Consider the following 115,185-nt stretch of genomic DNA (forward strand, 5'->3'; position numbering starts at 1 on the left):
TAAGAAGGGGATCTGAAGGGTTTATCTTTTTTTTTTGTGAGGCAATTGGGGTTAAGTGATTTGCCCAAGGTCACACAGCTAGCTTACCTTTTTTAAAAAAATCTTTTTAAAAATTTTTTTTTCCCATATGCTTTTGAGTTGAAAATTTTTTCTCCTTTTTTCTCCCCCCCCACCCTCCCCAAGATGGCGCACAATCTGACATAGGCTTTACATTTACATACCCATTAAACATATTTTCACATTAGTGAAGTTGTAAGTAAATATTAAAACCAATAGGAGGAACCATCAGAAAGATGAAACAAAATTCAACTTAAGGTAAAAATAAGTGAGAGCGATTCGACTTCCATAGTTCTTTCTTTGGATGTGGACAGCATTTTCCATCCCGAGGCCTCTGGAGATGTCTTAGATCCTTGTAATGCTGAGAAGGGTTCAGTTTAACTTTCTTAGTCATTGCATAACGTGGCTGCTATTGTATACAAAGTCCTCTGGGTTCTGCTCACTTCACTCAGCATCAGACTATATAAGTCTTCCCAGGTTTTTCTGAAGTCAGCCTGTTCATCATTTCTTATAGAACAATAGTATTCCATTACATTCATATACCACAACTTGCTCATCCATTCCCCAATTGATGGGCATCCTCTCAATTTCCAATTCTTTGCCACCACAAAAAGATCTGCTATGAATATCTGTGTACATGTGGGTCCTTTTCCCATTTGTTTGATCTCTTTGGGGTTTTTTTTAAATCTAAAGATAACTTTTCCCTTTTATTCTACTTATGGATACTGACCTAGACAGGTCACAAGTATTCTAATGTTAAAGAGAAAAGGTCCTCAACTTAGCAATATAGTTCCTGTCAAGTAATCAACAAACATTTATTAAGCACTTACTGACACCACTTTAAGCAGTGAAGATACAAAGACAGATAAAAATAGTTTCTGCCCTCAAGGTGCTTACATGCTAATGATAGAGCTATGTAAATAATTAGGTTCATTTGGTACAATATACAAAGTAGTTGGTAGGTACCCTTAGAGGGGAAGGGCTAGAAGCTGAATGACTGGTGGCCGTGGGGGGTGGGGTGCAGGAAAGGCGTCCTGCAGAAGGCGGTATTTGTGTAGTCTTGAAAGAAGTCGGGGATTCAAAGAGGTTGAGGTGTGGAGTGAGAGAATTCCAGGCATGTATACGTTCTCTGGCAAGCAATGACAATTCCTTTTCATTCACGGAAGGAGCCTGACACTTAAAATTACAAAAGTCCTAAACAGCAAACAAATTCTTATACATGTTATTGACAGGAATATAAAACTATAGAGACCAGAATCATGGATCATTAATTAGTTAAATGAAAGATCAACATTAGCAACAAATTAGAAGAAAGGATAAGGATCAAAAGATACTTCATGCAGCTAAAAGATTTGCAACCTACACTACTTAAATAAGTGTTGCATCTTAGAGCAGCTAGAAAGTAACACCAGATACCAGATAAATCCTGGGGAAATGGGGATGCCAAAAAGCTCAGGAGTCAAGAGCCTTTTCTAAAAATGTTTTTCTTCTTAATGTGTTTATTTCGTTAAATATTTCCCAATTGCATGCAAAATTTTTAACATTCATTTTTAAAATTTTGAGTTCCAAATTTTCTCAGTCACTGCAGACCCTCCCCCCTCCTTGAGAAGGTAAGCGATTTGATAGGGGTTATACGTATGAAGTCGTGCTGTCCAGAGCCTTTTGATTTTGAAATGATGACAGCATAAAAGTCAAGTCCGAGGACCTCCTTTCTCTTGGTGACAAGCACCAAGAGCTCTAGGCGTCGCAGCTTGACCAAGTGATACCTAAGCATCACCACTGCCTCCACATGTCGCGAGGTCAGACCTGGTGCCAAGGAAGGCGGAGCTAGGAGCAACTCACACTTGGGGACTGGGAGTGACCTGCAAGCTCAGAACCTTCGGAGACCCCAAGTCAGAACACTGAGACTCCCTAGGTCACCCCAAGACCCCGAGTCCTTCCCTCTGTATGCGCGGGGGAGGTGGGGTCTCTCACTCGAGCAGGAGCAGAAGCCGTCTAGGCTACTGCCCTCTGTCTCCTTCCTAGGGCCGGGGGAAGCCGCCGCTTCTCCCCCTCCTCCTTCTCCTCCCGGCCCCTGCTACGCTACTCAGTCTAAGTCAGCGGAGTCCCAGCGGGTGGCAGCGGCACAAAAGAAACGACTGGTGACACGCCCCCTCTGCTCCCGCCTCTACCAAGGCTCGGCTGGGCGCAGCCGCAGCTCCTCCCTCCGTACCACCTCTGGCCGCAGCTGTCCGTTGCCAGGGATACAAGCGGGGTATCCTGGGAATCCGCTTCTCTCGCTCTCGCAACTCTTCATCCTCTCCCTACCCCACCCCCGCCCCGGGAAAGGCTCTTGTCCCGCAGCGCTTCCTGCGGCCGGAGGAGTAAAGGGGTGACTGAGGCCGCGCCTAAGGCCCCTGCTGCGGTAGGGAATTAGACCAAAGTAGATTCATGTCCAGGGGCAAGAAACATGGAGGAAGACTGATTCAGGGGCGAGGATGGGCCAGGCTTGTGAAAGAACCAGGAGCAAACCTGCCAGAAGTGCAGGGAAAGTGAAAGGGCACATGGGAAGAATAGGTGGGGGCCAATGACAAAGAGTTTAGACTTTATCCCTCAGGGGCTGGAGAGCCATTAAAGGTTTTTAGGTCAAAGGGTGATGCAGGCCAAATAATAGTTTGAGATTATTCTGGCAGCCGTGACAGGGATGGGGGAGGGTTTTGGTGAGGGAGAACTGAAAACAGACCTTCATTTATAGAACCCATTTGGGGTCTTCTAGGCAAAGATATTGGTTTGCCATTTTCAGATGAGGAAACTGAGGCAAACAGGGTTAGGTGATTTACTGAGGGGTCATAGAGCTAGAAAGTGTCTGAGATCAGATTTGAACTCAGGAACCTGAGTCTTCCAGATTCCAGGCTCCTCTCTCTATACACTTGCACCACCTGGATGCCAGAACACCCAGTTAGAAGAAATTAAATGGAGATGGTGTGCTGAGACAGAAGCTGGTTGAGGGTAATGGCAGCACAGGTGCAAACAGACAGATGCCAGAGACAATATTAAGGAAGAATTATGGAATGGTTGGATGCTTACAGAAGGAGGCAGAGGAAGTTAAGGATGGCTGCAAGATGCAAGATGCACCTAGGTGACCAGGATAATGATGATATCTATAACTGACTGAAATGAATGAGACTAGAGGAAGAAAAGTTTTGAGGGGAAAAGGATAAGTTCAAGTTCTTTGGCTCTTTCTATAACCTTTCTCCATAATCTATGTTCTTTTCTAATCCCCTATTTCTGTTTGATTTTCTCTGAATTCCCTATACCATACTTGAGAACAGGTTGTATTCTTTTGTACTTTAACTGCCTAGTACACTTCTTTGTACATGGTTAAAAGGACTCATAGAGTCATGATATGTTAGAATTGGAGTGAATTTTGGAGTTCTTTTAATCTAATTACTCTTTTAAGTCTTATAATCCAGTTTCCTACTCAGAAATCACTTCAGCAACATCAGAGGCCATCTACCCTCAACACTTTCAGTGAGTGGAAAATTACTATTTCACAAGGCAGTACAATCCATTTTTGAACAACACTGTTAGTTTTTCCTTATATCAAGCTGAAATCCCTTGTAACACCTACCATTAATTCTACCCAGTCTTCTACACTAATCCTCTAAAGCTAAACAAAATGTCAAGCCTTTCCTTATGAGAGTCCTTAAACTATATAAAAAGTTATCATGTCCCTTATTTCCCTAACTCCATCTAAGATTGCCTATTGAAATCCTACTCATCTTTCAAGACCCTGCTACAATTCTACCTCTTTGAAGTTGTTAGCACTGTAGTTAACTGGAAGTTAGGAACATCAGGGTTAGGAAATAGAAGTGAAGTTGAGACTCTGAGTTGTCAGCACTATGACAAGGGACAGCTCCCAGTGATAAACTGCTGAGCTGGGTGGTATTATCATTATGGAAGTCTGAGGATAGTATGTAGTGGGGATACATCAGGAGTGGAAAAGGCTGATGTTTGTGTCTTTGGGGGCTTGGGATTGTTAACTCAGTGAAATACCCAAGTGAATCTCTAGAATGTAAGGAAAATGAAATTGAGTTTATAGAAATTTCTCTTTTATGGGTATGTCTCCATGTCTTTCCCTGAGATACTCATAGGAAAGCATCTAGATAATTGTGTCCACGTGCTCCTTCTTAGGGTGTCATATGGCAGTGCTTATGTTATCCTTCTAATGCAAGGGACCTGTGTTCCAGTTAATGCTTTGTTCTTGATGAGAAGGCCTCCTGTCTTCTATAGCAGATTACAACTATAACCATCCCCCCTTTTTCTCAAATCTTCCACCTCTCCCCACAGTTGGTTCTTTCTTCAAACAGACTCATTTCCCCCATTCTTAAAAGACCTTCACTAGACCCTACCATCCTTTCAAGCTCTTGTCCCATATCTCTCCTTCCTTTCTCAGCCAAACTCTTTGAAAAAACTGTTTATGGTCACTGCCTCCCTTTCCTCAACCCTTTACAGTGTGGTTTTTTACATTATCACCTAACTAAAACCTTCTTCTCCAAAGTTATCAGTAATCTTTTATTTGTGAAATCTGATAAGTCTTTTCTCAGTCCTAATTCTTCTCAACCTGTTGCAGACATAGGCTAAATGACTTGCCCAGGAACATACAGCTAGTATCTGAGGCTGGATTTGAACTCAGGTCTGTTCCAATGCTCTATCCACTGTGCCACCTATCTGCTTGTATGGGGACCCAACTTTGAGTCTGTATGAAATGGAGTAGACCAGAGTGGGTGCAACATGTATACAACTCATCTCTCTCTTACAATACAAGGTCCTTGGCAGCAGGAAGTATGCAATTTTTCATCTTTGTATCCCCAGCACCTATTGCAAATAATATATGCCTCACATATAATTTAAGAACTGTTTATCAAATTGAGCTTCTTCTCTCCTACCCTGTACTAAAGTTATGCCATTGACTTTAACTGGGGCTTTGATATGAGATCCATGATTAATCAAAAGAAAGCAATCTTGACAAACCATGTTGGAAACACCAAATGGATGAAAAACGCACATTTTCCAGACTATGATTAAGTTGGTTGGACAGTTCATTGAGCTAGTACATCAATATGGTGCTGGGACAGACACCCCATAAAGACGATGAGCTGAGCCCCCCAAATGAACAAGAAGCAGCAAGAATTGTATTTGGAAAACTAAGCAGTATTTTCAATGATCTCAATATGCCTCCTAGTGTAAAATGTTCCCCCATTGATACTCTGTGAGTACAAATCTTGGGTTACCATAATCTCCAAAGAACTAAGCGTGTAGGTGACTCAAAAGGCATTGAAGAAATATATGCTGGGTACAAATTTGCTGCACCATATTTCTAATAATGACCTAAGTGCAAGAAATAATGTAAGGTATTTCATGGAGGAAACCTATTATCAGAAAAGGAGGTAGGCCAGTCATATGTTTAGAGGGAATTCAGATGAAGAATACGGACTGCTCCACTGGCATCTACAAAATGTAAGAGTCTAGAAGAATGCTTCCAGATCACTGGGTGAATCTTTTGTGAAGGATCAATGAACAAATAATACAAAATAAGGAGGTATGGATAGGCTTAGATCTGTACCAATGGGGAGAATACTCAATATTGATAAGATAATAAATCATTTAAAGTATTAAAGAAATAAATTTTATTTTTGTTTTTTAAAAATTTTCATTTAATTTTTTTATTCTGAACACCACATATTTTCATGTACAGTGTAGAACAGAAAAGGATTATACATGAAACTGTAAATCTCTTTTACCTAGAACTTGCTTTTCAAGTACGTAAAAAACTCAATATATAACTTTCAAGTTCTGCTTGTTGTGGTTCCTTCTGGCTTCCCTTCCCTTCTATTCTGTTCTTTTTTGAGGGAGGGGAGGGACTCTATCCCAACCCTCCCTCCTTCTACACATCCCCACCCTGCCATTGGAAAAAAGACCCCAAAAATCATTCTTTGTAATAAATATGCACAGTCAAGCAAAACAAAGTCATACATTAGCCATGTCCAAAAATATATGCCTCATTCTGTACCTTGCGTTTATTACCTTTCTGCCAGGAAGTTGTAGCATGCTTCTTGTCCTCTGGTGTCATGAGGGAGTCATTTCATCTAGGAGAGATCTTAAGTCTTTCAAAGTTATTTTTATATTTAGAATTAGAAGATGGTCCAAACTAGATAAAAATGTCTCTCAATTCATATCCTTTATTGACTGGCCTGTCTCACACTACTTATTTTTTCCTTTCTTTCTAGCCTGATCTTCACTTTATTTAACAGCCAACTTTTTCTTGATCTTTTCTATAACCATTTTTCCTTCCAATGCTGTGCTCTCACATCTCCTTTCTAATCCCAAGTTCCTCTTGGCTCCCCATCCTACCGTGGAGTGCAGAAGAGTCTGTCTTTGCTTTTTCTTACAAATGACAAAAACATTTCCATGAGAACCGATACACCCACTTTGATCCTGGAGACTTATAAATAATAAAACATCTTGGATTATTTCCCCTCTCAGATAAATCTAGGAAATAAATTCAGGAAAGCCTAAATCTGACTCACTTACAGGATATTTGAATCAGCTCACCTGCTACCAACCAGTATTCTGAATATGAACATGTTTATTATAAAACAGCTATGAATGTGAATGGGACTCACCTAAGTCCCGCAGCAAGAAATAAGTTTACTGTGTCAATAAAGAGGTCACTGTAACCAGGGAGAGCTGACACAATCTTAAGTGAAGACTATGTACCAGTGCACCTCTCTCACTCTGTTCATTTGGCTTGGTTCAATAACTTGAGTATGTTCTTTGCTGCAAGTTCATGACTTCCCACAAGACTGGCTTAGGGGACATGACTGCTTGCAGTAGAAATAGCTGCTATTGATAACTGCCACTGTTCTTTTAAACATCTTTTCCCTTGTGGTCCTTTCTCCATCACTTCTCATTTAGTCCTTTTGATTGTATACCTCCCATACCTTCCCCACTGGTTCCATGAGTACTGCAGCATGATTCCACATGAGGAAGAAAGTCTCAACTATCTGACAGCTCTCACACATACCTCCTCCACACCCTCGGGGGATTCAAAGGATATCTGTTCACTGATAAGACTACTTGATTACTACCTAGAGCATCCATACAGCTAAGCCCCAACTCATAGAGTGGATTCTCTGAGAGTTGACAACCCCTCAAGGTACCCTGGGTCCACCCACCTAAAGACATAGCTCATTATTCAGTCAACAAACATTTATTCAGTGCTTACTATGTGCTGGGAATATGAAGAAAAGCAAAAAACAGTTTCTGTCTTCAAGGAGTCCACATCCTAAGAGGGGCAACAACATGCAATCAACTATGGAGGGAAACCAGTAGCATTAAAATGCACTGAAAAAGCTTTTTGCAGAAGGTAGGATTTTAGCTGAGACTTGAAGGAAGTTGGGGAGCCACAGAAGAGGAGGGAAAGCCTTGCAGGCAAGGAGGGCAGAGAGTGAACATGCATGAAGTTGGGAGGTGAAGTGTCTCATGGGAGGAAAAGCAAGAAGGCCAAATGTCACTAGATGGTAGAGTATGTGGAAGTAAAGTGTAAGAAGGCTGGAAAGGTAGGAGGGAGGCAGTAGTACACTTGATAATCCTGGACCTTTTGGCTTTATCCAGGAGCCTTGCTCCATTAATTATCCATTCTTTTTTATTTGCAGTTTCCTCTCTTTTTACTTCTCTTTATAAACTATTCTCAGGTCTCTCCTATCGTGAAGAAATATTTCCTCAATGTTGAAGGGGTTATGGAAAGATTGGCACCCTAAAACATTGTTGGTATATTATGAAACAGTACAAACATTTTGGAAATAAATTTGGAATTATGTGAATAAAGTGACTAAAACATCCATACCTTTTGACCCAGAGATTCTGTTACTGGGCTTATATCCCAAGAAAGCCATTGATAAGAAGAAAGTCCTCACGTATACCAAAATATAGCAACACTTTTTGTGATAGCAGAGAATTGAAAACAAAGTGAATGCCCATTGAATTAGAGAATGACTAAAGAAACTGTGGTACATTAATATAATGGAATATTACTGTGCTATAAGAAATGATCAATATGATGAATACACAGAAACACAGAAAGGTTTATATGAATTGATGCAGAGTGAAGTGAGCGGAGCCAAGAAAAAAATATACACAATGACTACAACAATGTAAATGAAAAGAACACACACACACCCCAAAAGCAAACATGACTCAGAAGGAGAGATAATGAGAAGACACTCCCAACCCACCCCTTTGTGGAACTGGGAGGTCTACAGCTGCTGTACATTGTACATGTTTTTGGACCTTTTCAGCTATTGATCAGTTTTGCTGATTTTTTCCCCTCTTCTTTTTCTTTTTTTGGTCTTTAAAAAATACTATTTGTTAGATGGGATGACTGTCTAGGAGGGGGAGAGGAAGAATACTGGGGAAATCTATGAGGATTAAAAAAAGCTTTTAAAAAATAAACTATATCCATGCACATAGACATTATATATGGCAATATTAATAATTAAGAACTTTCTTCCCTCGTTAGGATCTTTGTGTATTATAAGTTTACTTTACTTCTCCATTTAGAGCCTGAGTTAGTGTTCATATGTAGAATTCCAAAGGAGAAAACCATAAGCACCTCCTATAAGGGTCACTGATACTCCCTTGAATGATCAACCCCAAACCATCCTCCTGGTTCTGTATGGGAGGATTTAAAATTGATTATCCTGTATACCTATGAAGTTTTCATTGCTTCTTGTTTTCTTTTACTTTCATACCTAAAACTAGCCAAGGTGGTTTCCTCAATTATCACTTCACAGATTAGTGTCCACCTGGGCCTAAACATCCTTATAGCACATGGGACCATAGATAAAATCCTCCACGCCTCCCTTTTAAATTATGAATAAACTGATAACTTTTCCAAACTCATATTCTCATTCCCCTCACCCAGTTACTGTGCTCAAAGATATCAAAGCATAGTGGAGTGGCAGCGGAGTTAACAGATACATCTTGTTCCTCTGAAGGCTGTCATGAAGAGGGAACATCTCTATGTACCAGAAACGGGACTTTGCTTTACCAAAAGGAAAAGCTAGGAAGCCATTTCTGAGGAAGCTGCTGCTTGGTTACCCCAAACTAGACAGATCTAGAGAATTAAAGTACATCACTCCTGGGTCCAGCCAACTAAGATCTTCTAATAAATCGCTTTGGGACACAAGTTTTGTGCATGGATTTTCTCCTTTCAAACAACCTGATGGAGATACTGGGTTATCACATAATCATTCATTTGTAGAGGCATTTGTTGCCAAATGTAGGAAGTGAAATAGGCAGAAAAAAACTATGTTTCCCTCTCATTTTAAAACTCCTTGAACACAAAGAGTTCTTATTCCAACCATAGCAGTGAGTAGTCCTCATTTGGGATCTGAATCCCAATTTTACATTTACTACTTGGGAGACCTGGGGACAAGTGCTTTTCTGGGCCTCAGTTTCCTCATTTATTAAATAAAATTAGAGTCGTTCTATCTCAGAGGTGTCAAACTTGCAGGTGCAACCAGATGAAAATGTAAGTGGAAAATGTCTGACAAAGTCAAAACACAATATAGATAATTTGTGGTTTTCTAAGTCAATATGTGACAATCTGTTTCTACTTGAGTTTGATGCCTCTGTTCTAGATGACCTTTAAGGTCCTTTCCAGTTCTAAATCTATGACTCTATGAATAACTAATGGGGCAAGCTCCTCACAGAGATGAGATGGCATAAAAATCAGAAGATCTAGTGTTGCCAAGCAGAAGAGCCATCTCTTCCTCAGACACTAGAGCCAAGAAAGAAAAGACAAGAGAGATTTTGAGGGTTAGAGTATGGCAGAAGAAGCTCAGAACAGATATATTTTATAAACACAGAAAGCAGGTCAAACTCTGCAAGAAACAGAACACACAAATGGCAACCACCTCCATCACTTCAGCCTTGAAAATGACAGAATTATTTTCTTCCTTTTTCTCTTTCTTATTTCTCATTTAGGCATTGGTTTCAATGTTGTTTCAGTACTTGAGGATGAACTCAAACAACAGAATGACAGGAAAAGAGGCAGGAAGTGTGATGTGGGACTACATATTCCTTTGAAAATAAGACTAAAACTTTTTCATCTCATCTATGCCTTTTGGTTAAGAACTAGCCCCTCTTCCTGACTTCTGCCCATCATGCAGATCCATTCTTTGATGGCCACAATTCTGCCACATCTGTCTCAACTCCAATCAGCCTCTATTAATTCAAATATGTGGAAACGCTTCCGTGTACTATTAGCTTCACTTGAGACATCACAGGACTTACCCTTGGTGTGTACTCTGAAGTGAGTGGCAAGTTTAGATCTATAAATGAAGCCCTTGCCACACTCTCCACAAGAAAATGGCCTCTCGGGCTTGTGAATGCGTTGATGCCTAAGAAGATGTCCCTTTTGTCGGAAATTCTTGTCACATTCAGGGCAATGGAAAGGTCTCTCTCCTGTATGAAGGCCCTGATGGCTAAGCAGCTGCCCTTTCAGGCGGAAGCTCTTATCACATTTAGGGCACTGGAAGGGCTTCTCCCCTGTATGTGTTCGAATGTGTTCAATGAGTTTAGACTGTTTAGTGAAGCCCTTACCACAAGCACAGGAGAATGGCTTCTCCCTACTGTGTAAGCGCAGGTGGGCCTTCATATCAGCCTTCATACGGTAATTCTTATCACACTCGGGGCACTGGAAGGGTCTCTCCCCTGTGTGTAGGCGCTGGTGGCTGAGCAGCTGCCCTTTTAGGCGGAAGTTCTTACCACACTCCTGACACCAGAAAGGTTTCTCCCCACTGTGCACTCTCCTGTGTTCAGTGAGCTTCGATTGCCTGCTAAAGCTCTTGCCACACTCACTACAACAGAATGGCTTCTCTCCCCTGTGTATACATTGGTGGGCCTTCAAGATGCCCTTGAGACGAAAGCTCTTATTACATTCAGTGCACCGGAATGGCTTCTCCCCACTATGCAGCCTGAAGTGCTCAGTGAGTTTACTCTGGTGGGCGAAGTCCTTGTCACACTCGCTGCAGGAGAATGACCTCTCCCTACTGTGTGCACGCTGATGAGCCTTCATGTCACCCTTCAGGTGGAAGGTCTTCTCACAGCGAGGACATTGAACAGGCATCTGCCCTGTGTGCAGGCGTTGGTGCCTCAGAAGCTGCCCCTTTTGGCGGAAGCTCTTGTCACACTCCAGACATTGGAATGGTTTTTCCCCACTGTGCACTCTCATATGTTCTGTAAGCTTACACTGCTTGGTGAAACCCTTGCCACATTTCCTGCAAGAGAATGGCCTCTCCCCAGTATGTACTCGCTGGTGCACCTTCAGCATGCCCTTCAGCCGAAAACTCTTCTCACATTCAAGACACTGAAATGGCTTCTCTCCTGTATGTACTCTGAAGTGGTTGGTAAGCTTAGACTGTACTAGGAAGCCCTTACCACACTCACTGCAAGAGAATGGCCTGTCCCTACTGTGTGCACGCTGGTGAGTTTTCATGTCACCTTTCATGTGGAAGCTCTTGTTACACTCAGGACATTGGAATGGCTTCTCCCCACTGTGCACTCTCATGTGGTTGGTGAGTTTAGACTTCTCAGCAAAGCCCTTCCCACATTCTCCACAAGAGAATGGCCTCTCCCCACGGTGTTGACAACGCTGATGGGCCCTCATGTTGCTCTTCTGGCGGAAGCTCTTATCACACTCAGGACAATGGAATGGTCTTTCTCCACTGTGCATAAGTTGGTGGTTAATCAGACTTCTCTTATGGCGATACGTCTTTTCACACTTGAGGCACTGGAAGGGCCTCTTCTCTGTGTGCACGATCAAGTGTCTGAGCAAATACTGCTTTAGACGAAAACTCTTGTTGCACTCACTGCATTGGAAGCACCTCTGCTCCCAACGGAGCCTAGGTTGCCAATGGAGATTGGATCGCCTCCTGGTTTTCCTTCTAGTATTTGAGTATTTCTGTGACTGCGTCTTCCCATGCCGTCTCTGGTGTTTTACCCACTGGGTCTTTGACAAGAACCTTTTTCCACAGACAGAGCAGGGGTGTAGCCATATATCCTGGCAATCAGAGGGATTCTGGGTTTTGTGACCTGGACTTCTCTCACAGTAAGCCGATCCCAGGGTGCTATGCCCTTTTGGAATTAGATGCCATGTGTCTTTGCTACATGAGTTTCTTAAGGAAGCTTCTTGGTCAGACACAGCAGAAACCTCTCCCATTGTGCCTTGTAAGGGCTCACAAAAACCCCGAATTTGTAGGCTACCTAAAAAGCCTTCCACTTCTCTTGGATGCATAGATCTGTGATGTCCTGGAATTAAAATCAAAAATCAAAAAGTATTTATATTTATCAACAAGTATTTACCTAGGTCCCACTATGTACCAGGTACTATGCTAGGGATATAAAGACAAAAATGAACAGTCCGTGTCCTCAAAGAGATTACTTTAACAGAGAAGACCATCTGTACATGTAATAGGGGTACACAAACAGGTGAGCCCTGCTCTTTTGTGTGAGCCTGGACCATTTCTGGTGGGCTATATGGACTCTGGCTCTGTGCTGGAAAACTATGTACTTTTGAGAAAAAGAAGCAATAATTCCCCTCATTGGCCACTGAACCAGGAACAGTCACATACCCAGCAGACTTTAAAAAGAAAAAAACTTCTACCCTTTTTCTGTTTCCTCTCTCTTGAATAGGAGACAGTGAGCTCTCTTTCTGGGACTTCCTATGGGAGTGTCTCTTTCTTCCCATGCCTCCCAATATATAAAATTGTTGATTCCAAGGAAATGAGCACAGGAGCTACCTAAATGAGCCCGAATCTACACCTTGGGGTTTTGGATGGTTCTTCTGCTATTATTCTTTTCCTAAGCATAGGTGATTGAATAGCAATCTTGAGATGGGCATTTCCAGCCTTGAAGGGAACCTTATGAGTTGGAGAAGTTGAAAGTCCCTGAGTTCTTCATTTATTGCAGGATCTTCTATACAAGAACCTCCCCCTGCCCCAATAGCTACTACAACTCTTCTGACCACTGACAGGAAGATAAGAGTGGCTTGGCTTGCTTGGCTGTCAGAAGACAGGGAATCTTTTTGACTTAAGCATTTTGGAGGTAGAGGTGTGGGGAGGGGAATATGGGATGGAACATGGGATACACAAAGAGCCCTCCTACCCTGGATCAATAGAACACACTAAATACTTTTCTAGTCTCATTTTGGGGGGAGATGAGGAGACCCTACACATGAGCAAAACCTAAGTTTTAAGTGACTTTTCCTTGGGGTCAAGGAATCTAAAGAGCCAGAGACAATGAGAAAAGAGATTGATCATTCTCTTTAGAAGAGGCTCCTCAGGACTGAATCCAGTCTGGGTATAAGTCCAGTGCAAATCTGATACCATTTCCTGGCTCAGCTTAACGCAAAAGAAAAAGAATACTTAAAGATGGAACTAGGAAAATCTAACCACATCATCTTAAGTTTCATGGTCCTGTTCCTTATCACTTACCCTCAAACAGCTGTTCTTCAGGGCTTAAGTCACTGGAACTGAAGGCAGTTTTTGTTTCCTGTGAATCCTTCAGATTTCTGATGAAAGGTTCTTCCCCCAGTTCAATTAAAGATATCAAATCTGGTTTGGAAATTGAATAGTCTGCACAGAGAGGCCATAGAGAGACAGTTGAGTTTCTTTGGTACTCAGTTTAAATGTAGGTTCAATGATTCACAAAGTTCCCTCATTTCATCAGAGGCACAAAGCATGGAAATAGATGTGAAAAAAAAATGAGGCCTTGGAATATCATGAAAAGGAATAAAAGTCTATATGCCTGAACAATGATGCCTCAACTTAGTAGATTTTATATCCATTTAAAAGAAACTTTTTTTAACTACACCTCAGAAGGTGCTGTATTGTTTAATAAATTTGATTACAAATGTTGTTTTCAGAATTATTATAAATATCCCGAGTTAGAGATACCATTTTTTTAAAAATGAGAGCTACAAATAAGTATTTATTATTTTTATTATTTTTTATTATTATTATTTTTTTTTTTAGTGAGGCAATTGGGGTTAAGTGACTTGCCCAGAGTCATACAGCATACAGCTAATATTATGTGTCTGAGGCCGGGTTTGAACTCAGGTCCTCCTGTCTCCAGGGCGGGTGCTCTATCCACTGCGTCACCTAGTTACAAATAAGTATTTTAAGAGAATGCAAAACATCTGGCTCTCACAGACATATTCTCTACAATATTTCTGATGACAAAAGCATCACTGAGTCCAATAGACTTGACTGTGAATCCCGTGGCTAACAGTCCAAGTTAAAAGTAAAGAAGATGACTAGGGCAATGGATTAAGCATCAAACATCCAAGATAGTGACTGGACAGAGAGAATCTGCTGAGTTGGATGTCAGAATGGCCCATATTCCCTTCTTAACTGGATGGAAGCTCCATTCTATATTGAAACTGCTCTCATGAAAGTCAGCAATAACTTGTCAATCTCTATTTCTAGTCCCAGGATCCTACCCCAGCCCAGTTCTCTACTTCCAAATGCCTACAAAATATCTCCAATGACAAATTATGTTGTCATTTCATGTTTACTACGTTTAAAGAGGAACTCATTATCTTTGCTACCACTCTTTATCACCCCTGGTTCATGTAGCTCTCTTTATGTTTTTCATCAATGACATGCCAAATTATTTTCCAGTTTAAACATCTGAGGTAGTCACTGATTCCTTCCTTTCCTGAAACCACAATGTCTAGTACGCCACTGAATTCTCTTAATTTTTTTCTTTAATATCTCTTGGATTGGAATCTTTCTTTGCATTCTCACTGTTACCATGTTTAGCCATGACATTATCACTGATGCTTCAATTGCTGTCCTCCTTACCTTTCCTCTTCTAATCCAACAACCATACCAAAGCAAAAGAACCCTTTCTAAAACACTATTCTTATCATATGCTTTTTTAAAATTTAAGAATTTGGAAAGCCTCCCTATTGCTTGTTAGGTTAAGTGATAACTTCTTAAGTGAGCATTCTAGGTTCTTAATAAATCGAATTTACTGACCTTAATAACTTATTTCCCATTATACCTCAATATTAATTTTCTTCTTCTGTCAGACCAATCTCTGTGCTGTACCACAAATGTTACATGTTCATGCCTGCATTTTTGCTCATAATTCTTACCCCACTTCAAAATGTCTTACCACATCCTCAACTACAATAATAATCATATTCCTTTTTCAAACCTCCATCATCTCGGCCACCATGAAGCCTTCTTCAGTTAAGCCAGTTGACAAGAAACTCTTTCTTATACGAATTTCTATAGAACTTCTAGCCATGTCACTTCCATCCCTCAGCCTCGGTTTCTCCATATGTAAAATGAAGAGGTTGGACTAAACGACCTTTTCTGGCTCTAAATCTATGAACCAATACTATTAGATTGGATACTTCATTCTGTAATAATCTTATGTTGTCCTCTACCTTCTTCATTTGTGCAAATATTATTTCTTAACTAGATTTTTAAGTTACATGAAGATTTTTGCCTTATGCTCCTTCTGAACCACTCGTAGTAAACAGAACTCAATTACTGACCTTAATTTTTTAACTTCATTTTTTAATTAAAAAAATCTATTTTCTCTCCTTTCACTCCCCCCTCTACTGTAATCACTACAAATATTATTTTCCTGATTCTATTTATTTCACTGTGATAATTTATACAAGTCTTCCCAGGTCTCTCTGAATTCCTCATGTTCATCATTTCAGACAGCACAATTTGTCCAACCATTCCTCACTGGATAAGCATTCACATTCCAGTTTTTTGCTGCCACAAAAAGTGTAACTATGAATATTCTGCCAAACATAAGAGTCTTTCTACTTCACTTCCATGTGATACACAGGATAAATTAGATATAGGATAAAATTAGAATTTTGAGCAGTAGTGGGATCACTGGATAAAGACAATGAATAATTTAGTGACTTTTCTCATAAAATTCAAGTTATTTTCCCAAACAGCTGGACCAGTTCACATCTCCAGCAATCATTTATTGGTATGCTTGTCCTGCCATAATGATTTCTGTATCTTGTCATCTTTGCCAATTTGATGCAAATATCTCACTTTACATAACAGTAATTGAGGCACAGAGAGAGATCTTAAGTGCTGGACCAAGGTTACACACATCCCAAGTATTGGAGTTGCGACTGGAACCCAGGTCTTCTGACTCCAAATCCATTGTTCCTTTTACTAGATTATCTTGGGGCTTTATCACAAAATAAACACATACATGTCCCAGAAAGAATTATCGGTTATTAGAAATATGGGCATTCATAAAAAGTAAAATTAAAATGTCTCATCACATATTTTACTTTCCATTCCCATTGCTTATTATATGCTACACTAGAGGTCAACAAACTTGGGTGCAAGGGCCTCGAGCTGAGAACGATTTTTACACTTTTAAATGAGGTCTCAGTGGGTTGTAAAATGTAAAAATCCTTTTTAGCTTATGGGCCACATGGCAGGCTGGATTTGGTCCTCTGCCTAGTTTGCCAGCCCCTGGACTAGACAACTGCATACCCTGTCTAGCTCAGTTCTGTCTGTATTTCACAGACCACTTCAAGCCCACAGTGATGTCTCCCTTCACTCAAATCCTGTAACACACACTGCTTCTACTGTTCATTTTGTAATTATCTGTTCACTGTCTTGTCTCTGGAATATGGAGGTACTGAACTATTGTTTATCTCTCTCTCTCTTTTTTTTAGTGTGTTTATCTCTTATACTGTCATTTAATAAGAAGCAAGATAAAGTACAGAGGAAAGAGTAGTGAATTTGTAGACAGGGAATCCAGGTACAGATTTGTGCTCTGTCACCAGTTGTATGATCCTGGGTAAGCAATTTAAGGAAGGGTCATGTGAGACAAACATCATTTTCTTACATGCTTAATAGAAGTAAATGATAACAGCAACAATAATTTTAAGAGCTAACATTTAAATAGCACTTATTATGTACCAGGCACTATGCTAAGCATATTACAATTATTACCTCATTTGATCCTCACAACAATCCTGAAAGGTAGGTGCTATTATTATCCCCATTTTACAATGAGGGAATTGAGGCAGACAGAGGATAAGTGATTTGCCCAGGGTCACACAGCTAGTAAGTGTCTGAGACTGGATTTGAACTCAAGTCTCCCTCACTCTAGACCCAGCACTCTGTACACTGTTCCACCTAGCTGCCCTAGAAGATGAAAAAACAAAAAGAATCTGAAAAGAAGGGCAGAGAGGTGACTAAGAATAAGCATATAGATGAGAGTAATACCTCCTCACTCCACAGAGGTGAGCCTTTTTTTTTTTTTCAAAATCTTGCAAGGCCCCTGCCACATACACTAAGCTAGCTTCTTTCTAAAAGGGCAAGGAAATTGTCCTGAAGACTTAACTGGTTTTAACTTAAGGTTCTAACTGTTAAGGCAGTGTTTCCAGTCATTCAAAGCATAAAGGCCAAGTGTACCATGCGCTGTCACTCCTAAGACTCAGAAGACTCCTTCCTTTGTCACTGTGAGTTGACAGGCCCTTCTGAATACCATGACTGATAAATGAGGAGATGAGAAGGGTCTCATCCACTGAACTACTACAACATCTTTGCTGAACATCCTTTCTGCGCTAAGTATGTCTTGTTTTCTGAAATGTTATTAAGCTTACCAGTGTCTTATTTCATTCCACTTCTGAGCCTGATCTACCAGGAGGGTCGAAGTCAGGCTGGCCTAGAATAAGCAACTTTGTTTTAACTAAACAAACTGTAGCCCCACTGAACTAGACAGAAACAGAGATAGAGACAGAAGGCTAAGTGGGCCCAGGCTACTGCAGTGTGTAGAGAATACTGTACTAATAATACGATCTGAACTAATTTAGACATAATAACCAGCCCAGCATACATAATGAATACAATTTCCAACTTCTGGACATTCTGTCAGCCTTGCATTATCATTGAATCCAATTCTCTTAAATTATGATAAAGGCTTAAGTATTTATTTATCAAAGCTTTAAAAAGTAGGTTAGTGAAAGACCATCTCTGTGGGGTGGATTTTTCAGCACTATCATCAGACAGCACCCAGAAAGCCTCTTTGGCCTCAATATATCTTTAATGACCTGGTTCACACACATTTTATAGGTTTAATTTAATTTACATAAACCTATCTTACCAAGGGAGATAAGAGTCTCATAATTGGCTTTCATCACTTGCTTATAAAGCTCTTTCTGCCACTCAACTAGTTGCCTCCATTCTTGCTCTGAGAAATACATGGCTAAATCATCAAATGTCATGGGTACCTGAAATCACAAGTGAAAAACATACATTAGTTTCAGCGATATTTTGCCCCTTATCTTCACTGCCAATTTTCAAAAAACATCCCCAAATATAATTTTTTTCAGGCAACAATACTGCAAAGGTGTACTTTTAGGACTTAATAAAGTTCCCATCAGAACTTCAAACATGACAGACCCCAAAATACACAATTGACTTTGTTTTAAAAATTATTTTATTATGAACTTAATTCCAATCTACAAGGAAGAGAGGACTGCATATGAAACTGTGAAATTCTGTTACTTCTATTATACAATTTTAAAGAAATGTATATTACATTTAACACATTAGTAACAAAACTGCTCTACTTGTCTTTGTTCTCATCTGAACTTCCTTGTGCTCTTTTTCATGTTTTTTTAACTTTTTTTTTTTTAAGGCAGTTGGAGTTAAGTGACTTGCCCAGGGTCACACAGCTTGTACGTGTCAAGCGCTTGGTTTGAGCCCAGATTTGAACTCAGGTCCTCCTGACTTCAGGACAGGTGCTCTATCCACTTCGCCACCTAGCTGCCCCCTCTTTTTTAACCTTTTTTTTTTTGCCTTTAAATTTGGAGATTTAATTTTAAAAGACAGGAAAAAGATTTTTTTGTTGATGTGGAAGATCCCTGAGTCATCTGTCTGTAGTACATCCTGACCATCAACTAATCAGAACTAATGTCTAAATTTGTTTGAACACACAAACACCACAAAATCCAGGAATAATAATGAGAAAAAAATTGAGCATAATTTAAATGACTGAATCTTGAATTATTAAACTCATTAAAAATAAAAAGTAGGAAATGAACAAAAAACTGATAGCATCAGTTTATATTCACATTAACATATATACACATTATATATATTATATATAACATATATTAACATTAATTATAATAATTTCACTCAAAAGTCTAACCAACATAAACTAATTGCTACAACGAGGAGATCAAAAAAACACAGAAGAAGCCTTTATTGGCAAACAACTGACTTTCTTGCTAGAGGGCTATGGCTGTCAAAGAAAATATTAGGTCAGAAAATAAACTTGTCTATAAAATTTCATGGTAAAAGTAGGCCCAGGTAATGTGATCACATTAGTCCCACACACATAAATGAAAAGAGGAATGAATGAATGAATGAATGAATGATATAAACTAGGTGTCAATAAATCTTTAACCAACTTCAGCAAAGAAAGACAGATGGTATCACACAGAAAACATCTTGTGATTGTGTTGAGAAAATTAAGTCACACACTGAGCTATTTATAAAATTAGCAAACCAGTTCAGTCTGTTGGTCAAGTGGCGAACCAGTCTAGTGGTGAAAGAAGTTCAGCTATAAGGATTCTAGTTTAAGAATTAGAATCAGACTCCTGAGTTTCTACCACTCCATGTCTCTCTCTCTTTCCTCCCTCCCTACACCCTTCCAATCCTCCAAAAAAATCCCCATATCACCTGAGAGATGAGACCACTAGCATAGAGTACATCTAGCTGGGATCAGAAAGGCTGGACCACGAAAAGACACCTCCAGCCTGGAGTACAGACACATAAAGAAAAGTAGGCTCAGGATGTGATTCTCATGAGAGAAAGGCTAGTTATGGAAATTTTTAAAAGCAGCCAGCACAGAGCCTTGTCGAAGGAGAGCTGCATGAGAAGATGATGAAAGAAGAGGATTTCCAAAGACCAGGAGTTATGTGTCCTCACTGAGGGCCTCACTCCCTCTACTTTAAGTCTGTGCACACCCTCCCAGGACCTTGGAAGAGAGTTGTGGGAGAGTGTGCCCTAGACTTGGGAAGAGAGTGTTTTTGTATCTTTGGTTTTTGCTATCAGATCTTAACTTTTGCTAAGAGATAATTCTATCAGGCTGATTATTTGTGGAAGCGCACCAGTAGATCTTGTGAGCAACAATACCAGAAATACAGCTCCCTTAGGACTGCCCCAGAATGCTGACAACCACCTTCTGGGGACCAGGCCTGCCAATTTAAGTGGCAGTTGAGAAAGCAGTCCTGTAACAGGTATTACATTATGAAGAACGTTAATGAATGATTAGAAGCAGTTTCATTTCATTAAGGAGAGCAAGCAGTGGAAGGGAAAACAAGTTTGTATAAAGTGTGGAAAGATATCTAATTAAACAAAGTCATCCCAAAGACATGAAAATGGAAGGACTACAAACAGCAGAAAAATGGAAAAGATTTGCAAAAGTCATTTCAACAAACTGTTTTCTCAATTAAGGATTAGTAGACCACTGTACTTGGGTCTTAACATAAGTTCTGAAGGTGTTGTGTGTGTAAGGATGTAAAAAATGGCATTAAGGAGAACAAAGACAGGAAAAACTGCTAAAATGGATCAAGTATACACAGAGGGGATATGTGGTGATGATATAGTTGTGAAGGTTTTAGGAGACCCATTTACAAGGTACCTAAAGGGAAGGGTACCAAAGGTATGGAAAAAGTCTAAGTACTGAAAAAAGGTGAATAATCATAACATTTAAAAGGCATTTGCTATGTTGCCAGTCCACATGATACATACTGTACAAATATTATCTCATTTGATCCCCACAAGACCCCTTGGTATAGATGCTATTAGTATGTCTTTTTAACTTGCCCAGGGTCACACAGCTAGTGTCTGAGGCCAGATTTGAACTTCCTGATTCCAAGCCCAGTGCTCTGTCTGCTGGACTACCTTAGTTGCAGAGAATAAAAGACCAAGTAACTATTAATCTAGTTTTCCATTTATACAAAATCTTCTTTAAAATTCAATTTTACTTTCAGTTCCAAATTCTCTTCTTACTTGCCCCGCCCTTCTCCCCTACCCACTGAGAAGGCAAGAAAAACAAAGCCCATTACAAATAACATCTATACAAAATCTTAAAGGAGGTATCTACAAATGGATTGAAGTCATTCTTGACGAGGATGTTATTAGGAACATATGGGCTTTCTCAAGTGATATTCAACAATGGACCACATTCTTAATTAATCTCATAATTAAGAAAGATGTAGAGAATATTAAGATTCTGCAGTGGAAAGAGCACCGGCCCTGAAGTCAGGAGTCCCTGAGTTCAAATTCGGCCTCAGACCAAATACTTGACACTTACTAGCTGTGTGACCCTGGGCAAGTCACTTAACCCCAACTGCCTAAAAAAAAAAAAGAATATTAAGATTCCATTGAGCCCATTATTTGTTGATTATGAAAAAGCATTCCATTTGACAGAATGAAACACCTCTTTACAGACTCTTTCACAGGAAAGTGTCTCTCATAAAGACATGAAGATCATTCAGGATTCCTTGGAATATGTAACAGTATCAATATCCCTGTCAAGCAACCCTCTAATAATAAACATGAGGAGAGACATAAAATGAGGAGATGAACGCTCACCAAAGATAACTGCTTTTGTGACAGTAGAGATGCAGTACAGAGTCAAGGTTGAGGAGCAGCCACCTGTGGATGGTGGTCCTCTAGAAGATCCACTTTGTAGATGACATTATGCTGACTGCATCAAGCCCCAGGAATTAATAAGCCTCCTGGAAGAGTTCTATATTCACTTAAAGGAGTGTAGTCTATCATATAGGAAAGACTGTATCTGTTGGCTTGATTTCAACATGTATTTGGATGGGGGGGGGAGAGAGAGAGAGAGAGACAGAGAGAGACAGAGACAGAGAGAGACAGAGACAGAGAGAGACAGAGAGAGAGAGAGAGAGAGAGAGAGAGAGAGAGAGAGAGAGAGAGAGAGGAGAGAGAGAGACTGACTGATTTTGTGTCTGTACCTAGGTAATGAGCTGGGCCCAGAATTGAAAGGGAGAGAGTAGATAGGCTTGCTTTTGAGAAATAGCAAAGCTTATTTGCGATCTGGGGTCAGACCTCAAGCTTTCCATGAAAAAAAAAAAAGACCCATTTTCAATCCTAACATCTTGCCCATGTTGCCATATAGCAGTGAGAAATAGAATACCCTGCCTCCAAATAACTAAAGATGAATAGTATACAGATGGCAATGGAGAGGCATGGGGGGGGTACGAGCAGGCCAAACATGAAGCCAATGCAGAACTCTACAGAAGAACAAGAATAAAGGGCATCATCAAGGAATTGTATCACAGGAAGAGAAGATGGGTTGGTCATGTGGTAAGAACTAGGGATGACTAATAGTCATTGTGCTCCACTGGTACCCTCTTAATGTCAGGAAAAAGTTCAGAAAGCATCTAGTATGTTGGGTGAATCATTATGGCAAACTTAGAATTTAGAATTTAATCAAATTTTAAAATTTGCAAAGTACTTTATATCACCCTTGAGATTCACACTGAGTTAGCTGCTATTACTAACTCCATTTTAAAAATGAAGATTGAGAAGATGCAACTGAGAAGTTAAGTGACTCACCCATGGTTACATAACCAGTAAGTTACTGAGGCAGGATTTGAACTCAGGTCTTCCCAATTCCCTTTATCCACTATATCAGAGGTGTCAAATTTGAAGCCCCAGTAAGGCCCAAACCAGGTTAGATGTAATTGGGAAATATTTAACAATTTTTTAAAACTACATAGATAATGTTAATCTGTGGTTTTCTAAGTCAATGTGACATGTAGGGATTTGTTTCTGTTTGAGTTTGACACCACTGAACTACCTTACCTAGGTGGCAATGTACCTTGTTGTTTTATATCCTGTACTGCTGACTTGTCTTTTGTCATGTTTCCATCACATCAATATATTTTTGTTGTTCCCTACTTTTGGTTCTCTTTTTTCCTAATTTACGATTTTTTAAATTAAAAAGTAACTTTTCCATTTCTATTAATGTTAGAAATATGGAGGTGATTCACACCTCTTCTCTGAGTTTTCATTTTCCAATGTGTCACAGAGCAATCCCCCTACCCCCTTTTTAAAAATCCAACTGTTGTTATGAAGGAATGTCTAGGAAGGCCCTCTTCAATTCTTCTTGTATTTCTTTAACAAAGCATTAAATTCCTTGAAAAAAGGGGCTCTTTGATAAGATGTGAACTTGCCTGGCTGTGGGTGTTTACTTTGTCCCTCTAATGCTAAAATGATGACTTATTTATTATTAGTCAGTTCATACTCCTGGGCTACGCATCCTTGGGTTTGGTCCTTCCTTGGGCCTCAAGTTTCCTTATCTGCAAAATGAGGTTGGACTACATGGTGTCTGAGGTCCCTTCCACCTCTATACCTATAATCCTATGGCACTGGAGCTGGAGTGATAAGTGGAGACGAGACAGGGCCTTCGGGGAGGTAAATGCCCTAGGGATGGCATCAAGTGGAAGCAGCTGCAGTGCAGCAAAGGGTTCCGAAGTCACCTGGGAAGCCTCAGCAATGAGAGCTGCTAACAGTGACTGAAACATGAGGGACGCAGCAGAAGAGTTCCTGTACACTGCAGAGTTCCTAAGAGGAAACTAGCGAAGCAACAAGGGGCCATGTTGTGGAGCAAACCCAGACCCTGTCCTTCATGGGTACCAAAAGTATTGTGAAAGGAGGAGATCCTGAAGAAAGGTGGGCTCTTCAAGAGCAGTGGGTTGCTTGACTCCTTATCAACAACCCTAACTTATTTCCCTGTTTGCAAGGCGCCTAAAGCCCAAGATGGTACAATAGGCTAGAGCAAATGCATATGTCTCCAAGGGCCACAGGAGGGCATGGCTTAACTCTACAGCAAACCTTAGTTCTTTCCTGGTTTTGAATACACAGCTTCAATACTAGAAGACCACATAGAATCCTGAGGAAGATGTCTACTAGGGAAAAAAGGAAAGTTATCAGAAAGTAATTCCTGTGGAGAGGGGGCCAGCTATTCCCACCAGCTGTCAACTGCCACCTGCAGGACAGGTAAGCTTACCTAGTAGAAAGAGCAAGACATCCAGAAGAGTACACAACAGGCAAGTCAAACCAGCAAGATCACCATCACCATCACTACCTCCCCTCCAAATCTGACAGTGTTTATAAGGTAGAACTCTGAAGCCAGGCGCCTTGGGAATAGCACTGCCCCAAGACCACCAATCCTGCCTCCAGCTCAGTACCCAAAGATGTCATCTCAGGAAACAACCACGATGGCAGTGGAGCCTGATAGACACCTATGTAGGCACTGCAGCTCTCCCTTTTCAGCAGCCACACCTAATTAAAAGTTTTTACCACCAAATCCTTGATATCATCCAATGGTTCAACAGCAGAAATGAATGATTTTATCAGAAGTATTAAAAAAGATGCAAGACCATATGCTTTGCTGTTGCATTCTAAGGACCCCTGACCTTCCATGACTTGCAGCTCCTTGCAAACAGGCACTGTGTTGCACAGTGCTTTGCATATAGTAAGCACTTAATAAAATGCCTTTTCACTCACTGACTCATCTTGTATGATCACAGAACCAGGTGTCCTCAGTGGGGTTTTCTATTGGGTTAAATAAATCCTGTCCTACACTGATGTTTTTTAACCTGAGCTCTTGGCATGTAACCCTTTTCTTTTTGCTATGGAGATCACAACATGAGCCATAGGTTTATGTTCCAGTAGAAAAACTAATAAGCCAAACTCTGTCATTTCCAGAAGAAAACCTTGTTTGGGAACAAAAAGTCTGATTATTGAGACTTTCCAAAAACCTGAAGCCTGTCCATGTAATATCAGAGTTTTAGCTTTGTGATACAGATTTATAAGGATACAATATTTTCAAATAACTTCATTTGGCTTGTCTGCTGCCTGTACTTCTGGGGATAAATTACAATTTTTCTTCCTTTTCATGTAAAAGAAATATTTATTTCTTAATTTTTAAAACATGAGCACCAAAGATTAAAACTTCGTATATAATTCACTAAATACAGTTAGTACTTTTTGTCAGAATTCGTTTATTCCATCTTTTTTTTTTCATTAGTGCCTGTTTTCACCATTTATTATTATTATTTTAAGCAAAGGCTTTTAAAACTCAGAGACAGCGGGAAGGACGATATATTTGCACTCAGAAGACCTTGGGCTTGAGTGCTGGCTCTGCCACAGCTGTGTGACTTTGGCCAAATCACTCAGGTCGCCTCCCAGGTGGGCACATCTTTAGAAAGCCCCCTCCCAGGACAGTCAAAGAGAGTGAACCCGGCCTGTCGTGATGGGCCCGAAGCAGCCCGGCTCCTGGGCCTCAGTGGCCTGAGCCTCGGCTCTGCTGCTCCCTCTGCCCGGAGCAGCCTCTCCGGGCTCTCCGCCTCTTTTCCTTCGACCCGCTCCCGGGGCCGGGCACTCCCTCAGGTGCCACCTCCGTTCTCTAGGCAACTAGCTGCTCGTGATCTTTAGCACCTCCCCAGAGTTGGAACCAGGCCCCCCCAAGTCCCGGCCCCTCCCCCCATTTCCGTCCCCCGGTGAGCGGCTCAGAGTCGCGGGCGGCCCCGCGGCCGTCCATGCGCGACGGTGGGAAATCTCTCACCGCCGCAGGAGCCGCCTCGGCCATGGCGCTTCGTCTGCTTCCCAGGCGCCGGAGAAAGCCGCTGAAGACGGCTCCGGCCCAGCCCTTCCCCTCCGGCTGCGCTCGGGCCTCCAGCCGCCGCTCCGCTTGCCCCTCTAGGCCCGCGCCCCTCCAGCTCCCTCGCTCTCGCCCGGACGGTTGCAGTCACGGAAACTCGCGATGCATCTTGGGACCTCAGCTCCCGGCTAAACCCAGAAGCCGCCACTTCCTGGAGACTGGTCACAGTCTCCCGCCTCCGGGCGGGAAGAGTAAATGCATATGTTTAGTTCAAGAGCTTCATCCTTGCCTGGAAACGTTTTGGAGGGAGTAGGAGCCCACAGAGGTTTGAAGTCAGGAATTATTTAGCTGACTGTCTATCAGCGGTGGGGAGCCTGCGGCCTCGAGTGGCCTTCTAGGTCCTTGGGAGCGGTCTTTTGACCGAGTCCAAGTTTTACAGAACAAATCCTTTTACTAATCTAGACTCTAAAGTGGTGGAAAAATATTAATAATGAAGATTAAGCCTATGTCCTGCCTTCTTAGAACCAAATGTTAAACATTCACCAGCACATCCCTGATTTATCACCAACTTTTCATCATGAAAGGTCAATAAGACATGGTCTTGGTAGATTAAATGTATTAATATATCAAGGAGAAAGTCTTACAAAAGTAACAAAATGAAATATTTTGCAAATGTAACAGTTCTGTTTAAAGCCACAAATAATCTTTATTTTAAAAAAATACATCAAAATAGAAAATTCTACATCAAAAAATATATTAGTCAATGCAATACTGGCATCACTTTCAATAACTGTTGAAATTAATGGCAAACTGTTCCTTTGAAGAAATAAGCTTGCTACATAATTATTTATTCTTAACTGTTGCAAATATCTCTTGGCAAATCTCTGAGTAATGCATTTGGATTAACAAAAAATATCAATGGTTAGTGAGAGAATGAACTGACACATTTTAAGTTTGAAATCAGATAAGCAAGTTTTCATTAAAATGATTTTAGAACACTTCTTGATTCAATAAACATTTACTAAGTGCATACTATGCGTCAGGCACTGTGCTAAGCAGGGAACATGAAGCAAAAGACTCTCCCTGCCCTCAAGGAGCTTAAAATCTAATGGGGGAGACAACAGGTAAACAAATATATAGAAAGCAAACTATGTACAGGATAAATAGGAAATAATTAAAAGAACACAATCTTCATTAAAAAGATTTTACAAGTACAACAGTGTACTTGCAAAAACATTCCACATCTTCCTCAGATAATTACATTAAAGATTTTCCCCAGATTACTGATAGAAGCTATAAAGATGTGTTCTTCAAAGGTCTAGATAATTCATACAATTAACATAGTGTATTCCTATTGCTGAGGCAGCTAGGTGACTCAGTGGATAGAGGGTTGGCCTGGAGTCACTTCAAATTCAGTCTCAGACACTCATTAACTATGTGACCCTGGGCAAGTCACTTCATTTCTGTTTGTGGAGATCTACTGGAGAAGGAAATGGCAAACCACTCCAGTATCCTAGCCAAGAAAACCCCCTTCAGGGTCACAAAGAGTCAGACACGGCTGAACAACAATAAAAAATTCCTATGACATGATGCACCATTTCCAAATCTCAATAAATACAACAGTTCTGGTTGAATTGGTGAGTTCTTGCTTTGAGAAGAATAGGGGTGACCTGGGGTTCTCCAAGGCCACACCAATGGAAGACAAATTAAATCTGGCAACTCCCATGACGCTGGTAAGGCTTCTGGTGCAGCAGGCAACCTGCATATATGTCATCAGAGCACCAGTCCAACTGAATTGAGAAACTCCACCAAGTTGGCTGCAGGGAGACGAATTCTTCAACCACAGCAATTCTTGAAGACCCTCTCCGCAGTAACAGAAGAGTTGTAAGCTCTAAAGGTGAAAGGAGTTACCCAAACTGAATGGAATCCCTGATCCTTGAAGTACTGACTGTCATTCCAACTATCCTGCCAACAGGTCTGTTGCAACTTGGAACAGAGAACATATAATCAAATAATGGTCAGTCTTATCATCTACCAAGATGAAGTTAGAGAACTCTTCTAAACCAATTAGAGTTTTCTTTCTCATTTCCATCTTTTATAATCTCTCAAGGCAGTACAGGTTATCGCTTCTTTCCCTAATCACTCAAGAATAAAGCATTTTCTGTCTCCAATTTTCCTAGGGCCCTTTGTCTGGATCTTTTGCCCTTATTACTGATCACATTTGTTCTAATTTTCTATTATATTTCTTTGTATATGCACCATATCCTTCCTAGTATAATGTAAGCAGTTTGAGAGCAAGAAATGTCATTGAATTGAATTGAAAATAACTTATTGAAATAGCTTTTTGCTCTTTGTAGCTAGATGAACATATTATAATGAAGATGCAGTTTCACTTGTTTCTTGTCATAATATTTTGAGTTTGTGGAGTAAGAACATTTTCTACAATTTCTTCACTGTTTGTACAGATAGAAATTTAGATTCAAATACTGGGAATTAGTTAAAAAGGTACAACCTAAAAGATTTGAAATCCTTATTGGACCTTAACAAACCATAAATTAATATATAAGCAAGAGAAGTTGTATTATTATAGTTTAATGGTAGGACATATGATTACAGATTCCTTTACCATAAGATCCAACTTAACAGGGTTATTTTCTATAAGATATTTTTTCTGTAACCATGGTCCAGAAGCAAAGCTCTGGGTTTACACTTGGCCTGGGTTCAATATCATTTATTTCTCTCAAATCACTCTTCGTAGTTCTTTTCTTCTCAATGGACAAGTGAACAAAAAGGACATAAATGTTTGTTAAAAGAGTAAACTATCAGTAACAACCTGAAAAAATGGTAAAAATCACTAATAATCAAAGAAGTGCAACCTAAGGAATTACTTCACAACAAGAAAGCTAGAAGTACACTGTTGGTGGGTTGTGAATTGTTTTTATTTGTTTTAAGTTGAAAAACAATTTAGAATCTTGCAAGGAAATAACTAAATTGTTCATATTGTTTAGATGGCTCATGGAAACAACTGGAGAATATATTTAAATTGTAACTGCAAGAAAATCTGGGATATATGGTTGACACAGGTATAAGATACTTCCTTCTATCCTATGAGAATTTAATATCTATTTGGCAAGACAGAGAATAGGGACTTTTAAAAGGGGGAACAAGCCATAGGGAGACTAATATCTTTGTTAAATATCTAAAATATTGCCAAGTACTGAAGGGCTGGGAGGATAAAAAGTTTGAATAAGAAATATGGAGCCTGAAAACAAGTAAGATACATACACAATTACCTATAATACAAAAAAAAAGATATGAAAGTGGCATGAGACATTCTAGGGGGGAAAAGTTCATTGTTGACTGGAGGCAGATCACAGATGAGTAGGTTCATTTAGGAGGGATTTAAGGAGGCATAAGATAGAAATAGGCAGAGAGAAATAGAAATAAGGAATGGCCTGAGCAAAAGCATTTAGGCAAGAAAGACCACGCGTACCCAGAGCTGTGAGGAATCTGTGTTGCCCAAAGTATGGAACATGGAGGTGAAGGGGTACCAGATTGTGGAAGGCTCTGAAATGCCACGCTGAGGATGTTAAACTTGATTCTGCAGGCAATAGGTAGCCATCAAAGGGTTGATGTTGGAGAAGGAGGAAGATTCTTATAATACTGTCAAGGATGAGTGGGAAAGGGAAAGGGCTGTTGAGAGTCTCTTTCAATAGTGTAGGAATAAGGCACTAAGTGCTTATCTGAAGGTGGTGGCCATGAGAATAAAAAAAGAGGAGGCATATGTAAGAGACTGTGGAGGCACAGCCCCCAAGATCTGGTAAACGACTGAGTCAGGGGAGAGGGCAGAGTCAAAGACAATGCAATAGCTTCAAACACTGATACTGGATGAATGATAATGCCATTGACAGAAATAGTGAAATCGGAAGAGAAGCAGGTTGAGGTGAAAGATAACAGTTTAGCCCAGTTGCCTGAAATGTGGGTCTGAAGCTCAAGAGAGAAGCCACAATTAGATATATAGATTTGGGAGAGAGGAGAAGAGGGAGTAATTCAAACAATGGGAGTGAATAAGATTGTCAAGACACAGCAGATAGAGCAAAAGAACAGAAGTAGGCCGACAAAACAACTTTGGGAGCATATTCTTCTGTGGTTAGGAAGATTAAGAGAAGCCATGGCCTGGGATGAAAAAATTGTTAAATGTCCAATCATGTGCAAGGCACTGTGCAATGTGCTGATAAATACAGAATTAAGAATTGGGCCTTTGATTTCACTGGTTTAGTGAACTCCCAGGTAGGAAAACACCCTATACCAATGCAGGGTGACATCTTTTCTGCAATTCATAGTCTCAGAGCACTGCTCAGAGCAGAGATGTCAAGCATGTTTGGCTAACACTCCCAAGTAAATCACTACGTGGTTGTAAGGATCCTAATGTACAGACTGATGCTTCTGTTTCTATCTGAGTTTGATACTGGAATACTAAAAAGGTCAGTGACTTGCACAGGGTTACAGAGCTAACATGTATCAGTGGAAAGACTTGAATGCCAGCTGCCTATCCACTATACCTTACTGCCTTTAATGGTTAAAAAAAAAAGATTAAATAAGACAGTCTTTTTCCTCAAAGAATTTACAGTATAATAGAAGAGATGGCACAGATAACATGAGTTAGAATGTAATAAGTAAAAAGAAAAGGTTTAGCAAAAGAGCACTATAAAAATGAAGAGGGAGAACTGGGGGACAGGGAAAGACTTCAGAAAGGAGGTGGCACCCAAAAGGATGGAAATGAAGGTGGAAATCTACTCCAGACAGGGGGTCAAAAGCAAAATGAAAGCAAGGGGAAGGGCCTTGTCCAAGATGGTTGAAATGCAGGTTGTGGAAAGACTAGTTTGCTATCAGACTGCAAAGATGGCCATGTGATGTTTCAGGATGGACACAAAGCTCTGGTCCTCTGGTATAGCCACATTATGAAGAATGTTGAATGCCAACAAGGAAGTTTCACATTATTTGATAGACAAAGGGAAGCAACTAAAGGTTTTTAAGGAGAGAAGTGATGAGAGCAGTACATTAGGATAGCCTGGCACAGCTATGGGTTTTGCGTTGTGGTTTTGTTTTGTTTTGTGGTTTTGTTTTGTTTTGTTTTTTTGTTTTTTTACAGAAGGAAGGATTACTCAAGTTCTGCTCACACAATTCTAGTTCCACATTACTGATTTCTTTCTGTCTGAATCTTGACCAGCATTCTCTTGTGATAATTCCTAATACTCCTTTTTTTGGAAACCATATTTCAGCTTCCTTCTTTCCCCAGCTAGATTTCCACCACAATAACTGGGTTTCAATCGAGACTTCAAATGAGTTTAAAAGCACAGCTCCAACCAAAACCCTGCCTACAGATCCCCACCAGGAAGAGTACATGGGCAATGATAAAAAGGATGGACTGGAGAGTAAAAGCAAAAAGACCAGCTGGCAGGCCATTACAAAAGTCGAGGGGATGAAGTTCTAAAATAGGATGGTAGGAAAAGAGGGAGGAGATTTGAAATAATATACATGTTGGATTGTAAGGAAGAAGGGAAAATAAAAAATGAAATCTGAATATAAAGGAATGGTAAAGCCCCAAAGAATGCCATTTGCTATCATTTCCAGCTAAGAGACCAGAAATTGTTTTAGTGATCTCTGGAAGCAGAAAAAGAGAATGCAGTCAAAGGGTGTAAGAATATACCATAAGAGGAAAAAGAAAAACAATGTGGGTTTTGGGGGCTTTATTTTTCTAAGAAGTAATGACTATAGAATCTCATTTTCTTGTTGAACCAAGTTATGGGAGAAACCAAAAGAAGTAAAAATTTCTTCTGGTGGTAGATGAAATGATTCTATGGAGCCTTAGGGAGAAGAAACCTTAATGAACATCAAATCCACCTCCATGTCACACTGGGAAAACTGAGGCCCAGAGGTTAAGTGATTCACTCAAGGTGATATAGGGACAACAATGTTAGCTCTCTTAAAAAGGATCTTATACAATCCCTTTATAAATGGGAAATACAATAAATCATAATGGAAAATAGATTATATAAATCACTAATAACCAGAAACTAAACTGGATCACAGTTCAAGAATATTAACTATGAAAAGGATGTTATCAAAGTAATTTTTTACAGATCAAAAAATCTCTTAGGAATCTACTTACCTCTGGAATTTTTATATGGAATTTCTAAAGAGAATCCTTTCAGTTTAATCAATAGTCCTGAGAAGGTGAAATCCAGATGGGATGAAGTAGGAGAGGAGTTTTCATTCACACATATTACTCAAGCTCTGATTTCAGAGTTTTCTATGTCTGGAGGTATGTGCATGTTGGGTAGGAACAAGGAGTTCCCTCAGTACGTTGGACAGCCCTTAATAAGGTAAGAAAAACAACATGAGGCCAGATGCCCCTTTCAATGAAGGACAAAGCAGCAGCACTGCAGCATTCCTTATAGAAGGAAGACCCTTCATGGTCCTTCACACTCTGGATCTACCAGATGGTGGAGACCTCCATTCCACACATTGGTCTGGTCTTTATGTGGTTCTGGCTTTCTAGTAGATCACAGTTCTACCATATCTTTTGTACAGCCCATTTTATATTAACTCCAATAATGGTCCAAAGGGCTGTCACTGCTGGGAACCTTGTCTGGCTTAGGACCATTGAATCTTTCCCCAGCATGAACTGTGAGGTGGGTGTTGAGCGCACCTTTATAAGTAAATCTTCTGCCACACTCACTGCATGCGAATGGCCTCTCCCTTATATGTATTTGCTGGTGCACTTTCAAGGCAAGCTTATGGCTGAAACTCTTTTTGCACTCAGAACATGGGAATAATTTTTCCCTGCTGTGGACTTTGCTATGTTCAGTGAGCTGAAACCGATGGCTGTAGATTCGACCACGCTCGCTGCACGAGAAGGGTTTCTCCCCACTATGGCCCATGATGTGGTTAGTGAGCTCCGGCTGTTCCATGAAACTCTTGCCACATTCACCGCAGGAGAATGGCTTCTGCCCTTTGTGTACTCCAATGTGACTGGTGAGATGAGACCGACGGATGAAGCTCTTTCCACACTCCCCACAGGAGAACGATTTCTCTCTGTTGTGGACTCTGAGGTGTTTGGTGAGTAAAAATCTTCGGGTAAAGCTCTTGCTGCATTCACTACAGGAAAATGGCTTCTCCCCACTGTGCTGGATGAGATGGGCCTTCAGGTTTATCTTTAGTCGGAAGCATCTGTCACACTCAGGACACTGAAAAGGCTTCTCTCCAGTATGGAGTGTGACGTGCTGGTTGAGGTTGTTCTGTTTGTTGAAGCGCTTCCCACACTCGCTACAGGAGAATGGTCTTTCTCCGGTATGAAGACGCCGGTGGATTTTCACAGAAGACTTCTGGCTGAAGCTTTTATCGCACTCAGGACATTGGAAGGGCTTCTCCCCACTGTGCACTCTGATGTGCTCTGTGAGCTTGGACCGATGGATAAAACTCTTGCCACACTCACCACAGGGATAGGGCTTCTCTCCATTGTGCAGTCTCAGATGTACCTTCAGACTTCTCTTTAGGCGGTACTTCCTATCACACTTGGGACATGGAAAGGGTTTTTCCCCAGTGTGGACACTGATGTGATCAGTAAGGCTAGACTGGCAGGTGAACCACTTGCCACACTCCCCACAAGAGAATGATATTTGTTCAACATGTGAGTTTTGGTGAAACTTGAAGGAGGTTTTCCTACAGAAGCTCTTGTCACACTTTTGGCAGTGGAAGGGCTTTTCTGCACTGTGAATTCTCATGTGGGTGCTGAGAATAGATTGAAAGGTGAAGACCTTGCCACACCCACCATAGGAAAATGGCTTCTCCCCACTGTGCAGGCCCTGATGTGTATGCGTGTAGGATCCCAGGCAGCTCTTCCCACATTCTTCACAGGGGAACAGGTTCCCCCAGCTGGGTATGTGCTGAAGCTCCTCTAAGTTGACCTTGCAGCAGAAACTTCTGCTTCCCTTGGGGCCCCACAGGGGCCTCTCTCCTTTGTGAACCAGCTGGTGAGCAATCAGACTCCATTTTGCACAGAAGCTCTTCTCACATTGGTGGCACTGGAAGGGCTTCTCCTGGTAGCAGAATCTCTGGCTTTGCTTGAAGTTAGACTTGCTGCTTAATGGCTTCTCACACTTTGAACACTGGCAGGGTTCCTCCTTGGGATGGCACCCTTGGTGGAGTACCAAGTGACCTTTCCCGTGGAAGCTTTTATTAGCCACAGAGCAATGGAAGCATCTCTGTCCTAGGGAGACTTCCTGACAGCCCAGGGGGCCTGCGATTTTATGATTCAGGACTCTTTTCCTCTGGGAGAACCCCTTAATGCTGTGAGCTTTTAGAAAAACAGGGCTTTTGTTTTGAATGTGGAGGTATCTCAAGGTAGTTCTTTGAACAGATATGGAGCAAAGATTTCCTTTTTTCCATGGTGAAGATCTAAGTAAATCTTGGCTTTGATGATCATCCAAATGGAATTCCTCTTCTCTTGTACTCACAGCAACCTGGCACTCTGGAATTATGAACAAATACCCTGTTATTATTCCTGTCTGACCTATGATCTATCCAAATCACTACTAAAACAAAACATAGCTAACAAAGGCTATCCTAAGAATCTAGGTCCATCTCTCACTTTCATTCCCAGAGAAGCCATAACTTTGCCTTTTAATTATCTGTCATTAACATAATTAAAAATAGAGTATGGAGACTTACTTTAGATTGAACAAATAAGACTCAAGATGGATTTGATAAGCAACACTAAGCTGTGGCTCCCTGGGTTCATTAATATAAAGTCCAACACCTATAAGTTTACCAGGTCCTCCAGTTCAGCCAAGAAGGAACTGTATTTTCAGTGGATGCTGTCCAATGTAAAGGTGTCATCACTGAGAAGCTGAGGCCTAGTTAACTACGGAGCTTTGTTAGGGAATTCAAGCAAATGCATGATATAATCAGTAATGTTCCCAAACTAAACAGCATGAAAAGACTTTAAAACAATATGTAGCAACTTCTTTTCTATATTTAACAAATATAAAATATAAGCATTTTCATATATACAGAAGTACAGAAAGACAGAACTATACACAAAATTACAAATCTCTATTACATATTGTTTGCATCTTTTAGAAAGTAGTTTTAATCAAAGCTATCTTGTAGTAAACAAGTAACAGAAAAAGTACACCAGAAGAGTAGGAGAAACCAGAATAGGCCCAAATACATATACTGAAGCTGTGAGGAAAAAAAAGAAAGGCTGATGAGAGAAAAGAGGACCAAAGACAGACGCTTGAGGAACATTCACCTTAAGGATTCAGGAAGAAGATAAGGAACAAATGAAGGAGACATAGAAATGGTTAGAGAGGTAAGGAGTAAACTAGGAACCAGTGGCATTTCTGCAATCAAGAGCCTGAAGAGATCCAGGAGGAGATGGTCTACAATGTTAAAAAACTACAGAAAGGTCAAAGAGGATAGGCATAAAAGATGTTGTTTTTTGTGGTTATTGGTGCCTTTCAGGAGGTAGCCAGGTACAGACGAGGATAGAGCACAGGTCCTGGAATTGGGAAGATTTGAGTTGAAATGCAGACTCTTATTAGCTGTGTGACCCTAGGCAAGTCACTTAACCTTGGTCTGCCTCAGTTTTCTTAATTATAAAATAAGGATAATAATAGCACTTACCTCAAAAAGTTGTTGTGAGGATCAAATGAGTTGCTACTTGTAAAGCGCTTAGCATGCACAGTTGCCTGGCACATAGGAGACACTTGAATGCTTGTTGCCTTCCTTCCTTCAATAGAATAGTTTGAGTAGTATGGTAAGGACAGAAGCACATCATAACAGGCTAATGAGAGAAGGTACAACATGAAAGTGGAAGAACTAGGTATAGACAACACTTTCAAGAATTTAGTAATGAAAGTCAGAAGAGAGACGGGATAGGAAGTATCTGAATGAGCTAGAAGGCTCAAAGGAAGGCATCTTTTGGATTGAGCATTAAGCACGTTTGCAGGTAGAGAGGAAGAAGCCAATGGTAAGGGACAGATGAAGATGCAGGAGAAAGAAAGGATGATTCCTAAAGCAAACAAGATTCTGGAAAAAGCAGGAGGGAATAGGCTTAAAAGAGTAGGAAGAGGAATTTGCCTTAGTAAATATTAGTATAAGGTTAAATGAAATTAGAATTAAGTTAGAGGTATTTTTAGACCATCACTGAAGGGACACTGGGTTAAAATATGGGGCACGGGAACTGGGGTGCTGGAAGAATATTTGAAATGACATTTGGATATTTAGAACGTGAACCTAGGATCAAAGACTTAAGAGCTTTAAAGGGACCTCAGAGATCAGCTGCCACAGGGATTCTTAACCTGAGGTCCAGTGATCACAATGTCTCTGGATAGATTTCAAGTGGTCTATTAACTTGGATGGAAAAAAATTACTTTATTTTTACTCACTTCTAACTGTAATTTAACATTTCCTACAATTATGAATTTAAAAAACCACATTATTCTCAGAAGTGGTCTATAGGTTTGAAAAGCCTACCAAAGGGGTCCATGACACAAAAAAGCTTAAGAACTCATGATCTAGGAATTAACTTTGCCTTTAAATTCACAGTCCTTCACTTTACTAAAGAAGTAAGCTGATGCCCAGAAAAGTAAACTAACTTGCTTAAGAAAATCTGGCTAATAAGTGGCAGAGCCAGGAGGCAAACCTAGATCCTTTGACTCCAAATCCAGTGGTCTTTCCACTATACCAGACTGTGGAGCTCTACTCAGATCAAATTGTAAGTAAGGTGAATTTTAGTGTATATAAAGTGGATTTTTTGTTATTCTTTCTCAGAGTTTTCTTCCCAGGATCCACACCCATAACAATCTCTACTTCCCAGGTGTTAGATATGAGTTCTCATGATCATGGTTCAAAACAGCTTTCTACCACGCTTGCACAAGCAGATATAGGGATGAAGTGATGTAAAACTGTGAGGCCACTGATGGCAATATGCCTTCTTTGTCTGTTGCCCTTTAAAGGAAGTGAACACTGGTCAGTGACTGGGGACTCCCATAGGGGTGATTATGCAGGCTGAATGCTGTGAGTGCCTTGATCTGCCCCCACCAAGGCTTGGGAGGGGGAATCTGTGTGTTTGCCTCAACCAGCCCCCCATTGAGGCTTGAGGGGATTTAGGGGAGTACACAAGTTGTGCTGCTCTCAACTTAACCCATCGAGAGGGATAGTTGCACCCCTCTTCACACTGGCCCCTGTGAGAAGGGTTGTTAGGGAATGCTGTAGGTGTTGGTGCTCCCATTATCAGCAAAACTCCCTTTGAGAGGACTAGACTAGAATAAAGTAAGCTTATTTAACCCCTTATTATGACTCCATTCCTGTCTTCCTGTCTGACCAGATGAAAAGTGAACCTGCTTGTGAGAGAGCTGCTAGAAGCCTTCCTGTGTCTCCTTACTAAGAAATGGTAAAATTGGTGTGTTTACTTGTCCAACACAAATGACATTAGAATGAAAGATAACTTTATTAGGATTACCAAAACCATGTCCTTAAAGGATTTGGGTATACTGCACTTGCCTGCAGACTCATTCATTTTCTGTGACAATTTCTGTTCCTGGCCAAAAATTAACTTAAAGATTAGGGCCAAGCACACCATGAAAAACTATAAATAAGTATTGAGTTGCCCTGGATTGCTGAGGGTGGAGAAGGGGTGACATAAAGAGAGATAGGAGACGGTGGGATTTCTGGGAAGGGAGGAGTTATTGGGAATAGAAGGCCCTGTGTGACCACAGTAGGTTAAGCCAGGTCATCTTCAGAGTGTGACTCATCTGATGCCCCAAGCTATTACATGGACAATAAAGTTGCTTATTAAGAAAACAACTTTGGTATTGGATCCACATGTTACTTTGAATCTTTGACGCATTATATGAGTGGAACACAGATGATGATACTGAAAAGGTCCGAGGACTGGGGAATAAAACTGAGGCAGTTCACGTCTAATGTTTTTAATTTTCTCAGTGAAGTAGGAGGCTAGGTCATCTGATAGAAGTGTGAGGTGAGGTCATGGTTGGAAACATTCAAGAAAAAAGGCAAAGAAAAGAGAATAATAGTATGTATATTGACTGCAATAATATAATGGAAAAATACAAAGACTAATGGACAGAGAGAGGCAGCTAGGCAGCTGAGTAGATAGAGTGTTAGGCCTGGAGTCCAGAAGACTCATCTTCCTGAGCTCAAATCTGGCCTCAGACATTTACAAGTTGTGTGACCCTGGGCAAGTCACTTCACCCTGTTTGCCTTAGTTTCCTCATCTGTAAAATGAACCGGAGAAGGAAATGGCAAACCATTCTAGTATCTTTGCCAAGAAAATACCAAATGGGATCACAAAGAATTGGACACGACTGAAAATGACTGAACAACAACAGCAACAACAAAATGGACAGAGAATGTACGGAGATACAGAGATTATAACCGAGGATGTTTTATAACATGTAGGCAGAGATTCAGCTTTACATGTAAATAGTTGCCAATGTAGATATGATTGGTTTTGTAGCTGAAAGTTCAGTTATGACAAATTATTTTAAAATAAAATTTTTTAAAAAGCAAGAAGAGAGAACTAAGGAGGGTCACTTACTAACACTGTTATTCTCCTAGATCTTGAAAAGACTTAATTTATTCACTCACCTGGAATAGGGCATGTTGGGTCTGTTCTTTCTTCTAAGTACAAGTGATCCAAAATAAGTGGTTTGATGCCTTGCTTAATCCAAGGGAAATCATCAGCCCTCATGAGTGGTAGGCTCACCCTCTGAGAAAGACAACAGTACGGGCAGAATAAGACATACATTTTTGGACACGGCCACTGTAGAAATCTATTTTGCTTGATCATGCATATCTGTTACACTATTAGTTATTATTAAATTAAATTATTATTTAAAAAGAAATGTGGGTTGAATAAATGAATGAGAGGCTCTATAATGAAGTCTGATGAAAATTGGACTTAACAAAAAATTTTTTAAAAAACCTGGATTCAAGTTTACTTAGGTATTTTCTAGCAATGTGATTTTTGGAGAAGCCACAACTGCTTCCATGAATTTAGCTGAAAGCATACAATGAAGTGAGCTTGGACATACAACATATCCTCAGGTTCCTCTTCTATAAAATGAGGATAAGATCTCCCTTACCTACTTCACAGAGCTGCTATAAGTATAAAGTGAAATAATATATGAAATCCCTTTGTAAATTATAAAGTGAAATTTGATTGTAAGGTATATTTATTAATAATAGTAATAGGTGGTGATATCCACATATTCAGAGGCTACTAGGTGATGCAGTGGATAAAGTACTGGGCCTTATGTCAGGAAGGCATGAGTTAAAATCTGGCCTTGGATACTTATTAGTGGTGTGACCTTGGGCAAGTCATTTAATCTCTGTTTGCCTCTGTTTCTTCATTTGTAAAATTGGTATAATAATAGCACTTACCTCCAAGGTTGTTGTGAAGATCAAATGAAGTAGTATTTGTAAAATGTTTAACCTGTATGGAGTTTTCTTGGTAAAGATATTGGAATGGTTTGCCATATTCTTCTCCAGTGGATTAGGGCAAACAGAGGTTAAGTGTCTTGCCCAGGGTCACACAGCTAGTGAATATCTTAGCCAGATCTGAACTCAGGTCTTCCTAACTGCAAGCCCAATGCTCTATCTACTGAGCCACCTAGCTGCCTCCATAAAAATGCTAGCTATCACTATAATCCTCCTCCTCCTCCAACACAACTCCTCCTCGCTCTGATTCAGAATAAAGAATCCAAGTGACCAAGGCTTATTAAACTGCTGGGAAACTGCAGCCAAAAATAAAAGAGACTGCTATAAAAATCCTCACTTTAAGTTATTAGGGTTTTGGGTTGCTCCTTCTCATCAAGTTTTTATTTTTCCTATATCCAGACTCTTGAGTTCTTCACCTTGGGTCATTTTAATGGGAATTATTATTCCCAGTGGGACAAGGAAGGCAACGTTCCTCTGAGGACCCTTGGGAAGGGGTATCTTTACTCACTGTTTAAAATCCCTGAAAGGACTTTCTAGCTGAGGTCCAAGAGGAATCATCTGTTTCTTTTTAGAAAAATGAAGATGATATGAATCATAGCTTTGGGCTTCTAAAAATATAATTTTTAGAATTTAGAAAGTTGCTAGTACTCTAAATATACAATCAGTCAGCAAATGAGTGAATATACTCATGAAGACATATCACATATATATATATATATATATTCCTTATTATTAAAATGAAATTTCAGCTAAATGGATGGATAACTCTCAGGTCCTTTTTAGAGTTCTTAGGATCACAGGATAGTGTTGAAAGGGAGCTTAGGGGCCATCTAATCAAATCCCCTCATCTTATAAATGAGGAAACTGAGGTCCACACAGGTTAAATCACTTGTCCAAGATCATTAGGTGGGAATACTCATATTAGTCGAACCCAAGGAAGTCTCCTTCATAGAAGTTAGAGAGGTAAGAAGTAAATCAGGAGAATATAATGCCTCTGAAAGCAAGGCCAAAGAGCTCCGGTAGGATGTGTTTGTTGGTCAACAACGTCAAAAGCTCCAGAAAGGGATTAAGTCTTCCGATTTCTACTGGTCAGTTGTCTCTAAGTTCAGTGCTCTCTACATATGAGGTTCAATCTAGTCCAAGGAAAAAGAAATATTTATAGTACTTAGCCAAAAGGATGGAAGTTGTTACGGGGTTAATCTCTTCACACTCACCAAAAAACTTCCACCCCTCAGTGCTTTCCAGGTTACATTCCCCATCATCACCACAAGTGACCACTGTTTCTCTTCTCTTCAAATCCACCAGATCTTTGATGAATGGTTCTTTACCCTGTTCAATCCAGGATATTAAGTCTGGTTTTGGGACAGCATGGTCTGCAGAAAGGCCAAAAAGAGGCAATTTTGATTCTCTGAACACTCACTGTGCAAATATATTCACAGTTATTTTATTTTCCTCGATTGACTAGAGGGACAACGTATGAGAAGAACAGATGCATCCAGAAAATGAATAGCCCTGGAACAGCTGAACATGGCCACAATCAGGGATATGAATCACTGCCCAAAGAGATGAGAATGTAGTTAATTCTAGCTAAAGTGTATCATGCAGTATATCTACAATCAGCTGACATTACCATCTACTTGAAATGGTTGTAGCTTTTAGCTGAGATTTAAGGAGTAACTCTGATTGGTCTACAGAGTTAAGTGTTAAAATGCAAACCAAAGATGGAGATACTGGCTGTGTCCTATTTTGTACATAATGAATCTCATAAACATTTTTATGCTCCACATTCTCTCATTTAACTGGGTAACCTCTTCTTGCATATTCATCCAATTCAACTTATTTTCATAAAGGTCAACCAATTAATACCTTTAGAGAGAATCCATTAACCCTTTCCTCCTCTTCAGGCTTTGTTTAGGCCAAGGCTTCCCAGTGCATCCCAGGCTATCTCCAATTGTCCTCATCTATATCTTGCCACTCCAGAGAAGAGAGTGAGGTTGGACAGCTCTCCTTCACTTAAATCCAATTCACTTGCAAGTCATGGCATCACTTTCTCGATGTCACAGTCCTCTTCGAGAACGAAGGGCAAACAACAACAACAATCTACATCTTTGGACACACCAAAACTTACCTTACCTTCTTTTAGGAAATTTCCATTTGGATAGTTTTTTTTCCCCTAAATAATTTATTAAAAACTCAATGTATATTGATTAATTGATCCTGTTAATTGCTTTTGCTAGATTGTTAGCTTCTTGAAAGCGAAGACTTTGTCTCATTGGTCTTTGTAGCGCCATATCATCTAGCATACAGGCACCACACAGATGTCTATTGAATTCTATGTGAGACTAGCATGTACTTTGATGAGAAATACCTAACAAGTTTCCAATTAAGTCATCTTACCCAAGGACGTTAAGGTCTCATAATTTGTCCTCATCACATGCTTGTAGGTTTCCTTCTGCCACTCTTCCAGGTTTCCCCACTCCTTCTCAGAGAAATATACAGCCACATCGTCAAAGGTCAAGAATGCCTGGAATCACAAACATTGTAGACACACTTACTACTTAAGTGCCACCCCCAACATCTTCTTATAGAATTTATTGCCTTTTTAAAAAACTATCAAAGTCATTCTTTTCAGACAGAGGGCTACAAAATTCTTCCTTCAAGGCTATATTTTCAGCATTTTGAGGGAGTTTTGTTGTAGCATTTCAGCAGAACATATAGGAATATATTTCCCAAAATATCTGGGACTTATTTCCCAACTATAACCAAAATACTCTTGGCAAATACTTCAACTAAGTCAAAGTAACCTCTCATCTGTGCCCTGGAGTTCTGAGGCTTCAATTTGTTATCTATTTTATTTATTGGTCTTAGGAGAATTATTAGATAAAATTATTTCATGACAGCCATCAAAATGTCTCTCTGCTAAGTGGGCAAATATCACTTTTAACATAAAAGGTTTGATTTTACCTTGAGCTGGGCATTCAAGACATTGAATATATCAAAGTATATCTAAGAGATTCACTGTGTGTGAACTTGGTTGACACTAAACTGGTAATCATGTGAAATGGGTTTTAAGTTCCAGCTCCAATACTCACTAACCTCATCTGTATAATGGACATATGTCCATATTTGAATGGGTCTAGAACGATCATAAACAATCCCACAGAGAGGGCTTATGTAGCATCATACTTCCGGTCTATCACCATTCCCTAAATACCAAGACATAACTTGGGCTATCCCTCTGTTATTCATTGCTCTTGCTACATGAATGGCTTATCTCCTTTTCCAATCATATTTCCTCGATACATTTTATACCATTTTATTAGGAAAGTGACTCTGGATTCTTGAAAGCTATGCCAGTTGGTCAATGTTTTATATCTGGAAGTTTTGAGAATGCTGCAAGGTCACCTTGGGCCTTTGTCTGTTCTCTGAAGCCAAGCAGCATAAGTTAAAGAAAACTATCATGTCACCCTGAAAGATTCTTTTTCCCAGACTAAACAGATAGCATTTCTCCAGTGAATTTTTGTGCATGCATGGTTTCAAGCCTCCAATTCTACTGGTTGCCTTTCTTTACATTTTTTCACCTTGTCAATATCCCTTAAAAATTGAACATGATAAACCAGGTGTCATCTGAGCAGGTCAGAATATAAGACTTTAACTCTGGACACTACCTTTCAACCAAGCATAAGATCACATCTTACTTGGCTAAAATATGAGAATGCTGACCTAGAACCACTTGATCTTTTTCATATGAAATGCTTTCTAACTATATCTCTCTTCAACCTGTACTTGTAAGGTTGAATTTTTGAAACCAAGTAGAAGACTTTACTACTAACTTTCACTGGACTAGAGGCAGCCCACCTTTCAGTCTGTTAAAATATTCCTAATAACAATAGCTAGCACTCATATAGTGCCTTAAGATTAGTAAAATACTTTACCAATATTTCTTATTTGATTCTCACAACACTGGGAGTATGTCTTATTATTCCCATCTTAAAGAAGAGGAAACTGAGACAGATGGCATTTAAGTTACTTGCCCAGGTCACACATTTAATAAATGTCTGAAGTTATATTTAAACTCAGGTCTTCCTGACTCCAAGTCCAACACTCAATTTACTCTACCAGCTGTCTAGATTCTGAGTCTGTCACACAAAGTATCAGACAGATTTCTCAGCTTCATGTAATTAGTCAGTTTGATAAATATGCCATTGGTGTCTTTAGGCAAATAATTACTTTTTAAAAACACAGAATAAACTAGGACAAAGGACAACCCTTTGCCTTGAAATAGGAAATGTCTTCCCAGACTGATAGTTTTTTGAGTTGGCTAAACTGAGCAGTTATGAATTTTTTTTTTTGCAAGGCAGTTGCAAAAGGGTCACACAGCTAGTAAGTATTGTGTCTGAGGCCGAATTTGAACTCAGGTCCTCCTGACTCCAGGGTTGGTGCTCTATCCACTTTGCCACTTAGCTGCCCCTGAAGTTCTGAATTCTCACTGTACAATCATACATCTACATACATGTACATGTCTTCATCTCTCATAAGAGATTTTATCAAATGCTTTGATGAAATCCAGGGCCATTGGGTTGAATGTAAAAAGATGAAATTCAAACGTAAAGTTTTATGCTTGTATCATCTTTACAAATATAAGATGAAGAATGATTAGACGTCAATTTGTCTAAATAAAAACTGGAATATTTTAGTTTATTAAAAGCTCAAAATAAGTCAGTAGTGTGATGTGGCAACCAAAAAGCTAATGCAATGTTGGGCTGCAATAAAAGAGGCATTGTTTTTAGGAATAAGGTGACAGTATCATTGTATTCTGCCTTTATCAGACCACATTTGGGGTACTTTGTTCAGTTCTAGGCACCACTTAAAAAGAACATTAATAAGTTGTAGATGGTCCGGAAGGGCAATCGAGATGCTTAAGGCTTGCCTTAATCCCCCATCACATTAGGACAGGTTGAAAGAACTAGAGATGCTGTGACCTACAAGGTTGGGAGTACTCCTCTTATTATCTGTTCCTGTGGCTGTCATGAAACCTTTGTTCTGGGGTCCAAGGCACAATGTCTCATTCCTGTTGTTTCATGAGAAAGGAAGAATTCTGAGTCAAGACTCTTATTTGTCGTCTTGGGGAACAGGAGACAGCTAGAGAACTGGTTTCCTGTTAATCAGATTAGAAGTGCAAGTGGTAACTGATGAAAATTGACCAAAGACTAGGCTATTTGTCCTCTTGACTGCTGGCTTAGTTCTGAGACACTCCCCCACCCCCCAATCTCCATCTCATTAGTATACCTTTCAAAGCATTCTCTTAAGAACTGAGAAATGCTTAAGTGTCAACTGTAGAGAGAAATCTGATCCCCCATGGAAACAAAGCAAAAACACCTGTTACCAAGTATAAGAAGAATGACAAAGGGAAATCTCAGCAGGTCTGACTGATCAGACATTGCATTTATCACACAATAGAGAGAGACAGGTAAGCAATATAAAACTGGCAAGAATGTTAAACAAGAAACTTGAGTAGTGTACAATGTAAATTTTAATGTTTAAGACAAGCTCTAGCTAACAGAGATATAATTGGGATCATGAAAACTGGTTCCAGGACTTAATTCTATAAGTCCCTATATTTCCTTTTGCTTTTTAAAACCAAAATTTCTGTTAAAATAAGTATGTATCAAGGATCTGGGCACCACAACTTGGGAAAATCACTGACAAACTGCAAAAGTATCCAGAAGAATTCATATCTTATGAGGATAGATTGCTGGAAATGGCAATGTTTACCCTGGAAAAAAAAAATCAGAAGGACCTGACAGTTACAATTAAGTATCTGACAGGCTGTCATGTAGATTAGATTTATTTGCCCAGAGGGACTTCTGAGAAAACAGGGTCATCTCCATCCCCTAATGAAAACATCAGGAGGATTTTAGTGAAGGCATCCTCTGTCCTCCGTAAAATGAAAGATTCCCCCAAATCCAGAGAGTCCAAGACCGGCTCCCCCAGACACGCAGTACAGTAAGAAAACGGATGCAGAAGCTGGCAGGAGGCCTAGGGAGAATTCTCTTTTTGTGAAAACATTACTCAAATACTGTTTCCTAGAAAAGGATCTCGACCTTGACACTCGAATTAGCTTCAAAGCAGACCCCACCTAGTGGGAAAAGTCTTGACCTGGAAGTCAAGACCATTGCACTACTCCGGGCTTTGCCGTTAAAATCATTTAATAATAATGATTCAGCGACTTAAAAGCAAGTCACTTCATCTCACTGGGCTTCAGTTTTCTTATCTGCAAAATGGGAGGCCTGAAAGCCAAATAAGCTTCAAATTTCTGTTGAGACTGTACAGATAAATGGTGGCTTGGCTGTGAAAAAGTAGAACGTAAGAGGGCACCCTAAACTGTCCCTTTCTCCCAGTGTCCATAGCTAAACAAGTCTTTCCTTCCATAAACAAACCCTCAAACCATCTCCACATTCAAGTCGGGTCTCAGGAGACTCAAGTTCGTGTTCTGGAGGGTAGGGTCAGCTCCCACATCCTGACTCTGGGGACTTCAAGAGGCCCCCAGCCTCGGGTAAGAAGGACCCCCCACGGAGCCCGGGCGCCTTGGGTGTTGGAGTCCAGTTGTCCCTCCCTCCGTATGCGCGGGGGAGGTGGGGTCTCTCACCCGAATAGGAGCCGTCTCGGCCATGGCCCTTGGTCTCCTTCCCAGGTCCCGGGGAAGCTTCCGCTTCCCCCGCTCCCTCCCCCCGGCCACTCTACGCAGTCAAGGTCAGCGGGGTCTCCGGCCACTCCCGCGCCCGCGCTCCTGCCGGGTCCCTGCGGGTGGCGGCGGTGCGAGAACCACAGCGAAACGAGCTGGTCCCGGCCCTCTCCACCCCCGCCTCCACCGCGGCTCTGCTTCGCGCAGCCGCAGACCCTCCCCTCGCACAGCGGCGGCCGAAGCTGTCCGTTGCCAGGGATACACGCTGGGCATCCTGGGAATCTGTTCTCCATCGCCCGTTCTCGCCACTCCTCACTCCGGGAAATGCTCCGGTTTTGCAGCGCCTCCTGCGGGACCGAAGAATAAAGGGGCGTCTGGGGCCGATGAGACCAGAGAGCTTCATGTCCGGGGCCAAGAAACATCGAGGAAGACAGATTCAGGGGCGAGAATGGGCCTGGCTTTTGAGAGAACGAGGAGCAAACCTGCCAGAAACGCAGGGAAAGTGAAAGGGCACATGGGAAAAGTAGGTGGGGGCCAAATTGGGGAAAATCTCCACCATGATTGATGACAGAGAGGCTGGGGAGTCATTGAAGAGGTTTTAGACCAGGGGGTGATGCATGCCAACAATATATTGAGAAGATTGTTCTGGCAGGTGTGATGGGGGGTGGGTGGTCGGGGAGAACTGGAGGCAAAGACTGTCATTTAGAAGACCCAGTTAGAAGAAATTAAGTGGAGGTGGTGTAATGAGAGAGAGGCCAGATAAAGATGGTGGCAGTAGGAGTGGAAAGGGGCAGATGCCAGAGACAATAACAAAGGAAGAACCAGCTGTTACTTGGTGAGTGATTGGATTCCCTCTCCCCAACACAGATTTGTACTTATTAAAAATTGACATTGTAAACGAAACTTGCCTCCTAAAATATTTTGACTTTTGAAATATTTTATATAACAGCATTCCCAGAATGTTATCCCCCAGGACATCCTCTTCCTCTGCCATGACCACATTCTTGACCTTGGTTTCTTTTTGTTAGATTTCACTTTTGGTTCAACATCCTCAATGAAACATTCCTAGGCTTCTGGAACTTACATTCTATAATAGTTGTAGATGGCCATTTTATAATTTAAAACATTTCAAAACTACTATATTGATCGTACTCTTAAAAGTGACAAGATAAGGATCTTTTATATTGAATATATTATTAAAAGCCTAACTTTGAATATTAACAAAAACAACTAAATGTGCTTATTAACTATACTGAGTTTAATTAATTTAAACATATGTAATAGTTTCAAAAATAATTTCCTCTAAGACTTCAGGATTCTTCAAGTGAAGTATCTAGAGGCAAGCTGTATGTTGGGATGAAGAACTGAATGGTATTTCTTCGAATATTCAGTTTTTTCAATTGTACTGGCTCTTTGTCCTTCACTGTCATTTTCACAGCTTTATGATATGTTTTTATACTGACATCCACACTTGGACACAGTTTCATGGCTCAACTTCATCAAAAATGTCATGAGTTTAAAAAAAAATCTCCTGAGTTTCTTCCTGATGGAGCTATCAACCTTTAGGTCCAATAAGGTGAAAAACCTCTCTGGCACTTACACAGAGAGAGGGAAGGAATGGCCAGAATTACTTTCTGTAGGCAAACTAGAAGTGACTGATTGGATATAATCAAAGGGATATAGAGAATGAAAAGGCTGACTTGGAGATATAGAACCTAAGTGTCACTGACAGAAATGGATGATACTAGAAGGGAAGATGTTTTGGGGAAAAGATGATGAGTTTCAATCCCAATTTTTCTTTGATTCTTTCTATATACTTTCTCAAGCTTATGAATCTATATTCTTTTCTGATCTATTCCTGTTGATGGCTTTTGTCTTAGATGCTGATTCCATTCTTGAAGACTGGTTCTAGTCTTTGTTCTGTACTTTATTTTTGAAATATTTTAAATTATAAAATTAGTAGCCATCAACAACTATTATACAGTATAAGTTCCTTGTTTCATGTCTGCCTTTATATTCTCAGGGCTTTGTGCCTGCCATACTTGTTGAAAACATGCCAACCCTTCCATTGGAATGTAAGCTTCCTGAGAATAGTGTCAAGGCCAGAAACATTTATTGAGCATTTACTATGTGCCAGACATTGTGCTAAGCTCTGAGAATACAAATACAAGCAAAAAGAATGACAATCTCTACCCTCAAGGAGCTTATATTCTAATGAGGGAGATGACATGGGAAAGTGAGTTGAAAAGGCAAGAGAAAGGTACCTGCATTGGGACATGGTGGCAAATTCCAGAGAGCTGGAAGAAGCATGAGATGTCTGCCCTGGGCCCTTTCTCAAAACAGATGTTCTGGGAGAAGGGGCCGTAGGGACAGATGAATGTTCCAGGGTGAGAATACCCCAGGGAATGAGGAAACTGCCAGGGCAAGAAGGCAGCTGAGGTATGGTGGCAAAAGTCTAGAGGGTCAGAAGCAGAGCTGGCAGAGGAATGAAGGATGGCAGGCATGACCCCATCCTCAAAACAGAAGTTCTGCAGCTTGGACAGGGATCTACCAATGGGAGAGTATTTTGTATCTGTGTCCTCAGTACCTAGCATAAGATCAGTTGATTGATCGACTCTTTTAAATGAAGGCCACACAGCTCAACACAAAGTACTTGGGGCTGTCCCTTGATATAGTGCTGATTCAAATCATGATTCTAAGCTTCACTTCTATCCCATTGACTGTGGTACTCGGCACTTCCTCTTAGTTGCAATGCCGATACCTGCAAGGAGGCTATGGAATTAGATCTGGACCTTGAGGAAAGGATGAGATTTCAGCAGGCAATATTAAGGAATAATGAGTGTGGGATGGGGCTGAGGGGTGGAAGAACAAGGAACCTGATGAGGGCAATTTTGTTGACACATGGAAGATTTGGCTTGTTATCTGTGTAGCTCCAGAGAGGGTAGAAGAGATAGAACAGTGAATGGTAGGCATTATAGAAAGGTAGATTATAGGTAGGCAGCAGGAGGCACTGCTGCCAGTATGCCTAAGGAGGCTGGACTTTGTGTTCACTTTCCCTCTGAGAGGAGAGGCTTTTCTTTCAAACCCAGCTGGCCAAGAACAGCTGCAGGCAGTTTGAAAATGAAAGCATTCTTATCCACTCTTTGCTGCCTGTTCTTGTTGCCCAGTGATTTGTTTCTAGGAGGAGCTGAATCATGAATTATGTGCCAGGCTTGTAACAGTGTCATATTCTCTTCCACTTTGTGCCAACAGCTCCAGTCCTAAGATTACCTCCCACCGTCAAACGTTTAGTATCTATAGCTCAAGGAACCCTCTCACTCCCTTGTTTTCAGTCTGTTTGTAAGCCTTAAATACTGCTGAGCATTTCTGATGGCCAACAAGGTTAGATTAACGAGCTCTACATTAAATATAACAAAAAGAGTGCAGGCCAGCTAGTTTACCCTGCCAACTGTAAGGGGAAGATGCCTTTGTTAGGAAGTAAAAGAAGCCCTGAGGGGCAGCTAGGTGGCGCAGTGGATGGAGCACCGGCCCTGGATTTAGGAGGACCTTAGTTCAAATGTGACCTCAGACACATAACACTTACTAGCTGTGTGACCTTGGGCAAGTCACACATGGTGCAACCAAAAAATAAAAATAAAAAAAAAAGAAGTCCTAGAGCAGATCACTGGCTTGGGGACTCCCACTATGGCACATATAACATACGATCAATCCAGATCTTCTGATACACTATCTTGGCTTATCTATTGGCTTGCTACCCCTTTCCTTTCTCAATTCTCTGGTCTCTTTCTTATGTATACACAACTCCCAAAAGTCTTTTTTCTTTCCTTCAGAAGGGTAAGCAAGGAAAACCTGGGAATCAAGGTCAGCTCTTTCCACAAATCTCTCTGCCCCAAAGGCAAGGTACATAGGTGAGAACTATTTAACAGAGCCCTTCAAAAATGGAAGAAGCAATATTGTGAGCTAGTAGTTTCCCAGTCACTGGAAGCATTTAAACAGGCTGGAGTACCCCTAATGTTGCTGACAGTATATTGCTGAAGCATTTCCTGGGTAGGCATGTTGGAAAGACCTCCAAGATTCTGTGAATTCCATTACCATGTTCATTCACTAGAGCCTAGAATGATGGGGGAGATAGTGGCAAAACACATCTGAGTGATATGAGGTGAGGAGGAGGTGAGAAGAGCAACCTCTTGGGGAATGGAATCAATTTTTCCACCAAGTAAAATGTGAAGCTAAGTCTTAGCTGAGAGGGTGACATTAGAGGAAAGGTATGAGGAGGGTTGAAAAGGTTTGGAAGAGTCTCTGCATTAAGTCAGAGAGTGAATTAATTAGGGAGGTATAAAAGGATTGCCTTGCAGCAATGAAGGCCCAATTGAGGTTATGTAACATAAATTTGTAATGGATTCAGCACAATTTTGTGGTTTTCTCCAATTTTATTCAGCCACAAAGTAGAAGTGAAGGCAGCATAAAGTGGGAGTGTTCCAAAGCAGAGGCTTGGCAGGGCAAAATCAGCAATATGATAAGGGGGCAAGGGACTTCAGAGAAGAACAGTCTTGAGTCAAATTGATTCACAAAGGGGTCAAGATCAGGAGAGGGTAGATAGTGGCTGGGGAGAGAACTATGTTGATAAATTCTTTTTAATCCAGAAACTTTGTGTATCACATAATTAAATGTAATTTTGTATTTTTCTAGGATTTTTTCATAGACATAAACTCATAACTCAGGAACACATGTGGATTTTTGGTTTAGAAAATGTAGTTACAATGTCTTTATATCATGGTAGGTATTCTTAGTGATTGTCAGTGGGGTGATAGGTTCCTGAACTAAGGTGGATTCCCAGCCTCATGCCTAATTAGGAGACAGCCCTAAGTAGCAGGAAGCAGAGACAGATTCAAAGGTTCATATTAAATGAACCTTAGAGGTCATCTAGTCCAACCACCTCATTTTACAGAAAACTGAAACCCAGAGAGGTTAAGTGACTCGTCCAAAGTTACACAGGTAATAAGTGGCAGAGCCGGGATCCAACAGAAATCTTCTGACTACAAATTCAGTGTTCTTTTTCCTATTTGAATTCTGATATTCTTTTTACTGCATATCTCAAAGAAGTACATTTTCCACTTAAGTAAAATAGCACCTATCAGTTCTAGGAAAGTCCTTATCAGGCTAGGAAAAAGCCTCATTACAGATAAATAAAAAGAAATGGAGCTGAAATTATTTCCGTTATCTCCAAAAGTATTTTTATATCGTTAAAGAGTTTTTCAGCATGTTTCTTTCTATGACTCAGAACTGCAGATAAAATTCTTAGTATTTTAAAGTAGAATTAGTTCATAAGAAGAATGTACAGGGGAATAGAATGAAAGATAATGTACCTATAATAGGAGATATTTAGATTAGGCAAAAGTAGGGATTTCTTGGCATTCAAGGTAGTTGATCTGGGTCAGCAAATTATTGAGCTAGAAGCAATCCGAGAGACTATCTACTCCCACCTATTCATTAATACTCAGAACCCTAGGAAAGCTCTAGAAATTTCTGTGAAGATTTTTAAAAATGAGACATCTGTCCCTGTTTGAAAACTTAAGTTCTCTCTTCCTGAGATGTAGAGGGAAAGCCAAAATGATCTCTTGAGGTTCCTGCCAAGTCTGTAATCCTATGAAGAATATCCTATGAAGATTTTAGCATCCTATGCACACCAGTTGTTGAAATTGAGAATGTTAAGGAAGAAAAGAAATTTATTCCTGTATATAAATCAATATGATTTAAGTACCCCAAGTTGCTCCCTAAAACATAGGCATCTTTTAACACTACTATTCTTCTAGTGATGTGATATGGCTGTGAATTATTAAATACCACAGTTTCCAAAGTAAGTTGTCAATCACCCAAAGAGCAATGGTGAGAAGCTTGGGGATTGAGTAATCTACTGAGTATTGTCAGTAAAGAAGTGTGTAGGAAAAGTGGGTACATATAATGTTATCAAAGATATTTATGAAGTGGGGTAGAAACATCTCCAGAGAGTTAAGGACAAATGATGGCAGGCCCAAGGACTCCACTGCTACCTATTCAATATCAGGAGATGAAAAAGATAAGACCCATCATGTTGAGTGGCTCCCATGTGAAGGATTTACAGGAAGAGGTGGAAAAAGCCTGGTGGAATGAGAAGGTTTTTTAATCTTAATCATAGAATCAATGATCTTTGGAAATACTTTTTACCAAGTGTCAAAGAATACTTTACAACTGCAAGTTGTGAAGCATTTCCCTAAAGCCAGACAACAGTCACAGTTCACTTAAGACCCATTTTTGCACACTCCTCCAAGGTCTCAATCAATTGTCAACAAGTATTCATTGAGTACCTGCTAGGTGCTAGCCAGGGCAGCTAGATGGCACAGTGGATAGAGGGCCAGGTCTGGAGTCAGGAAGACTCATTTTTCTGAGTTCAAATCTGACCTCAGACACTAACCATGTGACTCTGGGCAAGTCACTTAACCCTGTTTGTCTCTGTTTCCTCATCTGCAAAATGAGCTAGTGAAGGAAATGTCAAACCAGTCCAGTATCTTGGCCAAGAGAACTCCAAATGAGGTCACAAAAGAGTTAGACACAACTGAAACTACTGAACTGATTGTGCTAGGCAGTAGTGCTAGGGGTGGGGATATAAGAATGAATAATGAAGCAGTCCCTACTCTCAAGGAGTTTATGTTCTAATGGGGGAATCAACAAGCATTTAAATAAATACAGTGTAAATATAAAGTAAATACAAATATATACACAATCATTAAATAGGATTAGTGGGAAGCACCATATAATACAAGGCACAAGCAGGTGGTAGGGGAGAGATCAGGAAATGCTTCATGCCAGAAATAATGCTTAAGCTACATTGTAGAGGAAGAAAGGAGCTAGAGGGAATGCATTCCAGGCATGTTGTGCAGCCAGTGCAAAAGTGCAGAGATGAGGGATGGAGAGCCACATTCGAAAAACAGAGAGACTGGCTCAAAGAAACAGAGGGGGAGCAATGTCCATTGAAACTGAAAAGATAGGTTGAGATTAGGTCTTTAAAAGATAAATAGAAAAGTTTATTTTTTATCCCAGAGGTAGTAAGAATTGGTTGAGGAGGAGCATCTCAAGGCTGGATCTATGTTGAAGGAAAATTACTTTTTTGGGTTTTTTTTAAATTAATTTATTTTGATTTATCAGCAATCACTTCCATATGCTTTTGAGTTTAAAATTTTTCTCCCCCTTCCTCCCCACTATCCTCCCCAAGACGGCGCACAGTCTGATATAGGCTATACATATACATTCCTATTAAACATATTTTCACATTAGTGATGTTGTAAGAATTAGAACCAATAGGAGGAACCACCAGAAAGAGGAAACAAAGTCAACAGAAAAAAAAATAGCAAATAGTATGCTTTGATCTGCATTCAAACTTCATAGTTCTTTCTTTGGACGTGGATAGCATTTTCCATCACAAAGCATTTGGCGATGTCTTAGATCCTTGTATTGCTGGGAAGGGTTAAGTTTATCAATATTAGTCATCGCATAACGTGGCTGTTATTGTGTACAACATTCTCATGACCTCTTATCCAGATTATTACAATAGCCTCCAAATTGGTCTGTGTGTCTTAAAGGCTTAAAGTTAGCCTGTTCATCATTTCTTATAGCACAGTAGTATTCCATTACATTCATATACCACAACTTGTTCAGTCATTCCCCAATTGATGGGCATCCTCTCAATTTCCAATTCTTTGCCACCACAAAAAGAGCTGCTATTAATGTTTTTGTACATGTGGGTCTTTTTCCCATTTGTATGATCTCTTTGGGATATAGCTCTAGAAGTACTATTGCTGGGTCAAAGGGTATGCACATTTCTATAGCCCTTTGGGCATAGTTCCAAATTGCTCTCCAAAATGTTTAGATTATTTCACAACTCCACCAACAATGTATTAGTGTTCCAATTTTTCCACGTCTTCTCCAACATTTATCATTTTCTTGTTTTGTCATCTTGGCCAATCTGATAGGTGTGATGTCGTACCTCAGAGTTGTTTTGATTTGTATTTCTCTAATCAATAGTGATTTAGAGCATTTTTCATATGACTATAGATGGCTTTAATTTCTTCATCTGAGAACTGCCTGAACATATCCTTTGACCATTTATCAATTGGAAAATGACTTGTATTTTTATAAATTTGACTTAATTCTCAATATATTTTAGAAATGAGGCCCTTATCAGAGGGACTAGTTGTAAAAATTCTAGGAAAATTACTTTGGCAGCAGTGGGTAGCATAGAGTGGAATGACAAGACTTTGAGACACAGAGACCAATTTGGAGGCTATTGTAATGATCTAGGTATAAGATCATGAGGGCTTGAACTAAGGTAGCTAATGTGAATGGAGAGAAGGAGGTAGATGTGAGAGATGTAAAAGCAGAAATTGCAAGATTTGACAAGTGATTAAATATGTGAAGTAAGGGAGAGTGAGGAGTCCAGGCTAATGCTGAGATTATGAACTTGGGATAATGGAAGGATGATTCTGTCTTAAGGGGTCCAGTGACGGGAATGATGAGATAGCAAAGAACAGTGAGGAAGACCAGTTAGACAGGTAGTAGGGGAGCCAGGAGAAAACAGTCCAGAAAACCCCAGGAGGACAGAGCATTCAAGAAGAAAATATGGTCAGCAGCCAAAAAAAAAGAAAAAAGAAAAAAAAGAAAGAAAAAAAACAGAAGAGAAGATTGAGAAGGATGAAACTTGAGAAAAGGCCATCAGGTTTTGCACCTTTGGAGAGAGTAGTTTCATTTGAGTGGTGAGACTGAAAGCCAGACTGCAAAGATTTCAGGAGAGAGAGGAAAGATAACAATGAGAACCTGTTGTTTTGCTTAGGCATGAGATGCAGCTGTTGTGGTAGGTAGCCTGGTCCAGCAAGCCACCAACGCCCCCTTTTTTAACTCTTCTAGCCCAGAGGCACTGTTTGACAAGAGTTCCCAACAAGTAGCTGCTTCCAGGGAGGTCAGTTGGGATTGGGTGGGAAAGGAGCAAGAGTCCCAGGATGCACCGCGTGGGCCCAGCAACAGCTGTCGTGGGCAGTAGGAGACAACTGAGATTTGAGTCCGGGTGCAGGTGCTGAGGACTCAGGCAGAGCCCGAGCTCAAGCGGGAGCCAGAGCCAGAGCTGGGTGGCAGGAGATTTCGAGAGCGGGAGCAGCGCAGCCCAGCCCAGGGGCCTGAGCGCGGGCCGGCCAACAGTTCGACTCCTCCTTGGCACCCGGCACCGTCACCAGCCTCTGGGGCTCCGGATTCCGCGCCCTCCCCGCTGACAGCCGACCGCATTGCAGGAGGGAGGAGAGAGCGTGGGCGGCGAAGGGTCCAGACTGTCCGATTCTTCTCTGCCCAGTCTTAGAGGGAGGGGAGGAGTGGGGGGAGAAGCTGCAGCGTCCTCTGACTCGGGAGGCAGACGAAAAACCATGGCCAAGGCGACTCCTGTTAAGGTGAGAGATCTCTCCCCACAACCCCCACCTCCCCAGGATACTCGCAGTGAGGAAGAGACTGGGGTCCGGGAGAGACCCCTGCTCTAGCTTTGCTCAGGCATAGATGAATGAGGGTAGCCTACGGCTTTGGAGACTGGGAAAAAAGGGCAATTTGAGGGACGTTGCCTTGTCATGGTGTGTGGGTGCATCTTGACAATCCGCACAACAAACATGAAGCCTGTTCTGGGAGTTGTGAAACTCAGGCCCAGAAGAGGGGAGCCCTCTTTTAGCTCAGTTTTTGGGGGCAAAGCTCATGGTAGGGCCAAATTTCTCTTTATAGGGAATGAGGATAATAGCTAACATCCATTTAATGCCTTAAAGTTTATTAGTTTCTTTACATATATTATTCCATTCAATGATAAGGAAGACTATTTTGACAGAAATTCTGGTCTTGGAAAGCTTAAACTTATCCTACCAGAGGTTTCAGTCTTAGAAGCAACCATTTGCAGTTACTAATAATACTTTAGATAGGAAAATACAAGCATCTTTGTGCACTACACAAATTGCTTACTTAACAATCTTACCAATTAATCCTGTTTTCCTTTTTGACAGGAGTTCTGCCTCTCCTACCAGCCTTCCCCTCATTCCCATTTCACAAATGGTAAACTGGCTGAGATTTCCCTCTCTCTGGCCTACCTTACTATTTTCATATCCTGAAAGGGCTGGTTTTTTTAGGGTGTGTGTGTGTGTGTGTGTGTGTGTGTGTGTGTGTCTGTGTGTGTGTGTGTGTCTGTGTGTTTAACCTGGAACTAGTTTCACATTAGGCATGCAAATATATTCCATTTCTTCCAAACTGGTTAATTTTTTTCTCGGCAAATGTTGGATTTCTTATTCATTTTCCTCTTCTTTGAGGACGGATTAATGATGATTGATCATATCTTTACAGGTAAGTTACTAGGCATGTTTTACATATAAGAAACACATTAATGAGCTCTAAGAAGATGAATATTTTGAAACCATACCTCTTTATTATGACTGTCCCTTAGCACTGTGAATGTGTGGTGGTCCTGCTGAGATCACTGTACCTCTAGTACTCTTCAGCCAAGTCCTTACACACTAAGGGGCCTGTGTTTCTGTCAATCCTCCTGAGTCCTATTTTGGGCAGCATGACTCTGCTTTGCTATCAGTACTTGCTGCCAACATTTTGGTTGCAATTAGAAAAAGTCCCATGCTTTCTTGAAAGATGTATTCTCTAGGTGTTCCCCTGGAATGCTTATGTCAAATAATGGAAATAAACACTGAGAAGTATGCATAAAATGTAATTTGAAAATATAGTACTCTGTTTTTTAAAGGAAAGGCCTTCATAAATAATTTTAAAATATGGTAGAGGCAAAGGAAGATGGAGCAGAGGACTATCTTGGGCCTGAATCAATCAATCAATGAGCATTTATTAAATGCCCATAGAGATTTTATCACTTAGTGGTGAGGAGCTGTTGTGGTTCTGATGAGATAATTTAATTTTTCTAATTTTCTTCTGCTAAGGCTCTAAATACCAATAGGTCTATTTTTTAGTCACCTACCGGACCTTTTTGACTGTGTGTATGTGTGTTGGGGAGAGGGAGAGGGAGAGAGAGAATGAGAATCTGTTCTGGTTTTTGTTGCAATTAGAAAAAGATCCCCAGATGTCTTAGTTAGATGTATCTTCTCAAGTGGTATGCTGGAATGCTAAAATCAAGTAAAGATGCTAAAATAGATATAATGAGAAGAAACTGCTTTGTGATACCTTTTCTGATAGGGGTGGTCCTGATTGGTCTTTTAAAAACGTACCATGAAAAGAAGAGGTAACTAGGTAGTGCATGGTTAGAGTGTTGGGCCTAGAGTCAGGAAGACCTCAGTTCAAATGTGACTCAGACACTTCCTGGCTGAGTAACCTTAGATAAGTCACTTAACCTTTGTTTGCCTCTTTCCCTGTCTGTAAAATAGGGATAATAATAGCACCTACCTCTTCAGGGTCGTTGTGAGAATCAAATGAGATCATTGCAAAACATTTAGCACAGTGTCTGGAACATAAGTGCTATGTGAATGTTACTTATTATCGTGTTTGTGATTCCAGATGTCTGTGACATTTGATGATGTGGCTGTGTATTTCTCAAAGAATGAGTGGAAGAAACTGGAATGGTCCCAGAAAGAACTTTACAAGCACGTGATGAGGACTAATTATGAAACCTTGATCTCCTTGGGTAAGAAGGGTTCATTATGCACTTTGAGAGTGATTCTTATGGAATCAAATACTGCTAGCTAGCTCATTTAGCAAACATTTTGAGTATTAACTATGTGTAAGGTACAATACTGGTTGTTGTGGAGTATACAAAGATGAATTAGCCATTGTCTGTCCTCTCAAGGAGCTTCTAGTCTATGCAGAGAAATGATGCGTACTCATTGTGTTTCTAGCCAAACCGGGGACGTGGACTGACACATGGAAATGAAATATTTGTTTTCTTGAAATTATCAAAAAATGATGATAAAATCATACTTTATATTAATATTATTTATATTATTATAATATTATTTATATTAATTGTAATTCATAGTTTTCAATGGGATCTCACCTATATAATTTGATCATCATACTAAGCTTGTCAGGAAGTAGCCAGGCCAAGTATTAGCTCCTGGGGGGAACCCGAGCAGTGAGGCTGAGCCTTGATTTATATACTTGTGGCTAGACAGAGTCAAACAGTGTAGTGTAGCAACAGTGGTGAGGCACAACAGCAACAGTGAAACAAGGTTGTCTAGTGACAAAAAGTCCATTCGTAGCAGGGCTTTGTGTCTCAGCCTGTCGGTGCTTGCCCAAGCTCAGGGACCATCAGTTCCAAAAGGTGAGTGCAAAGGATTGTTGTTAGGCCAAGCTCAGGGCACAGCTTGCTTGCTGGGCCTTAGCTCGGGAAAACAGGGTGTCTCCTATTGGTATCTTGACATTTCCCTCTTTTGGCCAAAGGGAGGGGCTCTGAAAGAATCCCTACCCTTCTGACCATAAAGGAGAGGCAGGTATAAGCCAAGATGCCAGGAGAGGCCAGTTGGACCAGGGCAGTTGTGAGTTGAATAGGTCTTGCCAAGCCATTGTTTTCTTGCAAGCAGAAAAGAAAGGGAGGCCAAGAATGTAGAGAGGGAAAATGTCAACACATGCTTGAATTAGGGCTTTGGTGGCTGGGCACATAACAAAAGAGAAGAGGGAAAAAAAAACTAGGTCGGCATACTCAGCCCTCATCTGGAATCTTGGAACAACTGTCTTATCTGGATGTTGACTGCTTCTGACTTTATACTACATGAACCTTGAGATCACTGGAGGGTTTTGCCATCCACTCAGGAGCAGGGGCTTTCTTCAGATGATCCAGGAGTCCACACCCACAAGTTTGGCAGCTGTGAGAGTAGTCAGAAGGACCTGGTAGGGGCCTTTAGTTTGAGATGTACAATTGTGAGAAAGCTCCCTGCATTAATCTTTAGATCTGAGTTTCTGGTTAGCATCCCTAGTTAAAGGTCTCTAAATAGCACATAGCGATGGTCCAGTTTCCCAGACACACAGGGCTAGTTTCAAACAATGCAATAAGGTTTTCTCACAGTTCCCGTAATTGTATAATTACATTGTCAGGTCATATTAATGTCACATTAGAGATCAAACTACTTAGAGCGCTCACAATAGACTAATTTTGAGAAGGGAGATTTACATATCACCAGTAAAACCAAGAAAACTTAAATATAAACATCTTAAAACAAAAGACCAAGGCAATACAATAGTTATTCCTAGTATTAATTAACATCAAGTCTCCTCATATCCTAGTGACCCATTCTCAATATCCATTTAAGCAGCACATTTTCAGTCCCAGATGTCTCATGTAGTTATCTGGTCCCTAGATATCTTTTCTTGGACAATAGACTTTATTCTCAGGACAACTGTAAAGGGGGCTCTGCTTTTCTGGTTCCAAATCTAGAGGTTCCTAGATAATTCTGACTTAATATAATTGAGTACAATCACTTAAATTTGGTTCTTCAATCTTGAAACTTCAGAGAATTTCATTTTATATACCATTTGCTATCTCTAGCCATACCTAAATCCTGTACCTAATGTAAAAATATTTTTTTTTGTATGAGGCAATTGGGGTTAAGTGACTTGCCCAGAGTCACACAGATAGTAAGCGTTATGTGTCTAAGGCTGTCCTCCTGACTCCAGAGCCAGTGCTCTAAATACTGCGCCACCTAGCTGCCCCAAGAATCTTTTAAAAACTTATGAAAGTCGAACCATAAAATGAGTTCTTCTGCCTTTTAATATTATCAGACAAATACTTTAATAATGGGAAAATAATTCCACTTTCTTTATCTACCAAATCCCTTTTAAGACATAAATGCAGTACTAATACCCAAACCAGGGAACAATACAGCAGAGAAAGAGGTAAAAATGGATTAAATCAATAGTGTCAAACTGAAATAGAGACCAGAGGCCACTAAATAATTCATAAAGATCCCTCTCACTGCCTCTTAGAAAATTGTTGCAAAATACTAATAGGAGACACCCTGTTTTCCAGAGCTAAGGCCCAGCAAGCAAGCTGTGCCCTGAGCTTGGCCTAACAACAATCCTTTGCACTCACCTTTTGGAACTGAGGGTCCCTGAGCTTGGGCAAGCACCAATAAGCTGAGACGTGAAGCCCACTAGGCTTCAACTAGGCATCACTGGAGATCTATTTCTGTGGAGTCTAACCCCACAGCCCCAGCAAACCGGGAGCAGTCCTTGGGAGCCTCTGAATCAGCAGTGGCAAGCAACTCCTTCTGGAGCTCTCAGCCCACAGACAGTAAGAGGTCTAAAAACTGGTCAGAAGAAGATTACAGGGGTCTCTTTGCTAGCAACAAGGCAGGACTCTGTGGCTTTGCCCATACTTGGATCCAGGTCACAATCCTGGGTGGCAGTCCCCGGGTGAGGGAAGGAGCTGTAGTACACAAGAGCTTGTAGCTGCAGTGGAGCAGGGACTCTTGCCACAGTTCTAGGGCAGAAAAGAGTGCTTGTGGTCACTCAGAGACCAGAGCGTAGGCCAGAAGAGTAGTAAACACACCTCTCCTTAGATCATACCACCTTAGAAGAACTGAAAACTCACAGGTCCCTGGAAATATCTCTGGAAAAGCTGCACAAAACCCTAGGAGTTTGGAATAGTATGCTCTCCACCCTGGAAGCAGAACCTTACCTTAACAAAGAGTTAAAAGTCAAGAGATAGGCTTGGAAAATGAGCAAACAACAGAAAAAATCTGACTATAGGAAATTACTGTGGTGACAAGGGAGATCAAAACACACTCAGAAGATGATAACAAAGTCAGCTACATCCTAAATCCAAAGCCTCCAAGAAAGATATGATTTGATCTCAGGCCTCATGGAAGTACTCAAAAAGGATTTTGAAAATCAAATAGGAGAGGTAGAGGAAAAATTGGGAAGAGAAATGAGAGTGGTGCAAGAAAATCATGAAAAAAAAAGTCAACAGCTTGGTAAAGAAGACACAAAAAAATACTGAAGAAAATAACACCTTAAAAAACAGACTAGGCCAAATAGTAAAAGAGGTACAAAAAGCTAATGAAGAGAAGAATGCCTTAAAAAGTAGAATTGGCCAAAGAGGCACAGAAGTTCACTGAAGAAAAAAACTCCTTAGAAAGTAGAATTGGAACCTGGAAAGACTTATATGAACTCATGCTGAGTGAAATGAGCAGAATCAGGAGAACATTATATGCGGTAACAGCCACACTGTGGGATGACTGACTTTGATAGACTTAGCTCTTCTCAGCAATGCAAGGATCTAAGACAACTCCAAAAGACTCATGATGGAAAATGCTATCCACACTTAGGAGTATGAATGCAGATGGAAGCATACTATTTACTCTACTTTTCTTTTGTTGTTTTATTGCTTCATTCTTCTGGTTCCTCTCACTAGTTCTAATTCTTCTTTATATCACAACTAATGTGAAAATATGTTTAATATGAATGTGTAAGTAGAGCCCATATCATATTGCAAACGCTGTCTTGGGGAGGGATGAAGAAAGGGAGAGAGAGAAAATGTAAAACCTAAAATCTTATGGAAGTGGATGTTGAAAACTAAAATAAATAAATTATTTATTAAAAAAAGAAAACCAATAAGAGGAAAACTATATCTATGCAAAAAGAAAGAGAAGCATAAAAATGTAAACAGGAAAGTGAAATCATAAGGGACTTAATAAGGTTAAACTGTTTACATTCCTACATGGGAAGATGATACTTGTAACTCATAAGAACTTTCTCTCCTTCTAACTGCCCCAATAATGAGAAAGTTTTTATGAGGGCACAGGTGTGAATTGAATATGAAAGGATGATATCTAAAAAAATAAAATTAAGGGATGAGAGAAGAATCTACTAGGAGAAAGGGAAAGGGAGAGGTAGAATGGGGCAAATTATCTCCCATAAAATAGGCAAGAAAAAGCTTTTACAGTAGAGGGGAATAGGGGGAAGGAGAGGGAGAGTGAGTGAACTTTACTCTCATTAGAATTGGATCCAAGGGAATAACTTACACACTCAGTTGGGTATAGAAATCCATCTTACCCTACAGGCAAGTAAGAGGAGAATGGGACAAGAGAAGGGGAGGTGATATAAGGGAGGGCAGTTTGGGGGAGGGGGGTGGTAGAAGCAAAACACTCTCGAGGAAGGACAGGGTAAAAGGACAGGGAGGATAGAATAAATGTGGGGGAATAGGAAGGAGGTACAACCTCATACCTATGGATCAGCTAATAGGAGAGAAAAGGAAAATGACAAATGTTAGAGGGAATGTGGGGAAAATGAGACATTAATGTACTGTTCCTGGAGTTGTGAACTGATTCAACCATTCCGTAGAGCAATTTGGAACTATGCTGAAAGGGCTATAAAACCATGCATATCCTTTGACCTAGCAATACCACTATTAGGTCAGTATCCCGAAAGAGATAAAAAACAAAAAGGAAAAGGAGATACACATACACACACACACACACACACACACACACACACACACACACACACACAATATTTATAGCAGCTCTTTCCTGTTAGCCAAGAATTGGAAATTGAGAGGATGACCATTAATAGGGGAATGGCTGAACAAATTGTGGAATGTGATTATGATGGAATACTATTGTGCTATAAGAAATGATGAGCAGGATACTCTCAGAAAAACCTGGACTTAAATGAGCTGATGCAAAGTGAAATGCGTTATGTACAAAGTAACAGCAATATTGTAAGATGATCAGCTATGAATGACTCAGTTATTCTCAGCAATACAACTATCCAAGACAACTCTGAAGGACTTATGATGAAAAATGCTATCCATCCCCAGAGCAAGAACTGATTATGTCTGAATGCAGATTGAAGCATACGTTTTTGTTTGTTTGTTTGTTTGGTTTTTGGGGGGGGGGTTTTGGTGAGGCAATGGGGTTAAGTGACTTGCCCAGGGTCATACAGCTAATAAGTATTATGTATCTGAGGCCGGATTTGAACTCAGGTCCTCCCGAATCCCTAGAAGAAATAAGGAGCCACTGGAGATTATTGAGGAGGGAATGATGTGGCCAGATCTACACTGTAGCAAAATTATTTTGGTAACTGTATGGAGGACAAACTCAAGTGGGTATACACTTGAGAACTGATCAATTAGAAGGCTGTTGCAAAAATCTAAGTAAGAGTTGATGAGGGGGGCAGCTAAGTGGCACTGTGGATAGAGTACCAGCCCTGGAGTCAGGAGGACCTGAGTTCAAATTTGGTCTCAGACCAGACATTTGACACTAGCTGTGTGAGCCTGGGCAAGTCACTCAACCCCAATTGCCTCACCAAAAAAAAAAAAAAGTAAAGAATGCTTAGATTTTGGGGCAGCTAGGTGGCGCAGTGCATAGAGCACCCGCCTTGGAGTCAGGAGGACCTGAATTCAAATTCAGCCTCAGACACTTGACACTTATTAGCTGTGTGACCCTGGGCAAGTCACTTAACCCCACTGCCTAGCCCCCCAAAAAATTTTGGGGCAGCTAGGTGGCACAGTGGATAGAACTCCTGCCTTGGAGTCAGGAGGACCTGAGTTTAAATCTGGCCTCAGACGTATAATACTCACTAGTTGTGTGACTCTGGGCAAGTCACTTAACTCCAATTGCCTGACAAAAAAGACAAAACACAAAAAAATAAAGGAGTTGATGAGGGCCTCAACTAAGGAAGTAATCATATATGTAGAGAGAAGGGGTCAGATGTAAGAAGTGTTGAAGGGCAGAAATGACAAGATTTGGCAACTGATTTGATATTTTGTGTGAGAGAAAGTGAGGGGTTGAGGTTAATACTAAGATTATGAACCTGGTAGCCAGAAGAATAATGGTATCTTTGACAGAAATAGGGAAGTTTGGAAGTAATGAGTTTACTAGAGAAGATAATGAGTTTTATTTTGGATATGCTGATTTAGAAGATGTCCAATAGGAGTAAAACTCAGGGAAGAGATGGGGCTGGACATAATTAAATGTCATCAGCCTAGAGATGATCATTTAACTTCCGGGAGCTGATAAAGTTACATACAGAGAGAATGTGTATGTAGATGTAAGTAGAGGACCTATAATAAGACTCAGGAATGTCCAATTAGGGGGCATAATATAGATGAAAAACCAGCAAAGGAGAATGAGGAGAAGTTAGATAGATAAGAGGAAAACCAGGAGGGAGCAGAAAACCCAGAGAGGAGAGAATATCCAGGAGATGTTCAACAGTGTCAAATACTGTAGATAGGTCAAGAAGATTGAGAACTTTAAAAATGACCATGAGATTTAGGAATTAAGATATTATTAGTAATTTTGGGTCAAACAGTTTCTCTTGAGTGATGAGGTCAGAATTCAAATTGGAAAGAGTTGTGGAATGAAGGAGAGGAGAAGAAATGGAGGCAGAGTATGTAGAAAATTCTTATTATTTTGTTTATTTTCCTTGTATTCATATATTAATGGCAACTTATGTTACATTATGGTTTGTTAGAAATGTGTTTGACATTTTTCTTTTTAATATTTATCAATTATTTCTTTGTGTCCTATAACATGATGAGTTTTTGTAAACATACCTTGTGATACTGAAAAATGTATATATTCTCTATAGTTCTTATTTGGATGATTCTATGTCTTTCCAATAAAAGTCTATTCAAGCTATTTTCCTTTTACTGTTTGTTTTTTCCAGCTTTGAAAACATTGAAGTCTTCTACATTTATCATGTTAATTTCTATCATATTTTAAAATTTAGTTAGATTTTCCTATATGAGCTTAGGTGAGTTGCAGATCACAGCAACATAGATCTGTAACTGAAAGGGACCTCAGAAGCAATCTAGTCCAAACTTCTTATTTTACAAATGAGGGAGCTATAGTCAATAGAGGTTAAGTAACTTAACTTGCCTATGATCACATGGGTTTTATTAGAGGTAGAATTTGAACTGCGTTCCTCTGACTCCAGATTCAGTGCTCTTAATGCTATTGCTCATCACCTGATAAGCTTATAAGCAGAAAGTTATTTTTATTTTTCTCTGTCTTGACATGGTGTTTTTATCTTAATTGAAATCATGAATAAAACTTCTGATTTTTGAGGGGGGACTCAATGCATAGTAAAAAAAAAAGTTTCTAGCCCTTCATTTTTCCTCTGTCTAAATTTAAAAAAAATTTTTTTAGGCAATTAGGGTTAAGTGACTTGCCCAGGGTCACACAGCTAGTAAGTGTCAAATGTTTGGTCTGAGGCCAGATTTGAACTCAGGTCTTCCTGACTTCAGGGCCGGTGCTGTATCTACTGTACCACCTACCTGCCCCCTCTGTCTAAATTTTTGAAGAAGTGTTTTTTATATATGACAAATTGTTAGATTTTATTTTCTTTCATTTCCCAGGGAGTTTAACCCATTTACAACTAAGTTTGTAATTTTTAAGTTTGTGCTTTTTTAAATTTAATTCTTTTGTACTGATTTTATAATACCCCATTTCTGGTTTTGATTTTTCCTACCTTCTGAGGTCAGTACTTGGTCTCTGTGCTTAATTTTGTTTATGTTCATTTGATTCTAGTCTCTTCCCCAACCAGATTCTATTCCCCACCTCATGTATATTGGCCTATCCCAGGTTCCTTTAGTTGAAAGTAATTGTGATTTTCTCTTTCCTTTTTTTTGGGGGGGGAGGGGAGAAGATCCTTTTTTTAGCCTTTTTTTTTTCTCAGTCCAAATAGGACAGATCAGAATCCTGCCAGCTCTTTTATATCCTCTCCACCTCTACCTCAGATACTTAGCTTGAGTAACATTCATTTGTTAGGCCCTTTTCTGGGAACTTCTTATTTCACCCTTCATTATTCCTTTCTGCTTATAAGTTCTTAAATCTAGTGTACCATTTATAGTTGGCACTTAAGGTTGAAATTATCGTAATCATCTATTATTAGCTGTACTATTCAGCTAAAATCTAAATTACTCTTGTACAAGTGGTTCATTGGAGGTAGGCTCCTGAATCCAAACTAACAGGATTAGTGTATGTGGCACACTTCATTAGGGTGTAACCCCAGAGAATTTTTTGAAAAGTTTGAAAGGCAAACATTTATTGAATTCTCAGTCATGTAGAACATTATTTTATTAAGCATACTTATTAACTAAACTTAAGTTTTAAAATTAAATTTTACTTTAAAAATATGAACTTTGCAAAGGGCCTTTTAAAAAAAAATATCAAATTCTTACTCTTACCCTAACAGCCTTTTCAGCTTTATATTCATTAGCCTACAAAAGCATCTTTCCACCTGGACCCTGCATCCTTAGTCCCTGTTTTGCCAAAGAGAGCAGCAATGAAATTTAAGCACACAGGACGAAAGGTGCAGACCTTTAAGATGTTAGGATTTTTACCCCTTGCTCATCTGTGCTAACTGAAGCCTTAGGGCCATGTATTATGAACTAAACCATGGAAAACAAAATGATCAGAGGAGTCAAAGGGGGAAAAATGTCTAGTGAATTTTTCCCTGACCTACCTGCAACCACCTGACATCCCTGGGTAGGAGTAGGAAGTCTTTTAGGAGGGTAAGAAGGAATGCAAAGCTTCCTCCTGACCCAGACGTTGTCCCTAACTCAGAACCTGAGCTTCACCAAGAGAAGCAGGACCAAAACAGGGTAAGCAATGATGTGCAGAGTATAGAAGTTGATTGTTGAGAGGGCTTCAGACATACAAGATGACCAAGTCACTGGATATGTCTCCTTCTTCTTTCCACACTAGAACCTTGGAGAAGTAGGGGGGTAGGAATAAGTGGGAAGTAGAGAAGGAAGTAGGAGCATCAGTGATGGTGACTGGCATCCAAAAGCCCTCAGAGACTGGGAGTGCTCTCCTAACTTTTAGAAGGCTCCAGATCCAGAGCATCATGGTGAGAGGGCAGCTGCACATTAGGATGTGCCTGGGCACACTCAACATACTCATATGCAAGTCTGTGTCAGAGACATCTTGGGCTAGAACTAATGACATCATTAGCTCTTCAGCAATAACTTCTCTCCTACGGGGAACTTCCTAATGATTGAGATCTAAGAGTCTCACTCAGTTGGGTTATGTCATTCCCAATGGGAGAACTTCTTCATTCTGTATGATCTGAGATATGTGTGTGTGGGTATGTGTACACACACATACCCACACACACATATTCTTCTATGTCTATTTTGTCTGATTTCCATTTATTGTTATCAATTTGGATAGATGAGTTTCTTTGCTAAAACAAAACAAAACAAAACCCCTCCTATTCTGATTTTGTACATATTTGTTCTCATCCATCCCAAGGTTGTCCATTTTTTCTACATCTATTCCTATTGTTTGTAAGTAAGTAATAATAATAATAATAGTTAGCATTTAGATAGCACTTTATGATATTTCATTTTATCCTCTCATCAACCCTTAGAAGTGGATGCTATTATTATCCCTATCTTGCAGATTAGAAAACTAAAGCAGACACAAGGTAAATGGCATAAGGGTATCAAGCTGGATTTGAGCTCAGGTCTTCCTGACTCGAGGTCTAGCACTCTATCCACTGCACTGCCTTAGCTACCTTTAAGTTTACTTAAGTGTAATGAACTTAGAGAAATGTGGTTTCTGAGAAATTGTCTCACTACTGAGCCCTTACAAAATGTAATATCTGCCTCTTTGTTCTCTCTGCATAGATTATACTATTCCCAAACCAGACTTGATATCCCATATTGAACAAGGAAAGGAGCCAGTCTTCAAGAGTCTGGCAAATTTGGAGACAAATGTGAGAACGATCCAATCTAGCACTGCTGCTCTACATAACTCTGACAGCACTGAGAAACAGCAGTCTGTCCCTGGTAAGTGGGAAGGGATTAAGACCTTGTGGCAAAAGATTAAAAAAGAAAAAGAAAGCACTTCAGTAAAACTAATCAAGATCTTAAAGGAGTCAGACAGTATCTTTAATGTTCCACACCATTTGCATTGAAGAGGGAAATTTTCTCTATATTTCATTGCCAAGCCTGGTAAATACAATGTTCAATTTCAGGGTTGTTTATTTTTGTATTTTTTTCCCCTTTCCACTTACATTGTAGTTTTGTGTGTTGTTTTCCTGTTTCTACTGAAGTCCTGTCACACTCCTCTGTATTCTTCATATTCATCATTTCTTACAGCACTAGAATATTCCATAATGTTCATATATCACAATTTGTTTATCCGTTTCCCCAGCTGATAGGCATTTTTTTTTTGTTTTTAGTTCTTTACTACTCAATTCAGTAAACAGAGCAGAACTGGGAGAACATTGTATATGTAACAGTAATATTGTGCTGTGATCAACTATGAATGATTTAGCTATTCTCAGCAATACAATGATCCAAGACAATTCCAAAGAACTTATAATGAAAAATGTTGTCCACCTCCATTTTTATTATATTGGCTTGTCTACTCATGAGCAATTACCATTTCTCCAGTTGTTTAGATCTGACCTTATTTGTGTGAAGTATTTTATAAATGTGTTCATACAGTTCCTGAGTTTGTTTTGGCAGGTAGACTCCCAAGTATTTCATATTGTCTGCAATTATTTTAAATGGAATTTCTCTTCCTATCTCTTGCTGCTGGACTTTGTAGTAATATAGAAATGCTGATTTATGTAGGTTTATTTTATATCCTGAAACTTTGTTGAAGTTGTTAATTTGATTTGAGGAATTATTTTAAAGTTGTTTGGAGGGGAATGTTATAAGAATTTAGCTGAGTTGCTGCCTGTATTCTCCCATCTTGGTTCCATCTCCTCAAGACTACAGTTCTCAAAGAAGAGACATTTGAGTCAAGTCATGGTTGATTTCCTTTCCTAGGTTATGTCCTTCCATTGCATGCAGTTAGTGAGTTATGCTAGATTAAGCCAAAGGCAGAACACCTTGCCTTGAATCAGTACAACTTGGAAGCAGACACCAATTGTCTTTTCATTTCTCTCTTTTAAGTTGTTTTTAGCATGGAAATAAAGATCATATTGTGTGCTTGCTTGCCCATATAGCACAATGAAAGAGCTCTTTGAGAAACAGAGCTAAATTCATATCAGGGACTTCCCTCAGTGCAGCAGAGAAACATAATTTCTCCTTTCTGAATAATGTTTCTATTTGCATTTATTACAGGAAGCCTTTCCTGAGCCCAGTGGTAGAAATGGGGGATGAATGCAATGACATGATCTCTGTATTATATTTCACAAGCCTATAAAAATTAGCACTGATATGGTTTCTGAGGTTTCTGTTACAACCTGTGGTCCAGTCACTGGGTTTATCTGTGGACTCAAGGAATTGGTCTTAACTGTATTGGATACAGGGAAATTTCATATCTTTGTTTTTGCCTTGTTCTTGACTATATTGTCTTCATTCAGCCTAAGTAAGTTCTGTACATCCTATTTATGTTTGGTATGTTACTGAAAGAACTTTGCACAGATCAAAGTTACAGCGTAAGGAGGGACACTTAGTGGGGGTGAGGAATAGGGAGGTAGAACAATGCCTGGATTTTCAAGATAGCCCAGATCAGAGTTGGACTCCCACTTTTATTTTCTTATAAGGTTCTTTGACCCCATTATAGATTAGACATGATTAATAACTGGACTTTTTCTCTTTCTTTCAGGAAGCCAGGGAGTGATGCAGCTAAAAGCAAAGAAATGCCATTTTGGTAGTCCTCAAAACCAAGGCTTATCTGCATCTTCACTTAATGAAGGAAATGTTTTCTGCAGGCCTACCCAAAGAAATACCTTGAGAAACCTCTCCTCCCAAAACAGAGAGCCTTCAATTCCAGAAGCTAATAGTACTAAGGGATCCACTGAGAGGGTGGAAGAGGAACACCCGGGGACCATCAATTGCCAGGAAGCCCCCAATGGGCATAGATTCTATCCCTGCCATGTATGTGGGAAAAGCTTCCAGTTTAAAGGTCACTTGGTAAAACACCAAAGGAGCCACTCAGACAACCAATGCCAATGCCCACAGTGCAAGAAGAAATTCAGCAGGCAATCTGACCACAGAAGGAAAGGAAAGAATGAAAAAAAGAGAAGGAACAAGAAAAGAATTTATGAATGCAGTGAGTGTGGCAAGAGCTACTGCTTGAAGAAGAACTTGAATGCCCATCAACGTAAACATGGTGGGGATGATTTCCTTCGGGAATCTGAAAGGAATAAGAACTTCGCCCGCACAGGGCCAACCTAAAGAGGCCTGAGCAGACACGCAGCAGGAGGAATGTCTTCACTTGTAGGGAGTGTGGGAAAAGCTTCTGCCAGGAGTCTTACCTGCGAACCCATCTAAGCCTGCATAAGGAAGAAAAACTGTTTATCTGTGGTGAGTGTAACAAGTGCTTTTCTTATCAGTACAAGTTCATTGAACACATCAGGATTCATACTGGGGAGAAGCCCTTCCAGTGTACCAGCTGTGGAAAGAGCTTCCGCCTGAAGGTCAATCTGAAGATCCATGTGAGCCTGCATAATGGGGTTGATCCTTACCGCTGCAGTGAGTGTAAAAAGAACTTTGCTCACAAAGCAAGCCTCGTCAAACATGTCAGAAGACTTCATAGACTGGATAGGCCTTTTAAGTGTCCTGAGTGTGACAAGACCTTCAAAAGGAAGACCACCATGAGACTCCATTATAGCCTACACAAAGGGGAAAAACCATTCCCTTGCACAAAATGTGACAAATCCTTCAGCCAACAAATTAAACTCACTGAACACATGAGAGTCCACACTGGGGAAAAACCTTACCAGTGTTATGAATGTGGTAAAAAATTTCGACTGAGGAGAATTATGATTGCCCATCAGAGTGAACACAGTGGGATGAAGTCCTTCATCTGTGGGGAGTGTGGCAAAAGATTCCTTATGCAGTACATGCTCACAGAACACTTCAGGGTCCACAGTGGGGAGAAGCCCTTCCAGTGTGGTGAATGTGGTAAGAACTTTACTCGGAGAACCAACTTGAATGCCCACATGCGTATCCATACTGGACAAAAGCCGTTCTCCTGCAGTCAGTGTGGCAAATGTTTCCCCCATCAATCTAAGCTCGCTCAACACCTTCAAGTGCACAACAAAGATAAAACTTTCCAGTGTCCTGAATGTGATAAAAGCTTTCGCCAGAATAGAAGTCTGAAGGCCCACATGAGTCACCACAGTGGGGAGAAGCCTTTCACTTGTAAAGAGTGTGGCAAAAGCTTTGCCTTGCAGCATGTCTTCAACGAACACATCCGAGTTCACAGTGGTGAAAAGCCCTTCCAGTGTCCTGAATGTAACAAGTGCTTCTATAGGAAGGCTACCATGAAGGTCCATCAGAACAGACATAAGCAGAAAAAGTCATACCCATGCCCCAAGTGTGAAAAATGTTTTTCCCAGCGTTGTGAACTCACTGAACATGCTAAATCTCACCAAAAAAAGGCTTTCCAATGTTCTGAGTGTGACAAGAGCTTCTCTCAGGAAAAATCTCTGAAGGTTCATGAGAGTCTGCACAAAGCAGGGAGTACACTTTCCTGTGATGAATGTGGTAAGAATTTCACCCGGAAGTGTGAGCTAAGTAGACACATCAAGATCCACAATAGGAAGAAGTCCTTCCAGTGTCCTGACTGTAAAAAGAGCTTTGTCCATAAGTCATCTTTGAGGGCACACCACCACGTACATAAGAAGGAAAGACCATTCTTATGTTCTGATTGTGGCAAGAGCTTCGCTTATGTGGGTGCATTTAATACCCATAATGCAGCCCATGCTAAGGAGAAAGCCAAGAGTTTCAGGTCAGAGAAGAGTTCCAGATCAGAGAAGAGTTCCAGACCAGAGAAGAGTTCTAGGTCAGAGAAGAGTTCTAGGTCAGAAGTGGTACCCAATAGTGCCAGCTCTTTGAACCAGTGAGCATCATTAGAGTTAATTCTAATTCCCTAACTTGATGGGAAGCTATATTAGGATGCACACCAGCCAGATGTGTGGATAATTCAGAAGAAATTGAAGGCTGAGTAGATCTAAGAATCTGAGAGACCATGAAGAGCCTTCCTTTTAAAGCCTTACATTGAAGTCTCTCTTTGCCCTTTCCTAAGAACGTCATTTCATTTGAGTTCACATTGCTCTCATTGACTCCTTTAGTGCCTTCTAAAGGTGTGAACAACCCTATACCCATTGATCCTTTTTTCCTCCTTTCCTTCTCCAGGGATTTCCTAACCTTATACATAGAGAACATACTAAAAAAGACCATGAATGAGGACATGTGAAGGGATTGAAACTTTCCTCTAGCTTGACCTAGTCTCAATTTCCCTTTCCTAGAATTCTTTGATTAAGCTTAACAGGATCTTTCCTATGAAGTTAATAATTTCTGTTAGGTGCAGATAGAGATAGCTTTATTTGTTTAAAAAAAGGGTAATGACTTCATCCTAGTTTTTAGGATAATTATCCTCTTAAGTCTTAATCATTCTCTTCAGAGCTGAATTAAACCTTTCTGCCAGGAAATGACATTGTTCATGACGAACAGTAGGCTTTATATTTAACCCCACTTTATTTCCATAGGTATTTATCACTTCTGAAAAATCTATTAGGATTGCTAAAGAAAATCCCAGGTGAAAAAAAATTTAGTAAAACCTTGGCCACTTTTTGTTCCTTTGTGGAGGCCAATACTAGTGCTTTTGTATACCTTGTGGCATAAACTACCATTGCAAGAATTGTTTTGTTTTGTTTTAATGGTAAGTGGGCTTAAGGAACACACCTACTAGGTCTATATACTCTATGGAAAAATTTCTCTAAGAATAGGCAAAGAAGGCTTTAGTTTGGTGTTCACTTTTGAACATTCTCAAAAGACTTAACTTTCTGTCACCTGTTGTGTTACCTTAGACCAGGAAAAATTTAGAAACTACCTTCTGATTTTTAATCCCTAGATGATTTATCTATGTGTATATAAGTATATATACATATATATATGTGTATATATGCATATACAAATATACACATATAGATCTATTTAGAGAGATAGATCTATTTCTATACATAGTAAATGATGACCAATTCGACAACCCTTTTATGTACTAAATATTTGTTTCTGGGGTTTCCCTAATAACACTTAGGATCACAGAGTTTGAGCTAGAGAAATTTTTCCTAACTTACTACTTTCTAATTACTTTCCCTTTTGAAGCTGACAGTTACTGATAAAGCTAACTTGAGATTGATGAACAAAGATTATACATTACTCTTCCTTATGAACTTCTTGAAATTTGGTCTCTGCTTTTTATTCCTTAAGGGTTAAGTCTCTTCCCCTCCCAGAACCGCTCCCCCCATCTCTGCCCAGTATTTTAAAACACAGTTGAACAGAACTATTTTAAAATTAGGATTTTAATAGTGGTACAAAGAAAAAAATAAATAACAGATGTATGAATTTCATTAGGAAGATCAGAAATGTTATATTTGGACCAAACTAGAAATAGCCTGAGAAGTCTTCAGTCAGCAAATATTTATTGAATTCCTGCTGTGTACAAAGGACCACTGCTAGGTAGTGTGAAGATTTTAAAAGAGCTTCTGCCATTGAGTACTTTATAATCTAGTTAGAGAGAGAAAACATATCCACATAAAAAAATTTGAAGCATAAAGTATTCAGAAATTATTTCCTCTTAGTGTTTGTCATTTAAAAAAGCCAATGGACATAGTGGCAACAGAATTAGATTTAGGATTCAGAAAATCTGGGCTTAAATTAAGGAGCAAAACCTAATAACTTGCTGTGCATAAGCAACCTACTTGAAACAAATCTTTATACAAAGTTTAAGAAGGTGTTTGTAGTATAATGGTATAGTACTTTCCACAGGATCTTTATAGTAATTAAAAACTCTATCAACAAGTATTCTTATGACTTGGCTGAAACTGGTTAGATAACAATAAGGATCTTTGGAAATATCAAAATTCCACTTAGTTGAGTTGCATAAAAAGCAGAGTTGATGAGAATCTGAATTATGAAAAGTTGGGGAAACAATGTCTAATTCATGTTTCTGTTGCTTACTCATTTGATTTTAGTTGCCTCAGGATCCAACTCTTTTCTGTTTTGGTCAAATAAGGACTTGATGCTGAATGTATTTCTTGGTTATTGAGTGCATCTTTTAACATAAAAACTTTTTAATAAATCCAGATTGTATGAAGGTCACTTTAGGAAAAATGTCCCCAGTAGAGGACAGATATTGCCTTAAGTCTCTCCATTACTTGTCATTTTGCCCACTGTATCCCATAAAGGAAAATTTTGTCAGAGTTGTTGGGGCCAAAACTGTATTCTTTTGACATAGTTGTACTGCAGTTAATTTGTAGTGTCTCTGAGAACAAATGAGCTGCATTTCCTTGTATAATTCAGTTAGTCATCTCTTGTTTTATGCTATGGAAGAGAGAAGTGCTAAAACTGATTTATCTAAGCGATGTCTCTTAAGTTTGTGAACTTCTCATATAACTAATGGAGTGGAATTTTCATTCTGTTGCCTGATATAGTTAGATTTGAGTAAGTTTCTGAACATTTAGGAAGCTACTAATCAGGGCTCAAAGGCTCCACTCTCTGCATGTTAAGAGCAAACAAATTCAATCCAATTTGATGAACAGATAAGTATCTATAATATAAATATGTAAATAAAATATAATAAATATAAATATAAGGAACAATATAAGTAAAAGGAATTATTCCAGGCGCTGGAGTAATTATGACATGGCAAAAACTGAGCTGGAGTCCAAGGGTTAAATTTTGGCTCTGCTGCTTTGCTACCCATATGACTTCTAGCAAGCTGCCTTGGATCTCAGTTTTTTCACAGTAAAATGAGAGGGTCACTTTAGATAAGTGGTTCTCAAACCTTTTGGTCTCAAGTTCCCTTTATACTCTAGGACCTCCCTCCATCCCCAATAAATAAGCTTTTGGTTATATGGGTTATATCTGTTGATATGTACTGTAGTAGAAATTAAATTGCCTTAGTATTATTATGAAAATAGTTTTGACCTTGAGACTCTCCTGAAGGGATCTCCAACCTCCAGGATCACTGGACCACAGTTTGAAAAACATTGTTTTAGATGATCTCTAAGTTCCCTTCCCAGCTCTAAATCTGTGATCCTATAATTATGCCTTAAAGGAGTTTTTTAAAAAGCCAAAGTGACAATCATTATCTCAGAAAAGGCAATTAAAAATAGATTTGGTTAAGAGAAACAAAGAAACCTCTATGCTTAAAGGCATTATAGATAATGAGTGATATAGCTTCTGAGTATTTAAAGAAAAAGGCAAATGAATTATAAGTCCTAGATATAAGACAGTAATTGTTGGGGCCTTTCAAATTTAGAGAACTCTAATAAATTAATAAGGAAGAAATTAAACATGAATAAAATTCTTTCAAAAACTAAAAATAATAGGTGTTTCTAGACTAGTGAATGGTAATCTTAAGGAGTGTATCTGTTTTGCAGTATTACACATTATCTCTGCAAAAACTGATCATATGATAGGGCATAAGGAACTTATAAATAAATGTAGGAAAAACCAAGTGGATGAAGAATGCATATTGTTCAGACTAGTATATGCAGTTAGATGGAAAGCCTATAAATCTTGTCTGTCAATCTGGAATAGAAATCACACATGGACACTTGAAAAGGAGGCAGAGAACAAGTTAGATTGTTGTTGGGAAACTACAAAGTTTTAATGACCTAAAGCTTCTCTCTGAAGCAGATGCCATCTTCATGTGATGTTGTAGGGATGAGAGTCATGGACATCTACAATCTTCAAAGAACTAAGTTGAGGATCACTTAAACAATAGTGGAGAAGAACACAGTGGGTAGGCTACAATGTATTATGAATCAGGAATTACTCAAGTGAAGTGGTTTAACAGATTTCACCAAAGAAATATCTGATCAGATAAAAGATGAGCCAGTCATAGAGCAAGACGAAGGGACAACCATGGGGTGGATCCATAGGTTCTATTTTGTAGCCATAAAATGGGAAGAGAACACAAGGAAAACCCCTAGCATGTTGGGATCTACTATTGTTGTACAATCAAATCAGTGTTTTATAAGTTTTTCATGCTTCATTGGTAAAGATGTGTGTGTATGTCTGCCTTATATGTGTATGTTGGTGTTAATTTGGTTTGGAGGTTATTGCCTCTTTTTCCAGTAATTGGGTGTAGTCTGAATGGAATCAAAGGACAATGAGTATTTGAATTTCAGCTCTTTGATTTCCATATATGTGCCATATATGTGTCCATCTATATGCCTCAGGATCATCATCTGTAAAATGAGGGTGTTGGACTCAATGACTTGTAAGATCACTTCAGCCCTAAATTTATGATTCTATGAGTTTAGAAAGGAAGAATTTCATTGAGAGAACTTTCTGATCATTCTGACTAAAGTAGGAATAAAATATTATTTTCATTTTATTATAGTTAAACATTTATAAAATCTCATATTAGAAAATTTTATCAGATTTTTCTCCTAATGCCTGGCCAACATAATATTAGTTGAGAAGGATTATGTAGGCCACTGTAAATTTGTGTATCAATATGTGAGTTTGTGTGAAGAATTTTTTTCCACATAAGAAATCAAAGGATAACTGAAGTTGTATTTTCTAAACTTATCTCTATATTTTGCATATTTTAGTTCTTCTATAGGCATGCTTTTGACATTAATTTGTTGGCTCAAAACTTTTAATAGGCTAGAAAATGGTCTTTGGTTTACTAATTAGAGCCATTTCATGTTTTCTAAGCTTATCTCTATGTTTTGCATTTTAATTTTATTTCTTCTATAGGTAGACATGATTTTATTTGATGTTAATTTGATGGGTCACAAATTTTAATAGGATAGAAAATGGCTTTTGGTTTACTAATTAGAGCTATGTCATCATTTTGGGAATTCAAACTTATATTAGTGGCATAATGGGACACATTGTCATTGATGAGAGAAGGTCCCCTATGTAGGGGTGGGAATTCAGGGAATGATTTGAGTAGTTAGACCGACCATTGATCCAAGGAAAGAAATGATAACAGAAGCTATACTTTGTTCTAGGTTAAAAAAAATGTTATTTCAGTAACCCAGAAGAACAGAGTGTGGAGAGAGATCAGAATGCAGGGAGCCAAGAGACAAAAGATGTAGTATGTCCCCTTCCCCTGCCTTTGCTTTTTTACCAGGTGTTTGTTCTGCCGTGAAAGGTCTGTTTAAAAATCAGAGGAGAAATTCTAGTTGTTTTATCTTCCATCACAAGTGAAATTTTAATGTAATTATTTTTGTCCATGTGCCCCAGAAAATCAGAGATCTCTCAACATTGAACTGTGACTTTATTTTCCTTTTTCAAGAAAAGAAACTACTGCAGTGGTCATGTGGTTGCAAAATCAGCTCTTGGGATAGGCTCTGTCTTTAATTTTTTCCTTCTATCTCCACATTCCTGCCTCTTCTCTTTCCTTTTGTTTAAAGCTGAGGTTTAATCTTTAGTCAAAGTAATGAGTAGAGATTACATTCCAGGTTTGGGAAGCAGCCAGGAGAAAGGCATAGAGAAAGAAATGGAATACCATATATGAGGAATAGAGAAAAAGCCATTTTAGCTGGATTATAGAGGGCAAGAGGAAAGAGGCTGGCAATTTAAATTGGACAAAGGTTGTGAAAGACCTAAAAAGTTGAATAGAAGAATTTATATCTGATCCTAGAGGCAACTGGGAGCCCCTAAAGTGAGTGACATCATAAGACCTTAGCATAAGGAAAATCACTTTGGCAGCCTACATTACACATGTAGTATGGTTTGGAGTGTGAGAGACTTAAGGTAGGGAACTCAATCAGGAAGCCATTACAATAGACTAGGAAAAAGGTGAGGAGAGCTTGAAATGAAGTAGTGTGGCTATGTGAGTAGTGAGAAAAGGATGGATGCTAGAGATGTCGGAAAGATAGAAATGGCAAGATTTCTTGCTGATTGGATAGATTTCTAACTGATTGGATAGATGAGGTGAGGAGGCATGAGAAGTTGAAAATAACACTAAGGTTATAACTTGGGAAACTAGAAGAATAGTGGTGCCCTAGATAGAAATGGGGAAAAGCCAAAAGAACTAAGTTTGGAAGGAAAAATAATGAGTTCTGTTTTAGACATACTGAATTAGTTATGTCTATGAAACATTCAGCTTGAAATGTCTAGTAGACAGTTAGTTGATACAATGGCCTCAGTCTTTGATACATCAGCAGGAAGAAAAGTAACTGTAGAGTCTTGATCTCTGCTTAAATAAAGACTAATACAAGTTCTCATTTTCCTGCAAGCCTGAACTGGAGAGAAAACCATAACCCAAATGAGTAGCTATTAAGCAGTTTTGAATTTTGATCACAGAACTAAGATATGTAATGTAGCTGCAAGTGCTCCCCCATATATAGGAGACTTTATATAAAGACAATGATATTTGTATTACTATATATATTTATGTACATATATATTTGTATTGCAGCACTTTGGCTTATTAAATGTTTACTAAGATATATATATTTGCACTTAGAGACATAGATATATTAATATTTAAATATATATGTATATATATACACACACACACACACACACACATACACACACACACATATACACACTTTTGCCTGCCTACTGCATTCCTGAACTTTTAAAAGTTTTTTTTAAAGAGACCTCGCAATGCTAGGCCTATCCCTCCCTGCAGTTATGTGTATGCAATTGACAGGCCATGTTAAATAGCCATCTTCACATGTGTGTTGAGAATGATACATTTGCTAGGCTAACCACAAGCCAGGCTAACACTCTCCACCAATTCCCACCCCTCTGCAAATGCTGATATCCAAAGACCTTGCAATGTAGATCCAGAAACCAAAAGAAAAAAAAGTAGCACTTACCTTATCAATTAAAATATTGGCAAACCCAAAGTGGGAAATGGGAAGTCAGAGCTAGCACTTTAAAAAGCTGACCCTTCAAAGTACAAAATCACAAAGACAAAGCCATTATGTATGCTATCACACAGATGTTTTGTGCCTTGTGTCATGTTTCATCTTAATTAAGAACCAGCCACTGTGGATGTGTGTCCTTGGTTTTGTTCAATTAAAATAAAGACGTATAAATATGAGTATTGTTTTTATTTCTAAGATGACGGGCTATGTGGTTTTTCAATGAAGTATAGAATTAGAAAATGGGGAGTGGTCATTTCCATTAATCTTATATGCCTACCTACTGCAGCGCTAAAGCCTCTCCTGACAACTCTCTAAATACAAATTTAGCGAGGTTCAAGATACCAAGGTCCGGCGCAAGGATACATGGAGCCAGGGAAATAGCATAGAGCTGGAGACAGCTTGTGTGGGCTGGCAAGAGCCAATTGTTAAATATTCAATGTGAACGTTTCCATCTCAGAAATTGACAAATGCTACAAGTCAGGACTAGATGTAGTGTTTTGTTGATTGTCTAAATTTAAGAAAGAGATAGATAAAACATTAATAATGCAGGTTAAACTTAAAAGTGTGTTGCGCATACTTAAATAGTTATTAAATGTGTATCAGCACACCTCTGCAAGAGCATGAAAGATAGTAAAGCAAATCAGTTTTATTGAGGGGGACATATGGCTTCAGTGTGGCCAATATGACTATTGAATCAGCATGTTATTCAGCAAACTCAAAATCAAATGTCCTGCCAAACTTCCTCTGGTTCTTTCAATATCTGAGGGTACCAATATACCCCTGAGAGAATCCACCAGTCATAACTTTTACATCACCTTTTTTTTTTTAACAGTGATCACAGCAGACTCCTTATAGACTCTGACTCAACTGATGTTTTTCTTTTCTTTTTTTCTGTTTTTTTAAAATTACACTCCCAAATCCGTCCTCATGTTCTGCAGATGATCTTCTATTCTAAGTCAGTGCACTTAATATGTTTTTAAAAATAAACTTTTATTGATATGGTTTGGTTTTATATCACCCGCATTTCTCCCTGTATCCTCCATTCTCCTACAGAGACATTCCATGTTTTTTAAAAAAAAAATTTTTTAAAGAGAAAAAAAATCAACAAAACTGATCAATACATCAAATAAAAATCTGACGAAATATTTAGCGTTTCATACCCATGGAACTCTACTAGGCCCTGTCCCAACGCTCTGCAAAGGACACATGAGAGGTATCCTCTCAAAACTTATTCTTTGTAATTTTTCAACATTCATTTTTGTTAATAAATGGTTTGATTCAATTCAATAAACATTTATTAAGCATCTACTTTATGCTAGTCACTGTGCTAAGCGCTGGGGATACAAAAAGAGGCAAAAGATCCCTGATCTCAAGAGGCTTACAATCTAATGGGGGAGACAACGTGCAAACAAATATATACAAAACAAGCTATATACAGGATAAATAGGAAATAATTAACAGAGGGAAGACTCTGGAATCAAGAGGGGTTGGTTATTGAATACAGTCATGTCTGTCCACTGACAGACTCAAGATGCAGAATGAGGCATGTTTCAGGACATGGCCAATGGTGAGTATTTGTTTTGCGTGAATAAGCATATTTGTTACAAGAGGTTTTTTTCCCCCCCAAGGGGAAAAGGTGGGATGGGAAGAAGAGAAAATATATTTTTGTTCACTGAAAAAATAAAATTTAATCTGGTGCAGCCTTAGGTCTCCCTACCCTGAGGTCCCCTGGAAATTTATAAGCGGCTCTAGGGCCAACTATGACGTAAGAGGCTTTGAGAGATGCCTTGAGTACCTCCACAGCGGCTGGATCTCTGGTTTGGAACTCCTCCGACACGCCTTTACTCCTCCACACCGGAGGGGGCGCTGTGTCGCGGGAGTCTCCAGTTAAGTGGCAGCGTCCCAGGCTGGAGGGGAGCTGGAGTCCCAGGATGCACGCGTGTACCCGGCAACTGCTGCGGGTTGCAAGGGGAGATCAGCTGGGGCTGGAGCTCTGGTGCTCGGGCGCCCGGGGCAGCCCAGCTCGGGGCCGGCCCTCCGGGGGCTCAGAGCGGCCCGTGACGAGCTCGGCTCCCCCGCTCCGGCCCCTGGCTCCGCGTCCTCCTCGCTGACGGCCCCTTCCCCGGCCGGACGTCCTGGGCCGGGCCGCTGGAGGATCGGGGCGGGAGGAAGAAGGAGGAGGGGACGGGGAAGGAGCGGACCCTCCGCAGCCCTCCCCGTCGCAGCCTCCCCGGGGTCCGGGCGCGACACCGAGGGCCATGGCCGCGGCGGCGCCTGCTCCGGTGAGCGCGGGCCCAGCTGGGGAGCGGGCGGGCGGGGGCAGGAGCTCGGCAGCCTCTGGGTATCCCCAAGTCGTTGCGGCGTCCGGGCGCCTGAGACCTGCCGCTGCGCTCGGGCAGTGCAATGCGGAGACGTCGAGATTTCTACTTCCCTTCGCCTTGATCCTGAGAACAGCCTCTTCAGAGAGGCAGTCACCGGGCGAGCCAGAGCCGGGAGCGCCCCCGAGCTGCGAGGGGACCCCATCCTCGGGACTGGGGGTGCAGAGGCAGCGGCGCATCCTTCCCTCGAGGGGCTGACTTTGGGGAGGGGGCGGGGAGACGGGGCGCAGGATCACCACCTGCGCTCAACCCGAAGATGCTGACAGGAGCTGATGGGAGGCTGAGTTCAGGAGGAGAGGACAGAGGTTAGGTTCGGGCCAGTTTGGCTGGTCCATAGAGTTCGGGGGCTGCTTGGTATGGTGCCAAGTTCGGCTTCTGTGGGCAGAGGGGGAAGGAATGGGGGATGTTTAGCTTGAAGACAAGACTTGGAGGGTGGATAAGAGGGTGATTGCTCTCTTGTTGAAGAGCTGGTTTTTTTTTTGGAAGCATTTAACTATTTTTAAAGCACTTTATTATAGGCATTATTTAACCATTATTGTCCCAAAACCCCAAGAAGGCCTATTATCTAAGCTGTGATAAGCAGTTGGACAATTTATAGCACTTATCCATCAACCAGCGTCATCCTCCTTCTCTCTCATACACATGTGTGTATATATATGTGTGTACAGCCATATCTCCATGTACACATAAACACATGGATATGGATAACCCCTTCCACCCCACCACCAAAATTCATTACTCACTTGTGAGAAGAGAAAAAGAGTGCGACCTGGACAAGTCACTTAACATCCTTGGATCTCAGTTTCCTCATTTGTAAAATGATGTGGTTGGACTGGATGGCTTTCAAAGCCAGCCTCAGACACTTGTGTGACCCTGAGCAAGTCATTTAACCTCTGTTTGCCGGTTTCCTTGACTGTAAAATGGGAATAATAATATCAGCAACCCCTCAGGGTTCTTATAAGGATCAAATGAATAATATTTGTAAAAAATACTTATCACAGGGCCTAGAATATAGTAGGCATTATAAGTGTTTCTTCTTTTCTCTTTTGAGAGCCAGTCTAACTGTAGATCTACAATCCTATGGAATATTGCATATGCTCTCAGACTGGTTACATGTATTAGTTAAACAGGAACAACTAATAGAGTGACCAAGTCTGACAGTTTACCCACCATTCTTTAATGTGTGTCCGTCTGTATGCCCACATGTGTGTCTTGGACCAACGTGGAACTTTGGACAATCAGCTGGGCCCAGAATTGAACAAGAAGAAAAGGGCAAGCTGGATTGTCTTTTGGAAATTACAGAGTTCTTTTGATTACCCAAAGCTTCTACCTAAAACAAAAATCCAGTTTTTTAAACACCAGTGATATTCTGTGATGCTATATGGCTACAAGTCATGGAAGTCTGTAATTTCCAAAGAACTGAAGTTGAGGATCACCCCAAAAGCCAGTGGAGAGTTATGTGGTATGTGGGAGCACTCTGTGATACATTACAAACAAGGAATTAAACAAGAGAAGAGATATAAAGGATATCTTCAAAGAAACGTAATTGAAGAAGTTTGGCCAGTAAAATAGATTGGGGGAAAACTGATGACTAACCTATATAATGAACCCCTGATGACAAATTTTTGGGAGACCAAGGATATGAATCACAGACTAGGCAGGCACAGATGAGTTTCTTTCTGCATTATTGGAGGGTAATACTACATCTACATTAAACATTCTGTTCTGGTGCTTAGCACAGTGCCTGACACATAGTAGGTGCGTAATAAATGTTTATTTTTTAATTGGTTGTCCAAAGTACTAGAAAAATTATTAAAAGGAAGTGATATTAGAGATTTCTGTAGTAGGATTATAGTTTATAGATCCATTAATCATAGATCCATTTGAACACTGAGGAATATAACATTTGATTTAATGCTCCCATCTTGTTGAGGTAGGACAAATCTTACAGTTGAAACCAAGATTCAGAGAAGACTTGGCTAAGGCCAGATGGATAATTATTGTGCAAACCAATATATAAGAGAACTACAGGCCCTTATTACTTCCTGCCTAAGTCTTCTGATTTCTAGTACAGTATGTTTTCAACTACATTTCATTGGAGAGTTATAAATAAAACTTAAAGGTCATGAGGAGAGACTTTTTAAAAAATTGCATTTGGCAAAATAAACATGTAGAAACCAACGGCACACGACTAATAAGTAACGTTCTCATCCTTGTATATATTAGAATGTATTATGTATTTTTTACATAGTTATGAGTAAATGTAGGAAGCATTGTGGTGTAATGGATGGAGCTGACCCTGAGAGTCAGGAGACTGGGCTCAAGTCACCCTCTTCAACATATGCTGGCTGAGTGAACCCAGGCAAGTCACTTAACCTCTCAGTGTCCAGGACAACTCTCCAATCAACATTTAGCACCTACTGTGTGCCAGGCGCTGTGCTAAGCGCTGGACCATAAATTGCAAAGAAAACACCCCTTTGCATTTGTAGAGGAAATTTCTCATAAGGAATTTCCTACATCAAAGAAATCAGGTTTGATCCCTTCCCATAATCAGTAAATAAAGTCTATATCCTTTCTCTCTTGCCTACCCCATTTTGCATTACTTTTTCCATATTTCTCTTTTTTTCAATGGTTATGGGCACCATTGCCTTTGATGTATGACAGCCTGTTTAACCATTGCTCAGGCATTGAACATTTACACTGTTTTCAGTTTTTCATTAGCTGGGATTTTAAAATTTTAAACTTTATTTATGACTTTTGTTTTTTATATCACAGTAAGTATCCCACTTCCTTCCTCTGCCCACCACCAACAGTGAACCTTCATTTTGTAACAAAGAAAACCCATTAAGCAAAACTACCTGACCATATCTGATAGGTAGGCCTGTGGTCCTTTACATCTCTTTTAGATGGTACTTCACCACTTTTTCTCTAGTTGGATCAAGACTGGTCATTGCAGTGGCTGCTTGTAGTAATATCTTTGTTATATTAATATAGCCATTGTAGATTTTATTATTTTTTAAATTATGGGCCTTTTGTTTTTATATTACTTTCATTTTCAAATATCTCCCCTGTGCCCCACAAAGAGTCATCTCTTATAACAAAGGAGGAGAAAAAGTGGTTAAAAACTAGTCAAATCCTACATTCTATGAAGTGATCCACATCCATAATCTCCCATCTCTTCAAAGAAGGAAAGTGTATTTTTATATTTCTTGTTTGGGACCAGGCTTGGTTAGTACAATTTTGTAGTATTCTATTTTGATTTTCTTGTTCTTTACATTTAGTATTTCTTTCCATTTTTTGTTCTTTCCAGTGTTGCCCTTGTGTATATTGTTTTCCTGGTTCTGCTTAATTCACTTTCCATCAGTTTATGTGAATCTTCACATGCTTTTCTATATTCTTCAATTGCCATTATTGGAATAAATTTGTAGCCACCTCTTTGGAACAAACAACTGCAAAGTATAAGAACAGCAATGTCGGGGCAGCTAGGTGAGGCAGTGGATAAAGCACTGATCCTGGAGTCAGGAGAACCTGAGTTCAAATCTGGCCTCGGACACATAACACTTACTAGCTGTGGGACTCTAGGCAAGTCACTTAACCTCAATTACCTCACAAAAAAAAAAGAACAGCAATGTCATTGATAAAAACTACATGTCAATATGGTGCTTATGATTCCAGGTCCCAGTGAAGTTTGATGATGTGGCCATATATTTCTCAGAGCAAGAGTGGGATATCCTGGATGATTGGCAGAAAGACCTTTACAAGCATGTGATGAGGGCCAATTACTCAACCCTGGTTTCCTTGGGTAAGTTGTATTTATTAAAAAAATTTTAGACAACTCTGTAGAATTGGAGGGCAGCTAGGTAGCACAGTGGATAGAGTGCTCGACCTGGAATCAGGAAGACTTACTTTCGTGAGCTCAAATCCAGCCTCAGAAATGTACTAGCTCTGTGACCCTGGGAAAGTTACTGTTTGCCTCAGTTCCTCATCTGTAAAATGAGCTGCATAAGGAAATGGCCAACCACTCCAGAATCTTTGTCAAGAAACCCCAAATGGGATCATGAAGAGTCAAACACAATTGAAAAACTTGTGAACAACAACAACAATGGAATTGGATGGTGGCTGTCCAGGGGAAGGCTCATTGGCTGGCCTTCAGTCAGGTCTGGTAGGGAAAAATAATACAGTGCTTTATCTTATAGGAGCCTATGATTGTTGAAAACTGAGACTCAGACCAATAAAATAAATAAGAAACTATTGGCAAATAAATTGCCAAAACTATATAATGAAGAAACCAATTTGGTGGCATATACTGCACATACTATAGGAATTCTGATAAGTGAGAGATTAATGTTTATTGGAATAGTTGGAAAGCTTTGTGAAGGGGTAGGATTTTATTGTCAGTGAGAATGAAGGAGGGCTTTTTGAGATGGGAGAGCATTCAAAAAAACCAGAGATGGGATTTAGTGTGGACATACACTCTCTCTCTCTCTGTCTGTCTCTGTCTCTCTCTCTCTCTCTCTCTCTCTCTCTTTCTCTCTCTCTCTCTCTCTCTCTCTCTCTCTCTCTCTCTCTCTCTCTCTCTCACACACACACACACACACACACACACACACACACACACACACACACGGAAAGAGATTGACTTGACTGGTATGATGAGTTTGTATTGAGGAATAATAATCAATACATGCTTTCAGACCAAACACCCAGGGAAAATAAATTGTTTCTATGTGACCTTTCTTGACAGACTATACCATTCCCAAGCCAGAGTTGATATTCCGGATTGAACTAGGAGAAGTATTATTTGTCGGGAATTGGGGAGATTTGGAACAAGCAGAAATAGGAGTCAGCCTGAATGCTTATGAGCATTTCAACTTGAAGGTCACTGAGAAGAAACTGTTTAGGGGTAAGTGAGAACAAATCAGTATCACTTTTCCTAGGCTGCAGTTTTGAGAATTTTGAGACATTTGAGAATCATGGAGCTAAATGTTCAAGGGTTCCATAGCCCTTGAACTAACGTTTCTCATTATTCTGAAAACTGTTATCTCTATTAGATTGAATAAGGTGAATATTCCTCCATTTTTCTTGTCATGTTTAGGGAACTTAGACTTCTTAACTCTAAAAATTAAAAATGTTATGTGTTAGAGGCAAATGGAGTAGTTAATGAATGCTGTTTCATGTTGGCAATTCCTTCCCAGTGGACCATTGGCCAGGATGCCTCTCCAGAGGTGTCAAACATGCAGCACACAGTACATTGAGTGTAGCCTGAACCAGATTAAAATGTAATTGGGAAATGCTTAACAAAATAAATAAAAATACAATAAAACATAGATAACATTTCATTTTAAAACTAAGTCAATATGTGGCTTACAGGGACCTTTACATATTGATTAATGGTCTCCATTTCTATTTGAGTTTGATACCAGTTCTCTAGACCACTAATATTTTGCTCCCATAATAATATAACTGGGTTCTATGGGTACCTGGCCAGCTCTTCTAGTAAGGGAGTAAATCATGTACCTAAAACCAAAATAGGACTAAAGCTATAGCTAAGACTGTAACAATCAAAAGAAACAAGTTTGAGCCCTGTTGTATTCCTTTTCCTAGGGAAGACAAAATAGTTGATAATTTCACCTGGATTAAGCAATAAACAGGATGCTTTATCCTTGTTAAAGGGAAAAGAACAGTCTTAAAAGACTTGAGCCTAGGAAATGATGGATTTATTATATCACTGTAAAGAATTATATAATTATAAACTCATTATTATTGCTGGCATCATTATGTTGTATCAATAATAATAACAATAATAATAAGTATACTTTGTAACTATGTAGTTACAAAACAGTTTTATATACATTATGGCATTTGATTCAATTCAACAAATACAAAAGCTTTTATAGTTTGTGCATTTACTTACTTTTTAGTTGTTTATACATTTACTTATTCTTGATTTTCAGGTGAAGTAAAGTTTAGAGAAGTTAAATGACTTGTCCAAAGTCACGCAGATTTAAGTGACTGGTTCGCCTTGCGAGCACATAGCCAATATTCTTTTTTTACTACCTGTACTACCTCAGCTTTGATTTAAAATATGGCGCTCCAACCCCCATTTCAACAGTTGCCACTGTTCCTTCTTGTCTCCTGATCTTTAGCTGGGGAACATCTTCCGTATCAATGTGGCCATCTGCTCCAACACAGGCCTCCTTGGCAAAGAGAATAAACATCCTCATTTTAACACCTTTGGTCTTTTGATAAGCTTCTATTCACTATTTTTGAAAGCCTGGTGGTCCCTTTGTTCTGTCTTTTAGGAAACATTTCTTAAGCAGTGGTGAAAACAGGGAAGGAATATAGTTCCTAAAACTCCATTCCTTTCCATAGGACCTGGCCAAAGGTTGGGGTCCATACACCTCTGCCTCTAAAAACTCACCTCTCGTATTTATTATCTTTAGTAGACTGACTGGAAACAATAATAAAATGCATTTTAAAAGTGAAAAAAAAAGTCTGTGCAGCCTGAAGAGAAAATGTAACAACTATGTATATGATTAAAATACCATTTTGTTATAACCCATAGTCTTATATTCTCTGGATTAATCTGTTCAGCTAATAGGGTTTGACTTATATTACTGGACACATAGAAACCTTAAGTCCTTATTTTTTGTCACTATTATCCCTGAGTATGCTTTTCACATTTAAATTGGGTGTCAGCAATCTGGTTATATTTGGCTAGTGATCAGGGATTTGGGGGCAAAGATAGCTTCTGTGAGAGAGAGAGAGAGACCTAGGAAAAGCTAAAAGCTGGATTTCAAGGATGGCTCAGAATAGACTTTCTCAAGCTCAATTGTAAAATGGGGAAATCTCTTTACTTCACTCTAAGACAGACTCAAGTAGTAATGAGATCTTTTCTTTTTAATTCCAGGGAACCATGGAGCTGCAAGAACAAAAAAGGAGGAAGGTGATTTAGATGTCCTTCAAAGGCAGGGCTCACAGGAAAGGAAAGAGATTTCCTCCAAATCTTATCAAAAAGCCGCTGTGGAATATCTGTGCATCCAAGGCACACAAACTCCAATTCCAAAATTAGAGGACTCCACTCAGAGTGGCAGATATGAGAGCCACAAAACTTTTAGCTTACCCAATCACCAGGAATCTCCCTTAGGGCAAAAAATTTGCTCTTACTCTGTCATTGGGAAAAATTTCCAAGCAAAAGGGCATCTAGCGAAACACCATGGCAACCACACAAAGAACAATCTGTGCACGTGCTCAAAATGCAAGGAAAAAGTTAGAAAGCAGTCTGGCTTACATTTGCATTATGGGAAGAAGTACTTCCAGTCTAGTGAATGTGAGAAGAACTTTAGCTACAGTGTGAACCGGCATTATCGCCAGTTCGTACCTGTAGGGAAAAAACTATTCCAGTGTTCTGAATGTGATAGAAGCTTTCGATGGGAGGCTGGTTTGAAATCCCACCAGAGCCTGCACAGTGGAAATGGACAGTTTTCCTGCAATACGTGTGGTAAGGTTTTCATTCGGAAAGCTAGGTTTATCACCCATATCAAATTACACACAAGTGAGAATCCTTTCCATTGCCCAGTATGTGGCAAGAGGTTTTTTAAAAGAAAGTACCTCCTCAGACACCAGCAGCTACATTCAGGAAAGAGGCCCTTCCAGTGCCCTGAGTGTGGTAAGACCTTCTGTCGAAAATCCTACATGAAGGCCCACCAGCGCTTACACAGCACAGAGAGACCATTTGCCTGCACACAGTGTGAAAAGGACTTCACTCACCAGTATAAACTCACTGAACATATGAGGGTACATAGTGGAGAAAAGCCTTTCCAGTGCCCTGAGTGTGATAAGAGCTTCAGTCGGAAGTCCCATATGAAGGCACATCGACGTTTACACAGTAGGGACTGGCCTTTTTCCTGTAGAGAGTGTGGCAAAGGCTTCACCCAGCGGTACAGACTTACCAGACATATGAGGGTGCACAGTGGAGAAAAGCCCTTCCAGTGCACTGAATGTGGGAAGAGCTTCCGACAGAAGGCAAGCCTTCTTCATCACCAGCTTATGCATATGGGAGACATAGCCTTTCTTTCAAGTGCCCAGACTGCAATAAGAGCTTCCACCAGAAGAAAAGTCTGCTCAACCATCAACTCATGCACACAGGTGAGAGACCCTTTCAGTGCCCCAAGTGTGATAAGAGATTCCGTCTCAAGGGTAATATGAAGGCCCACCAGCGCCTACACAGTGGGATCAGACCATTTTCCTGTGGAGTGTGTGGTAAGGGTTTCACTCATAAGTCTAAGCTGACTAGCCACACCAAGGTACATACGGAGGAGAAGCCCTTTCAGTGTCCTCAGTGTAACAAGAGCTTCTGCCACAAGAGGAGCCTAATTAACCACCAGTTGGTACACACAGGGGAGAGACCCTACCACTGCCCTGAATGTAACAAAAGCTTCTCTTCTAAGGCCTATGTGAAGGCCCACCAGCGAATACATAAGGGAGAGAAGCCATTTTCCTGCAGTGAGTGTGGCAAGAACTTCACCAATCAGTTTAGGCTCACGGAGCACATCCGAGTGCACACTGGGGAGAAGCCCTTCCAGTGCCCTCAGTGTGACAAGAGTTTCCGTCAGAAGAGAAGCCTCATCAACCATCAGCTTGTTCACACAGGTGAGAGACCTTTCCAGTGCCCTGAGTGTAACAAGAGTTTCCGGTGGAAGGCAGGAATGAAGGCCCATCAACGGCTACACAGGGGTGAGAGGCCATTTCAGTGCCCTGACTGTGACAAGAGTTTCTCTTTGAAGGCCTATCTGAAGGCCCACCAGCGAATACACAAGAGGGAGAAGCCATTTTCCTGCAGTGAGTGTGGCAAGAACTTCGCTGATCAGTTTAGGCTCACGGAGCACATCCGAGTGCACACTGGGGAGAAGCCCTTCCAGTGCCCTGAGTGTGACAAGAGCTTCCGTCAGAAGAGAAGCCTGACAAACCACCAGCTTGTACACACAAGTGAAAAACCCTTCCAGTGTCCCGAGTGTAACAAGAGTTTCCGGTGGAAGGCTGGAATGAAGGCCCATCAACGTCTACATAAGGGGGAAAGAGTGTTTTCCTGCAGTGAATGTAACAAGTGTTTTTCTAAGCAATCTAAACTTGATGAACATATCCGAGTTCACAGTGGAGATGAGCCCTCCTAGTGACAAGCTTCCATTTAAAAAAAGGAGCCTCAATAACCACCAGGCCCACCAGTGTCTAGGCAATGGTGAGACACTTCTCCTACAAGCAAGGGAGGCAGAGGCTTCTCCCAGCAGTCTAAGTGCATCCCCTGCATGGGCTTACCCACTAGGGTCATGCCCTAGAGTTTCCCAAGCGAGCTAGAGACACTGAGCTCAACAGCACTTTGGACCACTTTGGGTCACTGGAACTGAGACAGAATTGGCAACATCAAGGATGTCCTTGAGCTTCCAGAGCGTTAAATGTGTTCTTTCTCCGTCCTCAAATTTCCTAAAGCACTTTGTCAAATCTCTCCACTGCCTCTAGTACACTCTCCTTTGTGTATCATACTTATCTTATGTGCATGGGATCCCAACCCTCCCCTTTAATTTTGACCCCTCCCTCCCAAATGTAAGCAACTTGAGGGTAAGGACTGTTATTTTTTATCTTTGTGTCCCTAGCATCTAACACAGCACCTTGCACACAGTAGGCACTTAATAAGTGTTTCAATTGTATGTGGCAGAACTGTTGGCTACCTGACGAGCCATGGCAGCTGACAGCCTGGGAGGTAGAAGTCCAGAACTGAGGACTTTTGTTATGCAAAGATGATGGGCCACCTAGTAAACTTTGAAACTTCATATTGCAATCATGCTTCCTGTTCATTGCTAGAAAGTCATTTGGTCCCATAACCCAATTCCTTGCATCTTTTCATAGTACCACTGAGAAGCTTCTCCAACAAATGCTGAGAACATCTTGAAACTGGAATCCAAATAGGAAATAAAAAACTAGCAAGGATAGAATCCTTCCCCTGAAGTCTGGAGAATAGAGAGAGTAAACTATTCTTTACGTTACCCCTACACTGTGCCTGACTTCTCTCCTCAGGCCTATAACTGCTATTGAAAGTAGTGGTGGACAAGCCACTTGTGCTTAGGTTCAAATTAAGAGGTACCGAAAGTAATGACACTCTAAGGCTGAAGACTTAGAGTTTTAGACTGAAGGAAGGTCTATTCAAAGCATGCCTAGGATCAGGCACTATTCAGTGGCCTCTTGCTCTAGAGGATACATAGCAGGCCCTGAGTTGATAATACAGTTCAATCAGCCATCACTCAGCTGGACTGAATTTCTGATTACTGGGGGCACAGTACACCCCATAATTAATTTTCTTAAAATGCATGGTAGGCAATCAGAACCACCCTCCCATATTCTGAGTTGACTCAATGCTCCTGTGACAAGATATTATACAAATCTGGCTGGATATAAAACTATTGGTAGTGCCTTTGAGATATATTGTGCCCAGTCCTTAAAGGGAAGTAGAGGCTAAGAGAAGCTTGTGACAGGTGACACCCATATCTTCTCTTGGAGGGGACTATATGAGCCAAGAGAAGCTAATTCCTAATAAACTGTAACTTAAGTAGAAAAGCAACAACTTTGAACATGAGCATATGCTCATCATAAGGATAGTTAATGAAGTCAGCCCAGTAATGCAAGTATCTTCCACAGTCCCAGTCCTTGATTGCAGTAGACTTATGTTTAGGAGATATAATTAGACTATTAGGAGAGGTGTAAGTAGGTAAGGTTGTCTCTTGCTGGCACTGTGATTACCTATGTCACCATGGACATCAGACTGTAAGGTCCAAGGCCTGGGTGTCAGGACCAAGTTGTTCCTCTTACTGGGTTAAAGCCTATATTGTATATGTCTCGGAGCTGGAGCTAGTAGGGGTAGACCTTGAACTATTTCGTTAATTGCTGTCTTTTGACGCTGTCTTTAATGCTAATATCTGCTGGTGGAGGCCCAGGCTTGTGTATGTATAGGTTCAGCCACTGGAATACTTTCCAGGTATGTTACATAGTTCCTTTTGGGGGCTCTTAAAATTTGATGCTTTTTTTAAAATACCACAACCATTTACTAATCTCTCTCTGCCATGGAAGCCTGCCTTGTAACAAAAATGGTTAAGCAAAAACAACTGTGTTTGGCAGTGTATGCAGCATTCTGATTCCATAGTTCCCCATCTTGACTGAGAACAAAGTGTTTTGTCATCTGTTCTTAGGACCAAAATTGGTCACTGTAATCTTGAGTTCTTCCTTTTAGTGTTATTTTCACTTATATTATTGTGGTCATTGTGTATATTGTGCTAGTGTTGGTTACTTTGTTCTGTCAGTTTGTGTAAGTCTTTCTGTGTTTCTTGTCTTTTACAGTGCAACAGTATTCCATTACATTCCTCTACCACAATTTGTCCAGCTGTCCCCAGTCAATGAGCACCTACTCTGTTTCCACTTTTTTGCTACCACAAAAAGCACAACAGTTTCTTAAGTAAACTGTAAACCTACAACAAGCATAAAACCATATGCTAACATAAAAATTCCTAACAATATGATGGATAGAACACTTGCTAGAAATACAAGTAAAATCATTGTCTTTGCATTCTAAGGAGAAAATCCCATCAGGAACAAGAATTCAAAGTAGTTTGTTTTAGGACAGATGTTGTCATCTGGTCTTGGTTATAACATTAAGATTCTGCCATTGGCTGGCGAAACTGCTAACACTATCTGCAGATCAGGGATAATGTCACCCAAGAAGAGATTAATTGAAACATCTGTCTTGTCCATTCACTGTCTTTAACACTTTGGGTGCTCGTACAGAAACAGAGGAAATTGAATCCCAAATGGGGTCATCGGAGTAGGACACACAACCTATCAAAGATTCTGGGACTGAACTCATGCCATTGGATTCACTGGCTTTCTGGATATTGCCTAAGTACAGTTACTGGTCCCTGATTCCAATATGAAGGTAGCTGTGCTTATTCACTCATCTACCCAGGGTGTCCAAAGGAGGGCTCAGACATCCTATTATCCAAAAGAGCCCTCAAACAGCTGTATACCAAGCTCTCCAGATTCTAGGGAGGGAGAGAGGGAGGTAACCTGTGACATAGGTCATCTCATGATACATAGACAAACTCCAGAAGGTACATCCAAGTGATTTCCCACTGTAGATCTCTTGCCCTCCAGTTGAAGGCATTTTGGCAACTCAGTCCAATTTATTAGGACCTTGCTGTCGGTTGTCAGGGCTGCCTGTGCAAAGCCTCAGACCTGAATCTCTTCCAGCCTTTTGGGGCAGAGTTGTCAGAAAACAGGCCAGTCTTAGACCCTTTTCATTCAAACTCCAACTGGTCCCAAATGCTCCTAAGTTGTACATGGATTTTGTGAGGAAGGAACCTCTTTTAGAGCTTGCAGTACCTAGGAGTAATTTGCCCTGCCTGCAGTAACCATGAAGATATGAATTGGCCAGTCTAAATGTTTTGCCACCAGGCTGCATTCTACACCATAGTGTGAGCTTCCCTATCAGGCTCACATAGATTAGTGTTTTTAACTTGGGGTGTGAGCAGCGACTTGCTCCAGATAATCTGCTGGGTTGCTATTACAACCCTGACCCTGTATGTACTACCTGTTGAGGGCAGTGAATATTTGAGAGCATTCCCTGGTTTTACTGATCTCCTATCTAAGGGACTTAGTTCTGTTCAATCACTCTCTAAAGTTGGCAGGGTTCTCAAAGGAGATTTTAAATTTTCATTTCTCATCTTGGTTTGAGGAAGAAGGCAAAGATACTGGCCGAACCTTGTTTCCATTCCCTTAACCCTTTATTTGTGTCCTCATTTCCCTGTCTCTCATACCACATGGCCAGTGAGATACAGTCTCTGTGGTTATGGGTGTGAGCCAACCAGTGAAGTGGAGGCCAGTAGGCCCACGACTTGTGAAAGAATGGAAACGTGATAGAGAATATCCAGGTTATGAGTCCAGTTTTACAGTGTCTGCCCTGACCAGACATAGTCTAGTTTGTTTCAGGCTATGCTAATTCAGGAATGTTAAGCAAGATAAAGCGGTAACTAGTATAGCTTACTGGACTGAAATGAATGCATATAAAGACATATCTCCAAGCTCTGGTTAGAGTGGCTCCCTCTCCTCCCATTAATACCATCTCTGCCCTCAAAACCACCTCGTGAAGTAGGTGCTACAGACAGTATTATAATTTTACCACTTTTAAGTAAAGGAAAAATAGTTCCCTGGAAGTGACAGGCTACTCGTGATCATGCTGCTAGTAAACAAGAGATAAATATTTAAGCCAAAGCCTTTTGACTCAGAATGTTCTTGCCTCCACACCATAGCTGTTTGTTTATCCCTAGCATCCATAACAATACTGTGCACATGGTAGATGCTCAACAAATGTTTATCAAAAATTGCAAGTGTTTCATGTTATGTAGCTGAGCCCTCATGATACACTAATCCATTTATCCCTGATGGAATTCCCATTAATGCCTACCCAGCCAAAACAAAAGACGAAAGTTTATAAACCAAGCACCAACATTAAAAAAAAAGCTTTTATTGTCACTCCAATAACAGCTTAGTGGAATGTGCATCCAAATTATGTATATCTTTAAAAGATTGTCACTCCTAATTCTGGTATTCTATGTTGCTGATATTTTAAAAAAAAACTACTGCAGAAAATAGTTACAAATATTAAAGTAGCAAAGCCATGGCAGCATTGTCCTTCAATCACTATCCATAACAAAAATCAACAATTCCATGGGTAATATATGTTGATATAGTAAATCTAATCAGTTTTTGCAGTCGAAGGCATTGCCAAGCTATTGGAATACAAAGACTAAACTAAACTAAAACAGTCCCTGTCCTCAACAAACTTGCATTCTACCTAGAGGTACAACATTTGCATGATAAGTATAAGATTATCCAACTTGAGAGTAAGCACCAGCATCTCGGGAGGAAGGAAACAGGCCGTTTACTAAGACCTGCTGGGTGTCAGGCACTGTGCTAAGTGCTTTTTACACTTCTCATTTGATCCTTACAACTCTGTGAGGGCTATCATGATTTCCATTTTGCAGCAGAGGAAACTGAGGCAGATAAAGGTTAAGTAGGTTTCCCAGGACCTTCCAACCAGTTAGGCCAAATTTGAACTGGGGTCTTCTGACTCTAAGCCCAGCACTCCATGGTCTGTACCACCTAGCTCCTCTGGGTGGACTGGGGTAATCAGGAAAGGCTTTTCATTGGAGAGTACACCTTGAAGTACACTTGAAGGCAGTGAAGGATTTTAAAAGCAGAAAGGAGGGAGTGTGTTTCAGTCCAGGGGAACAGGAAGGTCTGAGATAGGAGTATTGAGTTGAAAGACAGCAAGTATAACAATTCCACTGAAACAGTGGATGAAGGGCCTTATAGGAAATAAGCCTGGAAAGGAGGCCTAGAGCCAAAGGAAGAAGGACTTTAAATACCACCAAAAATTTGTATTTTCTCTTTGAGGCAATTAGGAGTCACAGATTTCTTGAGCAGGGAAATGAGGCCATCACTCTAACCAGGACAGATTATTTTTGGCAGCTGTGGAAGATGGATTAAAGGGAGAGACTGGTAGCAAAGAGACCCGTTTTGAGGAGATTTTAATACTTTAGGTTTGGAGTGATGATTGCTCACATTAGCCTGGGAGCTGTGCATGGTTCTGAACCTGTAGCTGGTAGGAAATGGAAGGACCATTGAACCTAAGTCTTCCCATCTCTAAGGCAATCCACCACTCCAGTCATGCTATTCATTCATAACCAGTTTGGCTTTTGTTTATAAAGTGGAAATATTCCCTCATTAATGTTATTTCTGATTGGTTCATATACACGATTAAGCTGTTTACAGTGACTAAACCCTCCTCTTCAGTAAACACCTGGTGGCTATGATTTCAACAGGATATAGCAGCGTGTTTACCTTGCCTTAAAGAAGTTTATTTGAGAATGACTACACACCCCTCAAAACAGTAAAAAGTGCAGCCTCTCATCAAGCGGGTACCTGTTTCCTCCCCTGTATTTTCCATGTCTCTTCAGCTGCTAAAGATAGAAATACAGAGTTTATAACACATTGTGAAAGATAGCTCTCAGAGATGGATAGTATTGTGAATTGAGAAAATTTTTTTTTCTAAAAGCTGCATCAGTCATCTCTCCAGCTTCTTAAATTCAAGTTTGCAAGTGTGTACAACAAACATTTATTGAGGACTTACTATGTGCCAGGCACTGCACTAAGAGCTAGGGGTACAGATAGAAGCAAAATAAAAACAAAAAGATACGTCCTGCCCTCGAGGAAGTTAAATTTTAATGAATGAAGACAACACATTTAAGGGAGCTGCAAGAGGGTAAGGAGGTCAGTGGGAAAATCAGAAGCAGAGCCAGGAAAGGAATGAAAGATGGCTGGCCTGGGCCCTTCTTGAAAACAGAGGTTCCAGGAGGCATTTACTTCTCCAGACTAGAACTTCTGGATAAAAAGGCATGTAACTCTGGAAGATCAGAGGAAGCTGACTGGCCCATGAAGGAAGGCATCAAGCAGCAGCTTTGCCTGGAAAGTAATGGGAATTCAAAGGAATTGCAATGGGAGCAGCGAGAAGAGGTGAGAGGAAATGACAAAGAGGATCGCCAAATCTGAAAGCTCACCTTTAACTGGGGACTGAGCTTAGCTACCCTACATTGACAGGACCCAACAGGACCCTGAATTGGAGGTAGCTGGTACATTTGAAATCCTACTGCACTTGAGTCAGAAAACTTGGATTGGAATACCAGCTCTGCCTTCTCTGAGCCTCTTTCCTCATCTGTAAAATGAGAGAATTGCTTTCACCTCTACATCTGTGCTCCTTTGATTCCATGGTCACATCACAAGCATAGTTTAGTGATAGTAGATTCCAAAATCCAGAAGGCTATGGTTGTGACCTAACTTTGTTATCAAGGTCCTGAACACAGGCCATACATGGAATGTATCTCAGGATATAGCCTGTCTCTACCTGTGCTGCCTTCACTGAACATCAGACAAGAGAGCTCAACTCGTGTCATTTCCTTCTCATTGTTAGCAGGCATCTTCAGGGACTTATTTGGACTACTTAATAATGCCCCAGGAAGCTCATCATTAGGAAATATCATCCTGCCAGATCCAGCCTTGGTACTCACATCTCATCAGTATCCTCCGCCTCTCTGACTAGGAGAACTCCAAAACCTCCATTTAAGAAGGGGGCTGAGGTCAGCCATTTCTTCATTGGTTGCACTTTTTTGGACTTCTCTGTCAGGCTCTCCCCTAACCCTATACCTCCTCTTCTTCTCCCCTTTCAGCTTCTTTTTGTGTTTTGTCTTCTCCTATTACATTGTAAGCTCCTTGAGGGTAGGGACTGTCTTTCATATTTGTATTTGTATTTGCAAATAGTAAGCACTTACTAAACGTTTATTGACTGACTCACCTAAATTTTTATTCATTTTTGTAGACTGTCAAAGCTGAAAGGGACCTTAGAGATCATCTAGTATAAACGAAATGAGCATTTTACAGAGAAAAAAACCAACACCCTGAGGTTCAGAGAGGAGTGATTTCCTCAGAATTATATATTAGTAAATAACAGTCTTTGGGCCCAGGGCTTCTGATTCCTGATGTTGTGCTCTTTTTACTCTTCCCTCAACTGTTTCTGTAACTGGCTCTACAAAAGCTAGAGGAGGCTTCTCCAAGGTGAATAGCTCTGTTAGACACCACGGCCAATGTGTGTTTGGGACAGGGTAAAAAAGGAGTCAGAAAAACCCTCTTTCCCCAGAGAGAATCCATTCACAGGGGATAGGTTCTTCTTCCACTGCTGGCTCTAGGCTTTAACTACCTCAAACTCCTCAACTATTTTTCAGGCTTAGCTGTTTAAAACACCCAGAGGCATGGCCAATTTATTTCCTTGTCTATTGGTTAGGATCCCTTTAATTCCATTGGTGAAGGTGTTCAACCTTCATAAAAAGGATCTGGAATACCTATCTCAGCTTCTTACTAACTGCACAACTTTGAATAAGTCATTTAATTCCTCCATGCCTCAGTTTCCTCAGTATAAAATGATAGAATAGATTCAGTGGCTTTCTAAGATCCCTTCTAGGGGCAGCTGGGTGGGCAGTGGATAGAGCACTGGCTCTGAAGTCAGGAGGACCTGAGTTCAAATGCGGCCTCAGACCAAACACTTGACACTTACTAGCTGTGTGACCCTGGGCAAGTCATTTAACCCCAATTGCCTAAAAATTAAAAAAAAAAAAAAAAAGACATATATGTTCTGGGCAGCTAGGTGGCGCAGTGGATAGAGCACAGGCTCTGAAGTCACTTAACCCCAATTGCCTAAAATAAATAAAAAAAAATAAAGATCTCTTCTAACTCAGTTCCCTCAGTATACAATGAAGTAGTTAAATTCAGTAGCTTTCTAAGATTCCTTCTAGCTCTGAATCTGTGATCCTCTCCACATAGATAGGCATCACTTGAGATGAGAAGCAGTTTCAATGAGTGTGATCCCTGGCAGCAGAGAAGAAAGCAGGCTATGAATTCAGAAGAGACCTAGCCTTAGCAATTGAAAGTTGAGCTAGGGAGCAAAAAGATGGCAAACTAGACATTTTCACTGATCCTCATAACCTCACCAAAATAGAAATTATGTACCAAAGAGAAAGCAATTTCAACTGTCTTCATTGTCTAGTTTACAGCAAATCCAAAAGAAGGTAACCCCCCCCAAAAAAAAACCCACCAACAAACCAAGAAACTGACACCCACTGACCCTGAGCTCACTCGGCACCCTTCTCACATTCCACAGTACTGAAGAGACTAAATTAGCAGACCAAGGACACAATACAGGCTTATGTCAAAACCCACCCCTGCACCCTTGAACTGCTAAGGCCAGGCCAAAGAGCTGTGTGTGTGTGTGTGTGTGTGTGTGTGTGTGTGTGTGTGTGTGTGTGTGTGTGTGTGTTGGGGCTATACAGCATTCCACCAAACCTGAGGGAAAGAGAATAGCATTCAGTTGGAGCCAGTTCTGACCACTCAAAAGTTAGTTGGGGCAGAGACCTAGACTGGTGAACTGTGAATTGCCCAGTGTGGGAAGAGGTTGAGATGCTTTCAGATCTAGCCCCCAAGGAAACCATAGTCAGAAGAAGAAGGAGTCAAGAAATGACAAGGAAAATAAGGGAAGAAAATGACTAAGAGTGTAAAAGATTTCAAGAAGAAGAAAACTCAAAGACCTTGAACATAAACAGAAAAATCAGCAGGAAAAAGTAACAAGAAAAGGAAACATATTCTCTAAATCTAGTAAATTAGTTCAAGCATCTATGAATAAATATTAAAAAATAAAGTAAAATGATTCAACACTTGATGAGACAGAGGATTTTATGGAATTTGGGAACAGGGAGACACAATACCCTATTCCTGACTGATTTAAAAGAGAAATGAAAACAATGAGAGAATTTATGTCTTACACAGTAAAAATAATGAACAGAATAGAAAAACTTGAATCTGCAATGACAAGCCTTACCAAAGAAATGAAAGAGAGAACAATGGTTTGGGAATGCAAATACACATAAGTGAAGGATGTGATGAATGAAAAGTCTGAGAGACATAGTTTCTGGGTAATTACTAATCAATTTATTAATTATGGCTAATAAATAATAAAATGAGGTCAGCGGCACTCCCAGAAACCAAAGATGAACCTTAGGGAATATTGATTGTTTAAAAAAGCCTTTGGAAAAGGGGCTCTACTTGAGGGTGGAAATCGGCTGTGATTGGTCAACAATCAATGAGAGAGTGGATGAAGAGGTGAGCCAAAAAAGCCTTTAGCTCCTTCTGCTGAGGACATGAGGCTCAGCTGCTTCCAGCTTCTTGGGCAAAGGCATCCATCTCTACCCAGTCAATGAACAAAGAATAATGGTGAGGTAAGAATTCCATTTAGATAAGATTTTCTTTGTCAGATCTTCCAGATGTGTAGGGACACACCTAAGATTGAAAAGCATATACCCTGGAAATTTGGACAATCTCATCCATCAGCAATGTCCTTCAGAAACTGACTGAATAGCCTACAAGGGGCTGGTTTCTGAATGAGGAAATAGGAAGGGAAAACCTTAATCCTAATTTAATAACTGGTTATTAATATATAAGAAAAATACTCATTTCTCTCAAGGACAGCCTAGAAGAAGAGAAGCAAAAAATAACATTAGAAGAAAATATACTAAAGACAGGTATAATGAAGAAAACAATAGAAGAGAATTGTCTAGAATCCTAAACACAGAAAATGAAATTCCAATTGAAATAATTCACAACTCACCTCCAGAAAAAACCCAAGGTTGTAAATTCCAAGACACATATTGATTAAATTTGACAATTCAATTCAGAAACAAGTTTTGCAAGCCATCAGGAAAAAGACCTTCAAAAACAAAGGAAAGGACATTAGAATAATATAAGATTAAGGGGCAGCTAGCTGGATAGAGTGCCAGGCCTGGAGTCAGGAAGACTCATCTTCCTGAGTTCAAATCCAGCCTCAGACACTTATTAGCTGTGTGAACCCCAGCAAGTCTCTTCACCCTGTTTACCTCAGTTTCCTTATCTGTAAAATGAGCTAGAGAAGGAAATGTCAAACTGCTCCAATATCTTTGCCAAGAAAACTCCAAATGGGGTCACAAAGAGTTGGACATGCCTACAAGTGAATGCTTCTTTTGTGGAAGTACATTACAACATGGGAAGATACATACAAGTAGGGCAGGGAACAGGGGGATAGAGAGGAGTGAGTGGTGTATTAGGGTCAAATCAAGGGCTAGTAATAAGGAAAAGGTGACCTCTGTGTACTCAGAAAGAGAATAAGCTAGAGAGGAGTAGGTGAAGAGGAAGGGGAAAATGTTGAAAAGGGAAGGAAAGGAAGGAGGCCTTACTTTGGAGGTGAGATGAGGTTACAGTGATGAATGCTCCTTTTAGTGAAGAGAAATGCTCAGTGAGGAAAATGAGGACCTTACATTAGATGAGGACTGGGAGATTTGGTGCTTAAGAAGTCTACTTGTCCTGTGTCAGCTCTCAAAACAAATAACCAAGAAGTCACAGGAGTTATGTAATCTCTGTTAACTCTAAAAATACCAAAGAGTTCACACAGCTCACAACCACAGTTAACTCTAAGAAATAAAATAAAATAAAAACAAAATAAACACAGGAGCTAACAGTGATCATAAACAGAAAGCTTTCGTTATTCCATTGGAGGAGGGAAACTAGACACATGTGTCAGGGCCCCCCTAAGAGGATATCTACTTTAGTGAGGGCAAATCTTAATATATAATAGCAATGGCTACACAGTGAGCTGTACCCCTGCAATGAGGAGTAGCAGCAAAAACGAGACAAGTATAATTCATATCAGGACTTTATGATCAGAATATGGGTCCTGCAGGTGCTTGTCCGAGCTCAGGGGCCACTTGGTGCTGCTGCAAAACAGTTCTGGGATTTTGCTATGGTTGAGATCATCCAGAGGGTGAGTGCAAAGGATTGTCGTTATGCCAAACTCAGGGCACAGCTTTCTTGGCAAGCCTTAGCTCCGGAAAACTGGGTGTCTCCTAATAATAAGAAGAGAGGGGTGGTCTTGGCATGGGGACCCTGACACCTTGGGGGGGGGGAAGCCCTGGAGGCAGCTAGCACCTGGAGGAGTGGGAGAGCATAGACAGAGGGAGATTTCCAGGCAAATGTAGAAAAAAAAAAGGTCAACAACAGAGGGTATAGATCAGTAGTTGGCTGCATAATCAAGAACTTAGTTGGGAAGGAGCCCTACCATGGGCCAGTGTCTTCTCTGACACCTGCAATAATTGGCATTGCTCTGGGAAGCAAAGCACAATGGCAAAGGGGAATCTATGGGGCAAGCTTCCTAAAGTAGTGACAGAAAATGCCTAAAAGGGAGAGCCGAGAATGGATATATTGAAAGTTTTGACTGTGTGAAGAATACAAAGAAGAGAGAGAAACTAGATAATTATATAGGACAAGAATCAGAGAATGGACATCGAGAGTACACAGACAGAAAAGATGGCTAATGAAGCAAATGAGAGAAATCCTTTTTGGAAAAGGGTACAAAAAATGAAATTTAAAAGTTAAAGAACAGGACTAGCTGAAGGGGAGGGGAAGAAGGAGAAATATCCAATGGCAAGGAGGGATCAGGAAAGAGGAAAAGAAAGCTGGAGGAACAGGGCCACCTTAAAAAAAATTTAAGTAAAGTAACTGAAGGAACTTAATATTATGTTTATAGCAGAAGAAGGAATCTAAAACTGAAAAGCTCCTACCCAGACAGCATTAATGCATCTAGAATAAGAAGAGAAGTAGTTGAATGGAGAAAAAAAATCTTTCAGATTTCTCTGATAAGGGTTTTGTATCCAAGATATATAAACAATTAATAAATATATATGACTAATAGCCATTTCCCCAATAGATAAATAGTCAATGGAGGTGAACAAACAGTTCTCAAAAGAACTGCAAAGTATTCACAGCCACATGAAAAAAAAATGCTCCACATCACTAATAATAAGAGAAATGCTAATAAAACAATGATGAGATTTCACTTTATACCCTGCAAATTGGCAAAAAAAGACCAAAAAAATGACAAGTCAATGTTGGAGGGGCTGTGGAAAGACAGGCACAATGACACATTATTTGTGAAGCTATGAATTGGTACAAATACTTTGTAAAGCAATTTGGAATTATGCAAATAAAGTGACTACAATGCCCATATCCTTTGAACCAGAGACTCCATTACTGAGCTTATACTCTAGGAAAGCCACCGATAAGAATAATTCCCCATATATTCCAAAATATTTATAGCAGCACTTTTTGTGACAATTAAGAATTGGAAACAAAGTAGATGCCCATTCATTGGGGGATAGCTAAACAAACTGTGGTACATGAATGTAATGAAATATTACTGTGCAATAAGAAATGATGTGTATTAACCCTATATGAGCTGATGCAGACTAAAGTAAGCAGAGTCAAGAGAACAATGTACGTAATAACTACATCAATGTAAGTGGAAAGAACTATAAAAAAGTAAGCATAACAAAATTATAAAGATCAACCTGGACTCAAATTAAGAGATATGAGAAAATATCCCTAATTTATCCCTTCCTGGACGTAGGAAATCCCCGGGAATTACACATTGCACATGTTTTCTGACTCTTTCAATGTATTGATCACTTAGGCTGACCTAATTTTTTCCTTTTTACTCTACAAAAAATACTATTGGTCATATGGAATGGTTTTCAGGGGTGGGAGGGAGGAATAGATAGATAGGATACTATCATGAAGTGGTGTAAGAAACAGAAAATATCAATAAAAACTTTAAAAAATAAAGTCAAGCTACAGAGAGGAAAGATACAAGGAGGGAAAGAACTCTGAAGCCTGGCAATACTGGAGGAGTGAATTGCCTGGACCATATGCTCCCTACAAGTCTCATTGGTATTGTGCAGTTTATTCCCACTCTTCCCACAAATATTGAATATATTTATGGGAAAGTACATATCCTTGGTTTATGGGGGAGATGTTTTTATAGATAATGTTTTTAGTATTCCATTTTAGTAAATGTCCTTATTAAGAGCTAATTGTATGTACTGGTTGACTGTTGGGGGGAGAACACTTATGAGCTAAAGTAGGAGTACAGCTCCTCAGCGTAGTTTTAAACCTAAGGGAGTAGCCATCAGTGTGAAAACAAATAGGGGGAAATCAGAAAATGTATTTCTCATTCTTTCCATTCTGCTTTCCCTTACAATGAACTACCTCTCAGTCACTGTCTAACTACTAGCTGGATTACTATGTAAAACTCTACTATAGATCAGCAGTGATTTAGAAAATAATCCATGATAACATTTAATGAGAACCTACACATAGTCATTGGAGAAATGGTGACTATGTCTTTATTCATTTACTATCCCTAAATTCTTTGGGAGGTAAGAAAGAAGACCCGAAGCTCCAGAATTCCACCAGGATCACTAAGCAAGGGTATAGCAGAACTAGGATCATGGCCAATCTCATGGAAAATAGTGAAATAGAAGAAGCTTACCTTTTTTCAAATTAAATTTTCTTTTTTTAAATTATGAAATTAACAAATATATACTTGAACATATCAATAGACAAAAAAAGAAAATAGGATTCTATATCATACCATGAATCTTTACTATATGTAACTTATTATTTAAAAGAGTAGAGTATATTAATAGGGCAGCTAGGTGTTGCTGTGGATTGAGCACCAGGCCTGAAGTCAGGAAGACTCATCTTCCTGAGTTCAAATCTGGCCTCAGACACTAGCTGTGTGAGCCCAGGAAAGTCACTTCACCCTGTTTGCTTCAGTTTCCTCATCTGTAAAATGAGCTAGAGAAGGGAATGGCAAATGACTCTGGCATTTTTGCCAAGAAAACTCCAAATGGGATCACAAAGGGTTGGAAACGCGACTGAATAAACTACATATGCCAGACATTGTACTAAGTGTTGGGGATACAAAGACAAAAAAAAAAGCCCCTGCCCTCAAGAAACTTACATTCTATTGGACACTTAGAAGTGGCTTTGATCATGGTTCAGAGATCAAACTCGCTCTGGATTTAGGTGGGTTGGGTAGGCCCTTGACTAGGCCATATCACAACAGGTGCTGAGATGTTACAGCTACTACCACTTAAGTTGGCCTCAGTCCTATGCCTAGCATTCCTGACACTTTTGAGACAGTTTCCGTCTCTTTAATATAAAACTAGGGTAGGATGACCAAGGCTATGACCTTCCTAAGTGGTAGGTCTAGAAAGGGCACAAATCCTGACCCCTGCCCTTGTGAAACAGTTAAACAGTTGCTGTGTCCTTGATATACAAGTAGGGTAGGGCAACCCAATCTTTGTCTCTCCTTTGTGTCCTGGAAAGAGAATATATCCTGATCCCTATAAGATAGCTGTTCTCTCTTTGATATATAACTAGGGTAGTGCAATCAGGGCTTTGTTCCAGGGCATCAGATTTGAAGGATGCTGACAGCACTGGCAATCCTTCCACAACATAGAAACAATGTAAGTCTGTCACACTGGGGTAAGTTTCTCCCCTAACCTGCACTACCCTGCTCCTCCCTGGCCACTTGGTAGCTTCCCTAGCAGTGGCTTCCCTCACTCCAGATTTTCAGGGTCTCTGTCTCCAGTAGAGAAGTATTCCAGCCTCCTCCTCTCCTGAGGATGCCTTCCTTGTGGCTTACTTAGTTTGTGGTACCTGCCCTAGGCACAAAAATGCCTCCTTACAGTTCTTCCCAGTCTTCTAGTATCTGACTCTGTTATTTGATCATAAAGGTCTGCCTCAGTCTTTTCTTTATAGTCCTTATACCCCTGAATTCTGACCTCTATACCCAAGTCCTCAGGTCCTGCTGCTTATTATGCTTTACTTAGTGCTACAATGATTTACATGTCTACCGGACACAGAACATGGTGTTAGGCCTGGGAGAAACACAAACTTGAGATGAGGCAAGTGCCTGACTCTGTTAAATCTTATAGCGCAAGTACAGGGATTTGACACATACCTTAACCCTGCATTAGAGGCTCCCTTCTGACATTAAGGGCCTAAGTATACCTTAAAGGCTTTGTTATTTCTCTAGCTTATTGCCACCACCCAGATAATCTGGAAATTTTAGTTTCTCCCATACATCTTAGGTGGTCACAAAACTCTCCTTAGTATAGTTCTTAACCAGGGGTCTGTGAATAGATTTTAGGGGACTCATAAACTTGGATGGGGGGGAAAAACACGTCTATTTTCAATTATCTCTAACTGAAATGTAGCATTACCTTCAATTAAAAACATAGGCAATGATACTGTTTATACTCATTACTTCTAAATTACTTTAGTTATTACAAAGGTTTATGGGGGAGATGTTTTTATAGATAAAGTTAGTACAAAGCAAACTACAGAAGCTTTAATTCCATTTCTCACACATAACATCTCTTTCATCCATCCCCTTTGCTCTACTCATAGAACTACCATGTTAGTCTAGGCCCTCATCACTTCTTGCCTAGACTATTGCAGCAGTCAAGACCTAATTGATCTCCCTGCCTCAAGTCACTCCCCAGTTTAATCTCTCTTCCACACTGCTGCAAAAATGCATTTTCTTGAGTGCAGATCTAGCCATGTCACTCACCTACACAATAAACTCTATGGGCTTCCTATTGCTTCTAGGATCAAATATAAACTCTTTTATTTAGGTTTTAAAGCTCTTCTAAACCTGGCTCCAACCTATCTTTTCAGCCTTATTAGATATTACCTCCCCCTCCCACACTCTATCTACCTCCAGCCCAACTGCCCTGGCCCCTTCCTGTCTCAGTGCCTTTGCACTGCTCACCTCTCCCCCCAAGAATGCATTCCCTTCTCACTTTTCCTTTTTTTCCCTTTTTTTTTAAAGGTAATTGGGGTTAAGTGACTTGCCCAGGGTCACACAGCTAGTAAGTGTCAAGTGTTTGGTCTCAGGCTGAATTTGAACTCAGGTCCTCCTGACTTCAGGGCTGGTGCTGTATCCACTGTGCTACCTAGCTGCCCCTCCCTTCTCACTTTTGAGTAATAGAATCCTTCTCTTCCTTCAGGGTCCTTCTCAATCAATACCTTCTACATGAAGCCTTCTCTAAACCCCTCAACTGCTTGTGCCCTACGTCTCACACTATCTTGGAGTTAACTGCTTTGTGTTTATTCTCCTTATATTTATTCCATATATATTTCTATATGTATTTGTATTTTGTCTTAGAAGGTAAGCTCCTTCTAAGTAGGGATTGATTCATTAATTGTAATAATAATATCTGGCATTTATATAGTGCTTTAAGGTTTATAAAATGCTTTACAAATATTACCTCATTTTATCTTCACAATAACCCTGGGAGGTAGGTGCTAGTATTGTCTCTATTTTACAGATGAGGAAACTGAGGCAGACAGAATATAAGAGACTTACTCAGGGTCACATAGCTAAGAAGTATCTGAGGTAGGATTTGGGCTCACAGCTTCCTGACCCCCAAGTCTGGAGCTTTACCTACCGTACCATCTTGCTATCTCACAAACTGTATTTGTTTCTCCAGCACTTAGCCCAATGCTTGGCACATAGGTAGCACTTAAAAAATATTTGTTGACTGACTGACTGACCCTCTTCTTCTACCAGCCTTATCTCTAACCCAGAAGAGCTACTGCTAAGAAGACTAAGGCCCAGCACTCCTACCCTTGGCCCTGGAACATTACTACTTGAAGCCCATGAACAACAATTAATCTCATACTTAAGAGTTAAGCAGAACAGCAGCTAGGTGGTGCAGTAAATAGAGCTCTGGCCTTGGAGTCAGGACAACCTGAGTTCAAATCCAGCCTCAGATACTCACTGGCTGTGTGATCCTGGGCAAGTCACTTAACCCTGATTGCCTCACCAAAAAAAAAAAAAGTTAAGCAGGCCAAAGTAAAAGGTTTTAGAGGAGCCCAAATGCCTCCTATATACCCCATTAAGTATCCAAACAGAAGAATAAGGAAGGAAACTGAAAAGGATTCTTTTCAGGTAGGCACCTCTACTACATCTAGAACTGCATAAACACCATGTAGAAATACAATGGATTAAGAGGAGCCCAAGAGGTAAACTCCACAACTGGTACCATCATAGCATCTGAGAAAAAAAATGACTCGAGTTCAGATAAAAATCCTTTTAGGGAATTTCCTGTACTGTGGCAAGAGCCTTCTAAATGGAGTCAGAGGACTGGGTTCAAATAAAACTCTGCTGTGCCACTCACTACCTCTATCATTTTAGGAAAGTCACTCAACCTTCTTGGGCCTCAGTTTCCTCATCTATAAAGTAAGGATGTTGGACTAGATGACTTCTATGGTTCCTTTTAGCTCTTGATCTATGTATGATACTGTGATTCTGACCCAGAGCCACAAGAGCCAGAACTGGGCTAGGCTGTCAAACTGTCTACTTCGGTACCCTTGCTGATCAGAAACAGATGAAACAAAAAGTGTGTACAGTTATCTTGGACAACATTAGAATTCACATTAGGCTGCAGAGTCTGTGTGTTTTTCAGCACATCTGGCAGGTTTGAGTTAGTAGATGGTTGTACTTTTCCCAGTGTAACCTGGCCACAGAATTTCTAATGATGCTGTCATTAGCAGAAGAGCAGGGATCTCTTTTTCACTAACAGTGGTGTTTATGCCATACAGGTGCAGGTCCTTTAAGATGTCTGTCATTTTAGATGACGCCTCTATCTTTGGAGAGTCTGACAGGGAGGGAGGCTGAGAAGAGCTGCATGGACTAAGGCTAAATGGGAATTGGGGGTGGCGCTGCTGTCCAGGAAGCTGGTGCAAGGACACCTCTGACCACTTCAGCTAATGAGGCTGCTAACCAAAGTAAGAGAAAAGTGCTGGTGGAAACAGCCAGCAGAGATGGCCCAAAGGAGGCTCCGAGGAGAAATGTCATTCTGGCAGAGATTAGTCACAGGAAAGAAAATGCTTTGTGCAAGGGAGAAAAGTATTACCAGCCCATGGATGCTAAGGCCTGTCATGGCCTACGAGAAAAAACTGGACCATGATGAATTGTGTCTGCAAACCTGCAAAGAACTTCATGTCACCTAAGTCACCATGAAAAATGTCAGCTTGGCCTTTGTTTCAATGGTTGGCTCTACCTGTAAACAGATTTTCCTTCTTTTAACTTAACATCAAAAGCCACTTATGTTCCAGACTAACCAAAAGCAAACTAGAAGGAAGAGGGGGTGGCAGGAAAAGTATCAGATTGGAGGTTTCGTCCCTGCTCCACCACTTAGCAGCCCTGTGAACTGAGCATGTCACATGACTTCTGAGTCAATTCCCTTATCTGTAATTCTTAAATTGGGGGGGGAGGGGGAAGGAGAAGGAATGGGGAAAGTAGGACGAAATGAGAAGTACAAATAAAGCATTTTGAAAACTATTTAATGACATGTAAAATGTATTTTTCATTATTAACATGATGCAGAGTTCAATCAGTAATGAGGTTAATGTCTGAAAAATGAGTAAAAAATATTGTGGCAGAAGCTCTGCTAAATATTTGTCTTATGGAATAAAGTAGATTAATTGAATGTTCCATTTATATTGCTAATCATCACATCAGTTCCAAATAGTTATGAGTGCCATCAAGTTTTATACTTTTAGCCATGTAAGGAGGCATCTGATGGCAGCTCTATGCTGACTATTTGTTCTTGCCTGACTAGGCATGTCTCTGACTCTTTGCCCAAAAGATGAGGAAAGTTTTAAAAACTATCGCCTCAGTGCTTTTACCTATCACTTCCAATGGAATATATTACCATCTAAAAGTACACAAAGCTAAGCCTCTATCAGTGGATCATAAATCTTAATTAAGAATTCTCACAATCCTTAAAACAAGAAAAGTAATGAAAAGAAAGTCCCTCCATCCCACTTCTACCACTTAAGTCTTTCTAGTCCCAGGTTCCATTGGTAGCCATAAAATGAATTGGAGAGAGGCAGGGATAGGACTTCAGTCTCTGAAAAGAGTGAAGGAGGCACACTAATACTGAAGAAAATGGGATACCAAGCAGTCACCCAGGCAGGAGGAGGTGGGGGACTTGGAAGGGTGGGGGAGGGACAGCGAAAGTAGGGCCCATTTCCTATGTAGCTTGATATCAACAGAACACCACAGTAGCTAAGTTATTGAAGCTAGGGTACGGCTAGCAAGGCTAACTTGATGCTTTGCTGGTGAATTACTGGTCTGCGGCTCTTTACAAATTCCTCATAAGATTAAGTCTGGGAAATTATGCTAGATAACCATTTTGGGGCCAAACTCCTATGAGAAGATACTGGGATCCTCACTCCATGCATGACTTCTTCCCATTTTAATATGGAGACTGCCAAAATAGAAACTTCCCTAAGATTAATTTGGGCTTAATTTGTAGCCATTGTCCCTCTCTGGGGTCTGGGAAGCTTCCTCTGAGAATGAAGGGTAAGAAGAGAACAAGACAAGTCCAATCCTTACTTTGCAGATCAGAAAGCTGGGGCTTAGAAAGGTTAAATGTGTCTAGGGTTCTGTAGCTAGTAAGTGTCTGATCTGGGTTTTAAACCCAGGTCTCTTGACTCCATGGCCATTAGTTTTTTCCCTACATCATGTTGTCTCTCTCCACAGTAAGATAACTAGTATGTTAAAAGAAGCATGTATCAGTTATCAGGAGGTACCCCAGCTCTAAGTGTCAAGGGAATAGTGAAGCACTCCTTCAGAAGGTATCATTCAAGACGCAGCTATCTCTGACCTTTTACAACAGTATCATCATTGCCCTAGCGTCTTTTGCTTACTTTGTAAGAATTCAGACAGTCTTCCACACAGGCCAGTGCACAAGAATTTCCCCAGAGACTCAAATACAGACATAGAAGGAAACCAGACTTCCCCTCTGCTTTGCCACAAGACCTCAATTAGCTCTCTTGGCCTCTTTCCTATTTTTAAAATTTTGTCTTATTAACTAAAAAAACCATCCACAAACATAAACATTTGCATATGCAAAAAGCCAGGAAAATAGCATTTGTATGACAATACTAATCTTTTACATATAGCTTGATTTTTTGAAATTCATATTAAATTTAACAAGGTAGTTGTTACTGTCCTGCTTGTCCTTGTCCCCTTCTAAATTTCCTTCTGCTCTCTTTTGTGTATTTTTAAATTATTTCATTGAGACTCTTTTAAAAATTTTCATTTGAATCACTATTATTAACCTTCCACTTCTACCCTCAGATAAAAGCTCTCTCTTGCAACAGATAAGAATCGTGGGGCAGCTAGGTGGCACAGTGGATAGAACTCTGGCCTTGGAGTCAGGAGGATCTGAGTTCAAATCCGACCTTAGACACTTGACACTTAACTAGCTGTGTGACCCTGAGCAAGTCACTTAACCCCAACTGCCTCACCAAAAAACCAAACCAAACCAAAACAAAAAAAACACCCTAACAACAAATAAGAATTGTTAAGTCAAACAAATTTGAGTTGGGTATACCTGAATATTCTGCAGGTATATTCTGAACCTATAAACCACCACCTCCTCCATCAAGAGATGAAATTCCAATTATCTAAATTGAAAAAAAAGACATAAAGAATAACACAATAATAGTAGAAGACTAATGTTCCTTCTCAGAAAAACTCTGACAGAGAAAAGCAAAAGGAAAAATATAGAATTGAACATTTTGTTGGAGAAATTAGAGCTAAAAGATTTATTGTACCTTCTGAATAGGACCAGTAAAGAATATACATATTTTTTACTAGCATATGGCAATTTTATAAAAATTGACCATATATGAGGGTGCAGAGAAATTACAAATAAATATAAAAATGCAGAAATAGTAAATATATCCTTTACAGACCATAAGGCAATAAAATAATAATCAGTTCTGGTGAACACAAACAAAAGGCACAGACCTTAAGGGAAACAATAATGAAATAATAATAATAATAATAATAATTAAATAATAAGTGGGTCAAAGAACAAATCATAGAAACAATTCATGATTGTAAGACAAAATAGCTAAATTTCTGGAATTCAGTAAAGGAGCTCTCAGAGGAATAATTATATTCCTAGGAATGTACATTAACAAAATATATGAGGATTAACTGAATATAGATTAAAACTTAGCCAATAGACATAAAAGAGGAAATCTTGAAAATTAGAGGAGACATGGTTAAATTGGAAACCAAAAAGGCTACAGAAATGACAAGCAAAAGTTAAAGCTGGCTGTTTGAAAAGACTAACAAAATTGATAAAACTTTAGTCAACTTAAAAAGATGGCAAAAAAAATCAAATCAAATAAGTAAAAAAATAAACGAGAATTATCAGCTCATATACTTCGACCATTTATGTATCGAGGAATGTCCCTTATTCTTATATGTTTGTATCAATTCCCTATATATCTTTGAGTATCAGATGTTTATTAATTTGCTGCAAAGATTTTTTTCCAGTTAACTATTTCCCTTCTAATTGTAACTATTGATTTTGTTTGTGCAAAACCTTTTCAATTTTATATAATAAAATTGTCCATTTAATCTCCTGTGATTCTCTTTATCCCTGCCCTATTTCATTCTAAGAAATAGTTCCACCACCAACAGTATATTATCAACCTAAACATCAGCCCAGAAGCCCAGGCTCTCTACTTTAACCTACTAATGCCCACAGGCAACCTCAGAATGAGAAAGAGGCTGATGTCCCATACTTCCAACTATTGACAAAAGCTGCTCCAAGGCAGTGATCTCTTTTACACTACTGTTATAAGGAAAGTGCTTAGTAATCCTTAGTACACTATATACTACAGGTAATTTATTTTTGTTGCTAATATTTTGTGGGTTTATCCTCCTAATTTAATACTTGAAGATACATTTGTGCACTGGAATACTGCTGCAATATGGAACACTTGCTGTAGAATACTGATGCTACCTAATTAAAGAAGTTGAAACGGGAAGAGAAATTTCCCACCACACCCCAAGAAACAGAGGTGGAAGGTATTAAAAGGCAAAGCCCCAATGACAGCTAATGAGTCCCTGAGAATAAGCCAGTATAGCTTTATTTAAAACATATTCTTCATGTGTGAGATTTTTAAAGGGTTTATTGATGCCTTCACCCCCCCATCACTTCCCAATCCCTATTCTCTCCCATTCCAACCTTCTCTTAAAACAAAGAAAAGCAGGGAAGTGATATATTAATATGACATAGTAGAATGAATACTGGCTCTGGAGTCCAATAACCTTAGTACAAATCTAGCTTCTGATGTTTATTCTGTGTGTGATCTTGAGCAAGTCCCTGAACTTCTCTGCGCCTCAGTTTCCTCATCAGTAAAAATGAGGAAATATTAGATCCAATGCAGCTCTGAATTCATGATCCTATTGAGTTAAGCAAAATAAACAGACCACTCCTTACCAGGATTATTGGGTCAAAGTAATTCTCAAGTAATTTCAAATCAATTTCCAGGGCTGTTGGACCAACTTTCAGTATATTCATACTGACTTCCCACAACACATTTTTTACCTTTGCTAATTTGATGGGTGTAAGATAAAACTTCAGTTGTCAATTTGTATTTCTTGTTAAGATTTGGGGTATTTTTGCAAATTGTGACCAGTAGTTTGTATTTTATCTTCTGAAAATTATTCCTATCTTTTGTTCGCTTACCTGCTGCAGCGTAGTTCTTCATAATATATAATTATATCAATTCTCTATATATCTTGAACATCAATCAAAGATGTTTGCAAAATTTTTTTCCTATCATTGATCATTTTAAGTGTGTTAAAAAGAAGCTTGGCTCTTTATGAGGCTAGGTTATAAAATGAAGGGCCCATCCACCAGGTGGGATGCACTCTGAGCAGGGGAGTAGAGCAGGTAGATAACATGTAGAAAACACAGGACAATTACAGTTACCACCATTGTGAGTCAGGCCAGAGGCCTGTGATAGAGTATGTAGAAGCTTAGCTGTCCTAAGAATAGACACGGCTGAGAAACTGAAAGTCAGCAATGCTTTGTAATACGAGGAGGTGTTCAGTGAAAATTGTCACAAAGACCTTTGACAAACAAGTTTCCTTTGGTGAAGTTGGTTTGGGTTTTTAGTGGGCTGTGCACTCAATATGAGTTAACTAGGCTAGGGCAGCAAGAATGTTCCTGTAATTTTAGGTTAGTTTAAGAAAGAGTTTTCAGGACCATAGAGGTGATAGTCCTCTCATATACTCCGCCTCAGCCAGATCATATCTCAAGTATTGTATTCAATTCCAGATGCCACATTTTAGGAAGGACGTTGATAAGGGCCACAAGAGAGTGCTCAGATGAAGAAATATTTGCATGGAAAAAATAAGATTAAGGGGAGTACTCTTCACATAACTGAAGAGTTTTCATGAGGAAGAGGGGTTGATTTATTTGACTCTGGGCAATGAGTAAAAATTGTAGAAGGGTGCTTTTAGTTTGATGTAAGGAAAAATACTTCTTATTAGAGATATACAAGAGTGGAATGGATACCCTCTCATTAGAGGCTTTTGAGTAAAGGCTGAATAACTTGTCAGGAGGGTTATAGAAGAGTTAGAGAGGCTTCTCAAGGTCCTTATCAATGTTATGATTCTTCCAATTAACTCATCTCTTAAGACATGGAACTAAGAGGGCTGAAAAAGTCCTGTGAATTGGAGCTGGATAAAGGTAGGATTTTTTAAACTACATTTTTATTACTATATTGCTTTTACATCATCAACATTTCCCATTATATTCCCTCCTTCTCCACTGTCCAAAGGGGAAAAAAAGTTTAGCAAAACTAATGTATACAGCCAGACATTATATAGTCCCCTGCCTCTGCAAAGAAAGGGAGGGGAAGTGAAAAGCAGTAATTTTTAAAGAAACTTGCTATATATGCCTGGCACATAGTAAGCACTTGATAAATGCTTTATCTATATACCCCTATGTTTGCATTTTTTTCTGCACCTTACTCTAACTGAAATATATAAAATTCAACCCATCCTGGGGGCACTTCCACAACAGTGTGGAGAGATGAGCTTTAGACTTAGGAGTCAGGAAACCAAAGTTTAAGTCTTGGTTATCACTCAATAGCTGTGTGACTTTGGGTAAGTCAGTCTTTTTTGAGCTTCAGTTTCCTCATCTATAAAATATGAGTAGTTGTGAAGATCAAATGAGCAAAAATGTGTGAAAGGGCTTTGTAAACTGCAAAACACATTATTGGAGAGAAAGGATCATATAGTCGAAAGGGTCAAATCCGGGTCCTGACACTTTGGAGCTATGAGACCACAAGCAAGTCAAACTCTCGGAGCTTTGGTTTCCCTATCTGAAAAATAAGAATAGTACTGGTACTCCCCATAACTTATCAGGGCTATAAGGAAACACTCTTAACTATATGCTAGTCGTAACTGTTCTTGACTATGAGTACCAACTTTTTACATTTTAAAACATGATTTAATCAGAGTTCCCTATACAACTAGATTGTTGT

At 40.0% G+C, this 115,185-nt stretch overlaps 4 protein-coding genes across 5 annotated transcripts; 2 read left to right on the plus strand and 2 right to left on the minus strand.

The window, feature by feature from the left end:
• Positions 1-5,702: 5,702 nt before the first annotated feature.
• On the minus strand, positions 5,703-25,967 carry LOC110201678 (uncharacterized). Its single transcript, XM_020977514.2, has 4 exons — positions 25,786-25,967; positions 18,271-18,397; positions 13,596-13,736; positions 5,703-12,411 (listed from the first exon to the last, which is right to left on the minus strand). Exons 1-4 carry the CDS (start codon positions 25,807-25,809, stop codon positions 10,310-10,312), a joined length of 2,394 nt encoding a protein of 797 aa, XP_020833173.1. The 5' UTR covers positions 25,810-25,967; the 3' UTR covers positions 5,703-10,309.
• A 541-nt stretch (positions 25,968-26,508) lies between these two features.
• Positions 26,509-46,205, minus strand: LOC110201674 (uncharacterized). Of its 2 annotated transcripts, XM_020977508.2 has the most exons (6): positions 46,001-46,205; positions 41,749-41,875; positions 40,562-40,724; positions 38,500-38,618; positions 31,994-34,354; positions 26,509-27,807 (listed from the first exon to the last, which is right to left on the minus strand). In XM_020977508.2, the coding sequence occupies exons 1-5, from the start codon at positions 46,022-46,024 to the stop codon at positions 32,427-32,429; spliced, it is 2,361 nt and encodes a 786-aa protein (XP_020833167.1). In that variant the 5' UTR covers positions 46,025-46,205; the 3' UTR covers positions 26,509-27,807; positions 31,994-32,426. The 2 variants fall into 2 exon arrangements, with proteins under 2 accessions (XP_020833167.1, XP_020833166.1); XM_020977507.2 differs by lacking the exons at positions 41,749-41,875; positions 46,001-46,205 and having other exon boundaries at positions 38,500-38,620; positions 40,566-40,714.
• Positions 46,206-55,113: 8,908 nt separating this feature from the next.
• On the plus strand, positions 55,114-79,032 carry LOC110201662 (uncharacterized). The gene is given in 5 exon segments (XM_078153032.1): positions 55,114-55,503; positions 57,596-57,722; positions 67,671-67,832; positions 69,607-70,163; positions 70,166-79,032. Coding segments are annotated over 5 exon segments (2,556 nt in total). The 5' UTR covers positions 55,114-55,479; the 3' UTR covers positions 71,852-79,032.
• Positions 79,033-80,785: 1,753 nt separating this feature from the next.
• On the plus strand, positions 80,786-91,069 carry LOC110201675 (uncharacterized). Its single transcript, XM_020977509.2, is given in 5 exon segments — positions 80,786-81,138; positions 84,910-85,036; positions 85,979-86,137; positions 88,145-89,305; positions 89,308-91,069. Coding segments are annotated over 5 exon segments (2,571 nt in total). The 5' UTR covers positions 80,786-81,114; the 3' UTR covers positions 90,408-91,069.
• Positions 91,070-115,185: the final 24,116 nt, after the last annotated feature.

Source organism: Phascolarctos cinereus, unplaced genomic scaffold, assembly GCF_003287225.1.
Source record: "Phascolarctos cinereus isolate Bilbo 61053 unplaced genomic scaffold, phaCin_HiC Scaffold_1;HRSCAF=81, whole genome shotgun sequence".
Lineage (NCBI taxonomy): Eukaryota > Metazoa > Chordata > Mammalia > Diprotodontia > Phascolarctidae > Phascolarctos > Phascolarctos cinereus.

What these genes read in the sequence shown, in the direction of transcription:
- LOC110201674 (XM_020977508.2), bottom strand. Translation starts at nt 46,024, where the DNA reads ATGGCCGAGACGGCTCCTATTCGG. An exon ending in TGAGACCTTAACGTCCTTGG is followed by an intron (nt 40,725 to 41,748) that starts GTAAGATGACTT and finishes GCCTTTCTGCAG; the next exon opens with ACCATGCTGTCCCAAAACCA. An exon ending in GGGTGGAAGTTTTTTGGTGA is followed by an intron (nt 38,619 to 40,561) that starts GTGTGAAGAGAT and finishes TCTTTCTCAGAG; the next exon opens with GGTGAGCCTACCACTCATGA.
- LOC110201678 (XM_020977514.2), bottom strand. Translation starts at nt 25,809, where the DNA reads ATGGCCGAGGCGGCTCCTGCGGCG. An exon ending in CCGAGGCGGCTCCTGCGGCG is followed by an intron (nt 18,398 to 25,785) that starts GTGAGAGATTTC and finishes TTGTGATTTCAG; the next exon opens with GTACCCATGACATTTGATGA. An exon ending in TGAAGAACAGCTGTTTGAGG is followed by an intron (nt 12,412 to 13,595) that starts GTAAGTGATAAG and finishes TTTTAATTCCAG; the next exon opens with GACATCACAGATCTATGCAT.